The following is a 144,179-nucleotide window of genomic DNA, read 5'->3' on the forward strand; positions in this document are numbered from 1 at the left end:
CCTGGGTTAGTCATACACATCTAGGAAGCAGAGTCCTTCCTCTTCCTAATTATTGCAGCCCTGGCTGCTATATTTTTCTACATTTCCTAGCTAGATTAATCTTTCCACAGCATCCTAGGATATGAATTATTTGGACTGATTTCTGTTTCTTTTAAAAATGGTGCTAAACGGCGCTTCTGCCACATGATGCACTACAAAGGAGAAAGGTGCAGAACTCCCTATCCAGGGGCCAGCAGTAATCTGGCTCCAGTTTTGGGAAGTGGAAAGGCTGGACAGCTAACACAGCCAGCAGCGATAGCTGCTCCAGAGGGGAATTTCTAGGCAGATCTGCGGCCCTACCTGTACTGCACACTGGATAGCTGTGCTTGTGTATTGGACACAGGTGTAGCAAGGCAGCCTTCCCTGCATTCTCCCTGCCTCTCTCGATATTATACTAACCTAGTGAGCTTTGCTGAGTACTGATAAATTATTTCAGTCCTTAAGCACTAAATTCTGCCCTCTGTTATTGCATCATGGCCAATCCAACACCCGCTGAACTTAATGGAAAGACTCCCATTGATTTGAAATGGGTGTTGGGCGGGGCTCCTAAACCCTGATTCAGTAAAGCACTTAGGCACACGCTTAAGTTTAAGCACATCCTGAAATCCAACTGAATTCAATAGGATTTAAACATGTGCTTAGCTTTAAGCATGTACTTAAGGGCTTCCATTAATCAGGGTTGAATTACATAAAACATCTGAACTCCAAAAGCTAAGCTATTCTGGAGTGCTATGGATCACCAAACAAAGGCAAACACATCTTTGTAAAAGGGAGAAGGCACTGGAAGATGAACAGGTTTCTAACTTTAAAATTGTGTGCTTGATTTCCTTTGAACTTGAAAAGAAAAGAAAAGAAAAGAAAAGAAAAGAAAAGAAAAGAAAAGAAATCCACCCGTGAGAGACAGACATTTCTGGCCAAAAGAAGGGGGGTTTGTGTGTATCAAAGTTGAAGGAAGTAAAAAATCACATTTGATAATCTATGAACAGTTAAACTTGCAACCCATTATGAAGCCAAAGCAAATAACTGTGAACATCTTGTCTGATCTCTTGTATAATACAAGGCATAGGACTTCTCTGAATTAATTTCTATTTGAACTAGAACATGTTGTTTAGAAAAACATCCAATACAGAGATGTTTGCTCTGTAATATCACTGCCTGTCTCAGCATCCCGCACAAAAGACTAAAGATCCATGACAAACCACTGACACACTAAAGTAGAAATTCAGATCTGCTTTAAACACACAGGGAGAAATACATTCCTCTGTTTTGTGACCCGTTTGCGTTTGCTCCCCACGAACCTCTGAATTTTGCTGGAATCAATGTCTGCAGAAATCAAATTTGAACATCACATGTGTCAATGTTTGTGCTGGAAGTGCTTATATACTCATCTAATCAGGGAACAGAAAATACTACTTGACTTCTCTGACCAGTCATGACTAAGACATGCCGCTTGACCTTTAAATATCAAGTATTAAATGTGCATAGTGAACTATTCGCAATTCACCCATTGAGCAAAAGAAGGGAAAAAAAAGATGAATAGATGTGAATAATGAACAAATATGAGGAAATCACAATCTGTTTGAGAACATTCATCAGATAAATTTATCACAAGGTCTTAATTGCAAAATTTTTTGTGAACCTCAACGTTTAAGTATTGGCCTGAAGCAAAACCTCAGATCTGGACATCTCTGAACTTTGTGTGGGTTAGGAATTCAACTCTGAATCCACATGAGAATTCCACACATGGCCCAATCTCTATAATGGGGCAAACAGAAACCTCAGATTGACCCCCTCTGGAATCTGGAGCAGTAAAACGTGTCTAAACCCACTCTCTAAGCCCATCTCTAATTCTTGTGAATTATGGGCATTTAAAATAGTCCTTATTCCAATTTGTGTTTGAGATTCTTAACCAACAAACACAATGAATGAGTCTCATAGGCTAAACCGCCAGGGCCCCAGTCTCGCAATGAGAACAATGGTGTCCACGTGGACTTGATTGCAGGCTTGGGACTGTAATGTTTTGGGAGAAAGGAGGAAAGTGAAATGAACTAGAAGGACAAAAGAAGGATAAATAGGGTGATCAGATGTTCCGATTTTATAGGGACAGTCCCGATTTTTGGGTCTCTTTCTTATATAGGCTCCTATTACCCCCCATCCCCATCCCGATTATTCACATTTGCTGTCTGATCACCCTAAGGATAAACCCCAGGTTTCTTGAAGCCTTTCATACTTTAAATACCTGCCATTTGACATCCTTTCTGTGACTTTGTTTATCAACTTACTTGCAGTCCCAAGAAGGCAGCAACTATCACAAGAATGCTGAGAATTTTGTTTTTGCCTCTTTTAAGAAAATGCCCTCACTGGACACTACAAATTCCAGTTTGTCCTGCCAAGACCTCCACAATGCTCGTGGGGGTGAGCTGCAACATTGGTGACCAGAGGGTGTGGTACCAGATTGATTTCGCCTTTCTTTTCAGGCCCTTATACTACCTTGATCTCTCCTGCAGTGGCTAATAAAAGAGTAGAACCTTAACGCTGCAGTATGCCCTGGACTGGGCGGCAGGAGACCTAGATTCTGTTCCTAACTCTACCATTGTGCAACCCTGGTCATGTTACTTCCCCTCTCTGTGTCCCCCTCCACCCCATCCTTTGTCCACCTTGTCTACTGAGGCTGTAAGCGCTTTGGGGCAGGACTGACCTCTCTTTATGTGAGTGTACAGCACCTAGCACAAAGGGACCTCGGTCGTGATTGGGGCATCTAGAGGCTGCTGTAATCGTCATTGTGCTATGTGCATCTCTCCTGCAGAATACACTCAGCGTTCAACCACGCTGACAACCTGGAGATGGCAGCCTCCTCCCTGTGACTGAGGGAGTATTCCAGCTCCTCCAGGCTCATTCTAATAGGCCTTGCTCACATTGAATTCAGAGAGAGTAGAATCAAGTCCAGAAAGCAGTCATAGGACAAGATTTTGTTGCTGCCATGACTTTTTACACTGAACTCTTAGTGAGCAATACCTTTTTAAACCTGGGTTGTGAAGGAGTCCCAAATGATTTACTTAGTACAATAGGGACCTCTACAGGTGTCTTCCTCTTGATATCAACAAGGACAATAACATGCTGGGAGTGGGATGTTACCAAACAGAGAAATGCAACCATGAAAAAGGGATGCTGTGAACACAGGGGACAGATGAAGTTCAGAGCTCTCAGATCCATACCAGCCTTGCGGAGCATAGGACTGTATCTCTACTGCATACTGGTAACGTTACTAACCTGTGCATAAACAATGAAGAGTCCGGTGAAACCTTAAAGACTAACAGATTTATTTGGGCATAAGCTTTTGTGAGTAAAAAACCCACTTCTTCAGATGCATGGAGTGAAAATCACAGATACAGGCATGGATATACTGGCACATGAAGAGAAGGGAGTTACCTCACAAGTGGAGAACCAGTGATGACAAGGCCAATTCAGTCAGGGTGGATGTGGTCCACTCCCAATAACTGATAAGAAGGTGTCAATACCAAGAGAGGGAAAATTGCTTTTGTAGTGAGCCAGCCACTCCCAGTACCTATTCAAGCCCAAATTAATGGTGTTAAGTTTGCAAATGAATTGCAGCTCTGCAGTTTCTCTTTGAAGTCTGTGTTTGAAGTTTTTTTGCTGAAGGATGGCTACTTTTAAATCTGTTATTGAATGTCCAGGGGGATGGAAGAATTCTCCTACTGGCTTTTATATGTTATCATTCCTGATGTCTGATTTGTGTCCATTTATCCTTTTGCGTAGAGACTGTTTGGTTTGGCCAATGTACATGGCAGAGGGGCGTTGCTGGCACAGGCTGGCATATATCACATTAGTAGATGTGCAGGTGAATGAGCCTCTGCTGGTCTGGCTGGTGTGGTTGGGTCCTATGATGGTGTTGCTAGAGTAGATATGGGGACAGAGAAGGCAATGAGGTTTGTTATAGGGACTGGTACCTGGGTTAGTGTTTCTGTGGTGTGGTGTGTAGTTGCTGGTGAGTATTTGCTTCAGACTGGGGGCTGTCTGTTAGTGAGGATTGGCCTGCCTCCCAAGGTCTGTGAGAGTAGGGGATGATTTACCACAATGGGTTGTAGATCGTTCATGATGCACTGGAGAGGTTTTAGCTGAGGGCTGTACGTGATGGCCAGTGCTGTTCTGTTATTTTCCTTGGGCCTGTCCTGATTTCAAAGAGAAACTACAGAGCTACAATTCATTTGCGAACATTAACACCATTAATTTGGGCTTGAATAGGGACTGGGAATGGCTGGCTCACTACAAGAGCAATTTTCCCTCTCTTGGTATTGACACGTCCTCCTCAATTATTGGGAGTGGACCACATCCACCCTGACTGAATTGGCCTTCAACATTGATTCTCCACTTTTAAGGTAACTCTCTTCTCTTCATGTGCCAATATATATTTATTCCTGTATCTCTAATTTTCATTCCATGCATCAGAAGAAGTGGATTTTTTACCCACAAAAGCTTATGCCCAAATAAATCTGTTACTCTTTAAGGTGCCACCAGACTCCTTATTTTTTGTGTGGTTACAGACTAACATGGCTACTACCCCTCTGATACTTCTAACCTGTGCATGCTACTTGGCCAAGACCAGGATTAGTGAAATATAACAAATTACTGCTCTGTTTTTTTCCCGTCACTAATTTTTTATGCTTACTTATTAGGGGCTAACCCAGCCATCCTAACTCACTACATGTAGCTCCTTTCTGTGGGAGCAGCCCTTGAAATCAATGGAACTACTCGAGAAGCAGGGTTCTATTCAAGGGGAGTAAGGGTGGAATAATCCAGCCATCAGGTTATTTAGCTAGACCGCTCAAATGATAATTTTGGCATATCCTTCCAATTTGTCATGACATTTCCCTGGGAATGGTTACACAGACAAATGCCAAGTTTGAACGTGATGATGCAGACTTCATATGTATATTAAAAAAGGGTATTTGCTCATGGTCTTCCAACACAGTTTGCCCTTGAGAGCGATAGCCTGTTTCCTTCTTACCCCTTCTCTTCTGCCTTTTGTGAACTACTGTGAGTGCGTAATACAACTATTTTACCGTAATTACACTAAGAAACTCACTATCAGTGGAAAAGAAGGATGGTCCAGTAGGTAGGGCACCAGCCAAGGACTCAGGAGATCTGGGTTCAATTCTTGGCTCTGCTAGAGACTCCCTGTGGGACCTTGGCACCTCTAGAGCCCTTTTAAAAAAGTGGCATCACATTAGCTCTCCTCCCGTCATCTGGTACAGAAGCTGATTTAAATGATAGGTTACAAAGCACAGTTAGTAGTTCTGCAATTTCACATTTGAGTTCTTTCAGAACTCTTGGGTAAACACCATCTGGTCCTGGTGAATTATTACTGTTTAGTTTATCAATTTGTTCAAAAACCTCCTCTAATGACACCTCAATCTGCAACTTTCCAAGGAAACAAAGGAATGTGGAGTGACCATCGCTACCAGGCACATGTGTTAGAACTCCAGTGCGCTGGGCATGCCTTTCCAAGAAAGGCAAGCTTCCCCAGAGGGAGGCTAGAGGAACAAAGCTAATCCTCTTGACTCCTAAACTAAGCTAATTTAACTAACAAGCAAACTATCTAAAACTAAACTAGCAATGAGGCAAAAAAACTTTTAGCCAAGGCACGCTCAAGGTATGATGCTCTTAAGCACCATCTCAAGCCAACATGGTCAAGAAGGAGCTGAGGGTGTTTCATCTGAGCAGCCCTACATAATCTCGGTGCTTGGCACAAGGCTGCGTAGGGAGAATGAGAGGGCTGAATGGACACTGCTAAGGGAAATCTGCACGTGCACCTAAAGTGGGGCATCCAGAAGGGGACACTTCTCGGAAAAGAACCTGCGGAGGCTGTTCAGGAAGTTAGGCTAATTAGGTAGCAACATAGAGCATGAGCCCAAAAGCAGCTGGCACTCCCCAAAGAACTAGTCGCAAAGGCCCAGCATGGCTGACTCCACAAAGGAATCTCTTGCAGCATGGACTTCCTTAGTGGTGTCACGGAGTCAGCTGCTCAGCCAGTACCTAGTGTGACACATTTGTCTCCAGTGCCTCAGAGGCACAGGGAGCCTGGTGCGATACCTTGGGTTAGCAGTGACAACCCCCTTTCTCCCCCATTGGCTGCATCTTGGGAGCAATCTGTACATCATCCCCTCCACCAATCACCTTTATCTGTGTCACTGACACCAGATGTGGGCCAGGTCAGCATCCCTGTCCAGTTGCCCAAGTCACAGCACTTGATTGGCGAGGGTGCGATCTCTGGGGGCCTCAAAGTCCCCCACTGAAAGGGCAGTGGAGAAATAAAGCAGGGGCACTGCCTCTCTCCTTCGCTGCTCTTTCCCATTTCATTTCCCTTTTCTTTCTGTCTCAGATTCGCTTATACGATCCATGTCTAACCTGCAACACTTGTCTGGTGTTTCTTTTACTGATCTTTTCCTCCACCAGCAGAAGCCTCAGATGTTCTTCCTAGGCAGCCTCTCCAGTGCTGCCCTGGCACCGGAGAGGTACCTGGAAGAGAGCCTAACAATTTGGGTGTGCCCTGATCATGCCTCCATTTCAGGCCACACAATCTGCTTAGCCATCTCCCTGCCCAGTTTGCTCATATGCTACTCGATATTCACAAAACACAAGAATCAGGTGTGCACATCTTTAGGCACCCTGTGTTCCTTGACAACTCTTTGAAAATTAATTATGCACTCTGTAAAGTACTTGGCCACTTAGCCAAGTCAGCTGCTCACCCCAGTGGGCTTCAGAAATGCAGTCAGGATGTTAAAACAAACAAAACCACGTCTCTCTGTGTAAACCTTTTAAGGTTATAAGTTGCCGATATTCATACCCACAAAATATGTGCCCTTCAAACAACTCATTAATGTATGTCTATATTCTAGCACACAGCAATTCTGTGCACAGACGGAATCACGTGCAATCTGCATAATGTGTGTGCACATAAAGATAATTGCTGGGTAAAGAGACACACAAAAAATCTGAAGTCTTCCTCCTTTGACCCATTAGACACATGAGAAAATGTCGAACCCACTGTCTCCAGGCTGAGCATAAGTTTCTAACAGGTGCCTACGTGAAGCACCTGACCAAATGATTTAATCATTGCAGGCCAGATTTTGCTCTCATTACAAATGCATTAAGCCAAAGGAAGGCTTAGGTTGGATATTAGGAAAAATGTTTTCACTAGGAGGATGGTGAAGCACTGGAATGGGTTACCTAGGGAGGTGGTGGAATCTCCTTCCTTAGAGGTTTTTAAGACCCGGTTTGACAAAGCCCTGGCTGGGATGATTTAGTTGGTGTTGATCCTGCTTTGAGCAGGAGGCTGGACTAGATGACCTCCTGAGGTCTCTTCCAACCCTTAATCTTCTATGATTAACTAGATAGCTAGAGAGTTTAATGAGGCTGACCTTGAGAAAAAGGAAAACCAACGTACCTTAAGGAATGCTCACTTCAAAACCTAGAGGAAATGGATGGTAATGCACCTAAGGTCAGCTCCTTGCCCATACATCCTTGCCATTGTATTCATTGTACATTGGCACTTCTAATCAAGCAGGGCATGTCGTACTAGAGGACTTAGGGTCCAGTTTAAAAGGGGAAATGTGCATGTTGACCTATCTTACATATTTCGTTTTGAGCATTTCACTTCTTACTAATAACATTATATAAAAAAAAACATGACACACATCACTTGGAAAAAGTGAATACACATAACAAGAGAGCCCGATTTTCAAAAGACAAATGAGGTCCCCAAATTAGCCCTTACACAGTTAGGCACTGTTTCCCCAGGGGTGTCTAAATGCAGCTAAAATCTGGATCCAGAATGTGCAGCACCTGAAACAAAAACTCTTCTGAGCAATGTTGAAAATGATCAGCATCAGTATTCCAAAACTCTCAGTTAGAAGCTGCAAAGTTTTTCAGGAGCCACTGTCCTCTGAATCTATTTTATTTCCCTATCTCAAGAACAAATCTCCCCATCTGAAGACATCTTGTGAGTGAGAAGATGAAAAAGAAAGCACATAATATTAATCTGGCAGGTTGGAGCTAGGCATATTTCCTTTACCCATTTCTTGTTTAAATGGTGATATACTACAAGTTCCATGAGCGTGAAGCCAGCTGGGTAGAACTGTATTAACGAGTCCTTATAACGAAATAGCAAGTAGAGTCTTGTTCCTCTTGTCCAGCAGTGCACATCACTGGGCAGGAAGATGCCTGACTGACAAGTCTGGGAGTGTGGGGAGCTACTACATGATGTACTGGAAGATCAAGGCTGTCCAGACGAACACTTTCATTGTCCATGTGAGCCTTACTCTTCTCAAAATGTCATTAGCCCTTTGTCCTCTAAGATCTCAGGGACTGCTCTCATTCTCAATGTTATTTTTCCAAAATCATCTGATCTTTATTCTTCTTCGTTTTAATGATATATTTTTTCAGTCACCCATTTCCCAGTGCAAAGCCTTGGCTGCCTTTGTCCACTGTGGCAATAGAAGCATAAATTGCATTTAAACCACTTGAGAGATCCGCCGTATTCATGTCAGCCCAGGCCCATACTATAGGCCATTGGGAAACCAGAGGTGGGCTAGACTGACTACTTGCCTTTGGCAGCATGTGAACTCCATTCTTTGCCTCAGAGTGTTGAGAGACACATCGTCGTCTTCCTCCATACAGAATGCCCTTCCCTGTTGAACAATCAAGGCTTGAAGTTACCAAAAGCAGCTAAGAGAAGTCAGATCTCCACTCAAAAACAACTGAACCATAGTTGGACAATGGGAAAGGATCCTCAGCCATGTCAATCCACTCAAATAAATCCCCCAACAACCTTTATTAAAGCAACGAAAGTTTTTATCAAAATGAGTGAAGCCAGTCAGTTCTACAGGCGTGCTAGCTGTGCACCGGCTATTTGATTTCCACTGTCTCCGGTTATCAGTGGCGCCTGCTAGTATTTTGTTGGCACTGGTAGTTCTTTCAACTAGGAACCTCCTGTAATTTACAGGAAAATTGGTAAGCATCCTATGTCAGATCTTCACAACGCTGTCTCCCTGGTTCAGACTTTGTACGGTGATTTCAACTTCCTGCACCTAAAATGGATAGCCAATTTGTGAATTTAATCACGCGACAGAACTGTAATGATGTAAACCAAGCCAAATCCTACTTGCCTAAGTCACGTGAGCAGTCCCCACGAACTCAGTGCTCGTGGGCAGCTTCAGAATAATTTGACATGTTACCGATGCAGAAATAGAGGCACAGAGCAGTTCAGTTACTTGTCTAAGATCCCGCAATAAGCGAGTGACAGACCCAGGAACAGATTCCTTAGCTCTCTGCTCTATCCACTCAGACTAATATAATGCTCTTGCTTTCAGGTATTCTGAACAGTTTAGAAATTCACATAACAATTTTCATGCCCTGGAAAACACCATTTTCCATACCTCTTTCTTACATAGCAATAGATTAGAGCGATGATCCCACTCAGTAACATTCCAGTCCCAATTCCCACTGCAATATAGTGCTCGTAAGAATTAAGCGCATACGAATTCAATGTCAAGTGTTCACATCTTTCGCCATTGTAACCTGTCAGGCACCTAAAAATACAACAAAAAAAAATCCACAAGAGTATTCAGAAAATCTTAACTTGAAACTGGAAGATACTTATTACCTGTGATTCATTTTAAACACTTTGCAATTAAAATGTGGAAGGGAAATAAACTGGGGTGGGCAGATTCTATTTTGCAGTCAGAAACCCATATGTCAGAAAGCTGCTGGATCCCTTGCGCTGCGAATGCCCCGAGAGAGGGTGCAGTGAGAGAACACTGTGTTCTGCTGATACCTAGCTGTTGTAATGACCATTGGGCCCACAGGCAGCCAAGAATAGTTCTAGAAATCCCCGAAGTACGTCAGGGCCGGATTTGGTGCAGAACCACTCCCAGAAGCAGGGAGTTCCTGCTAGCTCCTTTGTGGCCCCTGCCCAGCAGTCAAGGAGCACAGCTGTAAATTTAACCCTTTGGCTTCAGATTGCAGCCTGATGCTGCAGTTCTGAGAGCAGAATGTGTCAAAAGCAGCTTCCAAGCACTTCATCTTCTGCTTTAGCTTCTCCAGTAAGCTTTAATTACCCAGAGTATGATGTTGTCACAGCTCCATTGTGTTGTTAATAAAGAACCTGAACTTGCATGGTGCCTAATTTGAAGCATGTGCATGTTGTACTGGTTTCAGTGGAACTACTCAGATGAAAAACGTATGCCCGCATACAGATCAAATTGCAAGTCAGGATAAATGTTATGTGTAACATACACAGGAAACAAATATAAACTCATCTACTTCTCCAAGAATGTCTATTTAAACATTCAATGTATTTACCTGCATATGGGTTTCTTGAGTTCACTATGAAAAGCACAGAGGCCATTAATACAATAACTGTCATGTTCTTCAAGACAGGATTGCATAAACTTCAGAGCAATAGGTTCCTCTGGGTAGTCTATTGGGAAAGACGTAGGAGAGGAGGAAAAGTTACATTTGAAGAAATAAAATTGTCTGAAAACAATAATCATGTCATTTTTAAAAGTACGATCGTTTACAAGAGAAAACCCCATTGCACACACGTTGAAGGTGATGTAAAATTTGCTGACCAATAGCGACACTGCCAGCTAAAACAGAATGGAGACGCTGGACACCTTAGCATGGAGTTTTTCAAATACCAGTTTTAAATCAATGAGTTCCTCTTAATAAATGTGCAGAAGTTTAATGAATATGCTGGATTCATTCCAAGTTAACGTCAGCATAACCCAGCCTGAAACCCAGCAGGATAGGAGCACAGAGGATTAGCAGGATTGTTGTTAGCCACTGCTTCTGAATCTGGCCTAATGTGATTAATTTTTAATCAAAAGGACAAAACACCATTGCTTTCAGGCAGCTTGCCCTTAGTTTGTTCCCAACACTGGCAGCTAATTGTTTTATGTAAATGGCACAAATCAGGACCATTCTTCAAGATTGTGGCTAGATCACTATTTGTTGATAGAAAGAGCCAGAGGCCAACAGTAATGGGTTGCGGGATGGGGGAGTGTGGTGGGGCAAAGGAAGAGAAGATGTCAAAGGCTTGCCAGTCGGAGGAAGTATTTGTTTGAACAGGTCTCCTGGCTGCAGGAGTTATTGATTGGGTGGAGCGGCCAATCAATGCCTGTTATTTTGGGGAATTGTTTTAGACATAGCCGAGTGAGTTCTAACCTGAATATTTCACAACACTGGCTTTCAGTCATGACCGCAAGAAAAGCAAAACACACTCAGGACAAGAACAACACCGCTTCCAAGTCACTGAAGTCTGGTATTGGTCTTTTGTCAAGCGGAAAGCTTCCCTCTGAGTACGTGCTGAAACAGTGCTCCACCAGGGCACTCATGTACTCAACGTTGTTGGAGGTGCCGTCAGAGATGTAAGCCCAACGTCCTGTCCTGACCACTTGTGGTCACTGATGATCTTATGACACATTTCTCAAGAGTGACGTTATTAATCCCCCATTTCCTGACCAAATTCCAATCAGAATGATTCCATTCTGCCTTACTACATTCCCCCGTGCTCTCAGCTGGGTGAGCTCTTCCTCTTCTCATCCTAGTCCAAAGAGTTCCAGGTGGCTCTTGTGTGCCAACGTATTGTAAACCACTTTTGTCTGATGCGTTGAGTGATGCTGGCATATAGAGGGCCTGATTCTGTCACCATTACTAAGGCTGAGCAGCAGCTCTCTAAGAGAGTAGTCCCAATGCCATCCAAGATACCATTATGCTGAGTGAGAGGGACTGGAGATTGCGTCAATCATGTACCTCTTTGAGACTGGATGCGAACTCACCCTTCAGTTAACAGGATGAGTTAATCAGAAGCCCCTCCACCATCACCCCTGCACCAAAGACAAAAGGGGGTTGTGAACCTGTCCAGGAGTTTGGAGTGAGTAGGTGGGGGAGAGCTTTGCTGAGAGACGGAGAGTGGACCAGAATGCACACAGAGAGGCAGGCAGATGCAAAGAGCAAGCCAGCCAAGCAGTAGCCAGAGAGTACAGGAGGGTTGCCACCCATCTGGGTTTTGCCTGGACAACCCAGTTTTTGGCTTCGGTGTCTGGGTGCCATTTAGGATTGCCAGGTGCCCAGTTTTTGACTGGAAAGTCTGGTTGAAAAAGACCTGGCAGCGCCCAGTCAGATGTACCAACTGGACACCAAAAATCCAGTTACCACAGGGAAGGAGGTGGCGCCAGGTCATTAACCCACACCAGTCCCTGCTCAGCTGGGGCTGCCTCCTACCTGATGGCAGGCTCCCTGTCAGGCTGCAAGAGTTCCCATTCCAGCCCCGGAGCAAAGGGGGCCCAGCTGAGGAAGGTGGAGACGATCCAGGAGCTACAGGAGGAGGCAGGGAGAGGAGCGAGGGATTGGGGCAGGACCTTGGGGAGAAGAGGGAGAGAAGGGGGCAAGGCCTCAGGAGTCCCGTTACCAGCAATTAGAAAGGTGACAACCCTGGAGTACACTGTCACCTTGGAAAAAGCTACAGAGAGTATTTTTGGGTCTGTTGGCTAAAGAGGCTTGGAGCTGTAAGGTAAGACGTCATTTCCTGCGCTCACTCAGAGACACAGGACTTTGTACATTCTTTGTAAACAAAACTGCATCAGATAAATTCCTGATATCACCAATTTCATCTCCCAGCTGAACATCCCCAGAGCTCCAAACTGCAGCTCAGGTCAAAAAGAGGCAAAGAGTACAACTCAGCCTGTGTATTGGTAGCAGCATCAAGCCTCAGGGTTGTTAAATACTTTGGTATTTTAGAGGCTGAAAGGCCCTATAGACATTTATGTAATGTATAGCTCTTAATGTCTAACATAGGAGTTATGTGCTTGATATAACTCTTTACCACTCGTGTAATTCCTTCTCAATAAACTGCTGTGCATTGAAAATAATGACTGTGGACCTTTTTCACTGGTATGACAGTAATCTGCTCCGCCAGGAGCCAGTAAAGATACATTTCAGGGGTAGTAGCACCCCCTGTTGTCAATCCTGGGGAGGTAGGATTATTCTGCTAAATATTTCACGTAAAACCATGGTATAATGGTTAAAATAAATTTAAAATATATCATTAAAATTTGCTAATCTACATAGAAAAAAGCACAAAATCTCCCGCTGTCAGAATAAAACTGTAATATTTTCACTCTGCATAAAAAAAACCTTCCTGGTTTTCTATGGCAGTACCATAGCAAGTTGCCAAAAGGTGGCAGCATTCCATTTTCACAGGATGAAAGTACTAAACAGCTGTATCAGACCTCATTGTTATTCTAAATGCATTTAAAACAGGAATGAAAACAGACCTAGAAAATGTTTTGAGACAAAGTTTGGAGAGAAAAATCTTGTAATTCAAGGGCCCAGTCCTACAGTATTTTCTCACACACACAGACACACACTCACGCACACACACACACAGCCCCCGCTAACATCGGTGGGAGTTTTGTCTAAGGGCTGCAAGCTCAGATCTCAAATCCAGACCCCAAAATTAAAAGTGCTAAATACTGTAACTCTACAATTTAAGAGGAATTACATTCAAATGTATTATAAAATCAGAAACAAAAAGAAAAACATTTTTTCTAATCACATACGGAGACAATTCTACTAACTTAAATATTGTATTATCCACCTACACACCGGATAAGCTGTTTAAAGAGCACCTAGTGACACTGACCTTTGCAAAGCATTTTGTGATCTATCAACGAAAAGCATCATCTAAGAGCCAGGTATTAGTTCCCATTTGCCCTTTAAGTCATGTGAAGAAAATACGCAGTATAAGCATGCATATAGATGGATGTTTGCCACATGCAAGTCATACAAAGGTGAATTTGACCTTATCTGACATGAAATCAAAATAATGGATAACTGAAGGACTGGTCATGACAAAACTGACAAATTTTACAGTTTGACACAAAATGACAGAGCTGCTATAAAAGAAAAACTAAGTGTATATGCTATATAGTTACCATATGTACCAGCACACACACAGAGTCCACGTATGCATGTGCATCCACATTCAAAATATCCAAAAAATATTGCGAGTGCCAGAGGTAGATTTGTATAAACTACAAATGCCCAGACTGCAATGCACTTAATAGAAATTGCATCAGACAGAGATCCGTCATTTCTTCTGCATTAACTTTGATGCATATTGCCCCATTTCTGAGCAGGTGAGAACTAATCATCCCCACCCATGGGATGCAGGTAAATGCATCAAAGAACTTATCTGACCGCAAGCATGACAGCTGATCCATCAGGGGGCTATTTGGAGTAGGCTGTGCAAAACAGACCAGGAGTTGGCTGGTGGGTCTGCACAGGTTCTTTTCCTTGCATTTTGAGAGTACATTCACCCTCAGTTCCTCGCACTCAGCTGATGATGATAAGTATGTAGATTTTCATCCGTGATCCAGCTCATCTAAGTCTCTCCCAGTTTTGTTCCACTCTAAGTAAAACAAGACTCTTCCTATTTCCCCAATTCCTTCCTGATGATTAGGGAGCTGGAGCACATGACCTATGAGGAGAGTCTGAGGGAATTGGGATTGTTTAGTCTGAAGAAGAGAAGAATGAGGGGGGATTTGACAGCTGCTTTCAACTACCTGAAAGGGGGTTCCAAAGAGGCTAGATCTAGACTGTTCTCAGTGGTACCCAAAGACAGAACAAGGAGTAATGGTCTCAAGTTGTAGTGGGGAAGGTTTAGTTTGGATATTAGGAAAAACTTTTTCACTAGGAGGGTGGTGAAGCACTGGAATGGGTTACCTAGGGAGGTGGTGGAATCTCCATCCTTAGAGGTTTTTAAGGTCAGGCTTGACAAAGCCCTGGATGGGATGATTTAGTTGGGCATTTCTCCTGCTTTGAGCAGAGGGTTGGACTAGATGATCTCCTGAGGTCCCTTCCAACCCTGATATTCTATGATTCCAACATTGGAAAACGTCCCCCTTAGGCAGGAAGAAATTCTCATATTCCCTGTCAACTTCCAGTCAGCTGCCAGCCCAGCCTCCTGTCTCTCCATGTTGCTTCTTTCCTCTCGCTGACCTTGCCACTCAAGGTGAACCACCAGCCCCTAATTTTTGAAGTTGAGGATGACTGCATACGACATGCAGACTAAGGAAGGAGGAAGGTTCCTGGCTGATGGGTGTGGGACTCAGCTCACTCTTGCCTGGATCCACAATCCCACAGGATAGTGCCATTTCCAACCTGGCATTTGCTTGGGAGTTAATTAATTTCCTAAGGGTTTGTTATTAACATGATTTAATTATGAGCTTCCTTACTTCAGTGTTAAATGACTGTTCCACCTGTCTAAAAATGGAAGCTGCAAGAATGGAGTGAAGGGATGTGGCCAGTTTCACACAAGAGTCTTTAAACACTTCCTTCCACCCCGAAGTCCAGTCTTCTAACTCTTAAAGGGTTACTGTTTTTAAAAGCAGAGGACTCTGATGAAGTGGGTTATATCCCACGAAAGCTTATGCCCAAATAAATTTGTTAGTCTCTAAGGTGCCACAAGTACTTCTCGTTGTTTTTGCTGATACAGGCTAACAAAGCTACAGCTCTGATACTTATATCTGCAAACCCCAAGTGTGCAATTGCATGACTGTATTTGTGAGTAATTGTTAAAGCCACCATCTCGCTGACTGCAAATATCCATTTTATATCCGTAACGACAGCAAGTGCACATTGAGGAGGTACAGCTGCCCATGTGGCTTTGTTCATGCAAGTGAACCTCTCATTTGTGAAAATCTGGCCCATAATAAATTCTCTCTCTCTAGTACAACCAGTATTTCAGACAGCAAGGCTAGTCAATGAATCACAGCATAAATGTCTACAGCCATGTGACACCAAACAGCATCATTTTTTATTCTTTATCCAATGCTGGAAGAACACCCATGTCACAGAGAAACACTCTAGGCCAGATCATGGGCTCCATCTACATCAGGGGTGGGCAAAGTGCGGCCCGCCAGCCATTTTAATCTGGCCCTTGAGTGCCTGTTGGGGAGTGGGGTCTGGGGCTTGCCCTACTCTGGTGCTCTGCTGGGGAGCAGGGTTGGGGGCCACTTCACGTGGCTCCCGGAAGCAGCAGCATGGCTCCCCTCCAGCTCCTACGCATACAGGCAGCCAGGAGGAGGGAACTGCGGCCAATGGGATCTGCAGGAGTGGGTCCTGCGGATGAGGCAACGTGCATATCTGCCTGTTTATGCCTCTGCGTAGGAACTGCAGAAGGGACAAGCCACTGCTTCTAGCAGCTGCTTGAGGTAAGCGCCGTCTGGAGCCTGCACCCCTAGGCCACAGCCCGATCCCCTTCCCGCTCTCCAAACCCCTTGGTCCCATCCTGGGCACCCTCCTACACCCCAAACTTCTCAGCCCCAGCCCCACGCCAGCCCCCAATCCCCTGCCCCCTCCCGCACCCTGAACTCTTCATTTCTGGCCCCACCCAGAGCCCGCACCCCCAACCAGATACCTCACCCCTCCCACACCCGAATCCCAATTTTGTAAGCATTCATGGCCCGCCATACAATTTCTATTCTCAAATGTGGCCCTTGGGCCAAAAAGTGTGCCCACCCCGATCTACATTGATAAAGGAAAGTACTGCACTTAAAAGCAGACCAAAAATTATTATGAATTTCTGTCAATACTACTTCTTGCATACTGCTATGGCTCTCATGTGACTATGACTGAGACTAGTCGACAGGATCAGTATTTTGACTCTTTGTGGATGATGGGGGGAAAGGAAAGCTTATAGATTGACTAAAAAGCTACTTGCAAGCCTTTAGATGATCTAGCATTAATTGAATGCATATGTCGATTTAAAAACTAAAAACAAATACATCTTAAAAACAGAATAGTTAAAAATCCATTCCTCCTTTACTTACCTGCCAAGTCCTGAGTTCAAGATTCTTCATTTCCCTAACAACAAGTACACTGCTACCTTGATATAATGCCATCTGATATAACATGAATTTGGATATAATGCGGTAAAGCAGTGCTCTGGGGGCGGCGGGGCTGCACACTCCGGTGGATCAAAGCAAGTTCAATATAACACGGTTTCACCTATAATGCGGTAAGATTTTTTGGCTCCCAAGGACTGCATTATATCGAGGTAGAGGTGTACTGTCATTACATTGCTAATACCTATGGTAGCATCAAGAATGCAGCCTGCAGGAAAAACACAAAGCTCTGTACTCAGATCCTAGCAACCTTTCAAGTTTACCTTTAAGCAGACGTATATTGAAGAGAAACAAGAAAAAGAACAAAAGGACACCATCAACATCAGTTGCAGTGGTTTTGGCAATCAAAGACTGTAGCGCAACAAATAAAGAAGCTGTCCAATAGCAGCAATGGGAATCATTAGTTTTAATCTATTCGGGTATCAGCTGCATTCTCACTTGATGTACATGACAATTCAGATTTAAGAAATAGCTGCTGATACCTAGAAAATGAATAATGGTTCAGGCTGGCAGAAGAGACCTTCAGAAAGTGCACAGACTCTACAGTACCTGGTTATTACATACTTAACCCCCCCCCCCCAAAACCTGCATAACTTGGGATAAGTATCAACAGAGGGGAAATTATTACTTGTAGCGACCTCGCCACTGCCAGTCACTACAAAAAATAATTTCGCCTCTGTTGATATTCACATCTTCTTGTCAACTCTGGGAATGGGCCACATCCACTTTGATTGAATTGGCCTCCTTACACTACAAAAAGTAATTGTCCCTCTGTTGATATTCACCCCTTCTCAACTGTTGGGAACTGGCCTCGTTAACACTGACAACTCCACTTGTAAAGGCAACTCCCCTCTTTTCATGCGCTGTATATTTATACCTGCTTACTGCATTTTCCACTCCATGCATCCGATGAAGTGGGTTATATCCCACGAAAGCTTATGCCTAAATAAATTTTAGTCTCTAAGGTGCCACAAGGACTCCTTGTTTTTACTGATACAGACTAACATGGCTACCCCTCTGAAACTAATAGAGAAATGATCGCAGTACAATAAACGCTACCATTTGACTAAATGACAGTCACATTAAGAGTAGTTATCAATTCAGGTACACTCAGCAGATAGGATTTTTTTTCAGTTTACAAATGTTTATTTGAGACAATACAAAGCAAAGCAGAAATACCTTCTGTGTTGTTTTTTGCCCAGCTATTCCTTAGGTCTGTGGTTAGTGACGAAACAGTAATAGCTGCCTCTTCACCCAGCGCTACCATTGCTGTATAATGCAAACAACAGTGGCTTTAGCAGGAAAACACTTTTGCATGAAGCTTATTTCGTCTGTACAAATGTGTCCAGTTAAATGGACTGCTGAATGACTGAACTTAAATAATGAGGATTTCTTTTGATTACATTCTTGCCTCTTTGAATTCCTTTTGTCACAAGTTAGTTATGACTGTGGGGAACAGAAAATGAGCTACGGTTTGTGTAGTCTCAGAATACATTCCCATGCTGTTATAAATCCCATTGTAATGACTTGATATTGTATACAATACAGTTCACTAGAACATGCTATATAAGGCATATCTGCTGATAGATTCTCTTAAAAATGATTTGAAATGAAATCATCTCTATCCAAAAATTCAGTGAAGTCAGAAACTATTGAAACTAATTTTGTTTCTGAATTCCTTTAAGCTTTCTGGATTTTTTCCCCCCACTGCTTATTACAGAAAATATGAGTGAACGTTTCTTAAAAAATGTATAAATACAAAACCTTATGTTTATAAGACACTGATAAAAACCCCAGAAAACCTACCTCTTAGCAAAATATATATTAGCGTTCCAAGTGCCATATCTAGCAGCAGATTAATAGAGTTTTCTTCTCTTCCAGACAGCTGGGTTGTTCTGCTTACCTGTGCTCATGTTTCTTCCTTGCACTTATATACCGTGAAGCGTCACCTGCTGTTCTGACCAATCAGGAAAAAACAAAAAAAAAAAGTGCATCTGGTAACAACCTAAAGCCTCAGGGCAACCACACATTCATTTAGGAAACTACCATTATCCAGCAATCTGTTCGGGTTCTCTTTTGAAATGCCCGTTTCCTATCACCTGTAGGCATAATTGTGCATGCAAGGACACTTTTTTATGGAGAAACCTGGTATTTGTCAAAGCAGAGTGACAAGATGCAGTGAAGCAAAAGTCAGTGAAACTAGACATATGCACTACTTACAAATGAGGGATATTTTCTGTGTGGCTTGTACTTTGGGGAGCTTATATTATTCCTAGAGAGGAAGAACTGGCCAATGGTTAAGGCACTAGCTGAGAATTTAGAAGACACAGACCTCACTGAAGCTGATGGGTATGCTAGCCACCTCTCATTCAGGCTAAAAAGGGAACAATGAAATGTCTCTTTGTTTAGTGATAGCTGAAACAATGGGAGACCACCACCCAAGGTACTGGCTGCATAAAGGCCTGGGCAGAGGCTTAGCCATGCATGCCAAGGGGTTTCCTTAGAATGGATTGAAGATGCAGGGATTGAGGCATTCTTTGGTTGGAGCTATGCAGGTGAGAAGCAGAAAACCTGGGAAAAGCCAGAGAAGAACTGGTAGCATGGCTGTGAAAGGAAACCAAGAGAGCTTCTCTTTGGGCAGAAAGCTGGACATGGAAATTGCAAGGAAGAAAACTGACTCTTCTTGTTTCTATTGTGTGCAGGGAAACAGTATGCTGTTTACATTCTTTGTAAATAAACAGGGTTGCACTGACAAATATACCTCACTCCTATCACTCATTGCTCTTTCTAATGGAAACAATCCTGCAAGGCCCTCCATATTGGTTAACAGCTCAGGCCAAAGGGGCACCAAGAGCCACACAGGTACCTAAGAAGATACTTGAAAGATAGTACAACATCAGTTACATTTCTATTAGTGTTTACAATTAGGACTGGTCCCTCCCAGGGTCACTAATTTAATCAGCGGTTCCTGATCCAGCAAAGCACTTGTACATGCAAGTAATCCCATTGCCCTAACTCTCACACATTGTTATGCTCACAGAACATAAGCAGCGACTTCCACTTTCACTTTCTCAATGGAGAGGTAGAGGGAGGGACGAACATTTCACAATGTAAGGGCTGGTCTACACTGAGGGGAGGGGGGGAATCGAACTAAGATGTGCAACTTCAGCTACGCTATTCGCATAGCTGAAGTTGAAGTATCTTAGTTTGATTTATCTGGCCGTCCTCACGGCGAGTGGACTGCTGCGGTTCCACTGTCGACTCCACTTACTCCTCCTGCCGAGTGGAGTACGGGCATCAATTCACGGATCGATTTATTGCGTCTAGACGAGACGCGATAAGTTAATCCCCGATAGATCGATTACTACCCGCCGATCCAGCGGGTAGTATAGACGTACCCTAAAAGGATACTGTGGCACATCTCACGGTGTCAGGTTATTCCTCTGTGTTGTTCCTCTCAGTAACCCATAGGATTAGATCCAGGAGCTTCACTTGTCAGGAGGCAAATGGCGTGTTAGCCTTGCCCAGTCTAATTCACTCTCCTGGGAATGCCTTACAGCCAGGAGGTTTTGATCTTTGTCAGGTGTGCTGAGTCACTGCACACCTGAATACTCATGGGGTGCAGCTTGTGTTTTATGCCTAGGTGGGTAATGCAGGCTAATAAATCACAATTCAGGAGGATAGCTGGATCAAGCAAGCTTAATTTTCTATATCTAGCCATCCATCCACCTACCCACACAATAGAAACTTAATTGTACTAGTACCCACAAGGTGGCTTCTTCATTATCAGTAGGTTCAATAGGATTGTATCCTTATATCCTGATCCTGCAAACACTTATGTGTGCATTTAAATTTAAGCACGTGCCTAAGGCTAGGTCTGCACTACTGTACTGCTGCAGCTGTGTCGCTGTAAGGTCTTTGTGTAGCCGCTCTCCTGCTGGCATAATTAAACATAGTGGTAGCTATGTTGGCAGAAGAGCATCTCCCGCAAACATAGCACTGTCCACTGGTGCTTTTGTTGGCGAAACCTGTGTCGGTCTGGGGTACGTTTTTTCACAGCCCTGACTGACAAAAAGATTTGCCGACAAAAGTGCTAGTATAGACAAAGCCTAAGTGTATGCAGGACTGGGACATGATTTGTACGTGGTTGTTGGACACTGTTTATGCCTTAGGCGTCAAGTGTTCTTCCTGTAAAAAACACATTACAGAAATGATCAGTTTATTCCATTCATTTGGCACAACAGTTTTATTTACTTCCTTGGTTTATGCTATTTTGACCACCATTGATTTTTCTAAATATGTAGAAAAAAACGTTAGCAGAAATATAAATACCTTTACTTTTCATTTTTGTATTTTATATACATTTAACAAAAATAGCAGGTGTTTGGGGTTTAAAAACTAAACAGAAAAAACTGTCATAAGAAAAATCAGTACAAATGTAACTTTCCAACATTTTTTTTTATTGTAAAAAGTACATTTTTGTAATTGAAGAAATATTCAGCATTATATTTGGGCTTTTTTCATTCAGGCAATCTACAAACTACTGGCAAGCATCAATGGCTCTTGATTAGACTAAATAACCAAAACCCTCTCTACTGAGATTCAGAGATGTAAACAATGGCCCAATCTGACACCAACTGACGTCAGTCGAGCTAGAGTGGGCCCTCAGTGTTAATAATATATGCAATCATCATCAGAATGGCATCATCACTGGCATTCCCATTTTAATTTTACATCACATTGATTACTCTAATCCAGTTTTTGAACTGACTCTCTCTCTCTCATTGAATAAGTGAGCATCAACATTTTTATTCCTTTTTTAAATGCAGATAAATATTCCCCGTTCTCCCAAGTTTGCCTCTTATTTTTATAGCAGTAGTGTCCTCTTCCCAATGTCACTCTTCTTTGATCACTAAAGTTAATAGCAAAACTCCCATGGAACCAGGATTGGGCGTTATGGCAGAGACTAAGAACATGAGCTGATCACAGGAGGCAAGAGGGAATGCAGTTCATAGTTTTAACACAACTATTTCATTCTGGATGATCTTTTTCTCCCCTTTTATGTTATCAACGACACATTTCTATAGTAGGTTTTACTATAGATTTATTAATCCCAATCCTGATCTTGCTAAGTGAGCCATGCATGGTCACATCATAGGACCAGGGCATATCAAACACTGAGCATGCTTAAAAAGAAACACAACACACTGCATGTGTATCAACACATTTGGCTAATGAACCCTGGATTCTGAAGGAGACAAATTCTGGTTTCCATTCTAGTGCACATAGCTCCCACTGACTTCTGGGTATGCAGATAAGGTCAGAATTTGGCCTCTGGTGTATAAGCTCATTTTAATTTAAAAAATATACATGCTGAATGTGAGCCCTTCATGATTTCAGCATGACTGGCATGCAGTTGAATCTTAGGTTTGAATCTTGCATTACTTGGGCATGCAAAATTCCTACTGACATCAACAGACGTTTTGGATTTGCGAGGAATTCAAGATTTAGAATAAAATTTTCAAAAGTGTATAAGTGACTTGGGAGCCTAAGTTCAATTTTCAAAAAGTGATTTAGCATTTAGGAGCTTAAGCGTCATTAACTTTCAATGAAGTTTAGGGTCCTAACTGACTAAGTCACTTTTGAAAATAGGACTTAAGAGTAAAATGTTCAAAAGCATATTTTTTTTTATAAACAAGATTGACTCACAGAACAACAATACACATGTGAAAGCTGTGACTGAACTTTGTTTTACTCACAATTCAGCTGCAGGAGGTAACAGAAAGTATTGCAACATTTTGTAAATCATCATCAGATTCATAATATTTTACATGAAAAAATAAATACAATGTAGAAATAAATATATTTGTAGTAAAAAATAAATGTTTTATGTATCAATAAATATAATGACTTGGATTCATTTTTTAGTGTAGCAGTAGCTCTCTAGTAAATGAGCTTTTTAGCAGTAATGAGTGTGTTCTTCAAGAGCATGGCCACAGTCATAGGTCCTACTCCTCCTGGGACTGGAGTGATAAAGCCCGCTTTCTTCTTTACCTCTAATATAAACAGAAAAAAGATACGACTGTAAGAATATTTCCGAATAATATATTTTCAAAAGCTCAGGAAAGTTTGGGAATCTCACTTTGAAAATAAAAAAGGAAGTCCAAGTCACCTGTGCATCTGGTGGATGGAATTACAGATGGGCTTCCACCACCACTGTTCTAAAAACGTATAAACAGCAGGGCTTCAGCTGAGGTTTGAGTCCTCTGTCTCAACCTGGCCTACCGCCTGTGGCCAGAATACTTAGGTCTGGTCTACACTGAAGGTGGAGATCGATCTAAGTTACGGAACTTCAGCTATGTGAATAACGCAGCTGAAGTCGACGTACTTAGATCTACTTACCATGGGCGTCTTCACTGCAGCAAGTTGACTGCTGATGCTCCCCTGTCAACTCCGGAGTACCAATGTTGACAGGAGAGTGCTTGGCAGTCAGTTTATCGCGTCTTCACTAGACGCGATAAATCGACCCCTGCTGGATTGATCGCTCTGGAGGTAAGTGTGGACATGTAGTGTCCATCAAAGGGAAGGGAGGAGTAAAAAGAGAGCGGAATTTACTGGCTAACATGGCTTAGAGAGCTGGGATAAGACTAAAAAACAAAGTTGGGGCTGAATGGATAGAGCGTCTCAAGTAATAAATACTCACGGGGATCATCAGTTTTACATAATTAGTTTCCTCAGAGGAGGCTGCTGAAAACCACACCAGCAATCCAGTCACAAACCATGAAACATAACCCTTCCCCCTGCAGGGTTAGGACATTCTTTCATTATTTGTGAGACATACTAAGGCAGCGTCCTGGACATTTCAAAGAACAGCCTTTAAGGACACAGGAGAAATGGAGAAGAGTGTCATGTTAACCTGTTGGCATGGGAGATGGAATTTCTTGGCACAATGTGCTACTTAAATATTTTGCATAAGGTTAACCATTGGAACTCCAGGCTAACCACTTGCAAAGGAATCATTTAACTTTTGGAAAACCCATCAAATGATGGAATGCAATCAACACATTATGTACTAGTTGTGGTTATTCTACATGGCAAGTCTATTTCTGCACTCAAAAGTCCAGACTGCCGCAGAGCTTGTGATTTTTTTAAGGTTATACATTTTCACCTCTCCACTACCTGCCTCAGAACTGGCAGTGCTAGCTCTTAAGGAATTGCCAGAAAAATTAAACCCTGTTATTTCTGCCAAATGCATGAAACAGAATAGAGGAGTGAAGTGGAATTGCTAAACAGCATTTGCCACTGAGTTGGGCTCTGCATAGCATGTAGACTCTGTTGGAGAACAGTTTGGGAAAGGAACCTATTCACAGCATATATACAAGGATTAAGAAGGAAGCGTCTTTTTTTTTCCTAAATGGACCATGTTCATCTCTGATGTAAGTGGGAATATCCCACCAAAGTCAATAATGGGCTGAAATTGCACCATTATTTTCAAATTAAGCATTATATGAGATCCATGGAGATTAAGGGCTAGAAAATTAGGCAGCTAAAATATGAGGAATAAAGTTACTTGACAATACTACCGATAAATTAAATGTACATGGATCTGGTGCTCAACTGGTGAGTAAAATGAAAGATTTTAGAAAACCATTGAGAGGAAATGAAGGGTTGCTATTAATTATTTTTTAGCTGTTTTTTTGTAACGAACAATTGACTACGAATGAAGATACCTCTCCATACTATTTTTTTGCAGTTAGGGTCTGATGCTGCATCCATTGATGTAATTGACAAAGTTCCCATTGAGTTCAGTAGCGCCAAATCAACCCCTTATTGAGGCGAAATCTAGAAGTGGTAATTAAAGTTGACAGAGTTTTAATTACGCCATCAGACACGTTAAAAGCTTTTTGAAAGGTAAACATAAACTGCAATGTGTTTTTTTGCTTATCTTATACAATAAGAATGAATTTGATGAAATATGACAGTCACTCTTAAAATTCTCGGATACATGATATGCCTTTTCTTTCATTAGTTTTATAATTTTGAACGAATTCCTACTCATTTTTTGATTGAATTTGGTGTGTTCATTTAGTCAAGTTATCACTGCACTGTCCCAACCAATGTCATAATCACTGTACCTGGGCCTGAAGTAATATTAGCCCATATCAAGACTGTTATCCTGTATCGCGAAGTAACACAATGTTAATTAAAACAGAATGTATCTTAAATGGATATATTTCAAGTGGTAATATTTCATGGTTTTCTCTGTGGTACTATTCAGAATGCAATTCATGCCATCTTATTTACAAAGAGATGCAATATACAACCTGAAGATGTTTTTCCTGTAGAAAGCTTAGCAATGAAAAATCATGCATAGTATTAATTAATTACCTGAAGTGCTGGTGTCCCTGTTAGGACTAAATGCATGGGGTGCTTTTTTTCCCAGATGCTGGGCAGTTCCTTTTCTTGCACTGTATGTTAGGTACTGTATATTGTGTTATGTACTGTATCATTATCCTGCATCTTAGTGGGACAGAGGTTTACTTTTATACTGGCTTACATAACTACCGGCCTAGGATCAGTTTGCAAAGGACAGGCCAAGGGCCACATTTTTTAAATGAACATAGGTGACCAAGTAAAGCCATCTAAAAATGAGTTTGCCCTTACAAAAGGGTGATTGCAGTCTGGTAAATCCCTAGCTAGAGGAGTAAATGTGGATGTGTTGAATGCACTTTTTTGCAGACAAACTTCGGTGCCCAGATCTGAAAATTTGGCCCTGAAAGTTCTAAGGAGATTTGGTTTGACTGTGCAGCTTGATAAATAAATGTGCAGTTTCTGAGCTGGCGTTTGGATACAACTGCCCAATCAGCCACAAATGACGTGTGGCATTGCCAATTACTTTGTCTCACCTTCACTTTTAGGTGATGTAAAAGCTTTAGCCTCTGAATCTGCTTTATCTGCATGAAGACTCCTGAACACCCACAGTGTCCTAAGCACTTATTTGGCAGTCTGGAAAAAGCCAATGTTCTAATTAAGCACCTAAGGGGAACGAGTTGCCATTTTGAAGTATCTTTAGAACTTTAAAATATCTCTTTGATTCTTAACAAGAAATGAAAAGCAGATTGTTTCCTTGACAAACAGGATCCTCTACTTTGGAAACAGTCTTCATTTGCTAGGTTCCTTTAAAGTTAAGAACTTCAGACACTGAAGAGGATTAATCACACAATCTAAGAGTAGATGATAGTGCTCTTAAGCCAACAAACTAGACTCACTCTTGTCAACAACAGCTAGATACAAACATAACTTCACTCTTTGAACTGAACATTTGTGGGTAACAGTCTCAAGGAAAAAGAACAAGAGTACTTGTGGCACCTTAGAGACTAACAAATTTATTTCAGCATGAACTTTCGTGAGCTACAGCTCACTTCTTCAGATGCACAGAATGGATGTCCGTTCTCTGCATCTGAAGAAGTGAGCTGTAGCTCACAAAAGCTCATGCTGTATATTTGTTAGTCTCTAAGGTGCCACAAGTACTCTTGTTCTTTTTGCGGATACAGAATAACACGGCTGCTACTCTGAAACCAGTCTCAAGGAACAGTCTGCAACTTTTGCAGCTCAAAAGTTGCTCTTGTGACTGTTGTACCCAGATCATTTTGGCACAAACATTATGTTTAGCACGTTATTTACTCCAAATTGTCATTAATTTAAAATGCAACTTTTCCATTATATATTTCACACGCAGTACTATTTTTTCCCTATGTGAACATCTACGCTGTGATTTGCCACTTTGTACAGTAGTTGCACACCAGTGTAACTCCATTGTTTCTAATGGAGCTACTTCTGATTTATGAAGGTGAAAGTGAAAGGAATGCGGGCCCACAAAATCTGTTCTACGATCTGATCTACCTAGCAAGCTATTCGTGCACTGCCTAGCACCATAGCATGTAGGTGCTTTGTAAAGTAATTAGGAAGAAGCATTCATTGTCTGCCCACATTAACTCTACTCCTCCCATGGGTGGAAAGGAAATGTATCAAAGTGTTGGTTTTTAGGAGGAAAGTTTGTATTTGTTGCTCTGTTTCTGTATGTTTAGGTCAATATATAGTCTTTGTTGAACATACGTTGCTCTGAAAGGGGAAACACATAGACTCAACCTGATCTCCAGTGTGTAAGATGTTCCACCACCAAGAGCCTCAATCCACGTGGTAGAGATGCTTGCAGATATCGGCCAATTTTTCAAAACATCCACTAATGTTGGATGCCCTACCTCAGACCCTTAGGGTATGTCTACACAAGGAGTGCTATACTTGTATACTAGCCTGGCAAACCACTCCTAGTGTGAACGCAGCTTATACTGGCAAAACTGAGCTTTTACCAGTATAGCTGAGTTTGTTTGGGAGTGAAAGGGTGGGTAGGGGGCTAGAATAAGCTATAATGACAGAAGCTCAGTTTTGCCAGTATAGGGTTTTTGCAAACATAGCTCTGTCAGGGGTCACACCTCATCACACTCCTGACCAACATAGCTAGGCCAGCAGAAGTTTGTTGTGTGGAGATAAGGCCTGATTTTCAGAGGTGCTGAGTACCCATGGCTATCATTGCCTTCAACAGGAGCCGTCTCCTTTGGTCCAAAAGTGAAGAGCCAAACACACCAGGACCACCTGAGTGAGAAAGCGTGTGCGTTTGAGCAATGTCTGGATATAACAATATATTTAAGAGTTTTGGGGTGTAGTAAGCACACAGAGCTAAATTAAGCATTGGTGTACACATTAAAGGCAATGGATTAACAGCTGTTTACATCAGGATTAAATTTGGTTCAGAGACCCAAGAGACAATCTGGATGGAAAGAGTCAGTCCTGATCCTGCTTGGAAGTCCACAGATAATTTCACATTTTCTCTGTATTTGGACCAACTAAGACCAGCTTAGAACAGATCTGGTGTGCATCTCTGCATGGTCAGAAACTCTGGATGTTTTGTAGAAAATAGGCTATGGGTACTTTAAAAACTGTTGCAGCCATCAAATTTACTATCTGCTGCAAAATCCTTATTGACATATGGAGGCTCTGCTGCAGCCTTCCTGCCAAATCTATGATATCCCAGACTCTGGAAGAAGGAAGGAAAAAGAAGACTTTTAGCTGAGCCACATGAGAAACACCAGGAAGGTATCAGCAAATGTCAGGTTATTTCAGGCACATTAGAAGTCACTATTGAGAAAAGACTCAACCTGAACTTTGGGGTCGGGGTTCACTTGCAAATCAGATACAAGAGGGGAGGTTTTCAAAAGCACCTAAGGGAATTAGGAGCACAAGACTCACTGACAGTCAGTGGAACTTGTGCTCTTAAGTCCCTCAGGCGGTTTTGAAAATCTCCCCCAGGACTAATAGGGGAAATACTTAAAAACTCAAAACACAGTGATTAGGCCCTTTGACATCAATTCATGTACATGGAATAGCTGGTACACGATCAAATGCTGCATAAAGCCCATTGTGTTGGGCCTGCACCAAAATACTTATTCCTCGTTTGAAACTTACTAAGCTATTTACTTTAATGATACTCTGTGGAAGTGAGTGCCACAGGCTAATTATATAATGTTTTGTATGTTGCACAACTATTCCCTAGTACAATTTTTATGTTTGTTTCCTCTGAGTCCCTTCAGATGTCTGTTTTATCCTTATATGCTGGGAAGAGTAAGCATGAACACCCACATGATGTTGATCCTCATCTCTGCTCAAATGTGAAACTTGAAAGCTTTGTTTTGGTATCATTTCTTTGAGCATAAAGAGAAATTTTATAAGTACCATAAAGTAAAACTTTATAAGACCTTCCAAGAGAGATGTAGAGAGTCATCCTGAACTCCCTCCAGCAGAGGTAGGAATTCACCCCACTGTCCACTTTTAAAGCATTTAAAGCTTCCTTTAGTTTAAAATAGCATCCTTCAGTATTTATAAAGCAGGGAATCCAAGATGTTAGTTGTGATGTGGCAAATGAAGTTCCCACCGTGCTGTTAAAGGTGATCTCAAATCATACTGCTTGATTAATCCAAGCCATATTTATATATTTTTCTTATAAAGGAAATTTAAATTTGCATTGCCCAAGTGAGAATTAATGCCTCACTTTCTATTCCAGTGCACATTTTTCTATGTCAAGGATGGTTTAATAGCAGGGAACAGCTGAGATCAGGGAGGGTGGCAGGATGGAGCCAGGTGACACTTTAAACTCTTACTGCATATTACTGCTGGCCATTTAAAGCATTTTATACTCAACTGTTGAAAAAAAAATCAGATGTGTATAAATATGAATTCAGCCAAATGGTCAGATTTGTATATTAACTGATTATAACTCAGAGAATCATTAAGTTAATTCTCAGTACAATACTTTTCTCAGTTTAAGATACTGTTGGTAAAAACACACATGTAACTTAAAACACATTAAATAAAAATGCAAATATCTAATAACTCAGATTGTGATAACTATATCATTTTCAATTGATATAATGGCTTGCTCCACTTCTTAACTGCTAAATCAAATAATTTGCATGTAAATGCTTTACTTTACAGCCTATATGCATCAGATTGTTGCTGGTTCATTAGTATCGGTGAAAGTTTCACTAAATCATTAATAAAAACAAAACAATCTCCCCATGGCAATGTGCAGCTAAGTACTACCTGTAACTTCAGTGGCATAACCCAAGTTAACAAGTTCCTCCCTCCTTCTGGGATCTTCCCTCACCCCAGGTAAAATCCTGAGGAACAACCCACAGCAGAACTTGTCAAGACATACACAGCACAGTAACATGTCTGTATGTACAGAAACTTTGAATCATGACCTGGCCATCCGGATATAGCTTTATATTATATTCCGATTTCAGAGTAGCAGCCGTGTTAGACTGTATCAGCAAAAACAACAAGGAGTAAATACTTGTGGTACCTTAGAGACTAACAAATGTATTTGGGCATAAGTTTTCATGGGCTAAAACCCACTTTAGCTCGCAAAAGCTTATGCCCAAATAAATTTGTTAGTCTCCAAGGTGCTACAAGTACTCCTCCTTGTTTTTATTATATTCAGAGTGTCAGACAAACTTTTTAAGAAATCAAGAGAAATGTGGCACACAAATTTAAGACGTGTTTCTGCAAATCACGTTTCCTTGTATATACTAGAAGTTTGTGGAACTTTTGCTTACTATATTTTGTTGCAGTTCTGAACAGCATCTGCTATGTAACATTTCTTGTACCATTTTACCATCTTTTACTTACTACCATACAAAGCAGCAAATGAAGAGAGCATTTTACTACAATTCTATTTTCACAATAATTTCCTGTATCTCTCTATTTTAAACGTGCAATTAGACATATGCACATACACCTCTACCTCGATATAACGCTGTCCTCGGGAGCCAAAAAATCTTATTGCGTTATATCCGAATTTGTGTTATATCGGATGGCGTTATATCGGGGTAGAGGTGTACATGTCTAAAATATATCTAGAAGCAAGCCTGTTGCTCTACTCATGAGAGTAATTTCATTGACTTTAATAGATCTTTATGTGTGAGTAAAGCAAGCAAGCAAGCAGAGTTTTGTCTAGTTTATGTATGTGAAGCTCTAGCAGTCCTTTTAAAAACATTTTGAACACAATTGTGCTGTCGGACTGAGAGCCTGTGTGTCAAGACTGGAAAAATTAAAAAAAAAAAAAAAAAGTGAATGAATTTCATGCATATCAAAACGAGGGGCCAACAGCTAGAACGTGGATAAGTGTAAGCTTCCCACACACAGCTCTGCCAATAAACTTTAATTTTGAACAGTAACAATCCTGCTAGTCCAGTCTAGAACTTCTTTTGAGCAGACATTGTCAATCAAGATGTATTGTGCAGTTTGTTTGGTAACACATTGCACAAAAAAGGACACTAACATGAGATCAATGTGCACATTGTCATTTATGATCTAAGATAGGATTGTTTGCACCCAGATTTTCAGGATCAAAAGATTTATATATAGTAAGTCTTCGCACGGAGAAAATTACTTAAGCAAAATTAATATTTTAAAATATGAGTTTCCAGCGGAAGTGCAGAAAGGTACTTGATAACAGAAGCTTGACCAGTGATGCTGTAATACATACTCTACACAGTTGGAGTCACTAAATTTGTAGAGGAGGTCTGGGAACTGCTTTCTCTAAGGTCTGGTCTACACTATGGCGGGGGGGGGGGAATCGATCTAAGGCCAGGTCCAGACTAGAGCTTTAAATCGATTTTAAGAGCTCTAAATCGATTTAAAGCTGTAACCGTCCACACTACAGAGTGCATAAAATCGATTTTAAGGGTCCCTAAAATCGATTTTGGAACTCCATCAAAACGAGAGGAGTAACCCCAAAATCGATTTTTTAAAATCGATTTTATGATAGTGTGGACGGCCATCGAAGTTAATGGCCTCCGGGACGTATCCCACAGTGCTCTAGTGGCCGCTCTACACAGGTAAAGGTACTCTTCTGCTGGCCAGGTAAACAGGAAAAGCCCCGGGAAGTTTGAAATTCCATTTCCTGCTTGCACAGCATGGAGCTCTCAGCAGCAGAGAGAAGAATGCAGTCTCCTGAAAATAGGAAAAGAGCTCCAGCATGGAGCACACAGGAGTTACTGGATCTGATAGCTGTATGGGGAGAAGAGTCAGTGCTTTCAGAACTGCGCTCGAGCAGACGAAATGAGAAAACCTTTGAAAAAATTTCTAATGCCATGCGGGAGAGGGGACATACCAGGGACTCGTTACAGTGCGGAGTGAAAGTGAAAGAGCTCAGACAGGCGTATCAGAAGACCAAAGCAGCAAAGGGCAGGTCAGGCTCTGCCCCCAAAACATGCCGGTTCTACGACGAGCTTAACGCAATATTGGGGAACAGCGCAACGACGAACCCCCCCTTGTCTGTTGATTCAGAGGTGGGTGTCGTGATTCCTGCAACTACGGAAGATTTATTTGATGGCGATGATCAGTATGATGAGGACCAAGAGGAGGAGGCTCCAGCAGAGAGCACAGAGCATTTTATCCCCCCAAACAGCCAGGATCTTTTCCTCACCCTTACTGAGGTTCCCTGCCAGCCATCTCAAGGCAGTACTCCAGAAAATGAAGCTGAGGGACCGTCCTCTGGTGAGAGTAATTTTTTTTACTAAAAGCTTCGGTTTAATGTAAGCCTTTTTTACTGGGTGCTTCAAATCACTACCTGTACTTAGAGTCACTGACCAAGTAGATTAAAAACCTTTCCTAAAACAGTGACCCATGAGGTGGTTTTTAGAAAAGTCTCCATTGTAACAGGGCGGATTCATCCTGCTTGTTCAGGGAACGCGAGAGCAAACCGGGGAAGGAGAGTAGCTTCGCCGCGGTTTGCTCTCCCGTTCCCCGAACCACCCAGCAAACCGCAGGCAAGGAGACCTGCTTGTTCGGGGACCGCGAGAGCAAAGCAGGGAAGGAGACCAGCTTCGCCGCGGTTTGCTCTCGCGTTCCCCGAACCACCGAGCAAACCGCAGGCAAGGAGACCTGCTTGTTCAGGGAACGCGAGAGCAAAGCAGGGAAGGAGACCAGCTTCGCCGCGGTTTGCTCTCGCGTTCCCCGAACCACCGAGCAAACCGCAGGCAAGGAGACCTGCTTGTTCAGGGAACGCGAGAGCAAACCGGGGAAGGAGAGTAGCTTCGCCGCGGTTTGCTCTCCCGTTCCCCGAACCACCCAGCAAACCGCAGGCAAGGAGACCTGCTTGTTCAGGGAACGCGAGAGCAAAGCAGGGAAGGAGACCAGCTTCGCCGCGGTTTGCTCTCGCGTTCCCCGAACCACCGAGCAAACCGCAGGCAAGGAGACCTGCTTGTTCAGGGAACGCGAGAGCAAAGCAGGGAAGGAGAGTAGCTTGATTACCAGTACAATCTACTACAGGGATTACTAGCCATTATTAACTTACCATTTTCTCCGGGCACGGTCTGTGTGCTCCCCTGACCTGCGTCTGAGCAGAACTCTCTGTCCTCAGCCACAAGCAATAAGTATTAAAGGAATCCTAAGGTGACCTTGTGGTAAAGTAAAATGTTCAAGGTTCGGTAACAGGCACAGGTCAGTGAGGAGAAAGACTGTATGCATGGTTGTGTGAAATGTGTCTCTTATGATTCTTTTATCACTCTTTCCAAACCCCACCCCCCCACACACAGCTGCACATTTCTCCAGCCTCCCTCTCGCTTCTCATCTACGTGGGGGGGTATCATAAGAAGACTGAGGAAAAGGAGGACGCGTGAGGACATGTTCAGCGAAATTATGGCAGTAACCCGTACAGATAGAGCTCTGCAGGGAGACTGGAAGCAACTGGTCGCAAAGTACAGGGAGGCTGCCAGTCAACGCGAAGACAGGAGGGACGCCAAAAATGATGTCAGGTGGCAGGAAGATCAGCGCTGGCGAGCAGCAACTCTGGATCTTCTTCGTGATCAGACTGACATCCTCCGCGATATGCTGCAAGAGCTCCGTGGTTTCAGAATGCCCCTACAGCCCGTGTATAACCTCCCTCAGTACTCACCCTGTCCCACACCTTCCAGAACCAGGCGTGTAAGAACGCGTGGGGGAAGGCTCTCTGCACCAGCCCCCTCCACTGCTGCGGACACTCCAACCAGAAGGCTTTCATTAGATTGAAAAGCCCTTTGTGTCCTGTTTTTTCCCTCCTCTAATGATCGAAACTTCTCCCATGGCACCTTTGCCTATTCTTATTCTCAGGTCATGCTATTAAGGCAGTGTGACTGTAGTTTGGTAATGAACTAAAGCAAGCAGCTTTGGAAAGCTGCACGGAAGCTAGTTATCAGCATCAGGATTTGACAATTGGGGATATGGGTAATAAAGGGAAAACAAAGAAAGCAGCCATACCGTAACCTGGTCCATGAGAATTCTTTTTCTGTCTTCTCTGATGCACTTTCTTCTTTCAAACCTCCCTCCCCCTTCCTCCAAACCTCCCTCGCTCCGTCCCCCATAGAACGCTGAGTTATGAAATTTCATGCACAGTATTGTAACAACAAGCATGATGCTTGATTGATGAAAGGGTCTGATTTTAAATAAAGAACACAATTCTTGTAACAAATAGTAGTAACTTTATTTTCAATAAAAAAGCAGTTAAGGAAGGTTGCAGGTACTGTGCCTAGCAGCAGACGGAAGCAGCTAATGGTGGAGGTAGGTAATAATTGGGAAATACAGAATTATATGTTTTCCAATGGACAGCTCTCGCAAGTAACCTAAGCAAGCAATTGAGGAATGCTGCAGGCAAAGTATCTTGCAGCAGCAACACTGCATAGATGGGGAGGGCAGCAATCAATTGAAAGGAAAATCAGCATTCAAACTGTACCCTGGCCCATGAGGAAGCTACTTTTCAGTGCTTCTCTGATGCGCACAGCATCCTGGTGAGATCTTCTAATTGCCCTGGTGTCCGGCTGCGCATAATCAGCGGCCAGGTGGTTTACCTCAGTCTCCCACCCCGCTATAAAGGCCTCCCCCTTGCTCTCACAGAGATTGTGGAGCACACAGCAAGCAGCAATGACAAAGGGGATATTGGTTTGGCTAAGATCTGAGCGAGTAAGAAGCGTTCGCCATCTCGCCTTAAGCCTGCCAAATGCACATTCTACCACCATTCTGCACTTGCTCAGCCTGTAATTAAACAACTCCTGAGCACTGTCAAGGCTGCCTGTGTATGGCTTCATTAGCCAGGGCATCAAGGGGTAGGCTGGGTCCCCAAGGATAACTATAGGCATTTGGACATCTCCAACTGTTATTCTCTGATCAGGGAAGTAGGTCCCTTGCTGCAGCCGTTTAAACAGTGTAGTGCTCCTGAAGACACGTGCGTCGTGAACCCTTCCTGGCCATCCCACGTGGATGTTGGTGAAACGTCCCTTGTGATCCACCAGGGCTTGCAGAACCATCGAAAAGTACCCCTTGCGGTTAATGTACTGGGCACCCTGGTGTTCCGGTGCCAAAATAGGTATGTGGGTTCCATCTATGGCCCCCCCACAGTTAGGGAATCCCATTGCAGCAAAGCCATCCACAATGGCCTGCACGTTTCCCAGAGTCACAACCTTTCGAAGCAGCAGCTTAATGATTGCTTTGGATACTTCCAGCACAGCAGCCCCCACAGTAGATTTGCCCACTCCAAATTGATTCCCGACTGACCGGTAGCTGTCTGGTGTTGCAAGCTTCCATATGGCTATTGCCACTCGCTTTTCCACTGTGAGGGCTGGTCTCATCCTGGTATTATGCCGCTTCAGGACAGGAGAAAGCGAGTCACAAAGTTCAAAGAAAGTGCTCTTACGCATGCGAAAGTTCCGCAGCCACTGCGAATCGTCCCACACCTGCAGGACTATGCGGTCCCACCAGTCAGTGCTTGTTTCCCGTGCCCAAAAGCGGCGCGGAACGGGTAGAACCTCACCCATAACCGTCAGGAGCTCCAACGTGCAGGGGCCCGGGGAGTCAGAAAACTCGTTCTCCAGTTCGTCATCGCTGTCGTCCCCGCATTCAAGCATTCTCTCTTGCATTTCTGCATCATGGGTCAGCAGTGATAGAACGAGAATGCGTGAATTATTTACAGCATTCGCGATCAAGGACAAGAGCAGACCTGGATCCATGCTTGCTGCAAAATGGCGTTTCCCTCACTGCAGCCAGTAAAAACAGCGCGAACTGACTGTGTGCCGTTTACAGGAAGGGGGGGGGCTGTACCCAGAACCACCCAGGACGGGGACTTTGATCCCATCATGCACTGGGCTAGTAACCCATAATTCCAAAGGGCAGGGACCCGTGCAGGAACTGTGGGATAGGTACCCAGAGTGCAACGCTCAGGGAAAAGATGGACGCCAGGGAACATGGACGCTCAACATCGATGTAAGTAGCCCTAGTGTGGACGCGCAAAATCGATTTTATAAAGCCTGCTTTATAAAATCGATTTTAATAAAATCGATTTTACCCTGTAGTGTGGACGTGGGCTAAGTTATGCAACTTCAGCTACGTGACTAATGTAGCTGAAGTCAACGTACTTAGACCCACTTACTGCAGTGTCTTCGCTGAGGTGAGTCGACTGCTACCGCTCCCCCGTCGACTCCGCCTTCGCCTCTCGCCAAGCTGGAGTACAGGAGTCAACGGGAGAGCGTTCGGGGCTTGATTTGTCGCATCTAGACTAGACGAGATAAATCGATCCCCACTGGATCGATCGCTGCCCGCCAATCTGGCCAGTAGTGAAGACATACCCTTAGTGGTCTTTGACACAAGATGCCTAACGGGAGCAGGGAAACTTGGGGAGGAAGTGGCACCACAGCCCTTTGCCATCGCTTCCCCTCAACCTGTCATCAGTGCTGGCATGCATTTTATAATTATACATCCCAATTTCCTTTAAACCCAGTTATACTTGGGCTCTTTATTAATAGAGTATATATTAAGTTTAGATACAACTTCTTGCTTCTTCAATACACTTCTTCAGGTGAGGAGAAAAGATTTGATTTGACAAATTAATTTAACCTTCTCATTTTTAAAATAACCAAATACCTTAAACCCAACTTATCTAGTCCTTTTATATCAGGAGGGGTATTTTTCTTACCTTGAAAGTCCACATCCCCTACTAATTTGGTTTTCCCTGTCAGAGGGTCATGGATATGATTGATGCCTACATCAATCACAGCTGCACCTTCTTTAACCATATCAGCTGTAATCAACTTTGGAATACCTGAAATCATCAAGAAATATTTGTTTAACGCAGCCAGATACAGAACTAAGTTATCTGCTCTTAATTATAAAAAAGGCAGGAAAAAGTTGGGTTTATTTTTTCAGCATCTTTGTCATAGCTCTGATACACAGAAAACACTATGGTTTTAACTACATTTTGAGGGTCAGAAACAAAGTTGATGTCAAGAGGCTGTGTCTACAGTGAGCAAATAATTTGAATTAGGTTATGTGAGATCCTATTTCTACAGGACATCATTGGATTATTTGATTTTCCATATATTTAATTGTTAAATACTTGACATTCTAGCCATTTACCTGAACAGTGTACAATACTATTTACGTAACATTGCTGACACAAATTTTACTATTCTAGAAGCAGATAAAATATCGCAACTGTTCAACATCTACATGCAGCCACTAGGAGATCTAGCAAGATACTATGGACTCAAGATATGCAGGTGACACACAACTCTATCTTTCACTATATATGAAAACACCACTGTCACCAAGCTAACCCTTGACTGAGATCAGTTCATGGATGAAGAACAACTGCTTGAGGTTGAACCTGAGCAAGTGGACGTTATGCTGCTGGCAGAAGTAAACGCAGAGAAGCTTGTAGCTATGAAACAAACAGTCTCCTTTGCTTGAAGATACACACCCACAATTGGTTAGTCAAGTCCACATTTTAGGAGTGCTCTAGGATTCCTTGCTGATGCTAAGCAACTCCATAATAACACTAATAAATAATTCTACTACCTATGTCTAGTTAGGAGATTGCATCCCATCCTGATGGATGATGACCTGGTCTCAGTAAAACATACTTTCATCAACTTCTAACTGGACTACAGCAGTGCAATTAATCGGAGGATGAAGCCCTCAGCAACTGAGAAATTCCAACCTAACTCAAGCACATGGTGCATGTCTTCAACCAGCCATCACTAATAAAAACAACTTAATACACGTAAAAAGAAAAACTCACATAATTCCCCTCAGCTCAGAGAGAAGATGGGAGACAGAGAAAACTACACATGACAATGATAGTTACATCACTTAAAACACTATACTGGAAGATACCACGGTGATGAATGTGGTATAAGAACCAGAACAGAATGGAAAGTTATTTCAGTATTTGCAGTTTTAGCTAAACTTCCTTATAATCATGATAGGAAATCACTAGAATTCTGCAAATACCAAGGCTGTTATCCAAAGTAATTGGTAAGTATAAGGGTGACCTCTTTGTAGATAGCCTGATCTTACTCCCATTGAAGACAACAGCAAAACTCTTTTGATGTCAATGGGAGCAGGAACGGTCCATAAAGACTTTCTTCTTTGCAAGGATTTTCATCAGAAGGAGCTTGATTTTAACACCCAGACTTGTGCAGAGAGATGACTGCTCTAATCCGGCCTCTAGGCTCTGCTAAAATTTAACATAAGCTCTTTGAACCATTTCAACAATTCTCTTTGATGCGGAGAAAAGCCCTACCTCTCACGAACACAATTTTAGTGCCATCTTTTTTAACTGTGTTCCAATATTTAAATCAACTTTATAGTGTTTTATATTTTTAATTTAACTTATTGCTATGGCTTTAGAGACAATCACAACAGATCTGACTAGTCATCAGCTCACTCCTGGCTAGGCAAATAGTTAACTAACAGTTAAGACAACTGTTAAGACAAATACTATATGACACTAAACCATTATGTGCTATTGAGGAATAAAGTATAGAAATACTTGTACATTACCTACGTATTATATTTTACATGATCTAATCAGAACAACACTCAAACCACCCAAAGCCATTTCCAAAGTTTCTTACCTATTACATTATAGAACCCCCCGCTTTTTAAATGAGAAGACATTCCATCTTTAAAATAAAATACAGTCTTGCTTCATGAGTTCTGGGGACACCTTCACTCACTTGATGCTGCCACTGTTTAGTAAAATGGTCATTCTAATACTCTAAAACAGAACATCTGCAGTACCCCTCAGAAATATATATTGTAATAGGTTTCTCCTCTCCCACTAGCCGGGTCACAGGCAGGAATGGTTTGAGACAGCTGTGGGGGGCAGGAGAATAGAAAGCAAAAGTGAGTGTTTCTGGATGCAAGCAGTTTTAGGGGAGAAAGGGACTGCTGTTTAAGAGATGGGTGATACAACATTTCTCTCTATATATTGTATATGGATGAGCTTGAAAAGTGTTGAAAGAAGCAAATTTTCTAATATACTTTTCAGTAATGTTGAGAGACGTTGGCCTATGTCTATTTCATCAAGCTGTTGCACAATAAACCGCAAGTTGTACTGGTAATAGGACAACTCCACAATTTTATGGGGGAAATTATCTGAGTGGCATAGGGATAAAGGCATTCTCTACAATTCTTATTAAAGCTAACAGGAGTCGCACAGCTAAATCCTTCACAGAAAAGTTTGAGAACATGCCCCATCAATAGAGTAATATTGAAACTGAACAAAAAAAAAATCACCTCCTCCAGAACAAAATTAATAAAGTTATTTAATTCAGCCTCAGCGCAGAGGGCTGGACTAGATAACTCTTGAGATCGCTTCTGAACCTACATTTCTAGGATTCCGTGATTTACCAAAGCCTCCTTTGCATACCAACTGCTAGGAGATCACTTTCTCCTAACATGCTTTACTTCTAATATGTGGGAAATTCTTAAATGCATAGGTTTTGCAGAAAAAGCTAATTATCTGTTTTTTCAATATCACAATTTAGGCAGAGCTCTTCTCTGCAAGAAATCTGAAATAGGAACACTTGAGGAAATGAATAAAATGAAGGCTTCAAAAACTAACAATTAAAATGAAGATAGAGTATTGCATCATGAGTAGCATTTATTGCAGAAAAGGAGTCAAACAGGGGGCCAGCCTGCAAGTGGGCTTTCTATAGATGTGTTAGGGAACACACAAGGAGCCTCCTCCCACTGGCACTTCCCACATACAGGCCTGTCACAACTGCAGCCCCACCACAAATGGGGTGGGGAGGAAATAGGTTCATGCCCTGAACTCCCTTCATCCTAGCAGCAGAGCAAGCCAGACACATCAGTGAGAATATTGCACCATTCAAGAGAAAGATGAAGTCTGCACAGTTCCTGTGAACTCAGGGAAACTTAAAGGGATTATGCCTTCCTGAGGCGCACTCTCTCCCTGAGCTTCCACTGGGGCTGTGCAACTCCATGCCACACCCAATGCAGGGCTGTGTGTACTTTGCACAATCTAGCCCAGATATATCTCGTATTGTGCAATGAGTGTTGTATCATGTTCTTGTAACACAGGGGTTCTCAAACTGGGGGTCGGGTCCCCCTCAGGGTGTTGTGAGGTTATTATGTGGGGGGGTCACGAGTGGTCAGCCTCCACCCCAAAGCCTGCTTTGCCTCCAGGATATATAATGATGTTAAATATATAAAAAAGTGTTTTTTAATTTATAAGGGGGGGTCACACTCAGAGACTTGCTATGTGAAAGGGGTCACCAGTACAAAAGTTTGAGAATCACTGTTCTAATAGGTGACATGAAGAAAAACTGTAAGGAGCGGGTATTGCTGAATTGGTACTGAACGCAGTTTAACTGCAAGCATAGCCAACAACTAACTTTGTTCAGAACCCGCGATTAAACCCTGACAGTAAGCTCTGATGAACTACTAAGAAGCATTTATCTACACAGACATGCTAAAGAAAATGATTCCACATCCTTTATTATTTTTCACTTACAGTTGTGAATTCTGGTCTCGTGCACAGTCTAGTAATCACCATGTCAGAGATCTGAGCTTAAGACCCGAGCTTATTTTCTTGCTCCTAAACTGGCATGTGAAGAAGTCAGAGAAAGCAGCACCTCACTTCACACTTGAACAGAAATGATAAGCCTAAGAGTAATCCAACCCCCTCCCTATTCTTCTGAAAGGCAGTTAGCAAGGCTTGGGGTTTGGAGTGTGGAGGAGTGATGGGGGATGCGAAATGACACAAATCCGGTGTACTGCAAGAGGGGCTTGAATGGCCACTGTGAAAAAAAAAACAGAAAAATTGCATAGACATTGGCCAGACTTGTTTCTAATGTTTTTAGGATGTATACTAAAAATACCATTAAAGCCACATTTGCCATCCAAAGTTGGAACTCTGATTAGTTCTTTATTTAGTGAAGAAAGGCCAAATCAAAACACAAGTATTTCTGTCTATATATCTCCAGTAATATCAAACCACTGAACTTTCCAGTTACTAATTATAGAAAATCCATTCTTTCAACAGTCCATTCTTCTATTTCCCTCTTTATACTGCAATTGTACAAAACAAGGATGAATAATACACACATAATACCAAAACAACTGCATTTAATTTGCCAAGACTGCCCTTAATTCTAATAGAGAAAGAAAGGCACTATTGTTACCTGAATGTGGCCTCCAGCTGATTTAAGGAAACCCTGAATGACTCACCATTTTTGTACAGTACAGAAAATGTTTTAGTTTATATAATTATACCTGTAAAAGCTGTGCACTGACTAGTTTCCATTCCTGAGTTCATCCTTAAGCTTCCCTAAGGGGAAGGTGTCATACCTGATGAGAAACTAGCTTATGAATCTACAAATATGAAGGGCAAGAACTGAGGGCCAAATCTCTTCCCTTACTCAAAACAAGCAGACTCACTGAAGCACCCTCAACAAGCATGATCACAACCCACTTAGTTAACATATTTAAAACAGCTAGTTGTAGAAACCGAGTACCTGGTGAGTTTTTAATATTTGCCACTGTAGTATTAAGGACACTTAGTATTACCTGCAGCTACTATTATAATGTCAGCTAGTTGGGTATGGATCTTCAGCTGCTCTTTTGGAGTATATCTGTGAGTAATTGTCACTGTAGCATCACCTGTAACGTACAATATTCACAGTTAATTGTCATTTATAAAACTCCCACAAGGTATTTATTAACATGCGGAAACGATTCATTAGATTTTGGTATATTAAGAACACACATTTGATCAAATAAATTCCTGTCTTATGATCTGACACATCATCACACATATTTCTTTTTCATGATCTGACACCCTTTTTCAGCATATGCAGAATGCCATTGCTTGCCTTCCCACGTGTACGAAGAAGTGCAACCACATCACTCTCATCCTTCAAAAACATAACCCAGTGCAGTTGTTTAACAGTGTGGACTAAATTCCTTCCTGGGTTAATGTCACTGAGTTTCATGGAATTACATGGGAATGAATCTGGCCTTATGTATCTGTCTTACTAAATGTGATAGGAGTATAGCACTGTAAGACACCTTCACTTATCACAGCCTAAAACACTGGATATAAGGGGACTATGTTTATAACTTTCTCCTCATGTGCCCTTGGCCATTCATCTCTTTCTGTGCCAACAACTATACACGTCTCCTGCCATTCTGTCGCACAAATTCTGAGGGAGACTATGGACTTCTCTATGTCTACAACCTGAGGTAACAGCAGAGTTACCTTCACATCTCTGCATTTCCCGCAGGTCAGAGTTTAGTTTTCAATGTATGTTTTGGAGAGGTTGGAATATACCAAAAGGGCAATGAGTGGTAATTAATGTTAACAGGAGCAGCATTCATTCTTGTTGATATTTCCCCTCAGATTTGGAAATGGTTCATCATGCAGGAAGGAGACATCCATGGCTCTGCCTCCGTTCTATCCACAACAGAGCTTGGATTGCATGGGGATTCCTGGGAGCTATGACAGCAATATGGAAGTCTACCACCAAGGATTTTCTGCTTACAAAGCTCTGCCCCTGGCTACCATTAGTTTCATGTTGGGAGCCAGCACATGGAATATCATTGTTGATTGCAGTGGCTCTAGCAGATTTCAGAGAGGAGAGAATTTCTTTAAGAAACATACGTGCCCAAAACAATTAACAACACTGTCACTATTTGTGTATCTGGTAAAATTCCTATTAGATAGACTTGAGAATGCCTGTCACTGTGCCCACTTAGGGGAAGAAATTAGCCAGACCAAATCACATGGTATTATCAAGTGAGGCATCTTGGCTGTCCTATGCCGCCTTCTCCTAAACCCCAGCAGAAGCACAAAGATAGCTCATCGCACACTGCTCAGACACATATTATTCCATTAATATGGATATCAAAAAAAGTAGAAAGGAAAATGTCTCCCAAATCTCCATATCAGCTTTTCTTTCATTGCAGATGCAGAAAAGTCTTGTTCCACTATCTCCTGTTACTTGCTGTTAAACAAAGAGCTGATCACTCATCTGTGCCAGAGACCACGGGAAGAGTTTGCATGCATGGCGAATGGAAGCCTACAGTCTTTTGGGCAAACTCAGCAGCTCTGGAGCCCTGCCCTTGCATGGGTGTATGTATTTGGGCAAGGATAGTTCTTCTGTGGTGCCTAACACTAGACATGAAAAATCCTACAATTGTTGGGTACCTGAGAGTAGCCCATCATGCAAATCAAGGAGGTTCATGAGCATGGGGACCATGCTTCCTTGTTGTTTTCCGAAAGCAAGGAGGAGATAATTGGGAAAGCAATGAAGGTAACAATCAGCAAAGAAGACTCTTCCCAGGCCCTGAGCCTGATACCAGCTCTCTTTCTCTTTGCTATCTTCCCTGCATACCCTGAACCTGTTTCACCCCATGTTTTTCACACTCCATCCATCTCAGGTCCCTTGGCACATTGTTTCCTCTTAAAATTTTACACTACAGTTTTCACTGTTTCAGTCCCTGCTATCAGCTCTGACACCTCAGGAACATCTATTATTGACCAAATCTGCACCTCATCTCATTGATATACTTTTCTTCCTATACCTTCAAACCGTGCCCTCACTGGATTCTCTGTTCTTCTTCCCTATCCATTCTTCATGTATCCACCCTACTGGGAAGGTCACTCCCTCTTCCAGCATATTCTTGTACTTTATGTGCTCTCCCACAAGAGAAATGAATCACAGTAATTGGCAGCAGGGAGACACCCAGAGTGTGGGAACAGCTTCACTAAATCAGTGGACCAGAGGAGGTTACACTGAGAGAATTTAAAAAGCTGTTGCAAAACCCACCTATCTGTTAAAGCTTATCCATAACCAAAGTTAAAAACAAACAAGGAAAAAATAAAACCAAATAAGCTAAAGGAAACAAACAGGCATAGACTCACAGAAACTGGAAAGGGTGAATCCCCTACAAAGTACCCTCTGGACATCAGCATGCAGATCTGATCTAACTGTTCAGCACTGAGGCTCTTTGTTGATGGGATCCCTGGGGAAAAAAAACCTGGATGGTTGGCTGGCTGAAACACAATTCTAAGTGATAGGAGATAGACAGAAAAGATGATAAGGGGTCAAAGGGAGGGCAGCAACTTTCCATACTCAAATTCAGGCTCTAAGGACAAAAAGCCTGGCTGCAGCTGACTGGGTGTTAGCTGGACCATTCTTCTAGAATCTCTTAGCTAATAGGTCTGCTGTGACAGCAACACCCCCAATCATTCTTGTCAAGAATCCTATAGATGAAGTGTAGGCCTTGAGGTTACTTAAAGCTACATTTTTCTCCCTTAGCATCTTAGGGATCAATAAATGACATGCACAAAACAGATATTGTGGAAACAGAAAGGAGATGTTATTCTTTCTAGAAATCTGCTGTCATATCTTTCAACTTACTGATTATCATTGGCACAAAAAAAATTAATGAGGGAGCAATCCTACTGGTTGTTTAGATGGCAAAAGTTTATCTTCAAGGATCTCTCGCTCATATAAGTGATGTTGGCATAGAAAGTACGCTTATTAAGTTTGCAGACGATACCAAACTGGGAGGGATTGCAACTGCTTTGGAGGACAGGGTCAAAATTCAAAATGATCTGGACAAATTGGAGAAATGGTCTGAGGTAAACTGGATGAAGTTCAATAAAAACAAATGCAAAGTGCTCCACTTAGGAAGGAACAATCAGTTTCACACATACAGAATGGGAAGGGACTGTCTAGGAAGGAGTATGGCAGAAAGAGATCTAGGGGTCACAGTGGACCAAAAGCTAAATATGAGTCAACAGTGTGATACTGTTGCAAAAAAAGCAAACGTGATTTTGGGATGCATTAACAGGTGTGTTGTAAACAAGACACAAGAAGTTATTATTCCGCTTTACTCTGCGCTGGTTAGGCCTCAACTGGAGTATTGTGTCCAGTTCTGGGCACCGCATTTCAAGAAAGATGTGGAGAAATTGGAGAGGGTCCAGAGAAGAGCAACAAGAATGATTAAAGGTCTTGAGAACATGACCTATGAAGGAAGGCTGAAAGAACTGGGTTTATTTAGTTTGGAAAAGAGAAGACTGAGAGGGGACATGATAGCAGTTTTCAGGTATCTAAAAGGGTGTCATCAGGAGGAGGGAGAAAACTTGTTCACCTTAGCCTCTAATGATAGCACAAGAAGCAATGGGCTTAAACTGCAGCAAGGGAGATTTAGGTTGGACATTAGGAAAAAGTTCCTAACTGTCAGGGTAGTTAAACACTGGAATAAATTGCCTAGGGAGGTTGTGGAATCTCCATCTCTGGAGATATTTAAGAGTAGGTTAGATAAATGTCTATCAGGGATGGTCTAGACAGTATTTGGTCCTGCCATGAGGGCAGGGGACTGGACTCAATGACCTCTCGAAGTCCCTTCCAGTCCTAAAGTCTATGAATCTATGAATCTATGAATTGATACTTTAGCCAACCTGCTTGCATACTGAGACGTTTATGTGAGATGAACCTCTTTTATAGTTAATTTATTTTTTCCACCCAAATTGCAGAAGAACCAGATGTCCTCTTAGGAAATTAATACTATGGGTTCATTGATATAAATAATAGGTTCCAGATTGTCTGCATTGATCCAGTATTGTTGAGATTTCAGGAGAGAGCACTGAATGCCTCACATTGCCAGGACAATCTGACTCTGGAAAACAGCCTGAGGTGTAGATGCTATCCTGAATGGAAGAGTTTTATGCTGGTACTAATCATTCCACATTACCGAGTGCAGGAATTGATCATGCTGTGGAGCTACTGGAATGTGTAACACAACTCCTCTGAGCATAAGTAATGCCCCAGCTGAGCTGCTGCAGCCACTGATTTCTTGTAAAAAAACCCGAAAAGAATTCAGCTATTTTACATCATTGCTTGGTATCCTTAAACTTCAAATGAACTGTTAAGAACAGGGTAGCATGCCTACTTTCCAGTTCTGTGCTAAAACTGCAATACCAGAGATGCAGTGCTGTAGACCCAACCTCTTTTCTTGACTGATGGGGAGATCAAAAGGGACAAAGCCACAGAAGAGGAAATGTCCATGAAGCAGCAATTAGAAACTGGATGTTATCAGTTACCATTCCCTTAGGGAGAACAGTCGAAGGAGGGGAAATATAGACCCTGACATTATGGAATCCAGAGCCAAGAAACATAGCTGTGTATCTAATAGGGGATCTCTGAAAGAAGAGCCACCTTTGCAACAGTACATATGGGTACAGTTCTCATTAAGATTTTAGAAAGGAAGACTTTTAAAAAGCTGAAAAGTCCACACCAACTGTCATCAAAGAAACTTCCTCTGAGGAGAGGAAATGCTAGCTTGTTTAGAAAGATATACCTTTCCTTCATGCACATAGTCACACAGCCTTTTGAGCTACTACACTGCTGGCCAGAGATTCTGCAAAGCCAAGAGTAGGCTGGAAACTTAATCAGCTTCTAAGGATGAACATTAGAGGCTTTCCCTACAACTTGTGAGGAAGGATTTGTCCTTAGGCAGTCCCTAAAGCCAAAGAACTAGCAGCTGCATTGAAGAATGGGCTTCACATCCACAGCAGTTATCATGGGACTTGTATGAATCTCAAAGTAGGGAGTTTTTCTGTTTATTTTGTGGTTAGGTTAAAATACCATAAATATATTTTTTCCATATACCATTACCTAAACTTCAAGAATAAACTGGAGGAAAAGATTTTGCTGACTACAGCTTTTTGTGTGATCCTGCTAAATCACTCCACCAGCCTGCAAATATACTTAGGATTGAAGCCTGGTTTCTAGAGCAGCGGTTCTCAAACTGTGAGTTGGGACCCCAAAGAGGGTGAGACTCCATTTTAATGGGGTCACCAGGGCTGGCTCAGACTTGTTGGGGCTTGCGGCCGGGACCAAAGCCCAAGCGCTTCAGCCTTGGGCGGCGGGGCTCAGGCTTTGGACCTACCAGTTGGGCTCAGGCTTTGGTCCCCCCCCCTTGAGGTCATGTAATGATTTTTGTTGTCAGAAACGGGTCGCAGTGCAATGGAGTTTGAGAACCCCTGTTCTAGAGAAGAATACGATTTCCTTTCTGAGGCCAGCATCAATTTTCCTGCCAGAGGGATCAGATAGGGAGGTGTTGCCATCTGCAGGACAGAAGGACTTCTAGAAACATATCAGTATAGTTCAATCCAGCACAGGAAAAGAGCCCCATAATTGTGATATGTCTGTAAAGAATTTGTATCAATTTATCAAAACTTTTAGATATGGGGGATTCTCCATCAGGAACATCTCTGACTTCCAATACAATCTAATCCTGATCAGATAAAGCTAGACGAATTCTGTATCTCCTCTCAGCATCTAGAAAGATCCCCTGTGCCCCCAACTTTTTCAGCTTTAAGACAAGCCTAGAATCTGTAGAAAATAATTTAATCAGATTATTGATGCCATCCAATTTAACGTTCCTCAAAGAGTCATTGTTTGAGGATTTGTATTTATTGTACTCACTGGGTTCTTAGGAGGAAGAGGAAAACCTTTTAAAGTTTCTTTTGAAAGTGTGTGGGTTTGTTTAGGGGTAGATGTCTTATTCTTAGGAGAAACTGAGGGTGACTATTTTTACTTACTTTTCACCTTTGCTCTTGTTGGTAGAGGAGGGATCATTGTTGTCAGAGAAAGAACCACACAGAAAAAATATAGAATGGGACTTGGTTTAGTGAGATTTGGCAAGGAACAGGGGGTTGTTCCATCAAGAGGTCATAAATGTTTAAAGAGTGGTTCTACTCCAACCAGTGGCTGCAAAAATGACACTGTGGGGTTAGATGCTTATTGCCCTTCACTGATTTCAGATACAATCCTTAATTTTATAAATGAAAATATGCATTTTAAAAAATGTTAGACCTTCAAGCTCTACGTGAGATCTGAAAGTCAAGCTTTTTTTTCTTTTCTCCTCACTCATCATCATCAATTACCCTGAGCCAAAATGACGTGCATTGGATTCCAGATGCTCCTTAACAACAGGCTGCCATATGCTAGGTGGGGCATTGTTGGTGGGATGGTCTTGGGACATCACTGTGAGGTTTCTGATTTGTCAGGGAAGTGGGGGTCAGAATGAGGGAAGAATTCTGACTAGTATCTTATTTTTTAGAAGTCAGATGGTAAGAGGTAGCTGGTTTATGAGAGTAGGTTCAAACACTATATGATGCAAATTATAACTCTTAATGTAACCAGGACACATACACGCTTTAAAAAAAGATTTATCCCATTAGATCATTTCACCACAATTAGTATATTCACTCTCATTTATAGATTAAAACAAGGAAAGGTATGTAAAAATGTATGCCAAAATGCTAAGTTTGAGATTTAAAATTAATTATAGAAAATCCAATGAAGATTCCCTTAGCAACTATCTCCTTGCTCTCAGGGATTACAAGAATGTTGTCCATTATCTGAGCATTGGGTAACTTGACTACAATGCAGAAAATAATACACATACTATACACAAAAGAACTTCACTTTGCTGGAGGATTCTCCGCAGCTTGAGGTCTTCAAAGCACAATTTGAGGACTTCAATAACTCAGACATAGGTTAGGGGTTTGTTACAGGAGTGAGTGGGTGAGATTCTGTGGCCTGCATTGTGCAGGAGGTCAGACAAGATGATCATAATGGTCCCTTCTGACCTTAAAGTCTATGAGTCTATAACCAAAGATGTGAATACTGTTGCAGACTACATACATGTAAGTATAATAGATATTTGTCATCTGCAACAGTATTCACATCTTTGGTTATAAAACAAAGTGAAGTTCTTTTGTGTACAGTGTGTGTATTATAGTACATGTAAACTGAGTGTTTTCAGGAAACCAACAAAACACTTCCCTTGTTTTATCATTTCCCTCTCACTTGGGCCCTGATTCACCTGGGCTGCAGCTGAGCTGTGATTGCGGGAGCCTCATAAGTACAAAGGTGGCTGTACACTTCTTTTGCACCTCCCAGATTAGGCTACAGCAGAGGTTGCTCTAAACATGCTGAGCCACAATGACTCAGCACAGAGCCACCTAGCACTGCAGTGTGGCTGATGTGCAGAGCTCCATTCCACTATGACAGGGGCCATATAAGAGAGGGAGCCAGTTCTGCTGGCTATATGCCTCTTGGGAATCCCCTCTAAGACTGAGAGCTTTCCATAGAGCCATCATACAGGGGTCACAACACAGGGCAGAATCTAGCCCCTTGTATCTGTAATTCAGCCATTTTATAAAGACTGATTAAATAGGGATGGAAATCACACCTACAAAGACAACGTTTGGGTCGTCTACAAAGCTCCTATAAAGCCAAATAAGAGTTAAACTGATAGAAGCATCTTTAATTAATTCATCTTCTAATAAGTCACCCAATTCCCAAGTTACGGCCAGCTTTTGGGTTGGCAAAAGCCCTCTTACAAACCTCTGCATCCATCTTCCTTTCATTCCCACACTTGTTTTGTTACGGTTGCTTTGACTAGAAGAATAGATAATTTAACCTATAAAATACAAAGACACCTCTCTAGAAGTACAATACATTTGGCTGGGACGAAAGCAGCACGCTGTGTCTTTGCCAGCCAGGAGCAGGCTGGCAGTCTCAACATGAGAGGGAGGAAAAAAGAGTAGGTTGGAGGCACAAGTTGGGAGCAGATACTGTGGTTGAGTTTTATGCAGGGGAGTGAGGAGGAGCCAAGGGCATGATGGTGATCTCCTTTATCAAGCTATTAAAAAAAAAAAAAGGATTCTATTCAGTGGTTAGGTGAAGCTTTTCGCTGGGTCCCCTTGTTCCCCTGCTTCATTTCCCCAATGTTCATAAATATTAAATCCTGCTTCAAAGGCAAGCCAGTGAAAAAGCCACTTATATGCTGAATGGTACCTTATGTACAGAAACACAAGAGTAAAAGGACCTATTAGCAACAATAGTCAGAAAGTAGAGGCTTCATCCTTGCCAAATAAAACAAGCAAATTAAGTCCTACAAAGTATATGCAGGGTGAACATTTAAAGACCATGTAAGATAACGCTACCCTTTTAGAAGGCAATGTTGGATGACAGTCTATTGTGTACAATACAGAAATAAATATTGAGTCTACAGAGATATTCAAATTCTGGAAAGAGTACAGAACTTGACAAATTAGCTCAAGGGGCATGAAAAAGATTTCCCAATGAAGCAAGGCTCATTGAATTTAAAGATATGTTTTGAGAAAAGGTGATGGCAAAAGAATTGTTATAGCTTTTAAGTACCTCTTGGGTGAAACAATGAAACAGGAAATATTTCCAGGAGAAGGGCTTTCAGAAAGCTGAGTGAATACTGCAAAACAGCATTTGAAAATATTTGCTGGAATAAAAATCCATAGATGTATTTCAGTGGTAATTCATAACCCTTTCATTTCTCTCTCACAAATATTCAGACAAATAATGTTCATGTGCAAGAACGTTCATAGAAAGAAAAAGTCTTACAAATACCTGTGCAAATATATAGTTGCAAAGTTTTGTGACAGAAGTATTTGCCTGGTCATCTGGAAAATGACTTAAACAGCTTCAGTGACTTATTCAATTCCTCCCCCTGTATATAAAAGTTTCAGACATCCAATCATGGAACAGAAACAGTAGTCCTGGGACTCAGATGTCCAGTCACACAGCATAAATAATGAATTATGGATGGCGAATAGGAGTTGCTTATAATCTGTGAGCAATCCCATAGGCTGAAAGATATTTGCATAAAACATGAATCAAATAAGCTTGAAAAAGAAGTTCATACTTGCTTAAGTCTGTTGATATAAATAAATCTGCAAACAGACAAAGAACTAATTTAGTCAAATAAACTATTTGCTACAAATACTTTACACAGTTCTGGATATCAAATGTATATGGAGGAGTCATTCAATCACAGAATATTAGGGTTGGAAGAGACCTCAGGAGGTCATCTAGTCCAATCCCCTGCCCAAAGCAAGACCAACACCAACTAAATCATCCCAGACAGGTCTTTGTCAAGCCTGGCCTTAAAAACCTCTAAGGATGGAGATTCCACTACCTCCCTAGGTAACCCATTCCAGTGCTTCACCAACCTCCTAGTGAAATAGTGTTTCCTAATATCCAACCTAAACCTCCCCCACTGCAACTTGAGACCTTTGCTTCTTGTTCTGTCATCTGCCACCACTGAGAACAGCCTAGCTTCATCCTCTTTGGAACTCCTCTTCAGGTAGTTGAAGGCTGCTATCAAATCCTCCCTCACTCTTCTCTTCTGCAGACTAAATAACCCCAGTTCTCTCAGCCTTTCCTTGTAAGTCATGTGCCCCAGCCCCCTAATCATTTTCGATGCCCTCTACTGGACTCTCTCCAATTTATCCACATCCCTTCTGTAGTGGACGCAATACTCCAGGTGAGGCCTCACCAGTGCCAAATCGAGGGGAATAATCACTTCCCTCGATCTGCTGGCAATGTTCCTACTAATACAGCTCATTATCCCATTGGCCTTCTTGGCAACAAGGGCATACTGCTGACTCATATCCAGCTTCTCGTCCACTAAAATCCCCAGGTCCTTTTCTGCAGAATTGCTGCTTAGCTGGTCGGTCCCCAGCCTGTAACGGAGCATGGGATTCTTCTGTCCTAAGTGCAGGACTCTGCACTTGTCCTTGTTGAACCTCATCAGATTTCTTTTGGCCCAATCCTCCAATTTGTCTAGGTCACTCTGGACTGTATCCCTACCCAGAGAGCGTATCTACCTCTCCCTCCATCTTAGTGTCATCTGCAAACTTGCTGAGGGTGCAATTCATCCCATCATCCAGATCACTAATAAAGATGTGGAACAAAACCAGCCTCAGGACTGATCCCAGGACACTCTGCTTGATACTGGCTGCCAACTAGACATCAAGCCGTTGATCACTACCCATTAAACCCGACATTCTAGATAGCTTTCTATCCACCTTATAGTCTATTCATCCAATCCATACTTCTTTAACTTGCTGGCAAGAAGACTGTGGGAGACCATATAAAAAGCTTTGCTAAAGTCAAGCTATATCACATCCACCACTTTCCCCATATCCACAGAGCCAATTATTTCATCATAGAAGGCAATCAGGTTGATCAGGCATGACTTGCCCTTGGTGAATCCATGCTGACTGTTCCTGATCACCTTCCTCTCCTCCAAGTGCTTCAGAATGGATTCCTTGAGGATCTGCTCCATGATTTTGCCGGGGACTGAAGTGAGGCTGACCAGTCTGAAGTTCCTCAGGTTCTCTTTCTTCCCTTTTTAAAATATGGGAACTATATTTGCCTTTTTCCAATCATCTAGGACCTCCACTGATCACCATGAATTTTCAAAGATAATCGCCAATGGCTCTGCAATCACATCAGCCAACTCCCTCAGCACCATCGGATGCATTAGATCTGGACCCATGGACTTGTGCATGTCCAGCTTTTCTAAATAGTCCTTAACTTGTTCTTTCACGACTGAAGGCTGCTCACCTTCTCCCTACACTGTGTTGCCCAGTGCAGCAGTTTGGGAGCTGACCTTGTCTGTGAAGACTGAGGCAAAAAAAGCATTGAGTACTTCAGCTTTCCCCCCCATTCAGTAAGGGTTCCACACTTTCCCTGACCTTCTTGTTGCTAACATACCTGTAGAAAACCTTCTTATTATCTTTCACATCCCTTGCTAGCTGCAACTCCAGTCGTGCTTTGGCCTTCCTGATTATACCCCTGCATGCTCGAGCAATATTTTTATACTCCTCCCTAGTCACCTGTCCAAATTTCCACTTCTTGTAAGCTTCCCTTCTGAGTTTAAGCTAACCGAAGATTTCACTGTTAAGCCAAGCTGGTCACCTGCCATATTTGCTATTCTTTCTGCACATTCTGCTATTCTTTCCGATTTAAGAAAAAGGTTTAACATTAGTTATGGATGTAGCTGTGTAGATTTTAAATTAAATTTTCATGTAATTTAGGCCACATGTTAGGGGCCTAAAGGACAACAGTAATAAATAACAGGACACTCAGGAAGCAGGCCGTTTCATTGGAGGAAATACATTCACATGGCAGTTGCTACAAAGAAAACACTGGGAGAACTGGTTCATTTAAATATTGTATCAACAATTCTAAGCATGGGAGAACAGAGGCAAATCCTGAATACGAGTGAAGAAAACTGGGGTATTTAACTGGTCTGAATATCTAAGCTGTGAAACAGGTTATTATGAACTAATTCCATAGCCATTTCTCTTTCTGATTATAAAACAAAAAGTGTCTCAGATCACTAATTCTTCTGAGTCTTGGCTGGTAGAAGCCAGAAAACTGTACAGTATTTTTGCCTATCAAACTTCACTGCTCTAATTAGATCAGCATTGTAGATGGGAACTTGGAAAGTTAGTCCTTCTTCCTTAAACCTGGTAACTAACAATATAAGAGAAGTAATTCTTCTTCCAGGGTAATGAATGGCAAAATTCCCATTGATTTTCATGAGAGCAGGATTGAGCCCAAAGCTTTTCACTGCCTATAATTACTACACAAACATACAGAGATGTTCCAAACACTAACTTTCCCACAGAGGTTGCATGGAAAAAACAACTATATGATTAGTAAGAAGCTTTCAACATTTCATTATAGTAATAATACATTTCACTACACTCCTACTAAACATGACTGAAATTAAGCAACACCCATGTTTACTTCATTTATAAATGACACTTCTGAAGTTCTAACATCAAAACAATGTTGCAACAGGGTAATATCTTATTTAAAATTAAATAGCATTTGTTATTCTTTTTACACTGCAATTATAGCGGCATATCAGTGCCGCTATAACTAAGGAAGCATCACTAATTCCTTAATAAACCTTATTTTCCCTTATTTTCAGGGGGGACATAAATTGAACCATAACTAAATTCCTCCAGGCTAAGAGTTAACGTTATAGGTCTCAGTTGAAAAGATACTTTGGTTTTCATTTATAAATGCTGATAAGCACAGCCTAAATAATATGGTATACTACAAAAGTGGTCAGATATACATACCAATAATTTAAAAGAATATAAAAAAATTAAAAGTAATATACAAGTTTGGAGAACGAGGGATGTATCTGTATTATTTTTTTTCTAAATATCATGTGTACCTCAGTTTACCTCTGTGATATCACGCTGCCTGGCTCCACTGAAGTAAATCAAAGGATGCTGCTAGGGGGAAATCAACGGGAAATGAAACTATGGCAAAAATAAGGTACAGTCCAGAGAACATCACCTTGGGGAAAGAATGAGGAAGCTATCAATTGGGAAATACTCCTGGGCCAGATTCCAGCTAGGCTGGCAAAGTTTATTCTTTTGTGCCCAGGATAATAGGGAATGCGAAAACCTTAAAGATGCTGGCTTAGGGAAGAAGGAGGCAGAGTTAGTTGTCAGCAGCTGCCTTGAGGGAGAAGACTCTGACAGAGATACACTAAGAAAGCAACACAGAAACCGCAGCAAACCGACTCGCCCTCTCAACCCAGAGATGGAGACAGCCAGGCAGAAGGGAACTTTCAAAAGCTTGCAAGGAAAGATTATGGCGTCGGTAAAGACCTATGCGTATAAATGTTTTGGTTGTTATCCTTTGTTGTGTGAATTATGTACATTTGACTGAATAAACAATGCTTTCTTTTGAATGAAATATTTTTGAGTCACTTTAATCAGCAGCTGTTTCAGGCTCCCAGAGGAAAACAGCTGACAAGGTGCCAAACACAGTTGGATCTTTTGGGTTTACATGGTTAGTAAATGGGAGACTGAAGCCCAGACGTCAAGTCTAAGAGCGGTAGGACCATATGTTTCACCTGAGCGGGGTCAAGGTAGCTAAACCTCTCCCCAAAGGGGTGCAAGTTGAGAGAGGTTAAAAGGGGTCTAAAGTGCATCTCGCCCTGTAACCGTGACAATATGACTGACAGAAGATACTATTTTAATACATTGAAAAATTAATCATTATCAACAGTTTTAAGCCATATTGGAACAAACAAAGCTGATTTGTTTTGGATGCATTTTCTCATTAATATAACTTAAAAACCCATCCTTATCTGAAGTCAATGGAACTATTTATGTGCTTAAAGTTAAGAATGTGTAAGTACTTTGCTGAATCAGGGCCTTAGGTATATGGAGGCAAAAGGGGAAGGTCTTATCCTAAGGTCAATGGTAGCAGCAGGAATTCAGCAGATGCTCAGCACGTTTCAGGATCTGATCCTACTCAGTTGTGTAAATTAATACTTATCACTCAGTACAATGAAGTCCAAATTAATGGCCTTACACTAATAGTCCCATTTAAGTCAATGTAATTATTTGGGAGAGAAAGACAAACTGCATTTGTTGCATAGCTTTGAAATCAAGATGAAACGGTTGTTGCTGAGACTATTCTCGGTGATGAAATATTGTGACTGGCCCAAAAAAAACAAGGGACAAGGAAGACAGAAAGAGAAAGAGCATTGGGATTATGGATAGTTTGTCATATAGACACTGGAGCTAGAAACAAACTACCATTTCTGCTTTGAGATTTGTGTTTCATAGAATCATAGAATATCAGGGTTGGAAGAAACCTCAGGAGGTCATCTAGTCCAATCCCTTGCTCAAAGCAGGACCAACACCAACTAAATCATCCCAGCCAGGGCTTTGTCAAGCCGGGCCTTAAAAACCTCTAAGGATGGAGATTCTACCACCTCCCTAGGTAACCCATTCCAGTGCTTCACCACCCTCCTAGTGAAATAGTGTTTCCTAACATCCAACCTAAACCTCCCCCACTGCAACTTGAGACCATTGCTTCTTGTTCTGTTTCTTAACAAGCTTTCAGTAAGGTCCTAAGTATGGACATGTATAAAAAATTAAGTCACTGCATATCATTTTTAACATTTCTATGGTCAACATTTCTTATGGAAAATTTCATTTACTTTTAGTCAACCCCTTCCTCAATACACTGTTAGAGACCACTGTCTAACTGCTTCAGTTGTGCTTATCAGATTCAGTGCAGAGGAATATCCATCTTGGGAGACTGGTTCTGTGTTTGTGTGGAATAGATTTGTTGGTGAGTAGAGAGATTTCAAATAATTGGTTATGCACCTAAACAAGGTAAACTTAGAAACTATACATTAACAAGATTGCTAGGATGTGTTCCAAAAACGACAACTGCCTCCTGGCCAAATTGAACATGTTTATTTTAAGTAGGGATTGATGAATCTCCGAAGTGCAGAGTTTGGGCTGTATTTGGGTAAGTATCCAAAAGTTCAGATTCTTATCCAAACAATCTGAACCTCAAGAGTTTAAACAATTAAGCTGGAAATTTTACAAGAACAAATATTTTCACGAGATTATGAGCATGGTGTTTTCTGCATGCAAACTGGAAGTATACATTATTCATCCAAACACATTCAGAACACAGAAAAGATGGTTTGAGTATGATTCTAAAAAAATAAAGTGATGGTACTAGGGATGAAATGTACCATTTTCTCTTCCCCCTCCCCTTTGCCTCTCTCTCATTTTGGGCATCTTCATTGATCAGGTTATTAAAGTAAATCATAATATCTGGACATACCTCCAGGCCTTTCATGTTCTCCATCTGTATGTAAAAGCATTGAAATAGGCATTCCTACATTCTTAGATCTTCCAGCTACAACAACATTTTTTCCAAATGTTTGTATTCCTTACAGGGAAAAAACAAAACAAAAAATAATTCAGCTAATCTAAAAGACCCAAAAAACCTCACCACTTGAACTTGAATATTTTTTTTTTTCTATTTTAGTGTTAAAATAGGTGTTTTCATAAGAGGGAATTTTTGCCCTCAATTTTATATTTTTCCGCAGAATTTATCCAATTTATCACTTAAATTATCTTTCAATACTTAAAATTGAGGTTCATCTAAACTCTAGTACAGGTACTTGCAGATGATATTACAAAAATATGCAAAATATATCAGTGAACATAAAATTACATCATGAAAGATCAACACATTGTTTTGACTATTGTCTCTGTGCTCAATTTATTGTACATCTCCTGGCTTTAAATATCTTACTCTATCCGCAGAATACTGCTCCATCCATCTTACTATCCTTTCTTCTCCATTCAGTCCAGTACTTTAACATAAAAAAATATTATGAAGTAGAACATGTTTGCTGCCAAGTTTTGAAATGCCAAACCAACTTTTGACAGCAGTAGTCTCTTCAGAGACTGCACTACTTCAGTGCAGAGAGAACACTTCTTTCATTTCAATTTATTCAACTAGTTAAATTCAATTATGAATTCACTGAAAGTTAAGACATCAATTGGGAGTTGGAAAAGAAGGAAAACTTCTTTTCCTCTTCTGATCTAGGAATAAAAACTTGGTGAAAGTGCATGGGATCTACTAGTTCTAAAATTTGGAAGCACATGGTGACCAGAAGTAATCTGTTCAATTCACTAAACTACAGATAATATTTACTTTGTTTAATAAATCAGTTAGTTTATCACACGTTTTGAAAAACTTTGTTTTACATTTAAAACTTTTTTTCTTATGCATCCAGCACATTTAAGGTCGCTTTATTTAAAAAAAAAAATAAAATTCTGTTTTTGTTCATGTTTAATTGAATTTGAATTTCCATCGAAATAAAATTTGGCACAAATCACAAGTGAAAAATTAATCATCATCTAATAAATAAAGGCATAATTCTTCATTTTCTAATATAATAAAATATGCAAAACTTAAGAATCTCAATGAATAGAGGTTTACCTCAACTAATCGCTTAAATAAACGTATACAGCGCATCCTACTGGTTAGCAAAAAGAAGCACCAAATTTAGTGAAAGGCTATATTTAGTAGCAATTCAACATGTTTTAACGGTTGCCAACTAATGAGAATCACACTTTCTTTAGGAAAGAGTTTATTTAAATTAAGCTTTCCTACTTACTGATTAAAATTGATTATTTAAATTGCTTTGATTTAAACCAATCCATCCTGCTGTATTCTATCACATAAATTTCTTTTTTCTTCTCCAGAGCATTTCAATAGACATTTTATTTCCTACCTGTTCTTTTTATAATTTCCCAAACAGCAGCAGCAGTGGCAGGTATTACAGAAGGTTGATCAAGACACAGTCGTCCAATGTTGATAATATGGAATCCATCCACATCCTTTTCAGGTGCAACAATATTGCAGACTGTTCGTTCATCTATATGATCTGGAAAATTGTTATTTAAAAATTATATTTCTTCTCAGGTGTCAACAGAGGTGAGCATTCCCAGCCCAACTTTTTTATTTTTAAGGAAAACCACATGTATTTTATTCAGTTCAACAGTCTGTCAGGTCACCATAATTATTCACCATGACTAAACTGCCAGCCTGATACGGGGGAAAAATCCTTCCTACCCCACATATGGTGATCAGTAGTTTAACTGAGATCTATGTCAAACAGATTTAGTTAAACTATCACATCTTTTGTAATATAGACAAGCCCAGATACCTCATGAGTTAAAATTTAAATCTGTTGTTAAAATATAGTGTTCATTGGTCTGTGTGAAAATAGCGTAGTGGTTTCAGTCCAGGTTGCAGTGGATTGATGTCTGCAGCACTCAGAAACCACCACCATAAATGACAGTCTAAACAGAGTAGTGAAGGACCAAATGAGAATGGAGAGTGAATTACTCTCTCGCTGTTAGGGTATGTCTACACTACCCACCAGATCGGCGGGCAGCGATCGATCCTGCGGGGATTGATTTATCGCATCTAGTCTAGACGCAATAAATCGACCCGAGCCCTCTCTTGTTGACTCCTGCACTCCAGCACTGCGAGAAGTGCAGGCAGAGTCGACAGGTGAGGGGCAGCAGTCGACTCACTGTGGTGAAGAAACCACGGTAAGTCGATCTAAGTATGTCGACTTCAGCTACATTATTCACATAGCTGAAGTTGCATCACTTAGATTGACCCCCCAGCAGTGTAGACCAGGGCTTAGGCTATGTACGCAACCACTTATCTCAGCAGATGTTGCTCAGGGGTGTGTAAAAAACACCTCCCTCAGTGGCATAAGTTACACTGACGTAAGCTCTGGTGTGGACAATGCTATGTTGGCAGGAAACATGCTCCTGCCAGCACAGCTACTGTGGCTCATTTGAGGTGGTATAATTATGTCAATGGGAGAGCACAGAGCAGCTACATGAGAGATCTTGGTGCAGCTGTGCTCTGTAAGCTGCCTAGTGTAGACATAGTCTTAGAGGTGGCCCCTCTAGATCAGCGCAGATGCCTAAAGGCAGGGCTCTGCAAGAAAGCGGGGAGTTTACAAAGCTACTACTATAACTGTTCGGAATATATAGAGAGGACTTCAATCCCCAGGCTTTGAGGTGGGACCTTTCACCAGTTCTAAATTCACAAGAAATACTTAATGAACAACTCTCACCTCCACCCTTGAATCTGTTAATATCGCTGCTGCTGCTCTGCAGACAAAACCAATGACTCTAGAGCTAAAAGTCAGCGCACTCCAATCTATTCCCAGAGTCAATCATTAGTCAATAAATCAGACTTTGTCCTCCTTACTTATGTTACACTGCCACCATGTGGCCAATTCATTTCACTGATTGAAAACTGCTGAAATTAATACTAGATAACCTTAAAGTTTTGCACTTTAAAAAACAAACAAAAACCCAACACTTTCCAGCCACAGATCTCAAAACAACTTAAGAGATATTAAACCTCAAAAGCCTTTGTGAAGTATAGATTGTTTATCCCCATTTTACAGATGGGGCAACTAAGGCACAGAGAGGTGTCCAAGGTCAAAGAGCAAGACGGGTGGCAAAGGTGAAAACCTGATCCGACTCACTGTCCTGTGCTTTGTTACTGTTATTTGTATGACAGTAGACCTTAGAAACCCCAGTCAGGAGTTCGGGCCCAATTCTGCTAGGCCCTGTACACATGTGTACCAAAAAGACAGTTTCTGCCCTTAAGAGCTCACAATCTAAGTGCACGATGAGACAGCGGGTGGACACAACAGAGGGGAACACAAGGCAACAGACCTTGATTAGCTCAGTAAGCAGTAGTCACAGCGCACCAACTGCCTAGCCATTGCTGAGGGGTTTGTAGGCATCACAGCATGGATGGGCTTGTAGGAGAGACGTAAAGGAGGATAACAAAGGATTTTTGAATTTTTACACATAGCTCATTCTAAGCATAAGAGATAACATGAGAAAAAGCATGAAGCTGTTTGAAGGAAAACTGGACTAATGGGTGATAAAGGTTAGCACTGCTTGCGGAACAGAAGTGAGGCTGACCACTTGATAGCATACAAGACGCGATAGGTAGGATTGAGATATGCCATAAAAAGGCCTTAAAAGTGAAGACAAACCATTTGTTTTATCTGGTGAAGAAGGGGGAACCAATGGAGGAACGCAAAAGGAAGTGACAACGCAACAAGTCAAGAAAATTATTGTTGCAGCAATGTTTTGAATGTATTCAACGGGTAGTGGGCAAGATGACTTATCAAGACTCGAAAGAAAGATGTTGCAGTAGTCAAGCTGGGAAATGCTGAGAGCCTGCATGAGAGTTTTAGCTGTGTTGACAGAAAGGAGAAGCTGAATCTTATGGTATGTCTACACTGTGAGCTAGCGGTGTGATACCCACCTCATATACCTATACTTGCACTAGGTCTCTTTGAGCTAGCATGCTAAAAACAGTAGGACAGCCATGGTAACATGGACAGTGGCAAGTGGTGGCACAGGCTCTCTTCCCAGAATATGTACTCACAGGATTCAGGCAAATTTGTATTCCGGGCAGCTAGTGGCTACATTACTATTTTTAGTGCGTTAGCTCGAAAAGAGCTAGCGCAAGTATGTGTACAGAAGCTGCGTCTCACACCCCTAGCTCGTAATGTAGACATATCTTTAGAGACCTCATCCAGAAAGAAGCAGCAAGATTTAAATGTAGCCTGGATGTGTGAATCTAGAAAGAGGGCAGAGTCAAAAGAAGATGCCAGGATAAAGTGACAAGGAGGACTACAGTCTTGTCCTTGGTGACAGAGAGATGTTGGGATGCAGAAGAGTAATTTGGGAGGATGTCTACACTGTAGAGCTTACAGCTGCTGTAAGGTCTCCTGTGCAGCAGCTCTATGCCGGCGGGAGAGAGCTCTCCTGTCGGCATAATTAAACCACCCCTAAAGAGGGCAGTAGCTATGTCGGCGGAAGAGTCGGTCAGGGTGTGTTTTTTTCATACCCCTCACTGAAAAAAGTTTTGTTGACAAAAGTACTAGTGCAGACATAGCCCTAAAAAGCTTGCTTTAACCATGATACTATGTTTCCTCTGGAAAAAAAAATTACATCTCTCACTTCTATTCTAGCTACTATTTTATCAAATGATGTTTTTCTTTGGAGGTTATACAATAGCTGTAATTAGTTATTGATTTGTTAATTAGTTGGATACTAGTTCGTTTTCACATGCGGGAAAAGAAATGCAGAAAATATTGTCTAAAGCCTATGATTAGCAAGTATGAAAGGGTCACATTTAATGAAAAACCTTACTAGCAGAACAAGTAATCTAAAAACAGAACAAAACAAAATAGCAAGCCACTTGCATATCCCATGAAAATGATAAAGTTGGCCATAGTCAAGTAGAAAACAGAAAGATGTTTCAGAACAGCAGCCGTGTTAGTCTGTATCCGCAAAAAGAACAGGAGTCCTTGTGGCATCTTAGAGAGTAACAAACCTATTTGAGCATAAGCTTTCATGGGCTACAGCCCACTTCATCGGATGCATAGACTGGAACATGTTCTCTGTATGTATAAATATCTTCTTGCTGTATGTTCCAGCCTATGCATCCGATGAAGTGGGCTGTAGCCCACGAAAGCTTATGCTCAAATACATTTGTTACTCTCTAACATGCCACAAGGACTCCTTTTTTTAGGAAAGATGTTTGACTCAATGCAATCAATACAAAATTTTCTGGGATGCTAATTAAGAAACAGCAAGCACTTTATTTAAAATGTTTGTGCTTTGAGATGGAGGGGAATACATAGCAGCTGCCAAATGCCAGTATGACACACAGCACCCCAAAATGAATAGGGGGAACCAGGACTCTACATCTCCCCGACACCACCCCAAGGAGTGTGTTGGGCTCATCAGGAGAAGTATATATGGCCCACTCACTGGGACTCAAGCAAAGGATTGTGTCTAAAAGATAAAGGCCTAAAATGGTTAAATCTCTTGACTTTTGTACTACTAGACTGCATCTGCCATAGTATCCATGGGAGCGCACTGAGTTATATAAACATGGACATCTCATATGCTTGTCCCACTCTGCACATGCATCGATCTGAGAGCCACCTATGAAGGGACCCCTCCATGCACACCTAAACAAGGGTCACATTAAGCAATGATTTCTGGAGCTCCACTTATGCAAATTAAGAGGTAATTGAAGCAAATCATTAAGTAGTTCAAAGTACTTCTATCAACAAAGGTTTAACTCACTTGTAAAATTAGGACTTCCCTGGGGTCAGAAACAGTGAAACAGTTAGCAAAGCAATCAGATCTTATATTTCTAATGGCCCATTTTTATAATTACTGTCACTCATATAGGTGTGTATTACATAATTAGTTTTTATTATAACAATTATATTTTAATCTCATAAATTATTGTCCATAATACACATTTAATTACTATATTGTGTCTGTGCAGCATTCCAATACCTTTGGAAAAGAAAGATTGAAGAATATAAAAACACCAAAGAAAAAGCAGGTTCTGTCCTTCCAACAGTTACAGTTTAAAAAAAATAAAATAAATAAGAGGCTCTTTGTGGCTGACCATCAGTTGTTAATTCATTCCAGAGAAGCTACATAGACCTAGCATTCCCGGATCTCAAAGCAAAGACAGCTCTCATTTCATGTGCCTGTGTGTATGTGTATGAAAATACCATAGGAACAGATTCTCTACCAGACAAGGAAAGAGATGAAACTTAATCTCTTAGCAGTCTAAGGAAGAATATTGCCTCATCTTTGAAAACCCCCAAAAGAACCAATTACTTTGGGAAAAGGCTAGTGTTTATTTTTTAAAAAGGAATTACATACTTAATGCAAAAACACAGTGCTCAAATACAGAATGGGGGACAACTGGCTTGACAACAGCACTGCTGATAAGGAACTGGGAGTTGTGGTGGATCCCAAGGTCAACATAAATCAGCACTGCGATGCTGTTGCAAAAAAAGCAAATACAATTTTAGGTTGCATTAACATAGGCATAGCATGCAAGTGACAGAGGTGGTAATACTGCTCTACTCAGCAGTGGTTTGGCTCAGCTGGAGTACTGTGTCCAGTTTTGGTCACCAGTGTGTAAAATCACACAATCATAGAAGGTTAGGGTTGGAAGAGACCTCAAGGGGTCATCTAGTCCAACCTCCTGCTCAAAACAGGACCAATCCCAACTAAATCATCTCATCCAGGGCTTCGTCAAGCCAGGCCTTAAAAATCTCTAAGGAAGGAGATTCCACCACCTCTGCAGAGAAACTGGAAAGAATCCAGAGGTGAATGTCAAAGATGATCAAAGAGATGGAATGCAAGCCATACCAATAGGGTCCTACCAAATTCACGATCCATTTTGGTCAATTTCATGGTCATAACATTTTAAAAATAGTAAATTTCATGATTTCTACTCTTTAAATGTGAAATTTCATGGTGTTGTAATTGTAGGGGTCCTGACTCAAAAAGGGAGTTGGGAGAGATTATTGTTGGAATTGTGGAATCGAGATATTGCTACCCTTACTTCTGTCTGCTTTCAGAGCTGGGCAGCTGGAGAGCGGTGGCTGCTGGCCAGGAGCCCAGCTCTGAAGGTAGAGCCTCCGCCAGCAGCAACACAGAAGTAAGGTTTGCATGATATGGTGTTGCCACCTGTACTTCTGCACTGCTGCCTGCAGAGCTGGGCACTCAGTCAGCAGCCGCCACTCTCCGGCTACCCAGGTCTGAAAGCAGCAGCGCAGAAGTACGGGTGGCATAGCATGGTACTGCCAGGCTTACTTTTGTGCTGCTGCTGGCGGGGCGCTGCCTTCAGACCTGGGTGCCTGGCCAACAGCTGCCGCTCTCCAGCTGCCCAGCTCTGAAGACAGCGTAAAAGTACGGGTGGCAATACCACAATTCCCCTAAAATAACCTTGTGACCCTCCCTCGCGACTCCCTTTTGGGTCAGTGCCCCCAATTTGAGAAACACTGGTCTCCCCTGTGAAATCTGTATAGTATAGGGTAAAAGCACATACAAGATCAGATTTCATAGGGGGAGACCAGATTTCATGGTCTGTGACACATTTTTCACGGCCGCGAATTTGGTAGGGCCCTACATATGAACAAAGGCTGAGGGAACTGGGTATGTTTACTTTGGAAAAGAGGAGATTGAGGGGGAACATGATAGTGGTCATCAAATACTTGAAAGCCTGCCATAAAATAGATGGAGAAAAGTTGTTTTCTCTTGCCACAGGGCGCAGGACAAGAGGCAATGGGTTCAAATAACAGCATAGCAGATTTAGATTAAATCTCAGGAAAAACTTCCTAACTGTAAGAACAGTAGACAATGGAACAGGTGCCTAGGGAGGTTATGGAAGCTCCTTCATAGGAGATTTTCAAAAAGAGGGTGGATAGCCATCTGTCTTGGATGGTTTAGGAACAACAAATCCTGCATCTTGGCAGGTGGTTAGACTAGATGAACCTTGTGGTCCCTTCTAACCCTATGATTCTATTCTGGGGAAAAATCTGGAACTGGGTGTGCGTTGGGATCACCTTGTGGGGATTTTTAAGGCTGGTAAAAGAGAAGGTGTGGCTGGCTGGCTGCAGCACAGAGAGAGACATAGCTGGGAGTGACTTACATGCTGAAGGCTGTTTGTGAGCAGTCCAAGCTGGTGGCTTCAGCAGCAAAGCATTGGAAAGGGCATTCCAGGTTACAGGGCGGAGTGAGACAGCTACTCATTAGTCTGGACTGTTCCCAGGTATGTCACAGCTTCACCAGCCAGCCCCACCCCCTCTCACACACAACACAAGGGAGTGGGAGAAAGTCTGCCCAATTTATATAGAGACTGACACAGAATAATTCCTGTTCACCCTTGAGAAAAATATGTGAGATGCACAATATTCCAGGGCATAAACAGATACCTATCCTCTTAATCCAATTAACAGGGAAATTTGTGCATTTGATAAGAAACCTCAGCTTCAATAAGAATAATCTCCACTGTTTCATTAGTGAGATACAGGATAAAATAAGGAATCAACATTAAATAACGGGAGTAAGCATCATGCAGCAGACTCATCGTAATCAGCAGTTTCCTCTGAAAGGCTTTTTATACCAATTGGGTGCAGCTTGTATGCACAAGTTGTTTACAGTTTCTCTCTTACAACTGTCCAACTTTAAAGCATATAATAAAATTGCATTACTTACCTGGAAGAGGTAACTGGACCAATATACCATTAACTCTTGAATCATGGTTTAATTTGGCAGTCAGATCTAAAAGTTCTTCCTCAGAAATGTCTTTAGGCTTCAATATTATCTCACTACAAATGCCTGATAAAAAAGCAAAGCAAAAGACATTTGCATGGTACAAGCTTTTTCTAAGGTGAGCTGAGACATTTTTGGCGAGGTTTTTTAGAAGTGCCCAGCACTTGCCCAATTCTGCTCCCATTGACTGTCTTCAAAGAGCACTTATGAAAATCTCACCTTTTCTGTTTAATTTTAATAGTATGCATATATAATTCATGTGTAATCTTATAAAGAAATTCATAGGAAGTTAAATGTCTTAATTCAGTAGGTCTAACAATATTAAAACAGATTTATATATGTTTGGAAAATCCTAATCAAATAATTTGTCAAGCAACATCATAGAATTGTAGTTGTATTGATATCAAAGTGATTCAAATTTCCATTTAGACTGTGGTGTTAATTCAGGAGGGCTGCTTATTCTTCCAACGTAGTCATTATTAAATGTATTTTTCCTGCAGGATTTTAGAGGAAACATTTAATAATAATAAAAGTAATTCTTCTATTGATGAGACAATGTAACAGAATTCTAATTTCATTTTATATATCAAGTTCTCCATCTTCCCTATGAATTGAAATAATAAAATTATAGGGGAAAAATAAAGATTTTTGCAACATCATCTGACATTCCTGAGCAGTTCAATTTTTTTGTTTTGTTTTTAACTTAAATATAAAACCAAATGCATGAAAACAATACAATTTAATCTAAAAATATATAAAACCAACTGACTATTAGTGGGTCAATTCATTCTTTTCACTACTACAGGTAATAAAGTATAAGACAAGGATTTTTGTTTAAAGTTGGTATTCTTCAGGACATCTAAAAGAAATACCCACACCCTATCTGTTTTATATTCTTACACCACACATCACAATGGTGTCAGAGCATCCTGTCCCATAGTATAATCTACAACCCTTTCCAAGCAGGGTAAAGATGTGAAAACTGAAGATGATGAAAATAAGGGTAAAAAGCAAGACTGTAACAGGATGGTCTGCCCCCTTTAAGGTAGTGGGGACACAGAGCCAGCTAGCACTGTTAAATTAATTATTTATCACTGGTTTCTCCTGTTCCTTTCTTCACTGCTACTGAATTTTCACCACGATCAAAAGACTGATGTAAGATAAGAGGTGAAATTCTGCCTCTATAGAAGTAGTGTGTCTATTAGGGACAATGAAAATAATATGTAGCTGAGCAACTGGCTGCATTCCATATATTGCTGGGAATGACAGTTTTCTTTATGCCAAGATGTAGATGTACCTCTTGTAGTCACACTGTAAATGAAGGGTACAAAAACTGATTTGAACCTATTTTTTAAATTTTGTTAGGGAAGACCTGGATCCTTTTTCTCCCTCTCATTTTTAAGGTAGATGGTCTAGATGACCTTCTATGCTTTATTTTTGCTTGAGGAGGAAAAGCTGTGATTTTTTTTGGTGAGGTTCTTTGTGGTTTTCATTTAATTTCTTATTGTTTTAATGATGATATTTGAACCAAAGAAAGAATGTGCCTTGTCTTATGAAAATAGATACGCTCTCTAAGCAAGAATCCTGAGCCCGCTCTAAGGAATACTGAAAGACGTGTTCGGCAGGAAGTTTGGGCAACTTAATCCTAGCCAGCGATATTATTGCTATAAATGATACTTGGTAGAAGCTGTTAAAGGGGATTGATTCGAGAAAAATATCCATAGCTAACGGCATGCATTTTAAAAATGGTATCTAAAGTCAGGCAACTAAATCCTTATTTCATCTTATAAATAAGTGGACTGACTTTCAGAAGTGAATGAGAACGGAGCATGCTTAGAAGTTACATTTGAAAAACTGAAGCTCGGCCTTTAGCATGGTGGATCCCACTGAGAAATAATCAACCTCTGAGACGGAATTGTAAGCAGAAGCTTTTCAGGATTTCGATAGTGCAAAAGAATTAGATGAGTTATGGGGAGTAGTGGTGAGGTGCTGTGGTCTACGGATTGGGCACTCAACTGCCAAATCTATGGGTACGTCCAGACTACCCGCCGTATCGGTGGGTTAAAATCGATTGCTCGGGGATCGGACGCGATATATCAATCCCCGAGCGCGCTTATATCGATTCCGGAACTACATCAATCCCAATGGAGTTCCGGAATCGACACGGATAGCCGCGAACATCGATCCCGCGCCGTCTGGACGGGTGAGTAATCCGATCTTAGATATTCGACTTCAGCTACGTTATTCCCGTAGCTGAAGTTGCGTATCTAAGATCGATTTCCCCCCCCTAGTGTGGACCAGCCCTATGAGCTATTTACAGGTTTCAGAGTAGCAGCGGTGTTAGTCTGTATCCGCAAAAAGAACAGGAGTGCTTGTGGCACCTTAGAGACTAACCCATTTATTTGAGCATAAGCTTTCGTGGGCTACAGCCCACTTCATCGGATGCATAGACTGGAACATGTAGTAAGAAGATATATCTATGTACAGAGAACATGAAAAGGTGGAAGTAGCCCTACCAGCTCTAAGAGGCTATTCTTAAAGCTGAGACTGCTGCCTTTTGGATTTAGAGGTGTGAAGCTGTTGTTTTTATTTATGAATCCAGAAAGAAGGTATTCAGTGGCAAAAGGAATTTCACAAGGTACTATGGCTATAACTTTATGTAATGCCTTACAATCATGATATTATTATATAATATTTTCCTACAAAATGTAGCTACTTCTTTTGAGACGTGTCAATTCACAAGCTTGGTTCCTTCAAATTCTAGGATATTAGAACTTGTTTCTAGGGATTCAGGTGGCTGTACTAGTTATAGAGAAAGATTAATTAAGATTGGAAAAGTAATCTCTAATTTATCGAAAAGTTTAAAATAAGTTATCCTGGGGTGGCTTGTGGGAAGGACCAAAAACTGGAGTGACTTCCACTTGATTACTCTTAATAATCTGTCTTTCCAAGGCAGGCAGATATAAGGCATTGCCATAAAGCACTATACAAAGAGTTGAGAAGCCATAAGCCTTTTCCCCGCTGTGGTTTCCCTTAGTTTCTGATCTCTGAGGGAAAGTATGTAAATAATTTATTCAAAAACATTTAAAGTGTAGAAAATTACTTCATTGAAGGCCAACACCACTCTCATGCCTAATAGAACTATTTTTATATTATATTAATTTCTTTGTTTGCCTCTTGACTATATTCCTGTAGTATGACAATACAGTATTGTCCACAGTATGTAAATCAGGGGTATTCAAAAAGGGAAATGATTCAAAATGAAACCAAGATATTGATCATTTTGAATGAGAACAAATCTCATGCTTAATATGCAGATATTTGTTCTTACTCATCACATACCTACAGCAGTAGCTGCCTTCATCTTATTTCTTACATATGTATGACTGGCTGGGTTGTCACCTACTAAAATGACAGTGAGATGAGGTCTCCTGTTCCCAAGGGACATCCATGATTCTACATCCCTCTGGACTTCTTTATAGACTTGTTTAGCAAGCTGAGTCCCTGAGATAATGGTTGCTTCATCACTATAAAGACAAAGATACAAATTCAAGTGTTAAAAACCTACCATCTTAAGTCAAAAATTTCACAATCAAAATACCTAAAATACTCAGATCTCCTGTATTATATATTTACAAACATTGGGGCCAATGGAGATTGACCTGCTGTTTGAATGATGTATAAATGACAGCATGAAGTTCAAGTGTGGCATGCCAGCTGCTTTCTAAACCATAAAGAAGTGGACGGTCCTGCATCCAGAGAACCCCCACACATACAAAAGGGAAGTTCAGCTGCCTGTGTGGCACTGTTGCCCCACCTTCCTCAGACACACAGCTGGCTGCATCATGTTAATGCCCAGAAGTCCATGGGCTTGGGGGCAGAGTCTGGGGATAAAGTCCAAGGGAATCTGATTGGAGATATCTGCCCTTAAAACCTTCCTGTAGCTGTTCCCCCTCACATACACACAAAGTAGGGGATACTGCTGCTCCATACTTAGTTCAAGGCTATAACTGTCCTGTTATTTACAATATAATCCCTTTTATCAGTTCTAGGTGGTGCCATTTCTTTGCTTTCCCAGGGCCTACTTGAGATAAGGTGTTTGGTGAGAACAGGCTGGTGGAAGCTCAGTCTAGATCATGGATCAGCAACCTTTGGCATGTGGCCCGCCAGGGTAAGCCCCCTGGCGAACCAGGACAGTTTGTTTACCTACAGCATCCACAGGTTCGGCCAATCGCAGCTCCCACTGGCTGCGGTTCGCTGCTCCAGGCCAATGGGGGCTTTGGGAAGCAGTGGCCAGCACATCCCTCAGCCTGCGCTACCTCCCGCAGCCCCCATTGGCCTGGAGCGGTGAACCATGGCAAGTAGGATCCGCAATCAGCCAAATCTGCACATGCAGCAGGTAAACGAACCAGCCCAGCCCTCCAGAGGGCTTACCCTGGTGGTCCACATGCCAAAGGTTGCTGATCCCTGATCTAGATAAAAGCAGGGAAGTTATTTCACAGGATGAAGCAACTCAAGGAACTGATATCCAACAGGGGTTGGGAGGGCTCCACTTACAAGAACAATTAGTTCATCAGAGTTTCTCCAAATTTATAAAGGTAAACATTGTTGATGCAAGATAAGATTAAAAAAATAAATTAAGCTAGGTCACAGAGCTGTTGGAGTAGATAGTTCTAAAGTCTCTCCTAAACAGGAAAGGCCTTGTCTACACTACAAAGTTTTGTCGAAAAAGTGATGTTGACACTCAAAAAATCGACATAATAAAAATAGGAAAAAGTTATATTCACACTAGCTCCCTGTGTCGGCAGATCGCGTCCACAGTGGGGGCACTAACATCGACACTGTGAGCAACGCATTGTGGGTACCCTATCCTACAGTCCAGCTCGACACCTTCTGTCGCTATGTGTTGTGGGATGGCAGTGCGGATTGCAGCACATTTTGGGACCGGGCTCAATGTCCCATGATGCATTGCTTTCTGTCCCTGCACTCAATGGGCTTCCAGCTTTCTTTCATGGTATTTTTGCAATGGCCCTTCTTTGCTGTGCCCCCTGGCATCTTTGCGAGAAGGGATGGATCCCACCCTGCTTTCCTATGCTCTGTTAACTGCCATGAAGACACCACAGATGGCAGTGCAGTTAACTGTGAAGTTCCTAACTGAAGAAGACTCACAGACACCTGACATGCTGCGTGATATGGATAGGAGCAACTTTAGATTGCTTTAGGCACTCACAGAACAGCTGCATAGGGTAGACTCTTGCTTTTTGGCTTGAGAAACAAGCACTGAATGGTGGGATCGTATTGTCATGCAGGTGTGGGATGACAAGCAGTGGCTACTGAACTTTTGGATGTGGAAAGCCACCTTCCTGGAACTGTGTGTGGAGCTTGTCCCCACACTCTGGTGCAAAGACATCAGAATGAGAGCTGCCCTATCGGTAGAAAAACATGTGGCAATCGCTGTGTGGAAACTACCAGTTGGTTGCAAATCCATTGGGAGTGGGGAAGTTGACCATTGGGGCTGCATTAATGCAAATGTGTAGGGCAATAAATCACATCTTGCTATGAAGGACCGTGACTCTGGGAAATGTGCTTGAAATAGTGGACAGCTTTGCAGAAATGGGTTTCCCTAACTGTGGAGGGGCCATAGATGGCACACACATTCCAAATTTGGCACCAGACCATGTTGCGAAGGAGTATATCAAAAGGAAGGGGTACTTCTCCATGGCATTACAGGCACCTGTAGATCACTGTGGGTGTTTCACTGACATCAACACGGGGTGGTCCAGGAAGGTGCATGACACACACATCCTCAGGAACACCAGCCTGTACAGAAAGCAACAAGTGGGGACTTTCTTTCCAAACCAGAAGATTACAGCAGAGGTTGTTGAAATGCCCATAGTGATCCTGGGAGACCTGGCATACCCCTTACAGACATGGCTCATGAAACCTTACACAGGACACCTGGACAGCAGTAAAGAGTGGTTCAGATAGCAGGACTATCAGAGGATCACAGAGGGGGGCAATTCAAATCAGGGAGGCTTTGAGGCAACACTTTGAAAATGAGAACCAGTGATGTGTATCTCTGTGATTGGTGCTTCAACATTACATTACACGTGGTTTTCCTAGGAAGCAATGGTGACATTTGGGGCCTTACATTCCAATAAGCACGATTAACATGCCTGTGCATGTATTGGTAGTGCCTGCTATCTCAATTTGTAGCAAAGATGAGTTACCATTCAAAAATTTTGCTTTTATTGTACAAGAAACACCACACACAATGACACAGAGATGCTTGGTGTGAAAGGAGGTACCAGGGAAGGGCAGACCTTCACAGCTGTGTGCAAGTCCAGCTACCATTTTGAAAGTTGTCCGAGGGGGTGAAGGGGAAACCGAGAAGTCCCAGAAAGGACTGTGGGGATGGAGTTTGGGGGAGGTGTGGAAAAGAGTTCTGAATGTGCTAGAGGGGAGGGTGGGCTCAGATCTGCTTAGTCTGCAGCATTATTTCAGCATCTGCATTTGCTCCTCCATTACTTTAATCATCCACTTAGTTGCATCCTTGAACTCCTGATTCTCTTTTCTCTCCTGCTGTTTGGCTTCCCAGCACTCCTTGCATTCCCTTTTCTCTGCACTGGAGCAATGCAGCACCTCCTGGAATGTCTTATTTGCTGTATTTTGGGCGCTTACTTATCTGGCAGAGACACTCCACCGGGGTGTGTGGGGTGTTCCTGAAGGCCACATCTGCCAAAGCACAAGGCACAATGCATAGACGTGGGATTGCTAAATTCACACACAGCACTGAAACATTTCCGATAAATACACTTTTTGCAACATAACAATCACTTTCTCACTGACTCTTGGCAGGCACAAATCTCTGCAAAGCATGGTGAGTGTTGGTGGGGTTGGGGGAAGTGTTCCACATGGGGAAAAGAGCATACACTCTCCAAGGGTTGTGGTGCAACCGACTAAGGGAAAAATTCCAAAATTCTCCCCCACTTCTCCACAGGCCGGGGTAATTGTAGCAGATGTCTCACTGCTAAGGGTAAGCAGGGAAACGAGGGTACAGCTATTCCATGCTCATGGCTTCCGCCCTACTCCCTACACTGCTCGCCTATATGCCACTTTGGTCCCTGAAAAAGTGATTGCCGAATGGCACGGTAAAGGTTCCTACAATGGGGGAAGGAACAAAGTTGCTCTGCCACGGAACTTTTGGCAGAGGATTGCAGAGTACCTCCAGGAAACTTTCCTAGAGATCTCTCTGGACGATTCCCATGAGATCATGGCATGCATCAACACCCTGTTCCGCTATAATGATTAGCTACACAGGGAAATGTCCAGCACACAGAAACACAGCCTCCCACATTTCTATACCCTGAACCTACCTCCGCACTACACAAATCACAGCCATCTCCTCTCCTGCTTCTTGCTCACCAGAGAGCAACTGCTGAGACTGGCTACACACCTCCGGAGTGGAGAACAGTTCCTGGCTGCCTGCCCCACTGGGAGCTCCACATCGTCGTCTAACTCCATCAATAACTTCGCTCTCTGGGTTAGGTCCGCTTTCCGCCACCTCCAGGCCCGCTGAAGTACCTACAGGGCTCTTGGCAGCAGAGGTGGGGTCACCCACGAAGATAGCATCCAGATCCTTATAGAACTGGCAGGTCTTAGGTGAAGCACTGGAGTGACGGTTTGCCTCTCTCACCTTATGGTACGCCTGCCTCAGCTCCCTTACCTTCGTTCTGCACAGTGCTCCTGATCATAGCCCTTTTCTCACAAGCCTCAAGAAATGTGCCCGTAGGTATCCCAATACCTATGGCTCAGGCACAGCTGTGACTGCACAGCCTCCTCTCCACATATCCTGATCAGATCCAACAGCTCCACAGTGGTCCAAGCGGGAGAGTGTTTGGTGTGATAACCTGACATGATCACCTGGGAAGATGTGATGAGACCTCTCCATGCTGAGCCAGCAGGAAATAGAATTTCAAAAATTCCTGGGGCTTCTATGGGGGAGGGACGGACGGTTGTTTACGTGGCTGCAGGATAGTGGAGTTCAAACTGCTGACCAGAGTGATCACGATGGGCATTGTGGGACACCTCCTGGAGGCCAATTAAAGCAATGAAATCAAGCATGGTGTCTACACTGGCACTTTGTCAAGAAAAATTAAGAGGAAAAAGACATGTCTCTTGTTGGGGTGGTTGTATTTTGGTCTCCAAAACTGGGCATTTTTCCCGACAAAAGTCGCATCGCAGTGTGTATGCATTCACTGTTTTGGCGACAAAGGGCAGTTTTTGTCGACAAAACTTGTTAGTGTAGACACGGCCTAAGAATCAGAGGCAGAGTAAGCGAGTTCTAAACACTGTATTGTTGGTAGCCAGCAAGCTATATATTGCTAGAGATACAGACTGAAGAAACTTTGAGAACTTTTGTACCATTTCACAGCTTCACTCTCCCTCTTTCACACGTCCAACAACTAGAGGTCAGATGACTTCTATAACTATGAATAACATTTTAAAAAATAACTTATTTCTCATAGACTCATAGATTCTAGGGTCAGAAGGGACCAAAGTGATCATCTAGTCTGACCCCCTGCACAAAGCAGGCCACAGAACCCTACCCATCCACTTCTATAACAAACCCCTAACCTATGTCTGAGTTATTGAAGTCTTCAAATTGTGGTTTGAAGACCTCAAGCTGCAGAGAATCCACCTGCAAGCGACCCATGCCCCACGCTGCAGAGGAAGGCGAAAAACCTCCAGGGCCTCTGCCAATCTGCCCTGGAGGAAAATTTCTTCCCGACCCCAAATATGGCGATCAGCTAAACCCTGAGCATGTGGGCAAGACTCACCGGCCAGCACTCAGAAAAGAATTCTCTGCAGTAGCTCAGATCCCATCCCATCCAACATCCCATCACCGACCACTGGGCATACTTTTCTGCTGATAATCAAAGATCAATTGCCAAAATTAGGCTATCCCATCATACCATCCCTTCCATAAACTTATCAAGCTTAATCTTAAAGCCAGATATGTCTTTTGCCCCCACTACTCCCCTTGGAAGGCTGTTCCAGAACTTCACTCCTCTAATGGTTAGAAACCTTCGTCTAATTTCAAGTCTAAACTTCCTAGTGTCCAGTTTATACCCATTTGTTCTTGTATCTACATTGGTACTAAGCTTAAATAATTCCTCTCCCTCCCTAATATTAATCCCTCTGATATATTTATAAAGAGCAAGCATATCCCCCCTCAGCCTTCTTTTGGCTAGACTAAACGAGCCAAGCTCTTTGAGTCTCCTTTCATATGACAGGTTTTCCATTCCTCGGATCATCCTAGTAGCCCATCTCTGAACCTGTTCCAGTTTGAATTCATCCTTCTTAAACATGGGAGACCAGAACTGCACATAGTATTCCAGGTGGGGTCTCACTAGTGCCTTATATAATGGTGCTAACACCTCCTTATCTTTGCTGGAAATACCTCGCCTGATGCATCCTAAAACTGCATTAGCTTTTTTAACGACTATATCACATTGGCGGCTCATAGTCATCCTGTGATCTACCAATACCCCAAGGTCCTTCTCCTCCTCTGTTGCTTCCAACTGATGTGTCCCTAATGTATATCTAAAGTTCTTATTATTAATCCCTAAGTGCATGACTTTGCATTTTTCACTATTAAATTTCATCCTATTACTATTACTCCAGTTTACAAGGTCATCCAGATCTTCCTGTATGATATCCCGGTCCTTCTCCGTGTTAGCAATACCCCCCAGCTTCGTGTCATCCGCAAACTTTATTAGCACATTCCCGCTTTTTGTGCCAAGGTCAGTAATAAAAAGGTTAAATAAGATTGGTCCCAAAACCGATCCTTGAGGAACTCCACTAGTAACCTCCTTCCAGCCTGACAGTTCACCCTTCAGTACAACCCATTGTAGTCTCCCCTTTAACCAGTTCCTTATCCACTTTTCAATTTTCATATTAATCCCCATCTTTTCCAGTCTGACTAATAATTCCACATGTGGAACCGTGTCAAATGCCTTACTGAAATCGAGGTAAATTAGGTCTACCGCATTTCCTTTGTCTAAATAATCTGTCACCTTCTCAAAGAAGGAGATCAGGTTGGTTTGGCATGATCTACCTTTAGTAAAACCATGTTGTAATTTGTCCCAATTACTATTGACCTCAATGTCCTTAACTACTTTCTCCTTCAAAATTTTTTCCAAGTCCTTACATACTACAGATGTCAAACTAACAGGCCTATAGTTACTCAGATCACTCTTTCTCCCTTTCTTAAAGATAGGAACTGCGTTAGCAATTCTCCAATCGTACGGTACAACCCCTGAGTTTACCAATTCATTAAAAATTCTTGCTAACGGGCTTGCAATTTCATGCGCCAGTTCCTTTAATATTCTCGGATGAAGATTGTCTGGGCCCTCCGATTTTGTCCCATTAAGCTGTTCAAGTATGGCTTCTACCTCAGATGTGGTAATATCCACCTCCATATCCTCATTCCCGTTTGTCATCCTTCCGTTACCCCTAAGCTCCTCATTAGCCTTATTAAAGACTGAAGCAAAGTACTTATTTAGATATTGGGCCATGCCTAGGTTATCCTTAACCTCCTTTCCATCCTCAGTGTTTAGTGGTCCCACTTCTTTCTTTGTTTTCTTCTTATTTATATGGCTATAGAACCTTTTACTATTGGTTTTAATTCCCTTTGCAAGGTTCTTCTCACTTTATCCCTACATGTTCTGACCTCACTAAGGTAGCTTTCCTTGCTAATCCCACCCTTCTTCCACTCCTTGTAGGCTTTCTGCTTTTTCTTAATCACCTCTCTGAGATGCTTGCTCATCCAGCTTGGTCTACAACTCCTGCCTATGGTTTCTCTCTCTTAGAAGGGAGTTAGCACTTTCAAAGCTGAAGCAAAGTATTGCAGTCATAAAGGCAGCAACTCCTCAACCTTTAAGGCTCAATCCTGTGCATTTTACATAGCCAAAACTCTCACTGAATTCAAGACATGCATGAGGAAAATGTGATCTGCATTTTACAAGCAGGAGCAACATTAAAAACTTGTCCACCATGCCATTCAGTTGTCCCCGATTGTAATAGAAATGCTTCATTTTATATACAATATTGCCTGTCCTATAATTACTTTGTAGTAAATTAGTCATCAAAATTGTCAGATCATGAAGCTGAGGTTATAGATAATATTAGCACTCCCACATTGTTTAAGTATCTAATAATCTTGGTTTGTTCTTTTCCTTATTTCTTCTACAGTGTTTCCCATTTGGGCCAGCCGGTTGCAGGTTACGTTATCCAGATCAGGCACTTGTTAACCTTTTATGCTTATACTCCAGCCTATTGCTTTTTCACAGAAAAGCTAAAGTGTGAGACTTTCAGATATTAGAAAATTCATTTTTGTTGTGTCAGGCAATGCACCCCTTAAATATATAAAGCAATAAAATTGTTAATCAAAGAGAAAACTTGACTCATTTATCTGGTTTGGAACAAGATGTTCTGCATGACCCAATCAATCCAAGACCACCTTTATATGTAAAAATGAAACAAAATCTGAAATTATAACCTCTATCTTTGCTTAAATTGCATCAGGCCAGGTCTGTCTTCCTAGCAAAATATCAAACTGTCCCCTCCTTACACCAATCTCTTCTTACAACACTACTTTATTACTTCAGAAACCTGTGCACCTTCTTTAATATTAATGTGGGCTGTTGTCTGAATGGACCTCAGAATAAAAATTAACTGTGGTCTCCCAAGACAGATACAGGGGTCCAAACTAATCCACCAAATACAGAACTGCATGGAAACACAGCCCATATTTTTTTCTAACTAATCTTTCACTCTTGTCAGGTTGCCAGTGTAAAATTACTGTAGCTCTGGAAAAAAAGAGCATAGACTCTTGGAACCACTTTCAATCAAGAACGCCAAAATTCGACTTCTCACATCTCTGGGCAACAGAAATTACAGGAACTTTCATTCTCAAACTCTCTAAAATCTGCCACTATTCACCCTCCTATATTTTATATATATTTAAGTAGTAAGTACACCTTGACCTGTACTTGAAAATAGGAGTATGGACTATGGAGTCCAGTTTAATAGGCATCCTGCTAGAAGCACCACTAAGCAATTGAGCAGCTGAATTCCTCACTAGCTGCAGTTTTTGAGTAAACTTTAATTTTCTCTCTCGGTCTTATTGTAACTACCTTTAATCTTAACTGCCACTCTTATGCTGCTGATACTTAACTGAACTTATATTTCAGCTGCTTCTTTACCAACTCCTTCCTATTGACTTTCTTGTCTCAAAGCGAGTTTGCAGCTCTCTCTCAACATCCCCCAGTTAACTGTTTGAAAATGGAAGACAATCACTTGGACAAGAGCATCCTCAGGAGCAATTCCATCTTCTCCATCCAGATCTCCCATTTGACTCTCCTGTCTGTACCCACCCTGTTTTCCTTGACTCTGTTTTCCAGTATCACCTGTCTGACATATGTAAATATATGACATATTAGCTCTGCGCCAACATTGCCTGCATACAGTATGACCCTGCTTGGACTACCCCTCCTCTGAAGTTACGTGTTTATCTCCTCGAATATTTCAACTCCTTGTCTTTTCTCACATTCCAAGGAAAATCAAGGAAGCCAAGCATGATAAATATATATATTTAATATTGTTTCTAGACAGGAATAGTATATCTTTTTATATGAAATTATGTCTATTATGTCTGACTGTATTTTTATAGATAACATAAATCTTACTTTCCGAGGTTTAAATAAGATATATATGAAGTGCCAAGTACCAGTGGACATGTCTACTCTTCCTGCAAAACACAGAACTGCACAGTAGAAGGTACCAGTGTTCTGTTCTTACACAGAGCATCAGGAAAACTGCTGGTGGGCCACATATCCATGACAAGGATCAGAATACTATAGGAAGCTTGCTCTCACTTTTCTAGATAGGAAGCAGGATTATGAGCAAGACACCTCCCATTCACACATCTTGCTTCCTTCTTCTGAAAGGATATAGTTTTGTGTCTATACATATGCACATGCATACACTGCAAGGGACCAAGCCCTGCTTTGAACCGAGTTCAGTTTAGAATAAGTGAATTTTATGTGAGTAACAAGATTAACTTTGTTTAGCAAGTATTTTTTTACGAAAAGGTGTAATACTGCCAACCCAGGAGGTATCCTTGAAAGGTCAGTGTTTGGTATAAACATCCTAGTGAAAACAAACTCCATTTATTCCATAGCAAAGCCAACAAAATTATAAATATGTATAAGCTCAAATGGAACCACTAATATACAGCTGCTGTTCTTTTCCTTTAATTCAAAAGCTGGCTTTAGCCATTTTCTCCCACAATGTTTTGCAGGGGGAAACACTATCCTTCCTTAACAATGATATTAGAGATAGGAGACAGATGTAATTTCACACTTCTCAGTTATATACATGCCCTTATTTATCCTTCCTGTGGTTCCCTCTCATCTTGCACGTTGCATGCTTTGGCTGTTTACAATACTTCGGCTCCGATCTTTCCTTTTCTGCACTTGTTATGCCAATTAAATATTGACAGTCACCCGTGTTGGGCAATACTGAGCGTATTTAATCTGCTCTTTAAAACATATTGTCACAGTGTATATAAGTGAAATCATGTTATTCTCATGTAGCCTCCTAGTTTTCACTGTAATTGTATTATCAAAGGACTAATTTTCTTAATCCTACATATAGAGTCTAACCTTCTAAAACATCTAAGGGCAAGCCTGAATCCTTAAAGAGTAACACCAGCCCCATGGCACAGATCTAAAAGAGCTGACATCACTTAAGTCTGATCTTACACACAACAAAATATTTAGGACTCTCTAATATTCATCAAGCTGAAATTGGTGGTACAAACTAATATGCTTTAGAGCATGAAGTGCCAAATTAAAAATGGATCAATGGATCAATACAGTGCATTGACTTTGGTCAAGTACAAATGTTATGCCAATGTATTGTGGCTGAGAGGTAACATATATTTCTTAGAAGATAGGATATATACCTACTTTGTGTTCCTTCTAAATATAATATAAAGCAAATCATACAAGCATAAGCCAGAGCTAATTGTCAATGGTAACAGTTCATAAAAGAATGTAGCTTTTTCAATGTATTTTAACAACCGAATGGAGGGCTGTTCCACCTAGTGGTGCATTTTGCTGAAATCGTTGACATTCAAAATATCATCAATGCTTTAAGCAAGAAAGATAATCTTCAAGAAAACCGAAACACATTAAGGGAGCGAACTATCAAACAGCTGATAGATTTTAATATGAGCAAATTTAAGAGCGGAGATGGATTACTTAAAAACTACAATACGAAAACTATAACCTGCAGGGAAGAATACTGGAATATCCTGGCAATGAACGGAAGGTTTCAAGTTAGCACTAATATGAAAATGGACACAATTTGTTCAGTTAAAGCACAGAAGGTCAAAAGGATTCCAGGCTACATCAGAAGATGTAAATAAACATAAGCAAAACAAGAAAAATTATACCATTGTAGGAGGCCATGGCAAAGCCCACCTGGAATACCATGCCCGGTTTCAGACATATTACTTCTGCAACTATGTAGAAATTCTGGAAAAAAGTCCAAAGATGATGAAAACTCGAACAGTAGTGATGGCCTTATCTTTGATAGGCTTCTATAAATTGAAGATAAGACTATTGAGGGAGGGAGATCTTATTGCTGTTTATGGAAACGGTCTTTACAACCAGAGGAGCATGCCACTGCAGATTCCCACGATATGAGGAAAGTAGAAATGTTAAAAAAAATTTAATTTTGTATAGATGAAAAGGTTTAGCCCTTTTTCTTGTGAAGATAAACTTTAAAATGCAAATCAATGTAAAGGAATCATTAGGCCTTTGGGGAATGGAGCATTAAAGGCTATTTTCACACTTCGTATGTAAAAAGAGCCTGTTAAGTTGTAGGTATCACCTCCCTTCAAAAACAAACCTAATCTTGCTAAACCTTCCCAAAACCCTTAGGCTGGTCCCTTTGTAAATGCATACATTTTGGAGGGGTAGGAAAATAAATACTTTTGCCAGTCTATCCAAAATTGCTATAGCTGGATGGGTCTGCTTAAACTCAGCAACCAAAAGAAAAAGACACGTGGACATGTGTAGAAAACAAACATAAGCATGCACTAAAGCAGTCTTGCACATTCTTTAAGAAAATGTAACAACCCATACACTGAATCTTCTCTCTCACTTTTACCAAGATGGTAAGACTACTATAGAATATATTATGGTCAGGTATGTAAAATAAGTCCCAAGTGAGCAGACAGGGCAAATTTTTCAGGCTGCGTTAAATACAGAGAACATTTTCCATCGTAGAGGTTATTCAAGTGTTCTGAATTTTTAACCCCCAAATGTCATTGCAGAAAGCCCCTTAATCCAGTTTGAAAAAAAGAAATAAAAGGATTACTAGAAAACCAGTGTCTTATTGGGGTATAAAGAGCATTACATACTATGATGATTATTTACATGTAGGGGATTAAATTTTAAAATGACCGAAAATTCCTGTTTGTCCCCAAATTGGTTCTTCCATGTATTCTTTAATTAATAAATGTAAATTATTTTAAGGATGCTGAAATTATTTGATCAGCAGTTATAGAGATAAAACGTATCTTTATCAGAAAACATATGTGACTTTGTAAGTTTCACTTTGTAAAGTAAGTAACATTGAGCTAATAACATTTTACTTAAAACATTATTTGTACCTAGGAAAATGCAAGTGAACTATAACACTACACATAGCTCACTTTTAAGTACTTCTTGCTTAGCACTTCTGCGGAAACAGATGGCAGCTATTTGATACGCATCTCTATTTTAAAGAAAACTCTCAGTTTGAAACTGGCTATGTAAAAGGAGTAAGTTTTATTTTGCTATTAAACTTTGCAACTAAGGACACTAAGTTTTAGTTATCTGTATTAATTAGGGTGATAGAACTCTGTATTATCAATGAAGCTATTATTGATTACTCCCTCTGGATCTGATTGTGAACCTTTTACTCACTCAAGACTCATTGAAGTTGTGAATCAAACCCATCAGGTGAAATCTTGACCCCATTTGAAGGCAATGGGAGTTTTAAGATTGATTTCAAAGCAGCCAGGATTTCACCTCTTGTCTTTAGCATGGTTCTTGGGACCCAAATATCTTATTTTTACTGCATTTATTTATGTATTTCCACTATGCCAAACAGAACTCTGGAGTTATCGTACCATTCAATAGCGTGTCTTTGAGATCATAGCTACACTCTCCAGTTTTGAAACTGTTTGCTTGACTGGCTTTAACATTAGAGTTTTAACACTATGTTAATATATTGCATTTTTTATGTTCTTTGGCCTTAGCCATATTATAGTTTACAAAATCTTAGCACAACTGTCATCAATACAAATTCCCTGAAGAGCACAGACTAACAACATTTTACTCATCCAGAAATCTAACATCGCAACTACCATATTATTCCCAGACTATTAAAAATGTCTCTCTAATCCACTGGACCAGTTATAAAATGAAAAGATACATGGGGTGACACAACAGGAGCCAAAATGTAGATAGTTCTCTGGCATAAATCAGTGTTCAGTGCAGCAGTTCACTGTTTGCTATGCCTATAGTTGTTCTCTGGAAATACAACAACCTGAAGAAACCTCTTTGCAGAAGGAGAAAAGATAAATAAAATAGATTTGGGGCTTGCCTCCTCTTCATATATACTACTCTTGTCAAAATAATTACAGGCTGCCTCTTTTTTCTCGCAGACTACTCCGTCTTCTTCCTTTCCTGGCCAAACAGCCAGCAATTTTTTTTGCCCAATTTCCACTTGTGCTTAAATTATTTCAAATCAAGGTAAGGAGAAAGAAAGAATTGTTATGCGTAGACTATCATATTAATTCTTTAATAGTACAGATATTAAATGCTTTGGGGCTATTCATAAACACTTATTCTCTATATGTTTTTTTCAGAAAAATAGAATGCACATTGACAGAATATGAATATATTTTCACAATCAGCCATATTTGCCACGTGTGTTGAGACATCTCAGTTACACAAACAAGAACTCTGGAGACTACTATAGTAGATATACATTGGAGATTTTTTTTTAAAGGTATAACATCAAATTTATTTATTTCAACATTTAAAAAAGGAATAGACTTGTACATGTCAAGTATTAGTGCAGTAGAGTAATAAATTATTCTTCATTTGTAGGTTAACTTTATAAAGAGCAATACCTATAATGGCTATTATAATGAGATTTTTCTACTTAAATTTCTTATCGGTGATTTGTTATTTGATAATATGTATTTCTATTTAAGCTTTGTTTGACAAATATGGATATGGGACATTATGAAAAGAACAACTGGGAGTGAAATCTTGGCCCCCTTGAAGTCAATGGCAAAACTCACATTGACTGCATTGAGGTCAAGTATCAGGGGGTAGCCGTATTAGTCTGTATCCACAAAAACAACACAGAGTCCGGGGGCACTTTAAAGACTAACAGTCTTTATTTAATAAATAATATATTATTATTCTCTTCATATGTCCGTATATAATGCCTGCATCTGTAATTTTCACTCCATGCATTTAAAGAAGTGGGTTTTTTACCCATGAAAGCTTATGCCCAAATAAAGCTGGTAGTCTTTAAGGCGCCACCAGACTCTTCATTGAGGTCAGAATTTCATCCTAGACCTCCAGGCTTGGTGTGCAAGTATAATGCATCTTGGAAAAGTATATTAGTCTGATTTGGACAAAATGTGTGGCTATAACTTCAGTAAAAAGCTATATAGAGAATATGCTGATTTTGATGGTAAAGAAAAGCATGTTAAAGGAAAAATGCTGGCTGTTAATTTCTACTTTTTTATTTGATTTAGTAAAATAAATTGCTCATGTTTTGTTGTGACAGTGATCAATATGATTTTTTTGGAGAGAGAGGCTAACCACTCTATGTTCAATACAAAACCACCACCAAATTTCTTGTGCAAACACACATAACAGTTAAAAATCACCTATGCAAAATGTAGTTTGACATTTATAACGAGTTTTTAAAAGGGACACTGTCAAAGTTTTTAGATTCAAAATTTTGACCAATTTTAAATTGACGTCTGATGAGTACAGTCCTCTGAATTCATTTTTTAAGCTTATTATTTGATCAAACAATAAATGTATTTAAAGGAAGCAATATTTCTTCAAGTCGTCTAAAACAAGTATTGTGCTCCTTCTCTACTAGAGCAACACTTAAATTGCTTCCCCAAAGTAACACCAATCGAGTGCATGTCTACAGACGGGAAGACGTTTTGGCATGACAATAAGACACTAAAATAACACAAAAATTGCTGATGATTCAAGATATAGGAAAAATATAGATACGGATGTTTAGACGTCTAAGAAGATTAAGTGCAATTAAACACAATTTAGGGTAAAATTAATATTAAGGATTATTTTAAAATATTACTTGGCAGTGTCCCTTTAATGATTAAAAAAAAAAAGAAGGTCTAAGGAGGGCATATGGGGGAAAGCAGACAGTGGTGAATTCTGGAAGATGGAATCTCTTCTCTCTGCTGGTCCTAGAAGAGAAAAGAGAAACCAATAAGAATAAACACACTGCCTTGTATCCATACCAGTCTTGTCCCACAACTCAGCATCACGCCATTCACAACCTGACACTACTTCTTCATGGCACTCTTTTGTATGAATTATATTATATTAAGAAATATATCACTTTTATCAGTATAACATTCTGGAAATTCCTATTAGGAGAATTTTTTTCACCATATCTAAACTGCAAATTTTTACTATCACTTTTAAGCCTCCTGTTAATATCTACCAACTTGCTGAAAATTATTATTTGGGAGTACAGTAGTACAGGCAGAAATTGCGAACCAGTTCCTGGGCATCCATATGGATATAAAAATCAGAAGATAATGCCACCATTTAATATTTAGGCAAAAATATACTCCTTCCAAAGTAAATGTTTTCCATCTTGTGCATTTCTCTTAAGATTAGTCTATATTCTTTCACATCTGCAGCAAACATTCTAAAAAAGTGTAAAATACCAGTTACATTGAATGAAAAGATCACTTTATGTAAATTCTATTTTTCATCTTTAATATGAGGCTTTCAACCATTTATTTGCTCACTAGCTATCCATAGAATCTTATAGAGTACATTCTCTAATTCTGTAACTGCTATTAATGATAAAATGAGTTTTTACATACATTAAAGGATGTGGTGACAAGTACTACTTTGGTATATCTTTCACAGTGTCACACACAAGTTGGCCTAATACAAAAACATTCCAAATAAGTTCATTTCCTAAATCAAGAGACCAACAGGAACAAGAATTCTCTAAAGTAAAACAAGCATGGACTGCTTCTAAAAAAAAAAAAAAAAATTGAGGTTTTTCTGAATTCATACAGGATGATTGTTTTGCATGAGACATCTCTAATTTATTCTTCTGTAGAAAGCCAACTATCCACGGATTCCCTATATAATTGAGGCAACTCTTTGAATGCTCTTTTATAACAGCCGGCAAATACTGCTACTTTTGGCATTTGGACTAGCAAATGCCGGGAAATTATTTCAATTGCCCATTTAATCATAACGGATTCTGTCTAGAAGGTATTGTTGAAACAGAAAAACAAATTGAAAATTCTAATATTTTGCCATCTCTTCTTTGGCACCCTGATACTCTCAAACTACTTTCCTTCTATTGTGAATTATGATATTGGTAAGAACAGTTTATATGGCTTTTCATCAAGGAATGGGATTTAAACCATTTTTTAAAGCATAAAAAAGTCCAGCTTAAACCTTTTCCCCTACTTGCCTAGTCAGGTCAAAATCTAGACAACTTACTCCAAATAAAGCAAAATTAATATAAGTACTTAAACTACTAAGTCATGAAACAAAACATCAGTACTTCAGAAAAACAAAAATGAGATTGCGCTTCTGTGCACTGAACGAGTCAATGAGAGTTAACAGTTGAAGAAAAACCTTTTTGCTTAGACCATGTCTACATGGGCAAGTTCAGCCAGCTATATTTAACATAGTTTTATTAGTGTAACGCCCCTATGTGGATGTTCTTATTCCAGGTTTCAGAGTAGCAGCTGTGTTAGTCTGTATCTGCAAAAAGAACAGGAGTACTTGTGGCACCTTATAATATACGAGTGGCTTTTTTCAGTTTAACATAAATTAAAACAAAATAAAAGACACTCTTATGCCAGAATAAGAATGTCTATACAGGGCGATTATACTCTGTTTAAACTCTCAGTTTAGGTTACACCATGTTTTTGTTCCCTATAGAGACAAAACCCCAATAACTGAGCTGTGAGAAAGCCCAGCAGGGAAATAATGTGGTCTTATGGTTCTAAAGCTTGTATAAATTTACTATAGTATACACAGTGAATGTTTCTTCGTAATGAATGCAGTAACTGATAAAGTACAACAAAGATAAAGTTGCCTAGCATCAGTTTCTGAGGATCATAGAAATACTACAAACCCAGGAGATCACATGGTCCATTACATCCTGTCCCTTTCAATCCCTGATATCTCAATGCCCCTAAGATCAATACACTCAAAACTATGTGATTTGCTGAATTCATTATCATAGAAGCAATTATTTTTGGCAGATCTGGAAAAGGATAACAGCAAAAAGCACCACACATTCAAAAAGCTAGTCATATAAAAAGGCAATGTTTTCGACATCCATCTCAGAAACGATGGAATCAGTTCTCTCCACTATTTTCTAGAACAATGAAAGAAGAGAGATTTGGGTGGATATTTACTTCATGTTGTCACAGTAGTGCTGGTGGATTGTTTTCTTTTAGAATTAGTGAAGAGCAAATAGCATTGCTTCCATGTAGGATATTTTTCATGACGTACATAAAGTCCAGTGTTACTAATATTTATCTCGGAACAGACTCTTTAAATAAAAAAAGTGTCTCTGGTAAGAGACTGACTAAAATCCCCTCTTCCATATCCAACAGGAGCAAAGAATTGTCATACCATGGTACCAAGAGTACTTATGCATTAAGTCTGCAAACCAGTAGGCGAGCACATTAAATTATACGTTATTACACAGTCGAGGTGAGAGACTTGACAAGGCTTTTTGTTCATTGCTGTGATAAAATGAACAAACTTTCCACAAAAAATATTTAGTTCTTTTTTGTACAATGTTCTTGAACAAACGATGCTAAAATACAATGCATCCATCTACAATATCTTTTGTTTCTTTTTATCATATCGCATACAAAAGAACAAACGTGCCACAATATTATATTGTATTTGTATAAAGAAGAACACTATTTAACAAAGTGAAAATATTAGATTGTGGGCTATTAACACAGAAACAATTCTGGACCCAGAACAATGGTAGCAAAAGGAGGCTCTTGGTCAAATAAAAGCTTTTAATAATACAAATCAATTTCCAAGTATCCCTCCCTGGAGCAACTAAGATTCAAAACATGTTTACAGTGTTTGCTTCTGGGCATTAAGGATTTTCTTAGGTTTCAATAAACCCATTAACAGGTCCATTTGCAGAATAAATATTTTGCAATTCTATCTCCCTCATTCAATCTGTCTGAACGACTTGTGACACTGGTCTACACTTAAAATTTACATCTACATAGCTGCGTCGGTTAGGGCTATGAAAAATCCACACTGGGTAGCTATGCCAATCTAATTGCCAATGTAGACATAGCTAGTTAAAACAGAAAAAATGCATCTGTTGACCTGGCTACCGCCATTTGGGAAGATACTGTTCCTACACCTTCTGTCACTGCTGTGTCTACTAACTGGGTTATGCTAGCACAGCTACAGTAATGTGCCTATGCCAATACAGTCCCTGTAGCATATACCTACCCAAAGACTGTATGGAGAGATTAATCAGGAGCTCAACTGCCAAATGTAGATGCTTACATAGGTGCCCAGCTCCTATACTTTAGCTCTCAGTCAGGAAACTCTTATTTGATTTCATTGCGAGTCTGGCAATGTTTGTAGTTTTGCTTAAAGCTCCACCTGCTGGAGTCAGAGGATTGCACGCAAATCTCAGCTTTCAGTGAGGAAAAAAAAACAAGTGGCCCCCACGGTTGCAGAGCAAGGCTAGAAAAGAGGACCAGGGAGCCCTTGAGGGGCAGAACCCAGAAGGCAAAGAGACAGACTTGCATTATTTTGGAAAGAAACTTTCATGATTTCCAGGCAGAATCTCAGGATTTCCCAGGCCTGGCTAAGGATTTTTGCACACCTGGGCATGGCACTAACCCTGGGAGGCAGCCAGAGCCCTGTTGGCTGGTACCTAGGCAGGGGCTGGAAGGGTGGACGCCTATTTCGATACCCAAACATGGGGGCTGGGCATCTCATGGGGGTGCTCAACGTCACAACTGGGGTCACGTGGTCTGAAAGCCCCCCCACCCCTCAAGAGGGGCTGAATGGGCACAGGGGTGTGGGGGAAGGAGTCCTAATCCCGCGGCGCGCGCGCTGCTCCCCCCCCCCCGAACGTTCGCGGAGGAGCCGTTCGCATCGAATTCCAGCCGTTAACCGCCGCCCCCCCCAGCCGCTAACGGGGAGGGCAGCCAGGGGCTCCCCCATCCAGCCCCCGCCCCCGCCCGGGAGGCGGCTCTGCGCGGCGGAAACGACCCCCTCCCCCGTACCTGGCGGCTCTGCGCGGGGAGCAGCTGCCGCTGCTGCAGCCGGCGGGCGGGGGTCGCCATCTCCGCACACGCAGCAGGCAGGAGCGCAGCGGGGAGACGCCACCGGCCGCCGCCATGTCCGCTCCTCAGCGCCCAGGGAGCCCAGGCCCCGCCTCCCTTCCGCACCCCGAGGCGCCGCAGAGCGGGCAGCCGCGCCGGGGGCGGTGTAAGGCGGGAGCCCTGGGGCGGCGGCCGGTCACAGCCAGGTGGGGCTGTGGGAGCAGGGCCGCTTTAGGAAGTGCGGGGGCCTGGCAGGGATGACTTAAAAACAAGGTGAAAAAGCCTTTCGCTTCTTAGCCAGCGGTTCCCCGGGAAAAGTTCTGATTCAAGGGCTGTGCCGCAGTCTGTACGTTTGGGACCATACGGCCGGATTTTTAAACATTCCTCCCAGATGGCGATTTGAGCACCAAAAAGCTGGACATGGGGAGAATACGGGTGTCTGTTAACCCCACCTAAATTTGTTTTTAAAAAGATGGGCCTGAACTAGAAACGAGCTCCACTTCACATGTGTGGCCCCCCCCCCCCCACTCCCTGGGGGTGTGTTAGGGTGACCAGATGGCTCAATTTTATAGGGACAGTCCTGATTTTGGGGTCTTTTTGTTATATAGGATCCTATTACCCCCCACATCCTGTGTTCTGATTTTTCACACTTGCTGTCTGGTCACCCTAGGGTGTGCACATGTGTGGGTCCCAGCTGCTCCCTGCCCCCCTCATTGAAGCTGGCATGCAGGGTTACTGCCCTGGGAACTGCAGGGCACCAGTGGACATGGGGCTGGCTGGAGGCAGGGCATGGGCTGACCTGGGGTAGGGTCTGGCTGCAGGCAGGGCCAGGGGTGAGGGGGCTGGCTGGAGACAGGGGGATGTGGGGTGGGCTGGCTGGCTTCAGGCAGGGCCGCAAGGAGGTGCGGCATGGGTTGGCAGGCTGGAGACAGAAGTGCGGGACTGGCTGACTTCAGGCAGGGGGGGTGCGGCGGGGTTGGCTGGAGATGGCACGGGGTGCAGGGCTGGTGCGAGGCTGGCTGGAGATGGGCTGGTGCGGGCAGGGCAGAAGGTGCGGGGCTGGAGACAGGGCAGGGGGTGTGGGGCTGGTGTGGGCAGGGGGTGCAGCAGGGGCTGGCTGAGGGCAGGGGGTGCAGGTACAGCCCAGCCTGTAGGGTAAGTGTCCCCTCCTCCTCCTCCCACTTAGGGGCCATTTAAAGGACCCAGGGCTCCCCTGCTTCTACTGCCCCGGCCCTTTAAATAGTTGCAGGAGCCCTGGGGAAGCGACTGGGCTCTGGGGGCTATTTAAAGGGCCCAGGGCTCCCCTGCTTCTACTGCCCCGGCCCTTTAAATAGCTGAGGGAGACTTGGGGAAGAGGTGGAGCTCCAGCTGTTATTTAAAGGGCTGGGATGGTAGAAGCAAGGGGAGCCTTGAACCTTTTAAATAGCCTCCAGAGCCCTGCAGCTCTATCCCAGGGCTCCAGCAGTGGGGATCTGATGGCAATTTAAAGGGCCTGGGGCTCCAGTCCCTGCTGGGAGCCCCAGGCCCTTTAAATTGCCCCCTGGGGAAGCCGGGCCACCCTGGTACAGTGCACCGGCGGGGCTTGGGCGCAGGGCCCTCTTAGGTGCGGGGCCCGATTCAGGGGAATTGGTTGAATTGGCCTAAAGCCTGCCCTGTGCGGGAGCTGCAGTCCCCTCAGGGCGGCAAGTGCCCTGGCCCCAGGTGTGCCCGTGGGGAGGTCGGGTTGGCGCCAATCCGCAAAGGTACTTAGGCCCCGCCCTAACTCCCATTGACAGCAGTAGGAGACCAGGGCTGCCCAGAGGATTCAGGGGCCTGGGGTCTTCAGCAGTGGGGGACTCCACTTCGGCAGTAATTCAGCAGCAGGGGGTTCTTCCGCTCCAGGAGCCACCGTCAAAGTGCCCTGAAGACCTGCAGCGGGAGCCCCCCCGCACCGAATTACCGCCGAAGACCCGACATTTTGGCTGCGGGTCCCGCTTCGGCAGTAATTCCTTCCAGGAAGGAAGGACCCCCCCTCCCCCGCTGCCAAAGACCTGGAGTGGAAGAAGCTCCGGGACCCCAGGCCCCGCGAGAGTTTTCCGGGACCCCCGAAGTGAGTGAAGGACCCTGCTCCAGGGCCCCTGAAAAACTCTCGTGGAGGCCCTGCAGAGTCTGGGGCAAATTTCCCCACTTCCCTCGCCCCCCCCCCCCCCCCCCCCCCCGGTCGGCCCTGTAGGAGACAGGCACCTCTGGGCCTCAGCTCTGCACCTCCGATGGCCTAACCACACCTCCCTACCCAGGGGTGCTGGAGAATAAATGCCGTAAGGATTGGGAGGTGTACTGCAGCAGTGGTGCCATGGGCAGCCCAGGCCCCAGATAGCTGAGCTCAGGGAGTATGTTTATGCTGCAATTAAACATCTGTGGCTGGCCCCTCTCAGCTGGTTCCGGCTACAGGCACCAACTTTCCAATGTGCCGGGGGTACTCACTGCTCAACCCCTGGTTCTGCAAAGGCCCTGCCCCAACTCCACAGCTTCGTGCCCCCTTCCTTGAGCCTGCAGTGCCCAGAGCCTCCTGCATGCCATGAAACAGCTGATTGGGAGGTGAGGGAGGGAGAGGAAGGTGCTGATTCGTAGGGCTGCCAGTGGATGGGAGGTACTGGGAGTGAGGTGGGGAAAACTGTTGGGAAGCTACTGATGTATTACTGTGACTCTTTGGCCATGTACATTGGTAAATTCGGGCTACTTCTCAGGCTCAGGTTGGTCACACCTGGTGTAGAGGTTCAGGCTCTGCAAGGGTCCCAGAGGCCAGGCTCCAGCCCAGGTGCAAACATCCACACTGCAATGTTAGAGCCTTGCAGCCCGAGTCAGACACAGGCCTGCTGCAGGTGTTTTATTGACATGTAGACATATCCTAAGTGACAGGAGGATCAGAAAGAGGTGTAAAATTACTGTTCAAAACCACCCACCTCAGACATATGCTACAAAACCTTCGATCCGCACTGGGGAAACATCCCTCCAAAGCCAGGGCATCATCTTCTGAACTACTCAGACTCTGCTGGCCTGCAGTCGTAGAAATGTATGGCTGAGAAGGGTGTTGAGATCCCAGATGTCATCTAGTCTAGTCCTCTGCATTGTTTTAATAGGATGAAATAGGCAGGCAGGATCAGAATAAAAGCAGAGAATATGTCTGTATCACAGACCTGACAGAAAAAGTGCTAGCTGGGTAGTATCCTCCAGCACACCATGGCCCTGCTGTGCTTAGTGATGTCATACATGTTGCCAGCTATTAATAAAATGCTATTTGTTAGCAAACTTGTAAGTCATAAAAGCTTATACATGCTCCTGCAGTGGTTAATAATGGTAGCAGGCTAAGGATATAAAAAAAATTAGAAGAACATTTAAAATTGTGGTCTAAAGAACAAGTTCCAGGATCTTGTACAAAAATGAGTATCCTAACAGAAGAGGCAGGGATCACCACTGCTAAAATCTTGTGAGAAATAACTTTAAAAATGATAAAACTAGGAAGGGGTTTCATTTCCTCTCATTGAAAGAAGAGGGAGCAGCATATTCTCACATTGTGATATTAATAATATGTGTATCAAAGGGGTAGCCATGTTAGTCTAAATCTGTAAAAAGCAACAAAGAGTCCTGTGGCACCTTATAGACTAACAAGTGTACTGGAGCATAAGCTTTCGTGGGTGAGTACCAGGACTCTTTGTTGCTAATAATATATGTTTATGTACAATGCACAGATACACAAGGATGTCTAATAACCACTTATATACTGAGACTGTGTTTACGTAGGTCCTTAGAAATTACACTTGTCTGCATCTTAGTACATAGTGCCTCACTCACTGATGATTTAAATGTATCTTCATTATATACAAACCTGGTATTTTTATTTCTGCATTTCTTATTGTTCTAAGTTAACAATGTCTACACTATGAAATTAAATTGATTTTATAGAAGTCGATTTTTAGAAATCGATTTTATACAGTCAATTGTGTATGTCCCCACTAAGTGCATTAAGTCGGTAGAATGTGTCCTCACTACTGTGGCTAGCATCAACTTACAGAGCAGTGCACAGTGGGTAGCTATCTCACAGTTCCTGCAGTCTCCGCCTCCCATTGGAATTCTGCGTTAAGCTCCCAATGCCTGATAGGGCAAAAACATTGTCGCAGATGGTTTTGTGTACATGTCGTCAGTCGCCCCTCCCTCCGTGAAAGCAACGACTCAGTCGTTTTGTGCCTTTTTTCTTGGGTTACCCATGCAGATGCCATACCACGGCAAGCATGGAGCCCATTCAGCTCACCGTCACACACTTTAAAAACTTGCTGGTGCTGTTTGCTGACTAGGTCAGACCTCAGCACAACCAACTTTCCCATTGTTATTGCAGCTTGCTGTGTGCTCCATAATATTTGTGAGAGTAAGAGGGAGATGTTTATGGCGGGGTGAGATGCCTGGCGTCCAATTTTGAGCAGCTAGACACCAAGGCGATTAGAAGAGCACAGCAAGGTGCATTGCACATCAGAGAGGTTTTGAAAATCAGTTTCATGACTGGCCAGGCTACGGTCTGACCGTTGTGTGTGTTTCTCCTTGATGCAAACCCGCCCCCTTTGTTGATTTTAATTCCCTGTAAGCCAACCACCCTCCCCCTTTCGAAATAAAGTAACTATTGTTTTGAAACCATGCATTCTTTCTTTAATAATTAAAAAAAAATGAGATAACGGACAAGGTAGCCTGGGTGAGGTGGGGGAGGAAGGAAGGACACGGCCACATTGCTTATTCTAGCCATGCTAAAAATCAAACTGTTTAAATGACAGCCTTCTGTTCCTTGGGCTGTCCTCTGGAGTGGAGTGGCCTGGTGCCCGAAGCCTCCCCGTGTATTCTTGGGCAGCTGGGTGACGAGGCTATGCAACATGGGGAGGAGGGCAGGCAGTTATACAGTGGATGCAGCGGGGGTCTGTGCTCTTGCTGGCTTTCCTCAGCATCATGTCCTGCCTCCGCTCTTCGCACTCACTTAATTCTTTCCTGGCCTCTGCAACTGAATGCTTCCATGCATTAAGCTGTGCCCTATGAGTGCGGGAGGACTTCATGAGCTCGGAAAACGTGTCATAGCGAGTGCGTTTTTGTGTGTGTGCCTTTTTTAACATCAGGGACAGAGATGATGGGGGAGCATAGAAACATTCTATGCTCTATGATTCTGGGAGGACTGCATGGTAACCTGTGCTGCTGAGTTCGCCATGCTGACCAAACAGGAAATTAAATTAAAAAGTTCCTAGAGCTTTTCCTGTGTACCTGGCTAGTGCATCGGAGTTCAAAGTGCTGTCCGGAGAAGTTACATTGGAGCACTCCGGAATAGCTCCCGGAGGCCAGTACCATCGATTTGCATCCGCACTATCCCAAATTCAACCCAGGAAGGTCGATTTTAGCGCTAATCCCCTTGTCGGGGAGGAGTACAGAAGTCGATTTTAAGAGCCCTTTAAGTCGACAGAATGGGGTTAGTTCTGTGGACACATTCATTTTAAAATCAACCTAACATGGCTAAATTCGACCTAACCCCGTAGTGTAGACCAGGCTTAAGACAATCCCACACTGAGGATCTGTAGACCTAACCCTAAGAGAGAACAGGACAATTTGTGGTTGCTTACCTGAAAAATGTTCCCTTTGAAGGAATAGGTCCATAGATCTGGCCCTACCTGGAAAAGGGAGATCTGTAACTTGTGGTTAACGTTCTCTGCAATAGTTATTTTTTTCTTAATGTTCATAATATTTTCTCATTGAATATCAGTATTGCAAGCTGCTGATGCAGCATAAGAGATTTGTGTTTTTTTCTGGAGTTTGGAAGAGCCAGCTTTGGAAGTATCTCCAAACTCAGGGGTTCTCCAGAAGATGGGGACTAGTCCCTCATCAGCTGTCCAATCAGCTTTGATTCTGCCCCCTTCAGCTACGGACACTAAGGATCTGTGAACCTAGCCTTTAGAGAAAGGAAATTTTTCAGGTAAACAACCACAAAGTTTCCGCTTCTTTCATTCTTCTAGACTTAGTTCAGTGGAGTCAAACTCCTGCTCTGTTTGATGTATTTATGTGACCTGCATTCACAGATTCTGGAGAATTTAAACTTTTATTTAAGACAAAATGTTTCTAACCCTCTTCGTTACAAAGTTAACCTTCCAAGCTTGAAACAAATATAAATCATTATAACAATGGCTCTGGGAGGAATGAACTCCTCCATATCCCATTCATCTCATGGAGATGCTGACCCTAAAGCTTAATGATGACACTTTATTAACTATTTCAGTGAATATTAACTATTTCATTGCTGATCATTTTAGCAGATAGAATGGGAAAGGGAGTGAGAGAAACACATGGGGGAAACTTGGAGTTGTTGAAGGGAGAAAAATTCAGAGAAGAGAAAGTAGGAGAGAGAGACAGACAGGAAAAGCGGAGAGAAAGAAAGCAGGATGGGGAAAGAAGAGAACCAATGGGCAGAAAAAGGCAGTGGTCCTAAAGATGAGCATTAGAAATAGTTGAAATTTTTCAAAGGAAAAGTTTTTTCATCCAAAATCCTTTTTTATAAAATGAAAATGGTGTGAAATCCCTTTATTTTAATTGTCAACATTTTCATGCTTTTCTATACATTTTTTCAAGTGTTATCAAAGTGATTACAAAAAGATTTCATTCACTAAAAACTTTTTTGTAAATTGGCCACAAAAAAAAAAAGGTAACCATTCCATTCATGGTTTCTATAACATTTTCAATCCATTTTTAAATTAAAAAATGAAAATGTGTAAGAAAATAAAAATGGTTAATTTCAAACCTTGTAAAATGGAAACAACTGGCATTTTTCATGACACCTCCCCCGCCCCCCGTTTTCAAACTACTCTAGTCAGCATATTTTCCCACTAAGTGTTGCTCAATGCAACTATAAGGTACATAGAGCGTATCAATTAACTTTTGTGCAAGCTTTTCTTTAACATCAGTAGGCGTTCTGCTGTGAATGTCCCACCTCAGAGGCCATGAATGAAAATGGAATTATGCCCTTCCCACAGTATGAGCTTGAAACTCTTTTACTTGATTATTGTCTCCCCTGCTCCCTCCTGGCTTTGCTACAGACTTCCTGTGTGACCTTAGGCAAGTAATTTAATCTATCCTATCCCTCACTTTCCCATCTGTAAAATGGGAATAATACTTTCCTCCCCCCCCCCCCCGAGAGTTTGTGAAGATAAAATCCATTAATGATTGTGAGGCACTGAGATAGTATGGTGCCAAGACCATATAAATACATATAGACCAGGGGTCAGCAATCTTTCAGAAGTGCTGTGCCGAGTCTTCATTTATTCACTCTAATTTAAGGTTTTGCGTGCCATTTTAACATTTTAACATTTTTAGAAGGTCTCTTTTTATAAGTATATAATATATAACTAAACTTTTGTTGTATGTAAAGTAAATAAGGTTTTTAAAATGTCTAAGAAGCTTCATTTAAAATTAAATTCAAATGCAGAGTCGTCCCCCCCCCCCCGCAACTGGTTGCCAGGACCCAGGCAGTGTGAGTGCCACTGAAAATCAGCTCATGTGTCGCCTTTGGCACGCATTCCATAGGTTACCTACCCCTGAGATAGATTATTACAGGCTGCATCCATGAACGCACCAATGTTGTCTGCTCCTACAGACATCTCTGAGATACTGTGTGAACTTGAAATAAAGGCTGATCTCTAAGTGATACAGAAAAGAGATTAATTTAATGTAGACTACTACTATTGTAAATTGGGAAAATACTTTGCCAAGCACCAAGAAAATGGAGGTGTTTATGGTGAATGCTTGTCATTTATGGCTTCTCCAGGTCTGTGACCCTGGATTCTTAGATGTTGCCTGTAGTAATTTTGCAAAGAATAGTGGGGTGTACTGTACAACTGTCCCAGTAGCAGATTTCCGTTAGTGGTCAGCAGAGCCACACAGCTATTATCTTCCTACTATGCTGGGTCCCATAACCTGGTCTATTATAGACCTGAAATATTTCATTATTCAAAAGGTTTTACCCTGTGTAAGACAGGAGCATGCATGTGAGTCAATCTACATCTCATTAATTCAAAACACATGGGAAAAAACTAATAAGTATGAATTCTTTGGATTAATATCTCAGAGATATTTATGTTAAAACATTTAAATGGCAAGGCATTAAAATGGCTGGTTAAACAAGATATCTGCTGTCTCTCATGCCTGCAACACAACAGATAAGTGGTTCATCAACAGAGCTGCACTTTACTCATCTAGAGGAGAAAATACACGCTATCCTTCTAAAAGAACAAATTCTCCATGTTAAAAGATGGTTTGTATGCCAAAATATAAGTGAAAATAGTTTGTGATTACTTATTCATTTTCCAGCTTATTATTGCTTTAAGTAGTCACATAATTCACACAAATAAATGAAAAAAACAATGCATATTACTCAAAAAATCTCCAGGTTTTTGGACCTTCAGTCTTGAGATTTATGTCAAAGCAAGATCTAAAGGTTCCCATTCTGCACAGTCATGTGATCTCCTCATTTACCTGTATGCAAGATTGTATATCACAGCGACTCCCCCACCCCTCGCACTCCCATAAAATCAACGTCTATTATGGGACAATTACAGAAATCAAAGTACCTGTCAGGTCTGTTTAGAAAACAATGCATGGTATAAAACTAAGCACTAGATGGCGGCAACTAAATGAGTTTAGGGGCTATGTTAGTTAAATGTTACTGATCCTCACTGTTGTATTTCCAGTTCTAGTGCAACTTCTGTGTGAACAGCAGTACAGTACTTTGGGGGAAGAAACACGGGAAATGCACAAACTAGTCTTTAAAAATGTCACACCTACTACAGTAACAGTGGATTTAGCTACATCATAATGTAAAATAGAGAAAATTAATCACAAGAAATAAGATCCTCAAATCTTTCTGCTAATGTTAGCATTATAATCTCTATAATGATCTTTCTGATAGATAATGGCAGTTATCTATCAGATAAACGCTTCTCGGCCTTATGGCTGAGGGGTGAAAACATTATCTAATGCGAGAACAATTGGAGGCCACACAGCATGCACATAGCTGATGACATCTGAAGTGGCAAATACACATAAATTCCTCTGCAAGAACTACATTCATGAGAGAGCGGCTGTCTTCAGTGGGAGCGTGGGGAACTCAGTATCAGGCCACTTATTTAGGAATGTAAATAAAGATATAAGTGGCAAACCTTAGGCATGCCTTCTCAAAAATCTTTGTAACCATGTAACCACTAGGTGTCAGAGTTTACACCAATGGGAATTCATATGGGAAGTAGTTTAATTCTCACATTATTCCTACAGGCAATCTGTCTTGTAAAAAAAAGTATGATTTTTCCTAGAATAAGAAATGAAAGAATTCTTTACTAAAGGATAAACTGGAGTCATCTGCACATGTTAGCGATTAGCAGACAATAAAATATCTTCTACCTCAACTACTTACTGATGCCTTTCTTTACTCACAGAACTACCAATGCTAAAAGGTCATTTGCTGCCCTCGAAGAGCCAGTGTTTCTGGGAATGATGGTCTAGCGATTACTAAATCAGCATTGTTTGGCACAGAAATGTCGTTCTGGGGAATGGAACATTGGAAGCAATGACATGAATGAAGTAGATTGAGCCCTGTGGCTGACAGCATGCTCCGCCTGTGTTGTATTATCATCTATGTGTTCACCCAGGAAATAGATGAGCTGTTTTCCCATTTAGTTTTATGTCTATTTGAAGCTATTACTGTAGCATTGTTGATACGTGAAGTGAAACACTTGATCAGCACACTTTTTTAATAAAAAGATATTAATGACACACAGCCTTGACGTATACAGTTAAGGGGGTTTTAACATGTATAAGCCATTAATAATACCCTATCTAAAACACTTGGTTTAAACTGTGCTTGCATGCTGTCTTTCAGGTAGTATCTAGTGTGCTTTCTTTTAAATTGATATAATTGATAATCTTGCATAACAGTAGCAAATAGACTGATGTGTGGAAGTATACAGAAATGGGGCATTATGTACAGTCGGCAAGGAAGGAGAGGGGGAAACCAGAGCACTCTCCAAAAGTTCAGAAAAATTAAGAATTGGCAATCTTGAACATTTTCCTTGTAGAATCATAAACACTAGAGGTGTTAGACATTCAGTCATCTAGTTTATCCGACTGCCTGTGCAGAATGGTCCCTACAAGATATTTCCTTGAGCTTTCTCTCATTTTTAAAACTCTCAACGAGTGGGGTTTCTACCATTTTCATTGCCAGCCTAATAGGTTGCACTGCCGTAAAGTTTTTCCTGGTATTCATTCGAATTTTTTCTTTTTAATTTCATATTATTACTCCCTTTGTACCACCATAAATGTTACCTCTCCACCTTAGTTTTCACATACTTACAATATTTATGGGTGTCTCGTCTCCTTCCCCACTCTTAGCCATTGTTTAACCAAGATATTGTTGATCTTTTTTACCAAGATGTTGTATCCATTTTTAATCTTATAAATTAAAATAAAAAATGTTCCCTTGTCACCTAAAGTGATCCTGCCTAGTAAATTAAAGCTTCTCCTTCTCCTACCATGTTTCTTAACACAGCAGTCTCTTTAGAATATTTTATTTCCTATTATTTTATGTGAAATATAAAATGTGTTGCCCATCGTTTGGGGACCACATAGGCCCTTAGCTCAGAATGAGTTGACTTGAACATTGCTTAGAGAAAAAAAATTGAGAGTCTCTAACGATAACATATTTATACAAAAAGAACAGGAGTACTTGTGGCACCTTAGAGACGAACAAATTTATTTCAGCATAAGCTTTCGTGGGCTACAGCTCACTTCTTCAGATGCATAGACTGGAACACACAGATAGGAGATATTTATACATACAGAGAACATGAAAAGGTGAAAGTATGCATACCAACTGGAAGAGTCCAATCAATTGAGATGAGTTATCGTCAGCAGGAGAAGAAAACAATTTGAAGTGATAATCGAGATGACCCATAGAAGGCATAAGGAGAACTTAACATAGGGAAATAGAATCAATTAGTGTAATGACCCAACCATTCCCAGTCTCTGTTTAATCCCAGGTTAATTGTATCAAATTTGCATATTAATTTGAGTTCAGCAGTCGCTCTTTGGAGTCAGTTTTTGAAGTTTTTTTGATGCAAAATTACCACCTTCAAGTCTGTCACTGAGTGGTTAGAGAGGCTGAAGTGTTCTCCCTTTGGTTTTTGAATGTTATGATTCCTGATGTCAGATTTGTGTCCATTTATTCTTTTGCATAGAGACTGTCCGGCTTGGCCAGTGTACATGGCAGAGGGGCATTGCTGGCACATGATAGCATATATCACGTTGGTAGATGTGCAGGTGAACGAGCCCCTGATGGCATGGCTGATGTGGTTAGGTCCTATGTTGGTGTCACTTGAATAGATATGTGGTCAGAGCTGGCATCAGGCTTTGTTGCAAGGATAGGTTCCTAGGTTAGTGTTTATGTTGTAGGGTGTGTATATTTATACAGTTTTCTTAACAAAAGAACCACTGGATGCTTAACAATAAACACTTAAAAGCAGCAGCAAACATATATTCCTTCAACTTGATTTTAAGTGGCATCACGGTTTGGGTATTCTGAATGGTAACAGGATCTGAGTACCATAATCTTTGGGCACAATGACAAAGCTGTGATTTCCATTGTCATGAGGTTATTACCAGAACAAACCAAGTAACATACCAGTTCAGTTAATAATGAACTGTTAGAAATGTATAATAGGAGAATATGGTTCAAATATACTCTGTAGGAAGACAGGTATAGCTGGAACAACATAAGTGTAAAAGGTTTAGCATCTGAGTGGAGATGGAGGTATTCAAAAGTTTGAGAAAGACCCTGGGCATACATAGTCTCTGTTACCAAGGATAGCCACAGAAACCCCAAGTAGAACTGAAGATAGTTTCAAATTGAAGAGAGGTGTATCCCTAAATCTCAGTGTGAAGTTCGGGGTTCAGGAACAAAGCTTGTGGAGTGATAAAATAAGAAATCTATGTCTCTGATATTGGCCAAACATAATTTGATGTGCTGGTTTGGTTGACTGGGTTCTTTTTAAAGATTAGCTTGGCTGGGATCAGAGAGCTATAGACACAGAAGTGACATTGGAGCCATGACTGAGCCCAAGCACTTGGCCTGCTACCCCTTCCTACTTCTCCACGTGGGCACCAATGATACTGCCAAGAATGACCTTGAGCAGGTCACTGTAGATTATGTGGCTCTGGGAAGAAGGATAAAGGAGTTTGGGGTGCAAGTTTTGTTCTCGTCCCTCTTCCCTGTTGAAGGAAAAGGCCCAGATAGGAACCATCAAATTGTGGAAGTAAATGCGTGGTTACGCAGATGGCGTTGGAGAGAGGGCTTTGGATTTTTTGACCATGGGATGTTGTTCCAGGAAGAAGGATTGCTAGGAAGTGATGGGATCCACCTAATGAAGAGAGGGAAGAGCATCTTCGCAGGCAGGCTTGCTAACATAGTGAGGAGGTTTTAAACTTGGTTTGCTGAGGGATGGGGACCTAAGCCCTGAGATAAGTGAAGAAGTGGGATACCGGGAGGAAACACAAGGAGGAGGGTGCAGCAGGGGAGGCCTCCTGATTCATACTGAGAAATAAGGGCAATCAGCTAGTTATCTTAGGTGCCTGCACACAAACACAATAAGCCTGGAAAACAAGCAGAAAGAATTGGAAGTCCTGGCACAGTCAAGGAATTATGATGTGATTGGAATAACAGACTTGGTGGAGTAACTCACGTGGCTGGAGCACTCTCATGGATGGTATAAACTGTTCAGGAAGGACAGGCGGGGGAGAAAAGGTGGAGAAGTTGCATTGTCTGTAAGAGAGCAGTATGATTGCTCAGAGTTCCAGTATGAAACTGGAAAAAAGCCCGTTGAGAGTCTTTGGATTAAAGTTTAGAGACAAGAGCAAAAAGGGTGATATCATGGCGGGCATCTGCTACAGATCACCAGACCAGGAGGATGAAGTAAACAAGGCTTTCTTCAGACAACCAACAGAAGTTAACAGATTACAGGCCCTAGTTCTCATGGGGGACTTAAATCACCCTCACATCTGCTGGGAAAACCATACAGCAATGCACAGACAATCCAGCAAGTTTTTGGGGAGTGTTGGGGACAACTTCCTGGTGTAAGTGCTGGGGGAACCAACTAGGGGCCGTGCTCCTCTTGACCTGCTGCTCACAAACAGAAGTGGGTGACAACCTGGGCAGCAGTGATCAAGAGATGGTCGAGTTCAGGATCCTGACAAAAGGAAGAAAGGAGAGCAGCAGAATATGGACCCTGCACTTCAGAAAAGCAGACTTTGACTCCCTCAGGGAACTGATGGGCAGGATCCCTTAGGAGGCTAATATGAGTGGGAAAGGAGTCCAGGAGACCTGGATGTACTTTATAGAAGCCTTATCAAGGGTGCAGAAACAAACCATTGTCACGTGCAGAAAGAATAGAAATATGGCAGGCAACCAGCTTGGCTTACCAGAAAAATCTTCGATGAGCTTAAACACAAAAAGGATGCTTATAAGAAGTGGAAACTTGGACAGATGACTAGGGAGAAGTATAAAAATATTGCTCAAGCATGCAAGGGTGTAGTCAGGAAGGCCAAAGCACAATTGGAGTTGCAGCTAGCAAGGGATGTGAAGGGTAACAAGAAGGGTTTCTTGTATGGTAGCAACAAGAAGGTGGTCAAGGAAAGTGTGGGCCCTTTACTGAATGGGGGAGGCAACTTAGTGACAGATGATGTGGAAAAAACTGAAGTATTCAATGCTATTTTTGCCTTGGTCTTCACAGACAAGGTCAGCTCCTAGAATGCTGCACTGGGCAGCAGAGTATGGGGAGGAAGTGAGCAGCCCTCAGTGGTGAAAAACAGGCTATCGGGGGAGGTCCCAGACAACTGGAAAAAGGAAAATGTAGTGCCCATCTTTAAAAAAGGGAAGGAGGAGAATCCGGGGAACTACAGACAACCTACAGCCTCACCTAAGTCCGCGGAAAAATCTTGGAGCAGGTCCTGAAGGAATCCATTTTGAAGGACTTGAAGGAGAAGGTGGTGATCAGGAACAGTCAACTTGGATTCACCAAGGGCAAGTCATGCCTGACCAACCGAATTGCTTTCTATGATGAGATAATTGGCTCTGTAGATACGGGGGAAGTGGTGGACATGATATACCTTGACTTTAGCAAAGCTTTTGATACGGTCTCCCAAAATATTTTTGCCAGCAAGTTAAAAAAATATGGATTAGATGAATAGACTGTAAGGTGGATAGAAAGCTGGCTAGATCGTCAGCTCAATGGGTGAAGATCAATGGCTCAGTGTCTAGTTGGCAGCTGGTATCAAGCGGAGTGCCCCAGTGGTCAGTCCTAGGGCCGGCTTTGTTCAACATCTTCATTAGTGATCTGGATGATGGGATTAATTGCACCCTCAGCAAGTTTGCGGGTGACACTAAGCTGCAGGGAAAGAAGATACACTGGAGGGTAAGGATAGGGTCCAGAGTGACCTAGACAAACTGGAGGATTGGGCCAAAAGAATTCTGAGGAGGTTCAGATACGACAAGTGCAGAGTCCTGCACATAGGACGGAAGAATCCCATGCACTGCTACAGGCTGGGGACTGACTGGCTAAGCAGCAATTATGCAGAAAAGAACCTGGGATTACAGTGGATGAGAAGCTGGATATGAGTCAACAGTGTGCTCTTGTTGCCAAGAGCACACTGGGCATATTGGGCAGCATTAGTAGAAGAATTGCCAGCAGATAGAGGGAAGTGATTATTCCCCTCTATTCAAAATTTGGCACTGGTGAGGCCACATCTGGAGTATTACGTCAGATGTAATACTGGAAGGATGTGGACAAATTTGAGAGAGTCCAGTGGAGGGCAACAGAAATTATTAGGGGGCTGGGGCACATGATTTACAAGGAGAGGCTGAGGGAACTGGGCTTATTTAGTCTGCAGAAGAGAAGAGTGAGGGGGGATTTGATAGCAGCCTTCAACTACCTGAAGGGGGGTTGCAAAGAGGATGGAACTAAGCTGTTCTCAGTGGTGGCAGATGACAGAACAAGGAGCAATGGTCTCAAGTTGCAGTGAGGGAGGTCTAGGTTGGATTTTAGGAAAAATTATTTCACTAGGAGAGTGGTGAAGCACTGGAATGGGTTACCTAGGGAGGTGGTGGAATCTCCATCTTTAGAGGTTTTTAAGGCCCATCTTAACAAAGCCCTGGCTGGGCTCATTTAGTTGGGGTTGGTCCTGCTTTGAGAACAAAAGAACGGCTGTACCGGGTCAGACCAAAGGTCCATCTAGCCCAGTATCTTGTCTACTGACAGTGGCCAATGCCAGGTGCCCCAGAAGGAGTGAACCTAACAGGCAATAATCAAGTGATCTCTCTCCTGTCATCCATCTCCATCCTCTGACAAACAGAGGCTAGGGACATCATTCCTTACCCATCCTGGCTAATAGCCATTTATGGACTTAACCACCATGAATTTATCCACTTCCCTTTTAAACGCTGTTATAATCCTAGCCTTCACAGCCTCCTCAGGTAAGGAGTTCCACAAGTTGACTGCACTGTGTGGAGAACTTCCTTTTATTTGTTTTAAACCTGCTGCCTATTAATTTCATTTGGTGACCCCTAGTTCTTGTATTACAGGCAGTTGTACTAGATGACCTCTTGAGGTCTCTTCCAATTCTAGTCTTCTATGATTCTATGCTGTGATATTAATAAGGGTAATAAGATCTGATAGGTTTCAACCCCTAGCACCTCAGTGTAACATAGAAGCTACCTGTGCACATATTTTTGTTCACTACTACCTGTATGCACAAGTGATGTCTATTATGCCCAAAACCCATTTGTCCAAATGAATCACACTAATGCACAAAAGATGTACTCACAGAGTTGTCCATGGGAAGTAGATTGTTTTTCAAGTATTAAGGCCTGGATTTTTAAAAGTATTTAGGCACCTAAACATACAGATAAGTACCTAGTGGGATTTTCCAAAGCATCTAACCAGACTAAGCACTGATTTCAATAGGTGTTAGACAACTAGGTATTTTTGTAATCTCACTGGGTGCCTTACCTCCATCTTTAGGTACTTAAATGTCTTTGAAAATATGGCCCTAAATCCACAGTATTTTGGTTGACTCTGGGTTAGTCAAATTTACAATAGTCAAATAGGTTCAAATATTTCCCCCCAAACTTTTTGCTCCTCTGAATACATTTACTTTTGTTGTGCAGAACCATAGAAAATTGAGCACTAGGTGCTTTTGCTCTTTAGTATTAGTAGAGAGATAAGACATTATGCACTTACAGCTGCCTAATGACTTCAGTTAAGACACAATGCAGTCTCCACATGGTTGACTTTTTAATTTTATTTTGTCATAATTTTTCTGCATTTAACAAATGCAAATATTTATATAATTATTCTAAGTACTTGGTTAAATTATAGGGTAAAAATTATGCAAGACTTTCATCAGGACTCACAAGTTACATGTGTGCATTATAGTAGAGTTTATTCTCTCAATTCTAAATTCCAGAGAGAAGGTGTACTGGAAGTTGTTTTCTTGTTAGCAGATGTCAATGAAACCACATTCTACTTTACTGATACATAAATGCAATCAGCATTACTAATAACATAAAAGGAAGGTGTCATTACAAATGTAAGACAAAGAAACAAACCCTTGAAGTCAAACGCGCATCATATTCCCTAACCAGCTCATGTTCTAACAAGACCTTTTTTCGTTACATCCAATTAGTTTGTTTCCTGCAAAGCAGTCAGTAGATTTCCACTAGAACTGATTTAGTGTGATAAATCTAAGCATGGAATGCTGTAACATTTGCCAAAACATTAATTCCAAAGTAATTACTTTGAATGAAGAACTCAGCATGCTCTCACAAAGAAAGTTATCTCCAACTCATTTATGAAGAGGTCAGCTCTAATACATTCCATATTAAGAACAATTTCAAGGCCAGGTTTCCAGACAGCTTCCATGGGTGCTAATTGTCATCTTAACCTTTGGGCACTAGGCTTTTTTACATGAAAAAATATGTTCATTTTCCCAAGAATATCTGAAAATACTATACATTTTTTCAGTGCAGTTCACATTTTATATGCAACCATCTTGTTCCCATGCTTAGGTGTCTGCACGATCTAATAACCATAAAGTGCCCATCTTATCATATAGACATTGTTACAGTGCATGAACAAGAATCTCCAGGACTTCTGTCCAATGCAGGATCAAAATCCTCCACTTTTCCTAGCCATCATGGATTGTTTCTCATACAAAGGCTGCTGGGCTTTTCCTTCGTTCTGTTACTTAAAGATTGACAAGGTAGATGAGGTAATACTTTTAACTGGATCAATTTTGCTCCTGAAAAGGACAAGCTTTTGAGCTTCACAGAGTTTTTCTTTAGATCTGGAAAAGGTAACCAGAGTGTCACAGCTAAATACAAGATGGGATAGGTTGTTAAGCATAAGCATAAAACATTGCAAAAAACACTTAAAATTATTGTAATGAGCATAAAACCAGTGTCTCTGTTCAGACCATGACTTTTAGAGTCTAGTAGAATCATAAATCAATTTCCCAGGCCCATCTTTTGAAGGTGTTGTGCAGGTTTCCTTTGAGGACTAAGCCTGAGAGGTAATATGGTGTGATCGGTTTGTGAAAAGTGTTCCCCCATGAACAAAAGTGTTACCGACTTATGTTAAACAATCTGTCCTACTTTGTATTTAGCTGTGACTACTCTGGTTATCTTTTCCAGACCTAAAGGAGATCACAGTGAAACTCAAAAGCTTGTCTCTTCCACCAACAGAAATCGGTCAAATAAAAAGATATTACCATACCCACTTTATCTCTCTAGTATCTTGGGCCCATCATGGCCACACCACCACAAACGTTCAGGAAGAGATGTTTTGTAGTGTGCTATTTATGCTCATATTAAATTTCAGTGTTTGGGACCCTACACCAAGACCACCCTGCCAATAGTCTGAACCTGGGCTCCACCAACTACAGTGTGCCAACAATCAAAACTTCCATGGAGCAACATGGAAGGACAAAGGGTTCCTGAGAAAGCAGGCCTAGTTCATTAAAATGGGTTACTGAGATTGATTTAATAATAAATATGAAGCTAATGCTGGTTGCAGAGCACTAGTATTAGATGCTCCCCATGGGCTGTCATGCTCCCATGTGAAAGTGATTGTAAGCTACTGAGGCCTGGGCAGCGTATCTAGTGGGTGAAGCAGACCCTTGTCTGAAGGCTGTGGTGGCAGGTTCATGACAAACTAAGATCCAGGGATCAGACACTGGTCCAAAGGTGTAGCCGGAGTCAGAGTCAAGGGGCTAAGCTGAAGGTCAGAACCAGAGTCAGAGGCCAAAGCCTAAGCTGACAAGTAAGCCAGAGTCGTGGTTAGAGATGAAGCCAGAGGATGAGAGCTGGGAGTCAGAAGTCAAAGTCTGAGCCAACGGGAAAGCTGGAATCATAGGCACATAGCTGAGGAGTCAGAAACCCGAACAGACAGGATGGCTGGAGCTGGGGAAGGGCTTGGACCAAGGACTGGAGCAGAAAGCAGAAGTGAGAGGTAGGTAAGCACAGCTGCAGGCATAGTATGTATCGAGCAGCCAATGTGCTGCTGCAAGACTCGAGTGGCAGACGGTTGGCTCCCCTGCCCAATCAGGAAGTGCAACTGTCTGGAGGGAGCTCATTGGGCCCAGCTGAACTTGCTGGGTTGCCTAGCAACCAGTTGCGAGCCACCTGTGCCCCTGAGAGTCATGGACTAGTTTACTTATGGGGGGAATCTGTGCAAAAAAACTAAAAATTCAGCACTCAATATTTTAAAATTCTGCAAATTTCTGCATAATTTATTTGTCAAAATAACACTATCATCACACCAGTTTCAATTATTTTTGGTCATTTATTTCAAAATAAATGTCAGCAGTATGTATGTAACTATACAGACAACAAAAAAGATTCAAGAAATGTTTTTTTGACAAATAGGTTCCTTACTAGGCATATTAATAGAGAACTCTGAGTAATAATTCATTTAAACTACAGTCAGAACCATATTTTCCAAACCCCTCAGAAGTGGTGCAAAGGCTTGGGGGGAAGTCAGGGATAAATCAGCTGAGGGAGAGGGAAGTAAATTGCTGGAAAGAAACCTGGGTGTGAACTTGGAGGGTTGTTGCATATGGGTTGGAAAAGTATGGAAGGGGACTTGGGGTGGAGCGATGGGGAGGGATTGTTAGGGAGCTTCCCCCATGCAGACCCTGGCTGACCCCTAGCCTCTCCCATTCAGTCAGGCACATCTGCCCCCTGTCCCCATGTGTTCCTGCACCCCCATGTGTACATGCACCCCCTGTCCACATGTGTCCCACCACTCCCACTCAGATACTCACTTCTCCCATCCCCATGTGGCCATGCACCCCTCCCACATCCCCCTGTGGCTCTGTTCCCCTTCCCCCATCCTCATGTGTCTCTGTGCCCCCACTCAGCCACCTTATATAAGTCTGCACTCCCTCCCCCATCACCACGTGCCCCTGCACCTCCTTCCCCCCTGCGGCCTCAGGCTCCACTCCCATTCAGCCCCTGCCCCTAGCGGACAGGAGCTCCTGCTGTTCTTATAGCAGCACCCTCTGGTGGGCAAAAGGTGGCACTATAGCAACATTGTGGCAGAAGCTTTTTTCTGCGCAAAAAATTAAAAATATGCACAGCTCATTAATTATGCAGACAGGCAGTAACACAGAATCCTCCCAAGAATATGAGTTGCAGTTTCTGTATGGCCTTCCTCTTCAGCTCCAGGCAGACAGAGTTGAAATACTCCAACGTGGAGATGGCAAATTCACAGATCACCGGGGCCGTCTTCAAGAGGACAAAATTTCTTTACTAATAGAAAATGGCAGAAGATTTCCGCCTCCCCCCCACACACACAATTTTGGGTGTTCAGGAGCAACAATGAATCCAAGTGGACCACAAAGCTGCATGCCACTTTGACAACTGGTGGCAAGAATTCTCAACTGAAGATGTGATTGAAATAGTTGCCAATTCTTCAAAGTGTTCTTTTCTCCCTATCACAATCCCCTTAGTCCTTCTTCAGAATCATGTTGCTGCTCAGAAGAACTTTCACAGCAAGCAGGGAAGAGATTGGAGGGGTAAAGATGTTCAGCTTAATTTAGCTCCAGAAAGAAAAACCCTTGAGAAAGTGCAGGTTAGCCCTGTGAGAGCTGTCCCCTGCAATTTTAATTCTTGTTGAGAGAGTTTTCAGAGTAGAGCAGGGGAACCAAAAAATAATGGTGGTTGAATGCTCATTAGAAGAGAGATTCATGGTGGCTTGACACGTAAGTACCTTGCCAGATACAATCTGCTATGATGAGCTGGAGAGTTTCAGAAAATATTACTGATTTGGGTATATGAAACACAGCTGATTTTGAATACTGTCTGTTTTGGAAAAAATAAGGATTTTCAGAAGAATTCTTTTTGAAAGTTATATTTTCAAATATGAAACAAAGAACAAACAGATTATTTATCTGACTTGGGGCAGGGATAGCAGAAAGGAAGTGTGATAACTTAGATGGCAGTGACCAGAGTTTTCTTGGCCAGCCAAGCTACACTGGGTAAAACGAAACATCAGGTGATTGTAGATTCAGATTACAACAAACATTGAAAGTAGCTCTTTTTATGTCTGTATTTGAAATATGCGCATCATCATTTGCATTTGGTTGTCAGAAAGATTTATTTTTTATCTTGTCAGTATCAGCATGATTCCCTTTCTAAACTGAGAGTTTACTACCCTAACGTGAACTTATAGAGATAACAATTCAATTAATGTTTAGGGAAAACAGACAATTCACTAGTTTATAAGAACACAATACTTGATATAATGGTGTTGTATAATACTGCTATTCTCTGCTAATTAGATAAATTTACATTTTGTTAGGTAAATAAGGAAATTAGCATTTTTTTCAAAAAGCCATTGATCCTACACTTATCAAATACAGAACAATCTGTTCAGGACAGGCAGGAAGTGAAAAATGCAAAAAATCAATAAGTCACAGGCAAATTTACAGCTGGTGAGAAGGAACTTTGAAAATGCCTAACAGATTAAATTAGTCGGGATCACCTATGCTGGGGTGCATGGGAGCTGGCAGGAAGGGGAATGTGAAGGAAGCTGCTGAAAGGGTCAGGCCTCCCTCGCTAATAAATATAATTAATGTCTCTCACTACTGTGTGAAATGCAAGGCCAGAAAGCATAAGGCCAGATTCCTTCCTAGTATAGCTCCATTGAAAACAGCAGATGAATTTCACCCACAGTAACTATGTTCTACAGAGAAAACCTGCATTTTTTCCTTTGTGCTTATTGAGCACAACTGTTTGTAAATGAAGGGAATAAGAAACAGTCTGATATGCCTCCTTATTTAACCCATCCTGAGACTTTGTCAGGGCCTTCTTGATAACACTTTAAACTTTTTCTTCATTTAAAGTGGTGACAAACAATTAGCATGCAATGATAATTCAATTTTTAAAATGATTCAAATATTTTTGACAGATTTTCATAAGCATCAGGTATGCCTCTGTTTTTTCTCTTCCATTGAGTTTCAAGAAATTCAACTTTTTTTCTGCAAATAAATATTCACTCAGATAATAACAAAAACAAACATACTCAGCATTATTGGGATCCATCCTCAAAACATCCCTGGTAGAACTAGTAATTTATAATTTGTCGTTTATAGACAATTCTTCAGCTTCCAATGTTGGCAACTGAATCCAGTGTTCTTTTCAGTTATTCTTCCATATCTTTGCATGTTATAAACAGCCCTTTTATAAACAGGGGTATTTATTATTAATCATATTTATTACCATAGTGCCTGGGGACCAACCAAGAATGGCCCCTCTTGTATTAGTAACTCTACAAACCACAACTCTGACCAGAAATCCACTTTCCAGTGACACCAAATTTAGGCCAACAAAAATAGCCATAAGTGTTAAGTGACCTGCAACAAATGATTTCTGGTCAAAAGCCCCATGATCCCTGCATATGACCTAGCCTAATATCTTCAGATGACTCAAATGTGTATGTTTGCTATATATTACAAATGTACGTCATATATTTTTGCGTAAGACTTTCCCCATATATTATACACATATGAACCTTGAAAAATGAAACTAAAACTTTTGGAAACTTTTTTGGAAGCATTTAGCAGTTAGAGACAGTTACTAAATAAATGGGATAATTTGTTTATATTTCATTTCTATTGCCATTGGCTGTTTTTGTTCTTGGGTCATGAATGCCTTTTCCAGCAACAACAATATATAAATGCTGAAAAAGAGGTGAAAATCCAGACTTGCACAATAATATACTTCCTGACCCCAAACTAATCTGTTAAACTGCAATAATGAACATCTGGCCAAGACAAAGAGGGGGGAGGGGGAAGAAATATGTCTAAGAACTAAGAATATGTCTAAGAATGATCATTGAGCAAAACTTTTAAAGTATAATAGAAATAATTGGAAAGTAGCCTCAGAGAAGCAAAATGAGTGTTTCAGAACCAAGAAAAGGCTGATTTTGGCTCAACCATTTGGCTCAAACTATTGCCAGTACACCGCACTTGAAAGATTATCCCTTGAACAGGTTGGGTTTGCACATGTACATCCTGTCACCTACATGTGCAAGTGATAATGCTGAAAAGCATACCTGTGCAAAGATGGGCATGCACCCCCTAGGCCTGCGCTGAAGATGGGTCAGTTTGGGTCTCCTCCAGGAGCTCTGTTTTCCTGTCTTGTTCTCTTTGTTTGCTGTTCTTTGATGCTTAATTTTTTGAAAAAAAAATCTGTGCTCTATTTTGCCTTTATTTGGGAATAACTCTGGTACTTTGCTGGTTATTATGTGATGACGACATTCTCATGGGAAAGGATAGCATCTTTCCCTTTGTCCACCCATTTATCACTTCTCTGATCAAGACAGACTAATCATAGCTCCCTGGAATCCATCAGTGCTGCTCCTGTCCTGAGACACAGAGAGAGATTTCTACAGACCTGGGTGAGGCACTTCCCCAAGGAGTCAATACTGTCTACTCAGCACATCCCGGCATGTTGTAGTATTGTAGTAGCCTTTTTGCACTTAGATCTTCTTTGTAAGCAGCCAGAGACTTATTGCTTCAAAAAAGAAAATCTTCTAGCCTGCAAGTGTTAGCAATTAAACTGTGAACCTGTCTTTTCACTGAAAATCAGAAGGGATACAAAGAGGGGTGGCTTGAAACTTTGAGATTAAAGTGTTACAGGGGCTTTATGCTGATTTAGCATATATTGAAGTGGGAGCTGCAAAGGAAAACAAACCAAAAATTTAACAACCTTACAACAGCAACATGTCCACATTGCCAGTGTTTTAAAAAATATTGGCAGTTGTTGGTTTTTCCTTTTTGTTCACGTGAGTAAGGAGCATTTCGCACCATTGGGGTTCAGAGGAGGCACCGCTAATTGGTGTTGTCCAGGGTTATACAACTCACCCGTGCCTAGAGACTAATGACATATTTCACAAAGATTCACTAACATTTTACTCATAGTACAATCTAAATGAGCCATGATACCAAGGATACTGAAATTCTTCCAAGGGATGTGGTGTCTTGGTTCACATCTAACACCAACTACTCTAACATCAGTAAGGAAAAAAAAAACTATGTGAAAAAATAAAATCATTCACAGCTGCAAAATTTAAATCTCATGATGCCAAGAAGAGAGACGTAATGCATATTAGAATTAGAAAAACATGTTTTGGCAACCACTACAGCAAATAAAAGATACAGGAGCAGGTATAAATACATGAAAGGATGGGGGTTGCTTTACCAAGTGTTAGGTCAGTCTAACGAGATCTCATTAGACTGACCTAACACTTGGTAAAGCAACCTCTATCCTTTCATGTATTTATACCTGCTCCTGTATCTTTTACTTCATACATCTGATGAAGTGGGTTCTAGCCCACGAAAGCTTATGCCCAGATAAATTTGTTAGTCTCTAAGATGCCACAAGGAGTCCTTGTTTGTTTTATTTTTTTTTTTTTTTTGCTGATACAGACTAACACTGAAACCTGTCACTACAGCAAATGAAATACTTTTAAGATGCCCTGTCTTAAAAGTATTTATGCTTCTAGAAAAGTAGATTGAATATATTCAGTTACAATGTAGTATTCAATGTGAATGAAGGAGGGAAAGATCTTTAGGAGAACCACACTTATCCTCCCACAGTACATTTTTCAAAAAACGCCTGTTGCAATTCTTGCAATCTAACCCATGCCAAAGATAAAACATCAGAAGTATTTTTTTTTATAAACCCAGGGCTCAATCGTCTCTAGCAGGAATGGTTTGGCCATATCCAGAGAGGGTGACTCTGAAGTCAGAAAAATCAGCCTCACTTTCCCTTTGATCTGTGAGCTCCCTCCGGCATGTGTCTGATCAGTGCATTGCACAACAATATTCCTGTTTTACCTACAGACATCTTTTGGAAGTACCAAGATCATATATAAATGTGTTATGTTGAAAACCACATAATTACTACTGCTGCCCGGGCCAGTCCAGACAAAGTTGCCAATCTTACAGCCTCAGCCACCGAGGTGGTTATAATTATATACGATCTTTGTTAAGACTTGCCTTAGGAAGCCATTTGTAGTGCATATCAACAACTTTATCGAACCTACTTACCAATGAACAATGCTACAGATTTTAATTTGCTAGTAGACGGTGTTCTTTACATATGTTATCTGCAAGTCCAGAGATACGTCTCTTATCTAAAAAATTCATAATATTTTGCTGTTCATGCTTCAGGGCTGAGTGTTATTGAATGTGAGCTGCTTCATGCTGAGAGCTTTGCGGTGATAACTTGAACTCATTGGAGGATCAGAATGCATCCCCTTAGGGCTTGTCTGACTGGGGAAATTGACTGGAATAGCTATTCCGCAATAGCTATTCCAGTCAATTTCTCTATGTAGGCAAACCCTAATCTAGCCTTGGCTGGCGCATCTGCATGAAGAAGTTTTAGCCATTACTCCCCATGACTCAGTGCCCTAGTTCTAAACGTTATCATTTAATGAGAGGAAGGACGTTCTTGTGGTGAAGACACTGCTCTGGGACTCAGAAGAGCTGAACTTTCAAAAGAAAGTGTTGCCAACTTCAATGACGGTATCATTAGCCTTGTGATATTTGATTTTTTTTCCTGAAGCCCCAGCTCCTGGAATCAAGTGATTATGTGAGTGTCTTAGTTTTCACTATAAAAAAAGTAGAGTTCTGGCCCTCATGGTTGCAGAGAAAAACTTGATGCCTAAAGGCTAACTCCTATAGTTATTTTTGTTTAAATAATATTTTTAAGCCAGTCTCATTTGGCAACTTGATTTGTTAATTTGGGAAACTTGGGGTTGGCATTACTACATTAAGTACCACAATAAGCAATGAGGTCTTTTGAAGCGCTCGTGTTCAAGGTGAGTTCTTTTGACAATCTAGTCACGACTGTTTCATTGGAAGTTTCTGGGTATTGAGCACCACTGAAAATCTGTCTCTTATTTAGATACCTACACAGGAGCAGAGCTCTTTTGGAAATATAGCTACAAGTGAATGTGCAGCGCATTTGAAAATCTGGACCTAATCTCTTTGGAATATTTGACCCATACTCTGTCCCTGTGTGTAAAAAAGAGAGAATATTTCACAAGGGTGATAGGATACATTCATTAACAGTTGCGGAGCACAGATACTGCAGTGATGAATCATTTACAAATAAATGTCACCGTAGCCCTGAACCTTCCTCTATTCTCTTAGCTGGCATAGCCAAGTTCTGAATCCTGGGCTTTGCAGAAGGGGAGGCTGAGCAAATGGCTTTTGCAGGATAGTCCCAGAAGACAGACAGGCCATCTTTGATAGTTGGGTAACATCCCAAGGATAAACCCTGGCCAGGGGTTTACAATCATCAAAGAAGAGCCTGCCCTTGGACAACAGTTAGAAGTCCCTTCCCTAAGACTTCTAAGACAGGTGAGGCCCTGTGTGGTAAAGCTGGCAGCACAGACTGTTGGGTCAATCTGTGAGCTACAGACCCAGGGAGAAATGGGGTCAGTCTGTATCCTACCTCCTAAATAAAGAATCACATTTCTATTCACCATATTTTAAACTGGAAATCAGTCACACATTTTTAACAGCAAGGGTAATGAACTACTGAACAAATTACCAAGGGACGGGTAGATTTTCCCTTTTGACATTTTTAAATAACAGTGAGTTGTCTTTCTAAAAGATGTGCCCTAGTCAACTACAGGTTATTAGGCTAGATACAGGAATTGCTGGGTGACATTCTATGGCCTGTGTAATGCAGGAAATCAGACTAGCTGCTCATAATAGTCCTTTCTGGTCTTTGACCTATGCATGGAGTCTGTTCTCTGTTATAAAGCTTTGCCAACCCCCAAATCTTTCTCAATTTTTGAAATGAACCCACAGCATCCTGGGACAGGAATTAGGGATTATTCCTCAACTGTTCTTTGACATTGTGCTCCCTTTCATTCAGTTAGCTGCAAGCTCATTTTAATTTTCCCCCTTTAAGAAGTTTAGTCCCTGTTCGTGCACCTTTGAAATCACTGAGTTTTGCCACTGATTTCAATCGGAGCTGGAGCTAGCCCCGAGATGTAGCCTGTGTATCTACCTGCTATAGGCTGCAACCTCCAGAGGGTACCATAATCACACATACATGAGCAAGTATGATAGTTCATTCACTAATGGCCCACAGTACATACATACATACAATGTTCCCACAACTGCAGTGTAGATTTACAGACTCACTCCTGTGGCACCTCCTGCTGGTGACTCCCTGGGAATTAGCTCATTCCAGCTCTGGAGCACCCTCTGCAGGCCAGTGATCTGCCTGTCTTCTGGCCCCCATGTCCCTCCCTGGATCCGGTGTCCTTTTACATGAGGTGCTGCCCCCTGGCAGTAACCTCTTTCTCTCAGGGTCTCCCCTCCCCGAGGAACCCCCACCCACTATCCTCACCTTGCCTTAGGATAAGGCGACTGGCAGTCATCATCTAGCCCCTGCGCCCTGGGGCAGACTGCAGTATCAGCCTACTTATCACTGGCAAGGTTGGGTTTGGACCTGCTGCTTGGCCTACCCCTGGGCTGCCCTCTGCAACCCCTAGTACACCTTGGTCTTCTGCTAGGGCTTTCACAGGCTGGAACTCCCCAGCTCCTCTGCCTTTCCTCAGCCCTGCTTCACTCAGGTACCCTGCTGAGCTCCCTGCAGCCAGGCCCATCTCCCTCTATAGCTAAAGGGAGACTGTTTTCTCCTGGCTTCCCTGGCCTTCCTATAAGGCCCTGTTGCTCAGTTTGGGGCATGGCCCCAGCTGCAGCCACTTCCCCTAATCAGCCAGGGCTTTTCCAGCCCCTTCCTGGCTGGAGCGGGTGGTCACCTCGCTATATGCAGCTTCTTGAAGGACTGATATCAGTGTCATCATATGGCCACAGGGAACAAAAAAAGTGAACATGGACCATTTGTTGCAAGGGCCACTCAGTATCAATATCTTCTGAACCACTGTTTTGCTCTCTGTGAATTTTACTTTAAACACTTCCCTCCTCACTCAGACTAACATTATTCGTCATTTCAGCCCAAATACGGTGTTTTGGTTTTCAGGCTCACTAGCACTGAAAACAGAGAGGCCATTCATCCCACTGGCGTGCATTGTGCTGTAGGAAGTCATAATTAACTCATGTAGTCACAATCCTTTGATTATTTTACTTAATCTTTTTCAGCAAACTACTGCAATGGTCATAAAACTGGGCCAGAAGATGTGCAGTTAGACAAAAACATTTGCAAGATATCTAAAAGTCAATACATATGGTATTTGATTGCATAAAAGCTCATGGATTCTTGCCTTTGTCATTACCACAGTAGTATGATGCACAAACACAGAACATGAAGAAAGCACTGTGCAAGCTCTCAGGCAACTTCTGGAGGGAGGGATAGCTCAGTGGTTTGAGCATTGGCTTGCTAAACCTAGTGTTGTGAGTTCAGCCCTTGAGGGGGCCACCTAGGGATCTGGGGCAAAATCAGTACTTGGTCCTGCTGAGGAAGGTAGGGGTCTGGACTCAATGACCTTTCAGGCACCCTTACAGTTCTATGAGATAGATAGATAGATATAAGATATATCTCCATCCAGTTGAGTTAATAATCCCATGAAGCCTGTACTAGATACCAGGTGCTGTCTCTGGAGTAGGTTCACTCCTCTTCCATGCTCTCAGAAAATGGCATAGACCTTGGTAGAGGGTCCCAAGCTGTGATGGTTCCCACAACCTCCCTTCTATTATGTATGAGACTCCCATGTACCCAGCGTGACCAAGAAAGGTGACATGACTACAGCAGCTCCAGCTGTGCTGACTCCACACACCCTGCCTACAATCTTTGCCTGTAGAAGACCCCTGAAGCTCCTGGTGGAGTTAAAGCAGCCACACGCTGACATTAATCAAAGCATGCAGCCTGGGCTTTTTCCAAAATGACTACTGGAGTTAGGTGGCCAACTTCCATTAATCTTCAACACCCAGGTAGGATTGATCATGCCAGATTTGCAATAATAAAAACACTAAAGCATTCCAGACAATGCATTTCATGGAAATTATTGCATTTCTCAGCTAGTTAAAGTCGCTTTGCCTTTGGCCTCCTGCACTGAACAGCACCCTAGGCTTGCGGTAATTAAGTAGAAATGTATAACCTCTCTAGTCTTATTATGCAATTAGAAGGTCATGGAACGTTTAGCCAAGTGATCATTCCGATTAGGCTGAACATCCCTACCTACTTTGTCATGGAAATTACACTCCTAGGATCAAACTAACTAGCTTCTTTTATTCCTTTTAATTAAGTTTAAGGGATCTAGGGATACATATCTCTCGGGTTAGCCATAGGGCCTGTTGCAGGGCCTGAGACTTCCAGTAAAAAAAATGAATATTTCTTATCTAAAAACAAAAAAGCACAGACACTGGCTACTTTCAAAATACATTTAAAAAAAAATCAAGAAAAGTAGTTAAATGTAATGCTTTAATTTGAGTATTTTTGGAGCTGCTATGTGAATGACAGTCTTACATTTTTCCAAATGAAATAGCTGTGTAGAAACAAGAGAGAATCCTTTCCCTCAGTGCATACAAATGAAGGCCCTGGGTGGTGATGTAAGTTTCTTTGGTATTTTCATGGCTACAATAAGCCCTTGAGAAGATGACCCAAAGGCAAAGTTATGTTTACTCTCTATTACACACCACACAAGATAGGCTAAAGTCCCAGCATCACCCAAACTCTATTCAAAGACAGTAGGGGGACCACAGGTATTGATTATGGTTCCCCAAGTTGGTACTGGCCGGCCCTGGCAGAAGTTAGAGCAGATGGATATTGCTCCATTTTACATCAGTGCAGAATTGTTTCCACATAGCCCTGACACCTCTGTGCTAGGGTGGGGTATATCTGCCACAGAAGCCACCTCTGCTCAGCATTTCCAGCTAGAATCTGCCTGTGGTGTGCTGCCTGAATGGCACAACATGGATAAGCAGAATGGGCTGGATTCTCCAATGCAAGAGTCCTTTGTCTGGTATGATAGCATCAAACATAAGAGGGACAATTTCCTCCTTATGACACAGGTGAAATGTTTTCTTCTGATACAGAGGCTGCTGTATACAGCAATAGCACTACGATTTGACTCCTCTGGTCTCTCTCACGGTTGTAAATCAGGAGCAATGCCACCGAAATCAATAGGCACATCGAAGTGAGGCTGGTGAAAGTGAAATAAGAATCAGATCATTTGACTCCTCAATCTTAAGAACTATCTTTAGTAACCCGTTTAGTCACTTTGTATTTTACATCTACTTTACAGCCCCTGTGCCAGATAGTGTATCTTTAATATTTAAAGGGAAACTGGGCCAAGATTTCCAAAATTGGATGCCTAAAGCTTAGCTCCTAAGTCAACCTCTGACTGCATTAGGAACTGCTGGATGCTCAGTGATTTTGAAAAATCAGACCTTTATTTAGGTCCCTAAATATGGACTTAGGAGCCTAGGTTTAGCCATTTGATTTTTGGCCTATAGTTCTCTGTTCCTCAGCACAGCAAGCAGCATGTGTAGGGGTTAATAAGCCTCTCATCTGGAATCAATGTTAAATTCTTAATTGAAATAGTTATTTCATAACCAACAGCAGCTGATGACTGTGGTATTGTCATAAACAGATAGCTAAGGGTTAATGTCTCTTTCACCTGAAGCACCTGACCAGAGGACCAATCAGGAAACCGGATTTTTTCAACTCTGGGTGGAGGGAAGTTTGTGTCTGAGTCTTTGTTTTCTGTCTGCCTGCTTTCTCTGAGCTTTGGAGAAGTATTTCTGCTTTCTAATCTTCTGTTTCCAAGTTGTGAGTACCAAAGAGTTTGTTTCTTTTGTATTTACATGAATATAGTGCTGGAGTGCTTTGATTTGTATTCTTTTTGAATAAGGCTGTTTATTCAATATTCTTTTAAGCAATTGACCCTGTATTTGTCACCTTAATGCAGAGAGACTATTTGTATGTATTTTTCTTTCTTTCTTATATAAAGCTTTCTTTTAAGACCTGTTGAAGTTTTCTTTAGTGGGAAACTTCAGGGAAGTTGAGTCTGTACTCACCAGGGAATTGGTGGTAGGAAGGAGTCAGAGGGAGATCTGTGTGTGTTGGATTTGTTCGCCTGACTTTGCATACCCTCTGGGTTGGTGGGGGGGGGAAGGGAGATTGACTCGGTGATTCTGGTTTCCAGGACTGGGAACGGAGAGGGGGAGTCACTCTGTTTGGATTCGCAGAGCTTGTGTCTGTGTATCTCTCCAGGAGCGCCTGGAGGGGGGAAGGGGAAAAGGATTATTTCCCTTTGTTGTGAGACTCAAGGGATTTGGGTCTTGGGGTCCCCAGGGAAGGTTTTTCAGGGGGACCAGAGTGCCCCAAAACACTCTAATTTTTTGGGTGGTGGCAGCAGTACCAACTCCAAGCTGGTAACTAAGCTTGGAGGTTTTCATGCTAACTCCCATATTTTGGACGCTAAGGTCCAAATCTGGGACTAAAGTTATGACAGGTGTCTTGACAACTGTTAACATTGCAAGCTATCACGTTAAATTTGTGTTTTTCTGGTCCTACTTGCAGGCTAGGGGTGCTGTAGGGAAGCATGTGACTAGAGGCAGAGTACATCAAATCTAGAATACGTTGGGAGCAAGCTGTGCCCCTGTTTCGGGGAGCAGCCTGCTTTCTCTCTGGTTCTGAGTTATTCTAAGAAACAAAGTCCTGTTACATCACAATCTTCCAGCAGGAGCATTTCATCTAACTTCTGTGTTTATGCCAGGAACATAACAGTGAGCATCTTATTAAAGATCAACAGTACCACAGGAACCCAATGTACAAAATCAAAGCCTTGAATTTGTATTACTTTTGATTTAACAGTTACACAGAGAATTTTACCATTAAAGCAATGTGTTTAAGCATAAAAGATCTTCATAGGATTGATAATATTTAAGTAGCTTTGAATTAGGCTTATGTTTGACATTGGGATCCTCATTAGTGCAAGACGGTTGCCCAGGCACCAGTTTAAGGTGACGTCCCTGTGAGAGAAAGCCGTTAAGTATGTGTTTAGCATTAAGTGTGTGCTTAAGTCCCATTGACAGACTAGTACAGAGTTAAGTGCTTTCCTGAATCATGTCTCAACAGCATTAGGTTCTGTTGGAAATATCAATGGTGATGAAAAGCATTGGGGAACATATATCCTGGGAGAACTCCACTGAAGTCAGTGAAGTTACATTTTGGATAAAGTTAATACTTTATTCTTATACATTGCGTGCATTTATTTAAGGATTGTTTACCACGTGAACAGGCATATTTAATGGGGGTAAGCCAAAGGGGTACATCTTACCTTTACAGAAAGTAGTAGAAGATGTTTTTTATACATGTAACATAATTGTGAATTTTTTTGTGAACCAATAGAATCCATTCCAAAATTCATGATCTAAAATAGAAACTTTACACAATATTTGTTTGACCACAGTGAATAATTGTGGTTTACAAAAATCTTTGCCACACAAACACACACCAGTTCCAAACACACACATTGTGAAGTGGGTGCATTTTCCTAATATTTTCAGAAAAATGAAGTTCGCCACATTAGCACTCGCTTTATTCCCAGATGTCTTCATCCGCTGCTCATTCAACACCATATGGCACAGTCTGAAACCATTAACTGGCATTCAAGAGCATGCCTGATTTGTTTGGTGTAACTGCTTGCTCAAAATAGCTAACCAGGGCCGGCTCCAGGCACCAGCTTAGCAAGCAGGTGCTTGGGGCGGCCACTCCAGAGAGGGGCGGCAGGTCCAGCTATTTGGCGGCAATTCGGTGGAGGGTCCCTCACTCCCGGTCGGAGCGAAGGACCTCCTGCTGAATTGCCGCAGATCGCGATCGCTTTTTTTTTTTTGGCTGCTTGGGGAAGCAAAACCCCTGGAGCCAGCCCTGTAGCTAACACTTCATCTATTTACTTGTGGACTCAAATCCAGCTTTTAAACTTACAAAAGATAAGAAAATTAAGAGCGTAAGAAAACTCAAATCATCATCATGCCACAAACATTAAAATAACTAGGAAAGTCTGAAAACAAGAGCTGGGATTATACATGGTCCCTGGAAAGAAGGTACCTGATAATTCACTAAGAGGGAGCCTGCCTATGTGAAGATACAAACCTACGTGTCATATGTGATTTATTGACCTCATTTCTTTCTTCTTGGGCTATGTACAACAAAAGATTTTTGCCAGTCTTTATTTTAGGTCAGATGCAGTAGAGAAATGAGACTGGATTGCGGCAGATTCAGAATCCTGAAAACCTAATACAATCAGGAGTAACGCTACTCAGGTTGAAGATGTTATACTGCGGCCAAGGGAGAGGGGAATCAGGCTACATGTCTTGTTACAAAGGTGTGTTTATTTGTTCATTTTAAACCTTAGCAAAAAAGCCACACAATATTTATAAATGCATTGCACGTTGTATTGTATTCAAACCCACAAGACTTTTCTGAATTTGAGACATTATCACAACTTTCTAGAGCACTTACCTTCATAAACACGGTGTTCACCAGGCAGTGGAGTACACGAACTCTTGAGTTACAGACCCCTTGGCAGTGGATAAAGGAGACTCTTTTGAAAAAAGAAACTAGAAAAGCACCTCAGTGTCAGGTTAGCTAGAGCTATGTGAAAAAGCACATCTTCCTGAACCACAGAACTCCATGAGATATTACAGCCCTCAGCAAGTAGAGTAGGAAAGTTAAAAATTACCAGATATACCTGTAAATATAAATTATTTAAAATAAAACTGCAAAGACAGATTCTGATCTCAGTTATAAAAGGTTTTAATCCACAGCAACTCAAGCCAAAAGAGATACTGAGGATTATTCTGATATAATCGAAATCAGAATTTGGCTCGCTTGTTGAATCATAGCAAATATACATTAGCATTTTTTTTAAGAGTGCACATGCCTAAACTGAATGACCACATGATCTAGTTATTGTGATCTTTGTCCTACCTTTATATATTGTGTCATATCAAAATTCTAGACTAAGACTTTTGGGGCATAAACCCATCTTGTTCCATAAACAACTAGCACAGTTTGGGATTCTATACAAAAGATGAACGATGACATTCTTTAAGATACTGTTTTCTAATATTTCACCACCATTGGTGCTATTCCATTTTATGTATTGCATACACTTGCGTTTCAAAAATGCACTCCTGTGCCATTTCAATACACTGAAGAGTACTCTTGCAGAAGGTAGCTGGCTTTTTAAACTGTTAGTCTTGATTGTAGCACCTGTATAAACCCAACCTTCCTCAACTGAGGCTGCTTTAACCCAGCTAAACACCCAAACTTCAGCAAAGTTTTGTAATATGAATTGTATTTGCTGTTTCAATAAAGGGGAGAAGGAAGGTCCATTGGTTCTATCCAACACTGGGAAGCAGAGTGCACGGGTGCCAGTCATTACTCTGCAAAGAGTTCTTTTCGGAAAAGCACTTAACCTTTTAGTGCCTCAGTTTCCCCATCTGTAAAATGGAGATGGGAATGGTTCCCTACCTCACTGAAATGTTGTGAAACTTGGATGTTTGTAAAGTGCTCTGTGATCACCAGACAAAAGACTCCATTGGTTTACTGGAGTACCTGAGAACAGAAGTTTGTTTGTATACAGTAAGTACAGAGTATTATTTATTATCATTAAATTCCTTGTGAATGTTATGGCAAATACCAAAAAGGGACTGCTTCCTTTTGACCTAAAATGACACATTACAAAGAAGAAAAGTAGCCCTTCCAAACAGCAAGCTTTTAGTAAGCAAAAATAAAGTTGAAAAACTGTTAAAGATCCCCAAAGTGCATGTAAGAATCATAAATATATACCATTTTTAACATTGAAAAAAGTTCTTCTTTCATTGAATCTGACAGGTGCCCTTCAGCTGAGTTTCAGTGTGCGTTGATTCTCCCCCCCACCATGTGTATCAGTGCCTTCCTACTATTTCTTTCTTCAAAGAGAAATCCGCATTTCCTTGCAACATTTGATGACTCAATGAACAACTTCCCTAGAATGCTAAAGCTGATGCTTTTGTGAATCAGGGCCATTGTGTAAAGAAACAGAGAAACGCCACACCCTTCCATGAGCTGGCTAAATCCCACATTCCTCTCTCCCAAATTCCCTACTTTTTTTTGATTCCTCATCCTTCTTCCTCTTCCCCCTGATCTTCTGACCCTTTCCAACCATGTTGCCTTTTATCAGTCACTCTCCAGCTCAGCTTTGCTAGAAGGAAAAATTCTTTAATGCATATATTAGCTTTTCTGTGGCTTTTAGCATATTATCAGAGCACGTTATAAATGTGAATTCATCCGCACAAGGTAGGGATGAATTAGTCCCATTTTACAGATGAGGAACTAAAGCACAGTGCGATTAAGAGCCTGAGTCAAAGTCCATTGAAGTCAGTGGAAAGACTCTCATTAACGTCACTAGGTTTTGGGTCACACCCTAGGTGACTTGCCCTAAGGGTACATCCAGACTACCCACCGGATCGGTGGGTAGCGATCGATTTATCAGGGATCGATATATCGCATCTCATCGAGATGCGATATATCGATCCCTGAACGTGCTCCCGTCGACTCTGGAACTCCACCAGAGTGAGCAGCAGTAGCGGAGTCGATGGGGGAGCCATGGCCATCGATCCTGCACCGTGAAGACGGGAGGTAAGTTGAAATAAGATACATCGACTTCAGCTATGGTATTCCCGTAGCTGAAGTTGCGTATCTTATATCAACCCCTCCCCCCCCCAGCACCTCTGCCAGTGTAGACCAGGCCAAAGTCACATAAAAAAACATCTGTGGCAGAGTCAGGATACAACCCAGAACTCGTTGCCACAAGGTCACTCTTCCTCTTATACAATGCAGTATTAAAATAGCATTTTTTTAAAACGGGGAATATCACTGATACTAGTATTATATGCATAACATTTAAAATGATCAAAATAAGAGAAACCAAATAATTTAAAAAAATCCGATTAATCCCAGTTTAATTAAACAATGCAGGTACTAGAATACAGGTACATTAGGTGGTCAATTACAGTAATAAATACCCTGCTGCCAAGTGTTACATAGAGTCATAATTTTCAATGGATCACAGTGAAGCTAATCTGATACTATGTTTGCTGACTTGAATCTATGTTTTGGGGCATTCTCTAATACTCTTCCTTATTTTGCTATGTATTTCCAGCATGACTACTTTCATTACACCAAGCATATAGGATTTCTTTGTTCTCGTCCATTGTATCACAGTTCTTCCTATAGCTCTTAGAAGTGCTATGAACACGAGTGCTTTAGCTCCTGGGCCCTGATCTCCTGTGATAGTCATAAGGCATCGTGAGATGTCAGCTGTGATTCTTTATTGACCCTAGCTGCCAGAATCATAAAGAATAAAATTGCTATGTGGTTTCAGTGGAGCAATGTGTTCCTGGTGAATGAATTTATAATTGATTATAGAAAACCTAGTATTCAGAGATGCTTCTATTATTCTGAGATCCCCGTGGGTCACAGAGCCAGGGCTCCAGACTGAGCTCAAACATCTACAATGCAATTTTATAGCCCCATAGCCTGAGCCAAAGACAGTTGATACAGGCCAGCCACAAGTGTTTGAGTGCAGTGTAGACATACCCTCTGGGTCTGCGTTCACTGCATTAATTCAGGCTCTTACTTCGGTGTTGTCCCTAACCCCCCTCTCATCCACATACAACATTCTCTCACCTGAGTTGAGTGGTGGTTGCAGTCTGGGCTAGCTGGCTCAGCTGGGGATGTGGGTTAGAGCCGGGTCCCACTTTCACTCAGGCTGACAGTCCTAGCTGCAACGTGGGCAGGTATTGAATGCTGATAATCTTCCAGTGCATTCCCACAATTCCCCTTCTGTTTCCAAAAGGGCGAAAAAGTTCTCCCACAAGTCACTGCGAAAGAATCAGAGAGCAGTTCGTCTTACTGCAACACAAAGAACCCTGGGTTATGCCCCCTGAACTCCTAAGGGGACACACAGAGAATGCAGCACCAGCAAGGACACAAATTCAGGTAGAGCTTTGCAATTTGGCTCCTCAAACCTAAATGAGGCCAACCTGGACTTTCAGACCCAAGTGTTATCACCCAAGTTAATACCTCATGTATTGCCCCAGACTGGATACAACCCTGAAAAATCATGACAAAGTACAAGAAAGTTAAGGTGCAATGATGCGTGATGGTACTGCACTGGCTCCAGACTTCACAGCCACCATGGCAGTGAAGGGTTTCACAGCACCATAGTTAAGATAACACCGCAGTTTTCTTTTTAAATATGGTAACTTGTAATGCAAGTTTTGTTTCCACACTCTGGGAAGCAGCTACAAATAGTAGATTTAAAAGGAACATTGACAAGTTATTTTCAAGTACTAGGCTGCTGCTCATCAACAGAGTCCCGACACTGACAATTTGGTCTTGACTCTTGGCATTTGGATACAACTGTAGTCTTTAAGATATGAGTAAACTCTCTTGAAATGGGCAGAGAGGGAAAGGAATGTGTTGACACTACTGCATTAGATTTTAAAGTTGTCAATGTGTTTTATAATTATCAGTTGCGAGATTTTGTTTGGTTGGTTTGAAAAAAAAAAAAGCCAGCCCTGACCCCAAAAACCACTAAAATGCTTAACTTCCCTGGGACTTCTTTGACATTAAAGTTATGCACATGCTTGAGTGCGTTATTCTACTGGGGCCTCTGTGGGCAGAGCTAGTGATACTTTGTGCAATACTGTGCTAAATTTGAAGGGCAAAAATTAGCAGCATTCATACTGACGTGTAATGATTTTAGTAGCATACCAAAAAAAGTTTTAAAATTCATTTCTCAATACTACTTTACAAGCTACTGTGAATCAAGAAACATGGAAAACAATGGGTTTTCTTTATTTGCCTTGGAAGCTTTTTTTTACTGATTTAAAAGACTATTTTAAAAGAAATAATTTTTGGAAGTTGTACAGAAATACTGTATTTAAAAGCAAATAAGGAAAATAATTTTGAATGTTACTGCATGATAGATGGGAAAACAAAACAAACACAGATATGTCTATCCTGGGCTTGGTCTATCCTGGGCCTGGGGCCGGGGCGGAATCGATCTAAGATACGCAACTTCAGCTGCGAGAATAATGTAGCTGAAGTCAACATATCTTAGATCGACTTATCTCCCGTCCTCACGGCCACGGCTCCCTCATCGACTCCGCTTCCACCTCTCGCCCTGGTGGAGTTCTGGAGTCCACGGGGAGCACGTTCGGGGATCGATTTGTCGTGTCTAGATGAGACGCAATAAATCGATCCCCGATAGATCGATTGCTACCCCACGATCTGGCGGGTAGTGTAGATTTTTGGTTCTCACAGCCCAAAGTAGTTTAAATAGCATTTGAACATATCTTTGAAGTTCTCCAATCGCTAGTTATGACTTCACTGCAGTATCGCGTAGAATAGAGTCTGAAGACATTACTGTGGAGGAGCAAACTATATGTACCAAGTATACCAATATGGGAAACCCAAATTTCACTGTTGGCTAGATAACAAATCATTTGAATCTAAAAAGAGAAGGATGGCATTGGCTCAGTGGGAGTAAATGGATGAGGGAGGTTAACAGGAACCGACCAGGAAGAAAGGAATGAGAACTCAGGGCTTGTCTTCACATACAGTGCTCCAGCAGCACACCTGTGCCACTGCAGTGCTTTAGTGAAGATGTTACTACGTGAACAGGAGAGCTTCTACCATCAACGTACCATCACCCAAGAGATGGTAGCTATGTTGACATAGCTTCTCCTTCGACACAGCGCTGTCTACACAGGTGGTTAGGTTGGTATAAGTATGTCACTCGAGGGTGTGGATTTTTCACACCCCGAGAGATGTAGTTATACTGATATAGGTCTGTAGTGTAGACCTTGCCTAAGACTTTGAAACAAGGGAGGGTATCAGGTCAGTAGGTGGAGGTATCTGGAACTGTATGTCTTCATTATTTATCTTGAGATGATCATTTCAAGGAAAAACATGCATCTATTCCAGTATGTCTTACACTATTCAACAGCAGTGTTGCAATGCAGGGAGATTCATCTGTCACCAGCTGATTGCTCTTGCCCATCAAATTATGATGTCCCTGTACATCACCCTGCCACATGTGGAATTGTAACTTCCTCTTTACACTAAACTTGATTTTTCCTCCTTTGAATCCAGGATATGAAGGCAGCAGCATGATTGGCCTGTGCTGAGTCAAGTCTCCCATTCTAACCTGCAAGATCAATTAACTTCTTTCCTGTTCACTTACGAAGGCTGCCTTCAATACAAAGGTGGAAATTCTTCCATGCAGCCCTATGGGGGTTAAAGCACTTCACCAGGGTTACAAAGATCTAACTCAATGCAGAATTTGCCCAAAGATGTTTACCCGGCATTAAGACGTGTCTCGTTCTTACAATAGTCAAATAAAGAGGAATCTCCTGTCCGTGTGTGAACTCCTGTGTGTAGTAAATCAAAGTCAGCCCAGATGTCAATATGTCAGACAGTTACTTTGAGGATATAATGAACAGAACACAAGACTGGCCATACTGGGTTAGACCAACAGACCCTCTAGCCCAGTCTCCTGTCTTCCAACGGTGGCCAAAGGCATGTGCTTCAGAAGGAATGAACAGAAGAGGGCAGTTAGTCATCCCTCCTCTGCTACCCGCTCCCAGCTTCTGGCAGTCAGTGGTTTAGAGACACCCAGAGCATGGGGTTGTGCCCCTAAGGGCTTGTCTACACTTGAAATGCTACAGTGGCACAGCTGCACCGCTGCAGCTACACCACTGTAGCACTTCAGTGTAGACACTACCTGTGCTGACAGGAGGGCTTCTCCCACTGGTGTAGGTAGGCTGACAGAAGAATGCTTCCATCAACCTACATTGTCTGCATGGGGACTTAGATTGGCTTAACAATGCTGCTTGGGGTGTGGATTTTTCACATCTGTGACCAGTGTAGTTAAACTGACCTAATTTTCTAATGTAGACCTGGCTTCTAAAGGTTCTATTATTTATTGGTTCCCCCACAAACACAAAACCACCCTAAATATGAAGATCAGCCAGACTGTTGTGTATTCCAGTCCCCCCGCCCCCCATCTCATCTCCATGCCTGGCACATTCATTAGTGTGGCGGGGTGATGACTCACCGGCAAGGCATCTCCTGCTGGTTGTCCAGGGAATTAGCTCTTTTCCAGCTCCAGAGCACCCTCTGCCAGCTGATGTCTCACCTGCCACTGGCCCCCATGTCCCTCCCGGACCCGGTACCCTTTCTCTTGGGGTTCTGCCCTCTGCAATACCCCCCACAGTCTCTGGGTCTCCCCACCCAGGGGAGCCCCCAACCTTCTATCCTCCCCTTGCCTCAGTGGCTACTGCTCCCTGGGGCAGACGGCAGTCTGTAAACCACTCATCATCGGCAAGGGGGTTGGACCAGCTGCCTTTGCCTATCTCTGGGCTGCCCCTCTGCAGCCCTAGTTCCCTTTTGTGGGACCTTAACTCGGCCTGCAGCCTGGGGCTTTGCTAGGCCAGAGCTTCCCCAGCTCCCCCTGCCCTTCCTCAGCCCAGCTGCACACTAGGTACCATCCTCAGCTTCCCAGGCAGCCAGGTCTTTATTTCTCAATGAAGCTAGAGTGAGTGTGTCTGTCCCAGTCTCTGGCCCGCAGCCCTCTTATAGGGCCAGCTGTGGCCTGATTGGGGCGTGGCCCCAGCTGTGGCTGCTTCCCCCAATCAGCCTGGCTTTTCTCCACCACAGCCCTCTCCAGGGCTGCTCTAACCCCCTCAGGGCAGGAGTGGGGTGACCACCCCTCTCCAATTAGGCAGAGTGGTGGAGGATTCCCCTGCACCTTTGTCTACTCCGGCAGTACTTTAACTTAAGACACTCAGAGAGGGCCAAGGATCGGGCCCTTAAAGTGTTTGGTTTAGCTTGTAGAAACAAGCTAAGTATTAATATGAGACACCTATAGCATACCCCAGCCTCAGCAGAGTTATGTAACTGGTTCTCTCCAGCACTACCCAGGAATGTAGTAAAAATATCACCTGGGAATTAGAGACTGGGTTTAGATCAATGAACTGGCCCTTTCAGTTCAGAAGGGAAAAGGGGACAGCTGGTCTGAAAGTTCAATGCATGGGAACAGTCAAGTTCTTGCAACACCATTATAGAACGTTGGTCAGATCCCAGGGCCGGCGCTTCCATTTAGGCGGCCTAGGCAATCGCCTAGGGCACCAGGATTATTGGTGGGCCGCATTTTGCCGGAGGGGGTGGCAGGCGGCTAGGATGGAGCTGCCATAGTCGTGCCTGCGGACGGTCTGCTGCTCGCGCGGCTCCGGTGGACCGCCCGCAGGCACGACTGCGGGAGCTCCACCGGAGCCACGGGACCAGCGTGCGGGGCAGCGAAATTGCCATGTGCCTAGGGCGCTAAAACCCCTAGAGCCGGTCCTGTCAGATCCTCTAAAGCAGCCTAGCTTCATGGTGGGGCCACGGCAGTGTACACTCAATCAATGTATTATATCAGACTACATTTATAGACTGTTCCTGTTCTTACATCATTTATAGTCATTTTAAAGAACGGTGTTTGCTACTTAGTGGCCCAGCATTCACACTACCAGTCTTAGGACATTGGTATCTAGGGTGACCAGATGTCCCAATTTTATAGGGATAGTCCCGATTTTGGGATCTTTTTCTTATATGGGTGCCTATTCCCCCCCCACTAGGATGACCAGACATCCCGATATTAGTGGGACTGTCCTGATATTGGGACCGTCCCGATTTTCCCCCATGTGTGCCACGTCCCGACCGCACATCAGTCGGGACGGACCACTCACCAGTGCGAAGAGACTGCAGAGGCAATAAGCAACACATTACTTGAAAAACTGCAACACACAAACTAGACCTAAACAAAGTATCTTTCTACTGTGCTGATAATGCAAACGTGAATTACGGAAAGCAACAATCAGTGTACCAGAATTTAAAAAAAAAAAACGAAAATATCTGGCCTGCAAACTGCCCTGCCCATGTTGTGTACAATGCCGTGAAATGTGGTAGCAATACCCTATAAGTTGACATTGAGACTCTGATGATTAAGACGTTTCAGCAGTTCTGCTAAGAGAGTAGCATTATTGAAGGATATGTTTGACTTTGTGGATATGGTGTATTCCACTTTACTGCACCATGTTCCGACACGCTGGGTGAGTCTTTTCCCAGGTGTAAACACGCTTGTAAATACGTGGCAGGCTGTTAAGTGCTATTTTGTTTCTCTGGGCAGTGAGAAGTGCCCAAAATTTCTATGGATGCTTGTTCTCAGACATGAAAAACAGTGAACGAGGTGAGGGGCCTCGCAAAGTTGAGGTTCATCTGTTTTTCCTCCAGAATGTCCTGAAAATCTTCAATGATACCATGTTCTGTTTGGAAAATGAGAGTATGACAGCATGTGAACTGTATGCCAAAATGAATACGCTGAGAATTAAACTTCAGCAACTGAAGAATGACAAATTCTTTGGCTCCGGAGTTGAAAATGCATTCACTGAGATGCTGCCTGTCGCTGCTGCATGTCTCCAGAAAGATTTAATGAAAGTTTATGATGTGCCGACCCTATATTTGGAGAAATGCTTTGATTTTTCAACAAATGGCTACTTGTTCAATACCCAGTGCTTGCACGTCAAAGTTAATAGGGCATTCGAATACAGGGATCTGTCTGCAGCCATGACAGCTGTAAACCTCCAGAAAACAGGGGATCTTGATCAGCTCTATGATGAGTGCTGTGTCATCGAAGACATCGACTCCAAGTTGGAGCCTGGAAACTACTCAGTTGGGAAACTCTGGTCTCAAGTGCTGAGGAACAAGGACAGTAGCTCTGAATTCCTGAACATGGCAAAGCTGGTGTCATACATGCTCAGTATACTCATAAGCAATGCATACTCAGAGCATGTATTTTCAATCATGAAAGGTGCATGGATTGAAGTCCGGAATCGAAGCAGCGTAGACTTGGTGCGGAGTGAAACCCTTGTCAGAACGAATTTACTGATGAGTTGCAAGGACTTCTACAGCTCTCTGATTGCCCAGAAGCAAGTTCCTGACTATGGCAAAGTCATTCAAGAAGTACTAGACTTCTGGCACGTCTGAGAGGTCTGCAAAATGGGAAGTTGATTTATTATCTGAATAAAAAACTCTGCTCTTTACCCCTGTTTGTTTAGTGTACAAATAAATCTGTGTGTTTAAATATGGATTACAGCTAAGTCTGTAATTCAGTCAGGGGGGCTGTGACCCTCACTGATTCCAGACCTCTGTGACTTGGTTTGCTTTAGCCACTGACAGCTGCAGGCAGGACTGTGGGCCTCCCCTCTGTGACTGTGGCTGGAGCCAGGGTTTGAACTGCAACCCTTTGCTCCCCTGCTCTGCAGCTGGGTCTGGGTCTGGGTCTGACTTTGCAACCAGGATCCTGTGCCCCGGTCCTGTGGCTTCAGCTGGGGGCTGGAGCTGAAGCCCTGTGCCCCTGGCCCCGTGGCTTCTGCTGGAGGCTGGAGTCCTTGAGTCCTTGCCCTGTGGGGAGGGCTGCAGCAGGGCCTGTACACCCCTCTTGCAGCTCCCTAGGGCTGTGCGCCCCCTCTCACTGCCCGGTTGGGGCTGTGCACCTGTGGCTCTTCTCCCCACTTGCCCATTGTGTCCTGATATTTCACTCTTGTGAGCTGGTCACCCTACCTCCCACCCCCATCCCGATTTTTCACCTTTGCTGTCTGGTCACCCGCCTGGTATCTTTAATATTAATAAATGCAATAATAATACTTCCCAAAGGGGAAACATTCCAGACACTCTCTGAAGTCCACTCAGGACTTTGTTGCTGGTTTTATGTGATAGGTGTTCAGATCCCATGCGGATGGGCAGCAGTATAAAATGTAAGATCAATAGAGTAATAATATATTCACCTAATGTTTATATGTTCAAAACATGGTAAAAAACAAACACGAATTGACCTTCACAACACCCCTGAGAAATATACTGTTTTCCCATCTCACAGCTGAGACAGATCAGGCACAAACAAGGTTGAGCAATTTGCTCAAGACCTCACAGCAAGACAGGGGCAAAGACAAGATCTCATAGTTACGGGCTGTCAGACTGTCCATTAGATGAGTGGCTTTCAAACTTTTTTTGGAGACCCAGCTGAAGAAAATTGTTGATGCTCGCAACCCAATGGAGCTGGGGATGAGGGATTTGGGGTGTGGGAGGGGCTCAGGGCTGGGATGTGGGGGTGAGGGATGTGGAGTGGGGCTGGGAATGAGGGATTCAGAGTGTGAGAGGGGGCTCAGGGCTGGGGCAGAGGGTTGGGGTGCGGAAAGGAGTCAGGGCTCTGGGCTGGCGGTGCAGTCTCTGGGGTGGATCCAGGGATGAGAGGTTGGGATGCAGGAAGGGGCTCCGGGTTTGGGGGATATGAGGGCTGGGACAATGGATTGGGGCACAGGCTTACCTTGGGCGGCTCCCGGTCAGCGGCGCAGTGGGGGTCCTAAGGTGGGCTTCCTGCCTGTCCTGGCACTGCAGACTGTGCTGCACCCTGGAAGTGGCCAGCAGCAGGTCCAGCTCCTAGGAAGAGGCGCACAACCAGCTCCATGTGGCTGTTGCCCCCAGGCAACACCCCCCAGCTCCCATTTTCCAGGAGCCGGTGCTCTGGGCAAAGCAGCGTGTAGAGCCCCATGGCCCTGCTGCTGGCCCTTCTGGGGTGCAACGCGGTGTCGGAGCAGGTAGGGACTAGCCTGTCTTAGCCGGGCAGCACCCCCGATGGGACTTTTAATGGCCCAGTTTGTGGTGCTGACCAGAGCTGCCACAACCTAGTGGCTGGCATGCTGTGACCCAGTACTGGATCACGATCCACAGTTTGAAAACCACTGCGCTAAAGCAGCCTAGCTTCATGGTGGGGTCACGGCAGTGTACACTGGCTGAGGATCTGAATGACTGTATTATATCAGACTACATCTATAGACTGTTCCAGTCCTTACATCATTAATAGCCATTTTTAAGAACGGTGTTTGCTACTCAGTGGCCCAGCATTCACACTACCAGTCTTAGGACACTAGTATCTTTAATATTAATAAATAAAATAATAATACTTCCCAAAGGGGAAACCTTCCAGACACTCTGTGAAGTCCATTCGGGACTTTGTTGCTGGTTTTACATGATAGGTGTTCAGATCCCATGCAGATGGGCAGCAGTATAAAATGTAAGATCAATAGAATAATAATATATTCACCTAATGTTTTATCTTCAAAATATGGTAAAAAAAAAAAACAAAAAACCAAGCAGTGACCTTCACAATCCCCTTGAGAAAAATACTGTTTACCATCTCACAGCTGAGACAGATCAGGCACAAACAAGGTTGAGCAATTTGCTCAAGACCGCACAGCAAGACAGTGGCAAAGACAAGATATCATAGTTATGGGCTGTCAGACTGTCCATTAGATGAGTGGTTTTCAAACTTCTGGCAACCCAGCTGAAGAAAATTGTTGATGCCCGTGACCCAGTGGAGCTGAGGATGAGGGATTTGGGGTGTGGGAGGTGCTCAAGGCTGGGGTGTGGGGGTGAGGTCTGTGGGATGGGGCTTGGAATTAGGGGTTCAGGGTGTGGGAGGGGGCTCTGGGCTGGGACAGGGGGTTGGGGTGCAGGAGGGGGTTAGGCCTCTGGGCTGGGGGTGCAGGCTCTGGGCTGATACTGGGGATGAGGGGTTTGGGGTGCAGGAAGGGACTCCGGGTTAGGGGGTGCTCAGGGCTGGGGCAGGAGCTTACCTTGGGTGGCTCCCTGACAGCAGCCGCGGGGGTGCTAAGGCAAGCTTCCTGCCTGTCCTGGCACCGCAGACTGTGCTGAGCCCCGGAAGCAGCCAGCAGCAGGTCCAGCTCCTAGGCGGAGGAGCGGAAGCAGCTCCACATGGCTCTTTCCCACAGGTACCGCCCCCCCAGCTCCCATTGGCCAGGAACCAGCCAAGGGGAGTCTGGAGCTGGTGCTCGGGATAGGGGCAGCACGTGGAGCCCCATGGCTCCTCTGTCTAGGAGCTGGACCTGCTGCTGGCCGCTTCGAGGGCACAGTGCAGTGCTGGAACAGATAGAGGACAAGCCTACCTTAGCCGGGAAGCACCCCTGACGGGACTTTAACAGCCCAGTCGGTGATGCTGACTGGAGCAAGGCAACCCAGTGCCTGACATGCCGCGACCCAGTACTGGGTCGCAACCCACGGTTTGAAAACCACTGCATTATACTGTGCTGCCCCTCTCAAACACATCTTAATACTGGAATATGTATCCACCCCTGCTTAAAGCATGTTGAATATATTGCTGCATATGGCTGAACAGATGCTAAGTTATTCCAAACACAGGGAGTGGTAGCAGAGAAAGCAGCAGAGTGCTGGAGAACGATTGCAGGGACCTCTGTGTGAGCTAGAGAGGAGCCACATACTGACCCCTTTGGTGTGTCGAACTGCCATAGATGTAAATGCAAGTACCATGTGTTGCCTATCCTAGGGCCAGTGAGAGGGGGTCAGTGTTTGGGTCAATACTACTTAGTCTAACCACCATTTAACCCCGCCAGCTTCACTCACATGAAAGGGCTTATTACACTAAGGCCCCTCTCCATGACGCCCGCTGCAAAACAGGGGCCTCCAACGGGGTATAAATGTCACAGCAGTTTAAAAGTGCCTTTGTATAGCTGAGAATCAGGCCTAATGACTCCAAAAGTAGTGTGAGCGGGTGTTAAGATCGCACTCCCAGAAGTCCTGACCTGGAGGAAGTTATGCAGGTTGTCAGTTTGACAGGAAAAGGCTTCTGACCATGTTCAATGACAGTGATATTTGGCCCATCCCCAATGGCAAGACTTTGCAATACACATGAAATATATATATGAAGAAATCCAGGACATAAGTCACAGCTGCAGCACACTCCCCATTTCCACACCAGAGTTGTGTCATAGGAGAAGTGTAAAATACATCTGAAAATACAGTGCTGTAAATATATGGAGTCTAACAGCACAGACTATCAGAGTTGGAAGAGACCTCAGGAGGTCATCTAGTCTAACTGCTGCTCAAAGCAGGATCAATCCCCAGACAGATTTTTACCCCAGTTCCCTAAATGGCCCCCTCAAGGATTGAGCTCACAACCCTGGGTCTAGATCCCTGTGGCACCTTATAGACTAACAGACATTTTGAAGCATGAGCTCTTGTGGGTGAACACCCACTTCATCAGATGCATGTAGTGGAAATTTCCAGGGGCAGGTATATATATAAAAGCAAGAAGCAAGCTAGAGATAACAAGGTCAGTTCAATCAGGGAGGATGAGGCCCTGTTCTAGCAGTTGAGGTGTGAAAACCAAGGGAGGAGAAATTGGTTCTGTAGTTGGCAAGCCATTCACAGTCTTTGTTTAATCCTGAGCGGATGGTGTCAAATTTGCAGATGAATAGAAGCTCAGCAATTTCTCTTTGAAGTCTGGTCCTGAAGTTTATTTGCTGCAGGATGGCCACCTTAAGGTCTGCTATAGTGTGGCCAGGAAGGTTGAAGTGTTCTCCTACAGGTTTTTGTATATTGCCATTCCTAATATCTGTTTTGTGTCCATTTATCCTTTTCCGTAGAGACTGTCCAGTTTGGCCGATGTACATAACAGAGGGGCATTGCTGGCATATGATGGCTTATATTACATTGGTGGACGTGCAGGTGAATGAAGCGGTGGTGGTGTGGCTGATCGAGTTAGGTCCTGTGATGGTGTCGCTGGTGTAGATATGTGGGCAGAGTTGGCATCGAGGTTTGTTGCATGGATTGATTCCTGAGCTAGAGTTACTATGGTGCGGTGTGCAGTTACTGGTGAGAATATGTTTCAGGTTGGCAGATTGTCTGTGGGCGAGGACTAGCCTGCCACCCAAGGCCTGTGAAAGTGTGGGATCATTGTCCAGGATAGGTTGTAGATCCCTGATGATGCATTGGAGAGGTTTTAGCTGGGGACTGTATATGATGGCCAGTGGAGTCCTGTTGGTTTCTTTCTTGGGTTTGTCTTGCAGTAGGAGGCTTCTGGGTACACGTATGCTTCTGTTGATCTGTTTCCTTATTTCCTCGTGCAGGTATTGTAGTTTTGAGAATGCTTGGTGAAGATTTTGTAGGTGTTGGTCTCTGTCTGAGGGGTTAGAGCAGATGCGGTTGTTCTTCAGTGCTTGGCTGTAGACAATGGATTGTGTGATGTGCCCGGGATGGAAGCTGGAGGCACGAAGGCAGGCATAGCGGTCAGTAGGTTTTCGGTATAGGGTGGTGTTAATGTGACCATCACTTATTTGCACCGTGGTGTCTAGGAAGTGGACCTCCCGTATAGATTTGTCCAGGCTGAGGTTGATGGTGGGGTGGAAGCTGTTGAAATCGTGGTGGAATTTTTCCAGAGTCTCCTTCCCATGGGTCCAGATGATGAAGATGTCATCAATGTAGCGTAGGTAGAGAAGGGGCGTGAGTGGATGAGAGCTGAGGAAGTGTTGTTCCAGGTCGGCCATAAAAATATTGGCACATTGTGGGGCCAGGCAGCTGCCCATGGCAGTGCCACTGATCTGGAGATATATATTGTCATCAAATTTGAAATAGTTGTGTGTGAGGATAAAGGCAGAGAGTTCAGCAGCCAGTTGTGCTGTGGCATCATCAGGGATACTGTTCCTGACAGCTTGTATTCCATCTGTGTATTCCAATACCAAATTCTACAGGCCACTTCCCTCAGATCCCACTGAGGAATACACAAACAAACTGCACCATCTACTCAGGACACTCCCTACACTAACACCGGAACAAATCAACATACCCTCAGAGCCCCGACCAGGATTATTCTATCTACTACCCAAGATCCACAAACCTGGAAATCCTGGACACCCCATCATCTCGGGCATTGGCACTCTCACTGAAGGACTGTCTGGATATGTGGACTCTCTACTCAGACCCTATGCCACCAGTACTCCCAGCTATCTCCGTGACACCACTGATTTCCTGAGGAAACTACAATGCATTGGTGACCTTCCAGAAAACACCATCCTAGCCACCAAGGATGTAGAGGCTCTCTACACAAACATCCCACACACAGATGGAATACAAGCTGTCAGAACAGTATCCCTGATGATGCCACAGCACAACTGGCTGCTGAGTTCTGTGCCTTTATCGTCACACACAACTATTTCAAATTTGATGACAATATATATCTCCAGATCAGTGGCACTGCTATGGGCAGCCGCATGGCCCCACAATGTGCCAATATTTTTATGGCCGACCTGGAACAATGCTTCCTCAGCTATCGTCCACTCACGCCCCTTCTCTACCTACGCTACATTGATGACATCTTCATCATCTGGACCCATGGGAAGGAGACTCTGGAAAAATTCCACCATGATTTCAACAGCTTGCACTCCACCATTAACCTCAGCCTGGACCAATCTACACGGGAGGTCCACTTCCTAGACACCACGGTGCAAATAAGTGATGGTCACATTAACACCACCCTATACCGAAAACCTACCGACCACTATGCCTAACTTCATACCTCCAGCTTCTATCCCAGGCACATCACACGATCCATTGTCTACAGCCAAGCACTGAGGTACAACCGCATCTGCTCTAACCCCTCAGACAGAGACCAACACCTACAAAATCTCCACCAAGCATTCTCAAAACTACAATACCCGCACGAGGAAATAAGGAAACAGATCAACAGAAGCATACGTGTACCCAGAAGCCTCCTACTGCAAGACAAACCCAAGAAAGAAACCAACAGGACTCCACTGGCCATCACATACAGTCCTCAGCTAAAACCTCTCCAACGCATCATCAGGGATTTACAAACCACCCTGGTCAATGATCCCACACTTTCACAGGCCTTGGGTGGCAGGCTAGTCCTCGCCCACAGACAACCTGCCAACCTGAAACATTTTCTCACCAGTAACTGCACATGGCACCATAGTAACTCTAGCTCAGGAACCAATCCATGCAACAAACCTCGATGCCAACTCTGCCCACATATCTACACCAGCGACACCATCACAGGACCTAACCAGATCAGCCACACCACCACCGCTTCATTCACCTGCACGTCCACCAATGTAATATAAGCCATCATATTCCAGCAATGCCCCTCTGCTATGTACATCGGCCCAAACTGGACAGTCTCTACGGAAAAGGATAAATGGACACAAAACAGATATTAGGAATGGCAATATACAAAAACCTGTAGGAGAACACTTCAACCTTCCTGGCCACACTATAGCAGACCTTAAGGTGGTCATCCTGCAGCAAAAAAACTTCAGGACCAGACCTCAAAGAGAAATTGCTGAGCTTCTGTTCATCTGCAAATTTGACACCATCCGCTCAGGATTAAACAAAGACTGTGAATGGCTTGCCAACTACAGAACCAGTTTCTCCTCCCTTGGTTTTCACACCTCAACTGCTAGAACAGGGCCTCATCCTCCCTGATTGAACTGACCTTGTTATCTCTAGCTTGCTTCTTGCTTGTATATATATACTTGCCCCTGGAAATTTCCACTACATGCATCTGATGAAGTGGGTGTTCACCCACGAGAGCTCATGCTCCAAAACGTCTGTTAGTCTATAAGGTGCCACAGGATTCTTTGCTGCTTTTACAGATCCAGACTAACACGGCTACCCCTCTGATACTTAACCCTGGGTCTAGCAGGCCAATGCTCAAACCACTAAGCTATCCCTCTCCTCGGTCCAATCAATCTAAAATGCAAGTTTATATTAACAGCAGCTTGGGGCTGTTGAAACTGCATTAGTTTCCTTACCTAGCTAGTACAATGTCCTTTTTGCACATAGTAGTCAGTCTGTACATATGGTGATTATTATAGAAGTTTTAGATGGCCAAGCAAAACCCAACACATAACACAATGGCATATCTCCGTCTGTCCATCTTAGGGTTGCCAATTTTGGCTGGACATATTCCTGGAGTTTTCATCACATGATATAATCTTTAATTAAAAATTAACCTTTAATTCCTGAAGACTCCAGGGCAATCCTGGGGGGTTGGCAACTCCAGTCTATCTGGATGTAACACAATAATGGAATGGTAGGGTAGACATGAGACTTACTGGCCTGCTCCTTCCCTCATGGTTGGGCATGGCAGGCTCTCCCCATGCTGCCACCTGCTCCTGCCTTGCAGGGGTCAACTTGGCCTGCTGACTCAGCCCTACAGCCAAGGCACATTCAGATCCCACAAATAGTTCACTCATCTTGTGTTAGGTCTTCAGCTCCTGACTCTGGTCCCGGTGGTCCTGGCAAGCCTTGCCTCAGGGACTCCAGTCGTCCTTACCTCTTATATCAAGGGGGGTTCACCCCACTTTGCTCAGTGGCCAGTAAGGGAACTCAGGCCCTCTCTCTACTCTGGGTTCCAGTGAGGGACACTGTAGTAATCAGCCAAGGGTGGCTCCCTCAGACCCCTTGCTGCTTCCGCAGACTTCTTCCTACTTTCTCCAGCCCCCTTTCTGGCCACATAGGGTATGTCTACACTGCAACTGACAACCTGTGGCGCTGGCCCGAGCTGACTTGGGCTTGTGGGGCTCAGGCTATGGGGCTGTCTAATTGCTGTGTAGGCATTCGGGCTCGGGCTGAAGCCTAGGCTCTAAGGCCCTGTGAGAAGGGAGGGTCCCAGACTCTGCTGAAGTGTCCCAGAGGGTCCCAGACTCTACTGGCCTGGAGTGGGAGGAAAATACAGGGCACACACAACCCCTGGTATGAAGTGCGGGGTGCAGAGAATCCCTGAAATAGAGGGGATGGGAGGGTGGTACACAGGAAGCTTGTGGCAAGAATGGATGTGTGTGCTATGCACTAAGCCTAAAGAGAATGAAGTTACTGGGGAAATAATGAAGCGCCATGTAAAACCTGGGTGTACTGCAGCATCCCCAACACCCCTAGCTCCCACGCCTATGCCTGGGAATGGATTTTTTTCTCCCTGGTGATGCACTGGAGATGTCCATTGGCTAAGAGGTGGCCTCTTTGAAGTAAACAGCTTCTACCAACCAGCAGCATAATCCAGTGGATAGGGCACAGGATGGGACTCAGGTCATCTGGGCTCTTCTCCTGGCTCTGCCATTTACAAGCTGGGGGATTTTGATCAAGTCATTTAACGGCTCTGTGCCTCTGCTCTGCCGTCTGCAGCCGCTGATATGAAACAGTGTGATTTAATTATTAACCACTCTTCGTTATTAACCAGTCAGGATGTGTTTACTCTGTTATTAACCAATTGTAGCTGATAAAATAATAATACTTGGTCAGCCATTGTGCTGTGAGAATAATATATATATATATATATATATATAAACAACTAAAATATACATAAAACTAAATATTTCCCCTGGGACACTGTTTAAACATGAATATCTAGCACTGTAAAGTAAATGAAACTGTGAATTCACACTACTGTGGTTCTTTTGGATAATGTTGATCACCAGTTTGGCTCCTGAACCACTGAGGTCTGACTATTACTGCCTTAAACACTCTGTTTCTTGCCCCCTTGTATCTATTTCTGCATATTTTGCGTATAACCCATTAGAGCCCTCTGCTGGAAATTGCTGTAACGGAGCAGGATTGTATAGCTTAGTCTCAAAATGCAAAGTCTTGTTTTTTCTCTCTTTGTGGATATAGATTTTGTGACTTGCACTTTCTTAATGTTTATTTGTTTGTTTATTTTTAATGGCCAGGCACCAAGGGGTGGCCTAGCCCTGGTAGTTGGGAAATACAATCCCAGCTTGAGCTTTCCCAACCTCATGGCAGATGTGTTCCTCCACAGGAAATAAAATCTCTGACTGGATTTCTTGACATCAAGGGAAAGGAAGGCTGATGTTGTGCTCACTGATTGAGTTGCTGAGGATGGAGGACCAATGCAGGATACCAGTATTGGAGAATAATCAAATAGGGTTTGAGTTTCATAACTCACACAAGTAGGCACTCTAGAGGCAGGAGGCATGTTATTCTGCACCTTTTGATTCAGCAGATCTGGCTGTAGATCGGCTCACCATATTTCTACTTTTGGCAAATAAGTGTCACATGTACCTGTGGTTTTTTACATAAGTCTCTGCATTATTGGCCTTTCAGGTACTTAATTCTGGCTCTCTATCCAGAAAGAAGTTTCCTTTCCTACTCTTTCATTACTGGGTAGAACATAGAGTAGCAGAGCAACTGTGATTGGTGTTAATACCCCGATGTAAGAACGCACTAAACCACTGTTTAACTTTTGACTTTGGTGGGACTTACTTAAAGTTAACTCATAGACTCATAGACTCTAGGACTGGAAGGGACTTCGAGAGGTCATTGAGTCCAGTCCCCTGCCCTCATGGCAGGACCAAATACTGTCTAGACCATCCCTAATAGACATTTATCTAACCTACTCTTAAATATCTCCAGAGATGGAGATTCCACAACTTCCCTAGGCAATCTATTCCAGTGTTTAACTACCCTGACAGTTAGGAACTTTTTCCTAATGTCCAACCTAAATCTCCCTTGCTGCAGTTTAAGCCCATTGCTTCTTGTTCTATCATTGGAGGCTAAGGTGAATAAGTTTTCTCCCTCCTCCTGATGACACCCTTTTAGATACCTGAAAACTGCTATCATGTCCCCTAGATACGCGTTTTGCTGGATTGGGATATCTATGAGGAATAAATCTCTGAAACTGCATTGGCTGAGGACTTTTTGAACACTATCCTGGTATGCATGCCCAAGGAATAATAAATTTGTCCTACATTTCTCATATCCTCTTGCAAGCTAAAAAGGCATCTAGAGCTGTGTCCTTTTTGTGGAATACACATGAGTAAAATGAGCAGTAGTGCTGGAACAATTTTTGTAGTGGGGGGTGCTGAAGGTGGAAATCATGTATTTTTGGGCTGTTATTACTACTTCAAACCAGAGGGTATGGCAACACCCCTTGTTCCAGCACATATGATAATGAGAGGCTTGTCATGTTACAGTTTTTCTGCTGAAGCATTATCCAGATTAGCTGACTTGTTGCAGCCAGACCCTGATATTTGTTTCAGTGCACCAAGAGGTCAACCACATCACAAAAGAATGTTGCAACCCTTGCAACAGAATGGAAAAGTGTGTACCATAAAAATAAGTGAAAAACTTTTTCACTTATATTAGTAAGCTGTGTCAGGCTTAGATTACTTATTGCCTGAAGAATAGCTGTTCTCTCTTATATCCCAGCCCAAGTGCAATGCAATTATGTAGCTATGCAAACAATCCCATAGTTGTAGATTTTCAAAAAACATGCTGCATAATTTTGTTCCAGAATCTAAGCTTTTATTTTTAAAAAAAGTCTCTAACTCATTTGGTTATGAAAATAACCCTCAAAGTGTGTCTGAATCCTCAGTCAATCACAAAATATCTCTCAAGGAGGTGTGAACACTCCTGTTCACTTCAATGGAGGTGTTAACACTGAGGCCTAATGATGACAATCTAAATGTCTTCTTTAATTACATCAGTCCTATCATTTCAGCAGAAACGCCAAGCCAGTGGCCTTCCATTCTTGCTAGTACTATCAAAGATTGCTAGGGTAGGGAATTCTAGCTCTCTTGCCCATAAATGTGAAATTTCCACTTCCTCCGTCCCAATTTCAATTCCTCTGCTCCCAATTCCAAAAGCCTAAACTGCCACCTGGATACCAATAAGCAAAGCTGCAACCTCCACCTTCCTGGGTCCCAAAAGCTCCAGATATCAAAACCTCCAGCTTTTTCCCAGCAACTTCTGTGGTGTGGTTAATGCACTTTCAATGCCAAAATATGCAGTACATTCAACATTTGGAGACAATATAAAAATAATTGAATTTCATATGAAAAAAAATGACACAGAGCTTCATGGATTGGATTGGGCATGCAGTGAGAAGGGGAAGGTTTAGGATAACAGTGCTGCATGGATCAGGTCCTTCTGGCACAATTTAAGTCCAATGTGCTTCTTAGGATATGAGTTTTTTAAATAATATCTGGCATATATAAAATAACTACATATACAATCCATCCCTCAACTGGATGGAGTCATAACTGCTCAACTGTGTGTCATAGATCCTACACTACTAACAGTTGCTGTCCTTTCTCTACAATGATAGAAGTGTGGACTTTTAGAGCAAAAAGACCTGGATTCTCTGTCTCTTCCCAAGAAGTTCTGAGTGACCAGAGTGGCTGCATAGTGACAGCGACAAAGTTCCTAGGTGACTACAGATTTGTTGAAGTAATTTTAAGCAGGTTTATGCAGTGGACTAAAATCTTCCCCTTTTGCTAAAAGCCTTGGGTCATACTAATTATGTTTGAGCACAGGTGTTTTCTCCTGTATTTTATCTAATGCACCACTTTTGGAGGATGGCAGTATTCTGGCAAAGCAACAATTTGGGATGGAAGTTACGGCTTGCTTTTCAAACCCAGAATAATCCCTAATCTAATCTATGGTGATATCCATTTGCCCACCAGAGGGCAAATCAAGCCCTTAGTTTAAAGCTATTCACTTCAAAATAAATCAATCCTAGAGTATATTGAGCAAATACCAGAGAAAGTTCTCACCTTCTTGGGGAAGAGGTGGAAAGGGATGAGATGATGAGACTTTGGTTATGCTACATGATTTTTTCCATAATGTTCTCAATTACATTTGGATTTTTAAATTTAGAGTGGATCACAGAAAGCTGTTTCCTAATGGGGAGTTTTAAGGACAATCTGTTAGTGAACTGTGCATTGTCAAGGGGCATAACAGGGCAGCTACCTCCTGAGCGCCCCTCATGGCCAGGAGTGGCTCTGCAGCTCTCTGCCTCTCTTTCCCCTCTTCAGGGCCCCTTAAGAATTTCACACAGTCTTTCTAGTGGCTGCCTGGGACTAATTTAATAAGAAAAACACTTAAAGCAATCCCAAAATAAAGTCCATCATCACATGATTATCTAACAAAGATTTTATAGAAAATTCACTTTTTTTAAAAAACTTGTCAGGTAATCATGTAGCAGGCTTTACATTTCCCCATATGCTACATAAGAACCCAGATAATGACACCTGTGGCACATTCAAAATGGATATATATCTTATTCCAGCCACCGTGAAGTACTTTCTCCTATATGATTGTTGTTTGTATGTGTGTGATGTTGGTTTTCTATCCATAATACTCACAATGTTGTGGTTGTCTTTGACTGAGATAGCCGGGGATTGGACTGAATTCAAACCAGAAATGTGGATGGCATCAGAAAAGGAATTTGGTGGTTTTGATGCCCTTTTGAAATAGAAGGAAATCATACCAAATCTCTATTGATTCCGGATGCAAATGAAATTGATTTTAGCAAAATATTTTTTATTGCTAAAAAAATCGTAGCCAAGTTTACTTCCCTTGAAAAACAGGCAGAGCAATTCTGAGTATTGCATACAAAGTCACATAGACCACACACACACACACACAAGTGAAGCGTTATCCTAGTGACCCTTCTTTGGCCAAGTCTGTGATGCAAGCCAGACAACCAGACACTCATCTTCAGTTTTCAGCTCCAGTTAGCCCATGAATAAGTGCTCAGAACACCATGGATGC

The 144,179-nt window shown here is 42.4% G+C and overlaps 3 protein-coding genes and 2 long non-coding RNA genes across 7 annotated transcripts in view; 1 reads left to right on the forward strand and 4 right to left on the reverse strand.

Moving 5' to 3' along the window:
* Window positions 1-7,869: 7,869 nt before the first annotated feature.
* Window positions 7,870-18,870, reverse strand: EPGN (epithelial mitogen). Its single transcript, XM_050945086.1, has 5 exons — window positions 18,834-18,870; window positions 18,207-18,296; window positions 10,420-10,537; window positions 9,495-9,647; window positions 7,870-8,747 (listed from the first exon to the last, which is right to left on the reverse strand). Exons 1-5 carry the CDS (start codon window positions 18,868-18,870, stop codon window positions 8,696-8,698), a joined length of 450 nt encoding a protein of 149 aa, XP_050801043.1. The 3' UTR covers window positions 7,870-8,695.
* Window positions 18,871-21,548: 2,678 nt separating this feature from the next.
* Window positions 21,549-77,631, reverse strand: MTHFD2L (methylenetetrahydrofolate dehydrogenase (NADP+ dependent) 2 like). Of its 3 annotated transcripts, XR_007773291.1 has the most exons (9): window positions 77,576-77,631; window positions 68,741-68,861; window positions 65,278-65,400; window positions 57,915-58,067; window positions 56,450-56,557; window positions 41,490-41,582; window positions 36,589-36,714; window positions 23,731-24,869; window positions 23,007-23,083 (listed from the first exon to the last, which is right to left on the reverse strand). XR_007773291.1 is itself a non-coding variant. In XM_050945063.1 (8 exons), the coding sequence occupies exons 2-8, from the start codon at window positions 68,784-68,786 to the stop codon at window positions 22,971-22,973; spliced, it is 762 nt and encodes a 253-aa protein (XP_050801020.1). In that variant the 5' UTR covers window positions 68,787-68,861; window positions 77,576-77,631; the 3' UTR covers window positions 21,549-22,970. The 3 variants fall into 3 exon arrangements, 2 of the variants coding, with proteins under 2 accessions (XP_050801020.1, XP_050801021.1); XM_050945063.1 differs by lacking the exon at window positions 23,731-24,869 and having other exon boundaries at window positions 21,549-23,083; XM_050945064.1 differs by having other exon boundaries at window positions 22,994-24,869.
* A 5,209-nt stretch (window positions 77,632-82,840) lies between these two features.
* Window positions 82,841-88,097, reverse strand: LOC127047141 (uncharacterized). The gene is made up of 2 exons (XR_007773313.1): window positions 88,004-88,097; window positions 82,841-83,923 (listed from the first exon to the last, which is right to left on the reverse strand). It is a non-coding gene; the product is annotated as an uncharacterized LOC127047141 (long non-coding RNA).
* A 131-nt stretch (window positions 88,098-88,228) lies between these two features.
* On the forward strand, window positions 88,229-97,837 carry LOC127047142 (uncharacterized). Its single transcript, XR_007773314.1, has 2 exons — window positions 88,229-88,315; window positions 97,525-97,837. It is a non-coding gene; the product is annotated as an uncharacterized LOC127047142 (long non-coding RNA).
* Window positions 97,838-143,987: 46,150 nt separating this feature from the next.
* The window catches only part of LOC127047127 (alveolar macrophage chemotactic factor-like), a 10,042-nt gene continuing 9,850 nt past the window's right edge, over window positions 143,988-144,179 (reverse strand). The window contains exon 4 of the mRNA XM_050945091.1: window positions 143,988-144,179. This exon is cut by the window's right edge and continues 868 nt beyond it. The gene's annotated coding sequence lies outside the window, so the exon portion shown is untranslated.

Source organism: Gopherus flavomarginatus, chromosome 3 (genome assembly GCF_025201925.1).
Source record: "Gopherus flavomarginatus isolate rGopFla2 chromosome 3, rGopFla2.mat.asm, whole genome shotgun sequence".
In the NCBI taxonomy this organism is placed as follows: domain Eukaryota; kingdom Metazoa; phylum Chordata; order Testudines; family Testudinidae; genus Gopherus; species Gopherus flavomarginatus.

Excerpts from the sequence above, each read along its gene's own strand:
- EPGN (XM_050945086.1), bottom strand. The coding sequence starts at position 18,870 with ATGGCACTTGGAACGCTAATATATATTTTGCTAAGAG. Across the intron at positions 10,538-18,206 it reads GGCAAAAAACAACACAGAAG|ACTACCCAGAGGAACCTATT; the intron begins GTATTTCTGCTT and ends CTTTCCCAATAG. Across the intron at positions 8,748-9,494 it reads TATTGCTATGTAAGAAAGAG|GGAAGGGCATTCTGTATGGA; the intron begins GTATGGAAAATG and ends ATTGTTCAACAG.
- MTHFD2L (XM_050945063.1), bottom strand. The coding sequence starts at position 68,786 with ATGGATGTCCCTTGGGAACAGGAGACCTCATCTCACTGTCATTTTA. Across the intron at positions 65,401-68,740 it reads CTCATCTCACTGTCATTTTA|GCATTTGTAGTGAGATAATA; the intron begins GTAGGTGACAAC and ends CTTTTTTATCAG. Across the intron at positions 58,068-65,277 it reads GGTCCAGTTACCTCTTCCAG|ATCATATAGATGAACGAACA; the intron begins GTAAGTAATGCA and ends ACAATTTTCCAG.